Raw genomic sequence first — 121,896 nt, forward strand, 5'->3', positions numbered from 1 at the left:
ACAAAAGTTTCACCAATTACTCTATATGTTAACTCTTATTAATCTAGGTCTGGTTCATAATTTAAAAGACATCATATTCGAAACATATACACTAAATTTCTAAACTCAGCAATGAAAATTCTTTTAAAATCTGTGGGGGATTGTTGTAAAATTAGTTTAGATTTCAAAAGATTTTATGGTTATTAAAAATTTTATGGTCGTTGAAAATTTTATAATCATTGAAAATTTTATGGTCATTAAATATTTTATTTATGAGATTTAAATATAATATTAAATATGACTATTATGATTTTATTATATTATATCAAGATTTTTATAACTATAGATAATAGTCGATTTTTTCATTATAAATACCCTTCATCTTTACAAAAATAGTGACTCTCAATTTTTTTACTTTATTCTTTCTTTCATTTATGTTTTCTGCTGAGTTATAATTTAGAAATAAATTCTTATTGTCATGATCCTGAAAATTAACTCCCAAAATAATATATTTAATTCTGAAAATTACAAAATAAATCTTTAAGTACAGTGTTCAATACAATTAAGATTTCATTATTTTATCATATTTTTTAACATAAATTAATATGCTACACTATATAATTATTTTTATATTATAAACGAATTAATATTTGATATAAATAAAAATAAATTTAACTTTAACTTTTAACTTTTAATTTTTCATGTTATTTTTATGTGATATTTACTATGCATATTTAAAATTGTCACCCTAATTTCCATGATGATAGAAAGATGGTTTGGGCTGCATGGGTTTGTTTAGAATTTTTCGAAAAGAATTTAATGAAAATAATAAATAACTTTAATATTAAGCATAATAATAATGAAATATTATATTTTGTTGCTACAGGACTGGTTTGAGTTCATGTGAAAAATTTTGGGGGTTAATTTGATAACAAGTGAAATTGAGTTTATTGATTTTGTAGCAGCATGATAAATGAACTATAATCAACATAATTAAGAAGAATGTGAAAAGATTAACATTAAATCAATTTAAAGTTATATAATAAATTAAGTTTACGCAAATATTTATCTTATTTTAATACCATAAAATATTTTTTTTTTATTATAAATATTCCCAAAATTAAATTTTATTTTCATTAAATTAATTTATAAAATAATTTAAGAGAATATTTTATCCATCATCTTCTTAGATGAAGATTGTAGACATTATTTAAATCTTTACTTCGAAAAACCACTTTAAAACCTGAGAGAAGTCGGCTCTGCGACGCGGTGTACGGCCACGTATTAGTAGGGGACAACAGACGTGCCAGATAGTCTCATAGTACGACAGCGTTTCACACCTAAAATGTCACCCACGTGCCCGTCAGCGCTCAGCTCTTCTCATGACTCATCAGTTAGAAAAACACGACAATTTGTGGATCCCACTAGCAAGATAATTTATCCGTAAGCTCCAAAATTTCCTGTCGGCAACTCGATTGCTTGCCACGTGTACACTTTCGAAAAGAAAAGTTTGTCGTTTGGCTTTGCGTGTATTTATTCATCAACAACGCAGATACACTCGCTTTCGCATTGGAGGCGATGATTGCTCACTGGATCACAGGTTTTGAGTAACACGGTGCCGTTTATGTTGTTTTTTAATGTTTTTTAAAACGTAAAGTTGACTAGAGGGTTCGTTTTGGGTGGACAGGTAGATTGCATGATTAAATGGGGCCCAGGCCCAAGGATTAGGATGGAAGCAAAGGTGGCGATTTCACAGCCACGTACTCTTTATGCGGATTATGGTTAGGGATGTCAGTCGGGCGGGTTTTCGCGGGTATCCGATCCGCCCAAACCCTAATAGGACGGATTTGGGTTTTCACAAAACGGATTTGGGCGGGTTCGGATTTGAAAAATGCTACCCGTCTCGGATTCGGGTAGGGTTCGGGAATAGGTGCTCGGATACCCGTTACCCGAACCCGATTAGCTATATTAACAAAACTAAGTGAAGTAACCCTAATCCCTAATTCCTTTTTTCATTTTACTCTGCTTTCCTCTCTTCGTCGGCGCCTCTCTCCCTCGCTTCCCTTCCCATAGTTCTCCCTCTCCCCCACTTCACTGACGACTGCCGGCAGCCCAGTCGGCACCGGCGACGTCTCCTTTCTCTCCCCAGTCAGCGATCTCCCCAGTCCGCGATATCTCCTTCTCTCTCTCCAGCGGCGACATCTCCGACTTCCTAGTTGGAGACAACTCTTCCCTCTCCCCGGTCGTCATCGGCGATATCTCCTTCTCTCTCTCCAGTCGGTGACATCTACTCTTTTCAATTGACGCTTCTCTCCTCCACTTCACTGATGCTAGAGACAACCCTTCCCCTCCTCAATCGGCGTCGGCGACATCTCCTGGAACTCTCTTCAGGTTTACAATTAAATTTTTTGATAATCAAGATCTTTTGTGTGTATGTTCTTGAAAAATTTTTAGTTGCTATTAAAGATTTTTAGAATTTAGGAACTATTTATCTAATTATTTGGATACTGTTAAAAAATCTAATTATTTGCTATTTAATTAATGTAATACTGTTGATTTTTAGAATTTATGGAATTAATCTGATTATATGATTATAAATCATTATTTGCTGGGTTGCTGAGTTGCTGGTTCTTGTTATTGAACACACTGCTGGGTCTGCTGGGTTGTGCAACTGTTAGGTGTAGTTTATTTGGCAGTTTTTCTCATCGAATTGAATTAAAAAAATCGGATTCGGGTATTGTGCGGGTATTGTTAAACGGGTTTGGGACGGATTCGGATAGTAAAAATAAAATATTAAACGGATTTGGAACGGGTTCGGATTTTGTAAATATAATCGGGTTCGGATTTGGATACCCTGAATTTCGCGGGTACCCTACCCGTTGCCATCCCTAATTATGGTTCCTCTGTCCATCTCCGATTAAACGACAAAAATATCTCATCCCAATTTATTTTGCAGAAGGATAAAACATAAGCTGTTTTTTGTTTTTTTTTTGAAATAGAGGTTGGGGAGTCGGAACCTTAGATCTCGCAGGTCTATCAGGATGCATTTTTCACCAGACTAAATCTCGGAATGTAAAACATAAGCTGTTTTAAAATATGTATTTTTTTTAATTTTTAATTTCTAATTTTTAATTTTTAATTTTTATTTAAAATTACATACCGCTCTTACACAAATGAAGGGTATCAATTATGTTTTTCTAATTTTATCATTATTTTTATTAAATATAATAATTCTATAATACATTTTATTATTTCTATTTTTTAAAAGTATATATCTTATATTCTATTTGAATATTTTCTTGCACACATTTAATTTGTATACAGTTAATTAATAAAAAAATAATATATTAATTTTTTTAGAATAATATATTAATGAAAATTATAATAAAACTTATATTAATGATAAAATAATGATATTAATAGAATTATTATATTTAATAAAAATAATGATAAAATTAGAAAAACATAATTGATACCCTTAGATCTCCTTAGATATTTTTCATTCACGTCTTCTTTATCTTTCTTTCTTTTTTTTTTTTTTTTGCTCTTTCCACGTTACAACTACCACCAACCATCAATGCTTCCTCATTAATATCGATCTTTAAACCCCCTTCATTTCCCTTCTCTTAACGGCTACTTCTTTCTCCTGTAACTACACCTACCCTTTTCTCATTTCAGTCCGCCAATCTCATACAAGGAGAAAGCTAGTTCCTTTACTGAGTGTTCTGTTGTAAGAGATGGATTTTTCTTCCTTCTTGACGTCCTTGGGAACTTCCTTTGTGATCTTTGTGATTTTGATGCTGCTTTTTACATGGCTTTCCAGGAAACCTGGGAACACAGTCGTGTATTACCCCAACAGGATCTTGAAAGGCTTGGATCCTTGGGAGGGAGGGTCTAGGACCCGCAACCCCTTCGCTTGGGTACGGGAAGCTGTGTCTTCCAGTGAAGAGGATGTCATAAACATGTCTGGAGTAGACACTGCTGTCTATTTTGTGTTCTTGAGTACAGGTTTGTCTTTTCTGTTTCTCTGTCAGGATTTCAACACATTGTTTCTGTCTATTAATGTTTGTTTTATTTGTAGATCAATATGCAAATTGCTTGTTTTGGTTTTCTGTAGAGTGGGTTTGAGCTTTACTTTTTCAGATTTATGTTGTTTTCTTTCTTCGTTTTGCTTTTGATGATTGACTTGCTGGCTGTGAAGTGTGGAGCTAACCTTTTTCTCTTTTCTTCTTTTATCCTTTTGGAATAATTATTGATAAATTGACTAATTAATAATCATAATAATTATTTTGCTTGTCTCCATAATCCAAAATTTCTACTTGCTTGCAGTGGGGTTAGACAATCTGCAGTATTTTTTTCCCCCTTGAATTTAACTTTGATATATCATTTCTTCTAATTCTTAAGGGGGTTGGGTGATTTGATAATTGATTTCTGAATTTTTCAATTTCATTTTGAAGACAAATTGAAAACAAAGAGAAGTGCCTAAATTTGTGTTTATGCTTTTCATTTCCTCTGTACCTCCTCCTTTCTATAATACTTGGTTTCTTTCTTCCCCATTTTCTAGTTTTAATGATTAATTAAAGATGATAGGCTACAGTTACCTCATTGTCGCATGTATTGGAAGATTCATTTAAGAGGTAGCTTGTATTACCTTTCTTCATTAAGAAACCGATTCTGAAAGGTAGTTCTGGTTTTTGATGTTCCAAAGCTCTTTCCTTTAGAATCTCTTTAGCATTCAAGTTGCAAGAACTGAGAAGAATGAAGACATTCTTTTTTGTAAAATACAACCTTCCAATGTGGAACTGTAGGGTTAATTTAACATCAATACCTCAATGGGTAATCTCTAATAAGTTGATTCTATGGTTCCTAATTTTGATATAGAAGCTTACTTTTTGGTCTTGTCACATAAGTGATTCGACTTTCGGTGTTTTTCAGTCAATTCTGCTCAATTGATGATTCTTTTCAGAAGATAGTGATAGTTTCCTACTTCATTGTTCTTTGGTGACATCTCTCATTATATACTTTGGTAATTATTTCTAGGGGCATTCCAATAAAACTGGGTTCGAATTCAGAAACTTCCCCTTTTCGGGACTTGAGATGATGGAGAAAAAAAAATTGTTTGGAAGTTGCCTGATGTCCAAGCATCATTAACTTGTCAAGTTCATTGAAAATACTAGAAAGAAAAAGAAAATGATAATGATGCTTGTTCGTTACTCTCATCTTGTGGTTATTATACAGCATGAGACCTTAGCTGTCCCTAAATGACTGATCAGATCTCTGGTTCTTGGAATGAAGCAAATGCAGCTTTAGCTATCAAAACTTTAAGTTGGGTTGTGCATGGGTTGTCTGTTTACTTAATCTTGGGCCACTTACATTATCATTTCTCAATCTATTATTTTGTCATGGATAGGACTTTTTATAATATAGTTTATTTCATGATTTCCTTGCTTGTTATATACATATGAACTTTCTGACAAGGAGTAAAATTTAATGATCATTCCTTTTATTAATGTGACAGTTTTATCAATACTGGTTCTATATGGCATCATTCTTCTACCAGTTCTTCTCCCTCTTGCTGCAACCGAAAAAAGAGTGTACGTCACAAATTCTACAAGTGAGGGGACTTTCAATGAACTTGACAAGCTATCTATGGGACATGTTAAGGTAAGCTGTTCAACCCTTGCATGATCTGAAATGATTTGCCCACTTTCATTTCGCTCCATGGAAATAATTTATCATATGATTGAGAGGGTTCTGATTGTTTTCTTAATAAATTTTCCATAGTGCATTCATCATTAATGAAATCCTCTATGAGCAATTTTACATGTGGAAGTCATCTTCTTACCTGCAGGAGAAGAGTCCAAGGTTGTGGGCATTCCTGATTGCTACCTACTGGGTTTCTTTTGTCACCTATTTCCTCTTATGGAAGGCATACAAGCATGTTTCTGGGCTGAGAGCTAAGGCTTTAATGTCTCCAGAAGCAAAAGCAGAGCAATTCGCTGTTCTTGTTAGGGATATACCTCCTCCACCTGAAGGCCAAACTATAAAGGAACAGGTGGATTCATATTTTAAATCAATCTACCCTGAGACATTTTACAGATCAATGGTGGTTACAAACAATAAGGAGGTATAAGTATTACATTAATTTCTTTCTTTATTTTCATACTCTTCCACCTTGCCTGCAACGGTTTGAATTGGATTTCTTATGTTGTTCTCTTCCATTTAAGTCCTATATTCTTGTTTTTGATTCTTGAGCGTGTTAATTTATGTGTTTTGCTTATGTGGGTATATGCTAATACCATTGTACTGATTATAATCTTATAAAATAACTGAACTAGGTTAACAAAATTTATGAAGAATTAGAAGGGTACAAGAAAAAGCTTGCACGTGCAGAAGCCATATATACCAAGTCCAAAGAACTGGGCAAACCGGAAGGCTCAAGACCTAGTATGAGAACTGGCTTCCTTGGTCTCATTGGTAAGGAAGTAGATAGTATAGAATACTTCAATGAGAAGATTAAGGAACTAGTCCCAAAATTGGAAGCTGCACAAAAAGTTACACTGCGTGAGAAGCAGCTGCGTTCTGCTTTGATCTTTTTCAACAGCAGAGTGGCAGCAGCTTCTGCATCTCAGAGTCTACATGCTCAAATGGTTGACAAGTGGACTGTCACGGAAGCTCCTGAACCTCGTCAACTTTTATGGTCTAATCTTAAAGTTAAGTTTTTTGAGAGGGTAATACGACAGTATGTGATATATATTATTGTGGCTCTGACCATATTGTTTTACATGATACCAATTGGGTTGATTTCTGCATTAACAACTTTGGACAATCTGAAGAAATTTCTCCCATTTTTAAAGCCAATTATAAACATTGATGCAATCAAGATAGTGTTGGAAGCCTACCTCCCTCAGATTGCACTCATTGTCTTTTTGGCATTGTTGCCTAAGTTGCTTTTGTTTCTATCCAAGGCAGAGGGAATTCCTTCTGTGAGCCATGCAGTAAGGGCTACATCTGGGAAGTACTTTTATTTCACTGTGTTGAATGTTTTTCTCGGAGTTACAATCGGTGGAACCTTGTTCCGTACATTCAAGAAAATTCAGAAGGATCCAAATTCTCTAGTTGACTTGCTCGGAAATGGCCTCCCTGGCAATGCAACTTTCTTTCTGACCTTCGTGGCCCTGAAGTAAGTGTGTATGTGTACTTCCACGTGTTCTAGCATTTGTTAAACCAAATGTCTAACTTCTCCATGTTTCATTGATCTCAGGTTCTTTGTTGGATATGGACTTGAGCTTTCCCGTTTGGTTCCTCTGATCATATATCATCTGAAAAGGAAGTATCTTTGCAAGACTGAAGCTGAGTTGAAAGAGGCTTGGGCTCCTGGAGATTTTGGATATGCAACCAGAGTTCCTGGTGATATGCTTATCATCACAATCGTCCTCTGCTACTCTGTCATAGCTCCTCTAATTATCCCATTTGGAGTTGTGTACTTTGGCCTGGGATGGCTTGTTTTACGAAATCAGGTAATTTCCTTCAGATTGTGTGTTTTAAATATGCACTCCATGCAGAGAACTGCAAATTTTGATGGCCTGCATGCAGTCACCTATGATAATTGTTGATTCTTTTTTTTTCTTAACAGGCACTTAAAGTCTTTGTTCCATCTTTTGAGAGCTATGGAAAGATGTGGCCCCATATGCATACCCGAATTCTTGCTTCTCTATTATTGTTCCAAATCACCATGTTAGGTTTCTTTGGGCTCAAGAAATTCTACTATACTCCATTCCTGATTCCACTTCCCATAATTTCCTTGATTTTCGTTTATGTTTGTTGGAAGAAATTCTACCGTTCTTTTCATAACACGCCTCTTGAAGTTGCTTGCCATGAACTGAAAGAAGTTCCTAACATGGAACAAATCTTCAGATCCTTCATCCCACCAAGCTTGAACTCTGAGAAGGCCGACGATGAACAGTTTGAAGATGCATTATCACAAGTTTCAAGAATGGGATCATTTGCTTGAATATATATTGTTATTCCACTTCGTATTTTAGTCTTGCATCAGAAACTTGTAATGTTAAGAAAAAAAAAAATTTCCACTTGCCATACTTCAAGTTAGAACATTCGTTGGAGAAGGATTTTTTTTTTTTTTGTGGGTGGTTCTTGTGCAGTGGTGTGGATATTATGTAAATTATTCTTGGTTTAATGTTAGCTTAGTTGATTGAGTTCATCAAGTGCCCAATCTTTGTCAGAAACATCATGAAGCCAACTATCAGGTAAATTAACCTGATCCCATTTGATAGGTTTCCCTTAAATTAGGGACTACCGTAAGCGCAAAAAGCAAAAAGCGTACAAATGGCATTCTTAAATTGCAAAACTTCGTTTCTATTAGTTAAATCTAAAAAGAGTAAATGTTCTATAGCTTTTGCAATATGATAAGGCATAAATTACTTACTTGATTAATTTCTGAGAATTCAACTCCCCAACCTGTTGGTTTGATGGATGAGAAAGGGGTGTCGGCTGACTCTGGTTTAGTATACCAGACCAAGTAATTGAATTTGCCGGTAGGTTCTCCGAGCGTGTCTTGTACTCCGATTAGATTGTTAACCGGGAGGTTTCTTTTTCGATAGATCTTTGCAGTTTCGGACTTTAAGGATAACTGAGACAATTTCTTTCCAAGAGAACGAGATTCAAATTGAGGAAAAGTATTTTTCATTCAAAACTAGTGTTACAGTGTTACAAAGAAAGCAAGGAGTTCAGAGAGAATTTTTCGATTATTCTCCTTTGCCATCTTACCTCTATTTATATCAACTTGTTGAGCAAGTTGAAAGATTCTTCCTTATCACGAAATCCAAACTAGCCAGCGTTAGTAAGACGCGTGGCGCACTAACTAAAAGCATAAAGTAAAAGATTCCTTTTGGCTAAGATGTAGTGCGGGTGCGCTGTGGGCCCCATCGTCCACTACATTCTTATCCGTTACAGCTGGAATCATGAACAGATAAGGACAAAACTCACTTATTACATATGGACAAAAAATCAAAAGTACACACATAATTATACATAATTATTTATGGAAGTGTTTATGGCCAGGTGGCCTCATCTGGGTCTTCTGGATTCTGGCTGTCTTGGAACAGAGAGTCTGACAACATGTCTTCATCAGATGAATCGCTGCTTTTAGAGCGTTTGAACTTTGATCTGGAACACTCTCCTTTGTCTTTAGGCCTTCCACTAGAGGCTTCATGGTCACTTAATTCCTCTAGTGCAGATGACAGTCGTTTTCTCAATTCTTCTTTTGGCAGGGAGTGAAAGAACTCCTTCAGTAATTTCGACAGTTTCGACTTGTCAGATGATTTTGATTTTTCTGGTTGTTTAACCAGTTGAATGAGTCCTCTGCAGTAATATACAGATGATGGTCCAAAGAACTCAAATTTATCCCACCATTTAACCATGACTCTTCGAGTTAACCACTTCACATTGGCAATAGTAAATTCGTCAAATTTTAGAGCGTTTAGTGGTCAGGATATAATCCCATTTGGCTATCCATGGAACTTTGTATTGAATTGTAAAATCCAATCTAGGATTTTCAAGAGATTCATTAACCTCAGCAAACTGCTTATAAGCAGATCGTACCTTATCAGGTAACATAATTGGAAAAATTCCCCAGTTAAAAAACCAATCATGAAACCAGGGAGGAAATTCTTTAATTTCCTTTTCAAGCTGAAATTGGATGAACCAGCTGAATTTCTTCTGTCGATTCTCGTATAATAATCAGCTATTTCCCAAGGATTAAGGTTCTCATACCTTTTTTCAATAGGATTCATAGTATAAAAGCTGATAGGAATATATGGGTAATTTACCTCTTTCTCGTTTACTGGTTTGATGCTTATTTTATAAGCATCTTCTCTAACCCGATCCGATTCTTTAACCGGTGTGGGTGTCATGTCATCAAACGGTCTTTTCACCGGAGTATTTGAACTCATTCCCTGTAAGAAATTCTCTTGTTAGAAAATCAGGTAATGAATTAAATTCTCCTTTTATAAATTCAATATCAAAATCAAAAACAGATAGAATTGCTTGCCATCTAGCAAATATCTGTTTAGATGCAATGTTTTTAACATCTTTAAGGAGTATTTCCTTAGCACTTTTGCAATCAATCCTTATTAGGAATTTCTGATTTAATAAATCAGATTCAAATTTTTGTACACATAAAACGATTGATAAAATTTCTTTCTTAACCGTCGAGTAATTTACTCTCGGTCCGACCCAGATTCCACTTGTAAATCTGACTAAGGTCTCTTTATCATTAATCCTTTGTTTAAGGATTCCTCCATAGCCTTTATCAGAAGCATCAGTTTCAACAATCTTAAAAGATTCTGGGTGTGGAATGGCTAAACAAGGTAGGGTTTTTACCCTATCCTTAATCTTTTTTACAGCTAGAGTGCATTCATCCGTCCATTCCGGAGGATTCTTTCTAAGTCTTTGAAATAATGGTTTAGCATCCTGGGCTAAATTTTTATAAAAATCAGAGACATAGTTCAGGCTTCCTAAGAATCTCTGAAGTTGGGTTTTTTCTCTTATTTCATCTGGAAATTTACTGGCGAACTCTATTGCTCTGTTTATTGGGATGATGGTTCCCTGAGAGATATTATGACCTAAAAATCTTACTTCTGTTTGGAAGATTTTTATCTTCTTTGCAGAGACAACTAAACCGTTTATTTTAACGATTTTCTCAAACATTTTTAAATGCTTGAAATGTTGATCTATTGTCCTGGAAAAAATTAGGACGTCATCAATATAAACAATTGAAAACGCTGAATAAACGTTAAAAATTTCATTCATAATTTTCTGAAATTCAGAAGGGGCGTTTTTCAGTCCAAAGGGCATGACATTCCATTCATAATGCCCAAAAGGCACAGTGAATGCTGTTTTATACTTATCCTCTTCTGCAATCTGGATTTGCCAGTATCCAGACTTCATATCAAATTTAGAGAAAACTGTGGCTTCATAAAGCCTATTTAGCAAGTCTCTTTTATTAGGTAGAGGATATCTAACCCATCTAAGCGCCTTATTTAAGGGCTTATAGTTTATGACTAATCTGGGTACTCCTCTTTCCAGCTCGGCTGCATTTTCTACATAAAAGGCCGGACAACTCCATGGGCTACTACTTTTTCTTATTAGCCCTTTAGCCTCTAACTCAGCAATCTCCTTTTTACAGAGTTCTAGATGCCTTGGTCCCATAGCTATGGGCCTAGCCTTTGTTGGAATGGCCTTTTCAGAGAACTCAGGATCATATGGCAAAGTTACCACATGTCTTTTCCTGGTCCAGAAGGCATCTGGGCTTTCAGCACAAATGCTGCTTACTAATTCTTCCTGGATTTCTTTAATCCTTTGTTGAAGTTTAGGTTCTTTTAACCTATCATCTATACTTTTATAGATCACTTCTTGTTTCAAAGAATTTATGAATTTAGTTTTATTTTCTACTGTGTTTTTTAACACATCTATTTCTCTTAGTCTAGGCTGAGAGCTAAAGTAAAAGGTAATAACCTTTCCGTTTATTTCAGTACTAATGCCTTCTTTGTTGATTTGAATAGGGTATAGCATATGTAAGAAAGGATTTCCTAGGATAACAGGATGAGATAATCCTTTTACCATAAGAAAAGGGATTTCGAAACAGGTACCTTGATTGCAGATAACAGTATTGTTTAGTTTGTATTTTACCGACATTTTGCTCCCATCTGCTGTATGCAATTCTTCAAGTGTCTTTGAGAAATATTTTGAAGGTACCAATCCTTCATTGATACAATTAAGATCAGCTCCCGAGTCTATCAGCGCATTTGTCTCGAACACATAATGCTTATGCACTACTATGATAACCCTTGTATGCCATTTATGGGTGATTACCCTATCAGACATGTTGATGTAATGGAGGTTGTTAAGGTCTTTACCTTCTTGTTCTTCTTCTAGTTCTTCTATAGCTAATTTCTGCTGCTGTTCATTTAACAGCTCTAGGATATTTATCCTTTCTTTCATTTCTTTAATCTCAGTTTTTACTGAGTTAAGTTCTGAGCGTAACTCTGCTACTGTTGGTTCCTTTTGCTTCTTTGAATTTTTTACTCTTTCCAATATATCTTTCAGGTCATAGGAAGGCTTTCTACTTTCTATCTTTTGGTCTGAGAGGTCTTGTGCTGTATTGTTGGTTTCTTTGTAGAGGCTAATATAAGTCTCTAACCTTTCTCTTTTCTTTTCTGGATCCTCAATATTATCTATCAGGTCAAGGATGAAATTATCCTCTTTTGTCAGTACTAACAGACCATTCATGGCACACAGCGATTTATAATAATCGCAATTCCCTTCACAATCTTCTTTTTGACTTTCTTCTTCTTCTGTGCTACTTTCTTCTTCTTCGGTAGTATAGTCCACTGCATTGATCTCCATTGTTTCTTGCTCTGAGTCTGTTTCATTTAACAAGAGTTTTGCCAAAGCTTCTTTCAAATCTTCTTCTATAGTTAAGGCTTGGATCTGTTGTTTGACTCGACACTTATTAGCGTAATGTCCCACTTTTCCACATTTATAGCAGACTATAGTTTTCTCTGCTTTGCCTAGATTAGGCTTCTTTCTTTCTTTTGACTTCCGACTGCTTTCAGGTTTTGAATACCTTTTATGCTTGTCCTTGTATGGGCGTTTATTTGCGAAGAAACGCTTGCGGCGATGTTGCCGAATGTCATCTTCTCCTCTCCTACCCCCCTTAAATTTCGTGGACGGAAATTTAATAGGTGGTAAGCCATACTGTTCACAGAAGTTACCAAGGATTTGTTTACCATAGAACCGTTCCTTCTGCATTTGCTTATGAATTTTTAATTCATTGCAAAGATGGATGCCTGTAGTAACTACTTCAGAGGCGAGTTCTCCATACGTGTAGTCATGATATGGTATATTACCATTATGCTTACTGCGTATTTGCTCTCGTACTCGTTCAGCAAAGAGTGCGGGAAGTCCTGCCAAGAATTTCTCTTTCCAGACATGATTTTGACTGTCTTCTCTGGTAAACACCAGAGAGAAGAAGGTATATCTCTATACCATTTGAAATGAGAAAGGTCTGGGCAGCGCAGATTAATTAACTGCTCTTGTGCTCTGTCAGTAAACATACTGACTGATCCGATGAAGTGCAACCCTATAGTATATAATAGGGTGTTAACCACATCTGGGATTTGATGAGCTCCTTCTTGTTTCACCATGTTGAATATTTGAGTTTTGCCTTCAGTTGAGACTGAAAAGTCCCACCAACCTTTTAGTTGGCCACTGAACCCTGCTATTAAGGCTCTTGCAGTGTGAGGGTCATCATTACCCTTTGCTCTACTCGCTGTGGCATACATAGTCATATACTGGAGGACATTCTTGATTTGATAATCAGATAGTCCGTCAATGTTCCATTCTACTATAGAGGAGCCGTCATATTGCATATAGTTGTACCTGGCATCTTCAAATTGTAAATTAATTGGCGACGGTCTTGGATAATACGGTTTTGCTTCTGTAGTTGCCCGTGTCTTAGGATACTTTATCCTATTGATTTCTGCTGGTTTGGATTCGTTCACCATTGTTTCGAGTTGAATTAACTCTTGATCAGTAGTCAATGCTTCTTCTTCTGACTCCATTGTTAATGGAGCAATTGCCTTCTTTTTAGGATCATCTTTTATTCCAAGCTTGGCTAGCCTCTTTGTTAGTTCTTCTAACATTTCTTCATTTTTGTTCAATTTGAGGCCAAGGTTCTTGCTATCCATAGGCTTGAATAGCACCTTTTCTTCTATTTTAGAGCTCATGGAAGATTCTGCTCTGTCCCTTTGTGGAAGAATATCTATTGTTCTTGGCTGAGCTGCTATTTTTGATACTTGATTTTCAACTCGATTCAGCTGCTGTCCAATGGTGTGAAGGCTGAGATTGGTGTAGTTTTGTTGTTTAGCTGCTGGGTTTTCTGAAGGATCATGGGAAAAAGGAATGCATTCTACTCTGGTATTTTCTGTGGGTTGATATACTATGTCGATCAACGGTGGATGCATTTCTTTGAGGATTTTTTGTTGAGAGGTCAGGAAGGTTTTATAATGAGATTCAAGGGTGGTTAAAAAGGAAGGATCGTCTAGGTTTGGGTAAGGCTTTTTTAGTATGGAAAAACAGTGCTTGAGGAACCCAGGAAAGTCTTTACTTCCCTGTTTCTGGGTTTTGTATTGTTCATATTTCCTATTCCACATTTTCTGTTCTTTGAGAGGAAGTTCCATTTGAAACCATTTATTAAATGGTTCTTCTTCTGTTTCTAGCAGCATGATTTTGAAAGATTTTGAAATCAAGCTTTCTGCATCATAGCCCATATCTGAAGGGGTTGGGCTTTGAGGCCTTGTTGGGCTTTGTGGCCTTGTATACACAGGATTGGCCACTTGTTCTTCGGATCTTTGGAGCCCAATTACCGAATTACTTCTCAGGGCTGGTATTGAGACCGATGTCCTGGGAGGTAATGGCTCTGACAAGAAAGACTCTGTCATTGATCTTCGGTCAGAAACGCTTCTACTTCTGCTGAAGGTGATAGCAACTGCTCCTTCATTTGACTGCATAATAGATTGAACAGTGGTTGATTCCTCCTTTTTTGGAGGTACTGCCTCTTCTAGAAGCCAACTATCAGGTAAATTAACCTGATCCCATTTGATAGGTTTTGAAACTATTAAATTCCCTTTTGACATATTAGTCAAAAACAAAGTAGTTGTTCCTTTTGGAGAGACTAACTTTGTGGCACTGTCCCTTAAATTAGGGACTACCGTATTCATTGCCTTATAATGAATCCTATAAATCAGGATTAAATTTTCAGATCCTGGTACCATATCATACCCCATTGTCTTTATATCCAGAATAAGGGTTTTCATTATATGTGGATCAGATAATGACAAAGTAAGATTTGGGTAACATTGGAAAAAGATTGGTCCATCACAAAGAGAGGATTCTACTACTCCTAATAAGGAGTCACTGAACTTATTGTGTCTTTTATCTCTGACACAGAGCATGGCGGCTGTATTAAGCCCCAATCTGGTTGCGGGTTTTACCGCGACTTGTATCATTCCTACATGAAGGAATAGGTATTTCTCTTGATACTTTTGAATGAGTTCTTCTGACAATAAACTCATTGATTGTAAATCTCCATGAACTGGAGTGGCTTGTTCTACAGTTTTAACTATATAATCAGATCTAAGTTTAAAAGGAGTTCTGTAAATCAGATCTGAGGAGACAGGAGGTAACTTCCAATTCTGTAAGCTAGTATCTATGTCGGCTGCTAATAATATTTCTTTATTTTTATTTTTATTTTTTGAGATTATAGACCTAGATGAGCTAGATGAGCTAGATCTCCTAGAAGAACCAGAGATTGAGTTAAATATCCGTTCCATTGTCTTAGATCACTGTCAACGACTTACTCCACAACGCCTAACACTTTTGGTTTTCTGGCAACAGGACACGCGACTTGGGTTTCACTAAGACTTACGGATTGGGTTCAACCTAGGCTCTGATACCAATAGGGGAAGCAAGCGCAAAAAGCAAAAAGCGTACAAATGGCATTCTTAAATTGCAAAACTTCGTTTCTATTAGTTAAATCTAAAAAGAGTAAATGTTCTATAGCTTTTGCAATATGATAAGGCAATACGTGTAGTCATGATATGGTATATTACCATTATGCTTACTGCGTATTTGCTCTCGTACTCGTTCAGCAAAGAGTGCGGGAAGTCCTGCCAAGAATTTCTCTTTCCAGACATGATTTTGACTGTCTTCTCTGGTAAACAAATCCTTGGTAACTTCTGTGAACAGTATGGCTTACCACCTATTAAATTTCCGTCCACGAAATTTAAGGGGGGTAGGAGAGGAGAAGATGACATTCGGCAACATCGCCGCAAGCGTTTCTTCGCAAATAAACGCCCATACAAGGACAAGCATAAAAGGTATTCAAAACCTGAAAGCAGTCGGAAGTCAAAAGAAAGAAAGAAGCCTAATCTAGGCAAAGCAGAGAAAACTATAGTCTGCTATAAATGTGGAAAAGTGGGACATTACGCTAATAAGTGTCGAGTCAAACAACAGATCCAAGCCTTAACTATAGAAGAAGATTTGAAAGAAGCTTTGGCAAAACTCTTGTTAAATGAAACAGACTCAGAGCAAGAAACAATGGAGATCAATGCAGTGGACTATACTACCGAAGAAGAAGAAAGTAGCACAGAAGAAGAAGAAAGTCAAAAAGAAGATTGTGAAGGGAATTGCGATTATTATAAATCGCTGTGTGCCATGAATGGTCTGTTAGTACTGACAAAAGAGGATAATTTCATCCTTGACCTGATAGATAATATTGAGGATCCAGAAAAGAAAAGAGAAAGGTTAGAGACTTATATTAGCCTCTACAAAGAAACCAACAATACAGCACAAGACCTCTCAGACCAAAAGATAGAAAGTAGAAAGCCTTCCTATGACCTGAAAGATATATTGGAAAGAGTAAAAAATTCAAAGAAGCAAAAGGAACCAACAGTAGCAGAGTTACGCTCAGAACTTAACTCAGTAAAAACTGAGATTAAAGAAATGAAAGAAAGGATAAATATCCTAGAGCTGTTAAATGAACAGCAGCAGAAATTAGCTATAGAAGAACTAGAAGAAGAACAAGAAGGTAAAGACCTTAACAACCTCCATTACATCAACATGTCTGATAGGGTAATCACCCATAAATGGCATACAAGGGTTATCATAGTAGTGCATAAGCATTATGTGTTCGAGACAAATGCGCTGATAGACTCGGGAGCTGATCTTAATTGTATCAATGAAGGATTGGTACCTTCAAAATATTTCTCAAAGACACTTGAAGAATTGCATACAGCAGATGGGAGCAAAATGTCGGTAAAATACAAACTAAACAATACTGTTATCTGCAATCAAGGTACCTGTTTCGAAATCCCTTTTCTTATGGTAAAAGGATTATCTCATCCTGTTATCCTAGGAAATCCTTTCTTACATATGCTATACCCTATTCAAATCAACAAAGAAGGCATTAGTACTGAAATAAACGGAAAGGTTATTACCTTTTACTTTAGCTCTCAGCCTAGACTAAGAGAAATAGATGTGTTAAAAAACACAGTAGAAAATAAAACTAAATTCATAAATTCTTTGAAACAAGAAGTGATCTATAAAAGTATAGATGATAGGTTAAAAGAACCTAAACTTCAACAAAGGATTAAAGAAATCCAGGAAGAATTAGTAAGCAGCATTTGTGCTGAAAGCCCAGATGCCTTCTGGACCAGGAAAAGACATGTGGTAACTTTGCCATATGATCCTGAGTTCTCTGAAAAGGCCATTCCAACAAAGGCTAGGCCCATAGCTATGGGACCAAGGCATCTAGAACTCTGTAAAAAGGAGATTGCTGAGTTAGAGGCTAAAGGGCTAATAAGAAAAAGTAGTAGCCCATGGAGTTGTCCGGCCTTTTATGTAGAAAATGCAGCCGAGCTGGAAAGAGGAGTACCCAGATTAGTCATAAACTATAAGCCCTTAAATAAGGCGCTTAGATGGGTTAGATATCCTCTACCTAATAAAAGAGACTTGCTAAATAGGCTTTATGAAGCCACAGTTTTCTCTAAATTTGATATGAAGTCTGGATACTGGCAAATCCAGATTGCAGAAGAGGATAAGTATAAAACAGCATTCACTGTGCCTTTTGGGCATTATGAATGGAATGTCATGCCCTTTGGACTGAAAAACGCCCCTTCTGAATTTCAGAAAATTATGAATGAAATTTTTAACGTTTATTCAGCGTTTTCAATTGTTTATATTGATGACGTCCTAATTTTTTCCAGGACAATAGATCAACATTTCAAGCATTTAAAAATGTTTGAGAAAATCGTTAAAATAAACGGTTTAGTTGTCTCTGCAAAGAAGATAAAAATCTTCCAAACAGAAGTAAGATTTTTAGGTCATAATATCTCTCAGGGAACCATCATCCCAATAAACAGAGCAATAGAGTTCGCTAGTAAATTTCCAGAATCTTTTAAGATTGTTGAAACTGATGCTTCTGATAAAGGCTATGGAGGAATCCTTAAACAAAGGATTAATGATAAAGAGACCTTAGTCAGATTTACAAGTGGAATCTGGGTTGGACCGAGAGTAAATTACTCGACGGTTAAGAAAGAAATTTTATCAATCGTTTTATGTGTACAAAAATTTGAATCTGATTTATTAAATCAGAAATTCCTAATAAGGATTGATTGCAAAAGTGCTAAGGAAATACTCCTTAAAGATGTTAAAAACATTGCATCTAAACAGATATTTGCTAGATGGCAAGCAATTCTATCTGTTTTTGATTTTGATATTGAATTTATAAAAGGAGAATTTAATTCATTACCTGATTTTCTAACAAGAGAATTTCTTACAGGGAATGAGTTCAAATACTCCGGTGAAAAGACCATTTGATGACATGACACCCACACCGGTTAAAGAATCGGATCGGGTTAGAGAAGATGCTTATAAAATAAGCATCAAACCAGTAAACGAGAAAGAGGTAAATTACCCATATATTCCTATCAGCTTTTATACTATGAATCCTATTGAAAAAAGGTATGAGAACCTTAATCCTTGGGAAATAGCTGATTATTATACAGAACATCATTCGGGAGCACCATTCCTCCCAAAAACTTTTGAGTATTATCAAGCTATACTCTCTGAAACTAGGTCAGTAGAGATCATCCCTACAGAAAGAACAGGTCATCAGTGGGCATACAGTAAATTCCTAATAAAAAATGTTATTACCAGCGAACAATGGGGTGATTCGCTGTTGAGACAGAAGGAATTACAATATGGTAGGCCAAAATGGTATAGTTATTTTGACTACATCCAAGCCTGGACAGGAGCTCTCTTATACGAGAATCGACAGAAGAAATTCAGCTGGTTCATCCAATTTCAGCTTGAAAAGGAAATTAAAGAATTTCCTCCCTGGTTTCATGATTGGTTTTTTAACTGGGGAATTTTTCCAATTATGTTACCTGATAAGGTACGATCTGCTTATAAGCAGTTTGCTGAGGTTAATGAATCTCTTGAAAATCCTAGATTGGATTTTACAATTCAATACAAAGTTCCATGGATAGCCAAATGGGATTATATCCTGACCACTAAACGCTCTAAAAAATTTGACGAATTTACTATTGCCAATGTGAAGTGGTTAACTCGAAGAGTCATGGTTAAATGGTGGGATAAATTTGAGTTCTTTGGACCATCATCTGTATATTACTGCAGAGGACTCATTCAACTGGTTAAACAACCAGAAAAATCAAAATCATCTGACAAGTCGAAACTGTCGAAATTACTGAAGGAGTTCTTTCACTCCCTGCCAAAAGAAGAATTGAGAAAACGACTGTCATCTGCACTAGAGGAATTAAGTGACCATGAAGCCTCTAGTGGAAGGCCTAAAGACAAAGGAGAGTGTTCCAGATCAAAGTTCAAACGCTCTAAAAGCAGCGATTCATCTGATGAAGACATGTTGTCAGACTCTCTGTTCCAAGACAGCCAGAATCCAGAAGACCCAGATGAGGCCACCTGGCCATAAACACTTCCATAAATAATTATGTATAATTATGTGTGTACTTTTGATTTTTTGTCCATATGTAATAAGTGAGTTTTGTCCTTATCTGTTCATGATTCCAGCTGTAACGGATAAGAATGTAGTGGACGATGGGGCCCACAGCGCACCCGCACTACATCTTAGCCAAAAGGAATCTTTTACTTTATGCTTTTAGTTAGTGCGCCACGCGTCTTACTAACGCTGGCTAGTTTGGATTTCGTGATAAGGAAGAATCTTTCAACTTGCTCAACAAGTTGATATAAATAGAGGTAAGATGGCAAAGGAGAATCATCGAAAAATTCTCTCTGAACTCCTTGCTTTCTTTGTAACACTGTAACACTAGTTTTGAATGAAAAATACTTTTCCTCAATTTGAATCTCGTTCTCTTGGAAAGAAATTGTCTCAGTTATCCTTAAAGTCCGAAACTGCAAAGATCTATCGAAAAAGAAACCTCCCGGTTAACAATCTAATCGGAGTACAAGACACGCTCGGAGAACCTACCGGCAAATTCAACTACTTGGTCTGGTATACTAAACCAGAGTCAGCCGACACCCCTTTCTCATCCATCAAACCAACAGGTTGGGGAGTTGAATTCTCAGAAATTAATCAAGTAAGTAATTTATGCCTTATCATATTGCAAAAGCTATAGAACATTTACTCTTTTTAGATTTAACTAATAGAAACGAAGTTTTGCAATTTAAGAATGCCATTATAGCTGAAGGCCGTGAATTGTTCACCTATCATTCTGTTAATCATAATGAATACTGTGACTGTCGAGAATATCAACGAACTTTGGCTTTGTTTAATGTTTTGGTAAATTATTTAAATCAACTATTAAGCAATAATAATTTTTAAGGTAATACTACCTGTCGAACACCTCTTGCTTGTGGTCTGCTTTTGTACGCTTTTGCTTGCTTTTGTACGCTTTTTGCTTTTTGCGCTTGCTTCCCCTATTGGGTACAAAATAAATTTTGGATTTGCAAAAGATATTCTCAGATCAAATTGATCAAATGTAAACAATAAATCAAATTTGTGGCAAATTTTCTTGGAAAAAAACAAATCACCATCAAAATAAATAAGAGAGAAAAAGAACGTCTTGATCCTACAGGAAACATAAATCTAAAATGTAGGATCATGCTTTGATATTTCACCACTAAATGGAGAAGGAATATCTTCAGGTTCTCTACTCGGCTTAACCCATCTGCCATGTTTGTTCAATACGAGTCCCTTGTGAGGCAACTGGAACCAGAACTCGGGAATCTTCAATTCTTCTATTAACATATCACTAGACTTGTTCACCAATGCCAAATCCCTCCTAGCATTCCATCGATACTTCAATTTCTTGCCCAAGAATCCATCCAAGAGATGGAGATAAACCTCCAAATTATGACATCCTGACCAGTCAGATTCGTGCTTCAAGTATGGCGACATGAACACATCAAGCTTCAACTGGGTTCCCACATGCCTATAAACCCAGTTCAATCTTTGAGTGAGTGAGTTGATTTTGTTGATAATTTTGTTGACGATGATCCCTGGAACTTTTGGGACTATATCTTGCTTGACAACGATCCGAAGTGTTTTAACTCCTAGTTCATTGAGCTTCTCCTTGAAGGCCAAGTTCCCAACTCTCGGTGCACCAAAAGAAATGACACTGATGAAAAGATTGGGAATGGAGATTGCAGCCTCGTAAGCGTTGAGAAGGGCTAATGCACCTCCTAAACTATGTCCTGTGAGTGTCAAGCTGACTTCTTCGCCATTTTCTCTGTAAAAATTTACGAGCTTTTTCAGTTCTTCCATAACTTGCTCAGAAGCACTAGACTTGTTGTATCTTGTCAACTCATCTTTAGATTTGTATATGCTGAGGAATCCACATTGAACCTTAATATTATCCTTTTCATCATCAAATTCCTCCAGCTTTGCCTTGAGGTCAGTAAACCACTCTGTGGGAGCCACCGTGCCCCGCCATGCCACGACTATGTCTCGCCGGCCAATTCTTCTCGATTCCTCTTCGTTGCTCACAGCAACGTATCCCATCCAGTTGGAATCTTTACTCCATACACTATTCGACCCTGCGAACCATTCAGGCACGTCTACGTGGGACATAGCGTAAAGGTACTTAGTCACCTCGTAACCATGCTTGATAAGGCCCAGTTCTTGGAAAAACTTGTGCCGGTTGTATCTGCAACTCCCACAATACTCAGAGAGAGGATCGAAGTCGAAGGCATCGTAAGTTGCTTCAACGAGTTCTCCATACTTGACAATTTCTCGACGAAGCCATGGGTGGAGAGGATCAAGAAGGTTTCCCCAGTTGTTAGAACCATGGATTTCACGCCACCTTGTGGATAGATTCTCCTTGGGAGACAACGTTGGAGTCATGCAATCTCCTCGGTCGATGAAATCCAATGCTGTGTAAGGCACATTGAGGAGGTGCTCTAGTGTTCTACGGGGACGGCAGCCATTTTTCTTCGTTTTGGTTTCTTGATGTATTTTGGCTGTGGGAAGTGGTTTCATGCTCCGTACACAGCTTAACCGGAGCCGGAACTTGCTTGTAAATGCCCTCTTGATAGCTTTCCAGGTGACACTGAGCTTCAACCTCCATACCCTTGTGGCTTTTCTTGACATAGTTTTCTTCGTTGCGACATGTCGTCTTAGTGATGACACCTCCATGACGGGCCTCAGAATTAATGGAAGACCAACGAAACCGATATTTTTCTTTGCTTAGGATGTGCAAATGATGATGAACAAAGGGTTTATATAATGATTATTGATAGATGGAGGACTAATTGGTCCCGAGACCAGACAGTTTGAAATTTCAAGCACGATGGCTCCTGAAGGAAAATAAACCATGAATTCTTACTACTGATGGCTAAGTAATTAAGGCAGCCATTATTAACCATTGCACTTTACCTTTCATATTATCAGAATCTCCTCACCATCCACAATTTAAAGATATTCAATCACTAGGGAGATAAAATTTACTGGGTAATTAAAATTCTAATTATTATAATATTGATAGCATATATGCTTTATATTTCACTTTTTTCTATTTTTATAAACCAAAAAGAGATTAGAAGATGAAAAACGTTGGCTTCGGAAAGTTGATGGAAGGTTAGGAAGCTGGGCATGACCATTGACCGGGTCAAATCAATCGAGGAAGCTACTACGGGTTTTCTCTATTCATATTAGGTTAAAAGTCTGGTAATATTAGGTATATGGACTTATAAAAATATTTTATATTTTATTTACTTTGTATATTTTATTCTTTTATTTTTATTAATTTATTTTACAAATTATGTTCTTTAACATACTCAATTATTAATTGTAGAACTGTTATTTTTATGTAAATAAATTAATTATAATTATAAGAATAATAATAATATATAAAAAAAAGTACATGTAATTATACGAAATAATTATATTTATATATTTAGGAGATAAATTGATTTTTCTCTCTACTCCTCCCCTCTGTTCCTCCTGATTACGGGACACAATAAGGGTATATTTTTATGATAGCATTCAATCGGTTTGGTTTAAAATTAAATTAAATCGAATAAATCAAAAATTAAAATTTTAATATTTATAAAAATTGAACTGAATTAATTTTGATAAAAAATCGAATTAAATTGAATTGATCTCTTGATTACGGGGCACAATGATGGCATATTTGTATGATAGCATTCCATCGGTTCGGTTTAAAATTGAATTGAATCGAATAAATCAAAAATCAAAATTTTGATATTTATAAAAATTGAATTGAATCAATTTTGATAAAAAAATTGAATCAAATTGAATTGATCTGATTCGATTCAATTTAATTAAATTTAAATTTTTAATAAATTTTTTATTTTTTACACTTTATTTTTAATATATTAAAATTTAATTAAAATATTTTAACTTTAATATGATATAATCTCTCAATATTATTGAAAATAATATACCATTATTATTAATCGGTTCGGTTTGATTTTTTAATTTTTTTCTAATAAAAATCGAACTGAATCGAAATAATCGAAAATTTTAAAATTAAAAATCAAACCGAACTGAAATGAATAAAAAATTAAATCAAAATTTAAAATTAATTTAATTCAATCAATTTTTTAAATTTGAACTGAATACTGCTCACTCTTGCGTACTCCTCTTTTCTTTGATTTTTCTTTTTATTTACTGTTTTCTTTTCATATACTCGTCTCAATTTTCTGTTTTAAGTTCTATTGATTTTATTTTTTATGAATTAAATCAGAGTTAATAATTATAAAATTATAATATTATTTTAATTAAAAAATATTTTATTTAAAATATATCAAAAAATATTTTCACATTTCTTCATAAATGGTTAATATTAATTAACTTTTAATTCTATTTTTTATTTTATAGATTTATATTTATAAATCACATATTATAAAATTCATATGATAGAGGAAAAATTCCTTCGTGAATAGTCAATATCTGAATTTAAATTCAATTTTGATCTAAATCCATTTCATTTGACAAACATATTCTTGTCCAAACCTAGACCAAGTCCATGTCTAAATAGTAAATACACATATTCTTTGTCTACCATTTTTATCCTCATAAATTTTGTTGCACACTCACATAATCAATTCAATAGTATTCCAGATTTTCAATTTTTATTTTAAAGGTTTCCTTGTGTTTCATTCTGATTTTTTTTAGTTAAAATTTTCAAATTATAATATTATTGATGTTGTTTATTACACCTGAATGAAAAGGAAAATAATTTTTCAACATTAAATTTATAAATATCACAAATCAACTTTAACTAAATAATAATGAAAATTTAACTATTTTATATGGAATAGAAGTTGAAGGCTATGGTTGATGATAGGGGAGAGTATATTTCGGTTTAAATTGAAAAATCGAATTGAATCAGTTGATTTTGATTTTTTGATTCGGTTTTTTGGAATAATTGGTTTTGATTCGATTAATGTATTTAAAATTTTTCGGTTTTCGGTTCGATTCGGTTTAAACATGTTAAATAACCGATCAAACTGAAAAACCGATTTAGTGGCTAGGCCCGAGCCCATACTCTCCCACTGGCCTCTTGTACCTAACCCAGCACCCCAACCCCTCCATCCTTTTCGGCCCCAAGCCCAACCCAGCAGATTTCGATTTAAACCAAATCGAATCGAATCGAACCGATTTTTATCAGCTCGATTCGGTTTAATTAGAAACTGAACCGACTGATTGCACAGCCGTCGTTGATGATTTGTTCAAATCAACAGCTAAGGATTGCAATTAAACAAACTGATCAAGGTATTTATCTACTGTAGTGTATTTCACCTCAGGATAAAGCTGACAAGCCTCTACTCCTAAAGGAACCACAACATCAAAATTTCCCTTCACAAATGCATTGTGGTTGATAGCCAAAATGAAATTAAGTGGAGAAGGAGCTTCTGCAAAAAAAAACCACAAACAAAAATCAATATTTCCTAATAATTATTACACAATTAAACAACAATTTAATTTGTTTTTTTTATTGACCTTGGATGTTCTTAAGCAATTCTTCTTCTGTAATATAGATCTTATCAAGAGTCTTGCCAATCTTCTTCTCCCATAAAGCAACTATCTCATTGAATGTTAAAACATTGGCCGGAGGCCTCATATACAAAGTCTTGTTCATGGTTCTTGGATCATCCACTGTTTTTATTGTATAAGTTGCTATGTCTTCTTCTGCCAGGAGAATTACTGAAAGCCAAACAATGAATATGAATTTTCTCTGTGAAAAGATGGAGTAGCCCATGAATTCATCTACAGAAAATTCATTACCTCTGGTATTTCCATCTCCCAGAATGACCACTTTGTCTCTTGGAGGAACTTTGGCATTTAACTGTCCTAAGCCTGCCAAGAAATATTCAGCAAAGCCATTGGAGACGATGAAGGTATATGGAATCCCCTCCGCCTCCACTGCTCTTCGAATTTTGCGCTTGAGCTCCACATAGTCTTTAGCTGGTTCGACTACTTGGCTCAGATCAACGTCTCCTCCAAATTCCGATGGAAGGAATCTCTGCACACACCATTCATCGTTTCAAGAACTCAGGCTAGCTAGCTAGTAGTTAATTTGTTAAGTTAATTACCTTGACATTTCCAGCTTCTTTAATGGCAGAAATAATCTTGTGCTGTTCAGCCATTAGCTCCACTCCAACGGTAGAGATTACAACATCCACTTGCTTGATAGCCTTCACCAAATCTTCATGATTATGAACATCTCCCTGTGAATCATGAAAAAACAAGATAATTAAAAGAAAAATCATCAAAGCGATCATTAATAAGATAGTTTCAGGTACTTGCGTAGATCAAGTTTACTCCATAGCTCTTGAAACTGTGGATGATTTTGGACCTTTCAGGGTTTGATGAAACCGTGGTTTCTCTGACTAATGCAAAAGTGGGGTGACCCAGTTTGGCACTTGCTTCTACTATGAATTTTCCGATGTGTCCAGTCCCTCCGATGATTAACACCTTGCTTTTCTGATCACCCATGGTTTGATCGATTATGCTCTCAGAGATAATTAGGCTAATGATCAAGTGTTAAGTTTGGAGTCTCAACCAAATGAAGTTTGTTGATTAGATTATCAGATGAAAGGTTTGAGTTTTGTTGATTAGATTTAATTATATTAATTATATTATATTAGAAGGAAAGGAATATCAATTATAAAAAAAGATCAAAGATAATAATAATAATTCTTAATTTTGTATTTAAAGATTGGAAGTATACCTTGGATCATAAGTTCATGCATGTGATGTGAGTTGTCATCCTTATAAATTTTGAGTTTAATGATTAAGCTAAAATACCCAAAAGAAAAACAAATATCTTACTTAAATCCGAATTTATTTAATATATATAATATCGAATTCATGCTAAACTCAGTTAATTTTAAGCCATCAAACCTATTTAACTTTATATCTCTTAATTAATAATTTAAATAAAACATTTTTTAATGATAATTTACATTTGAAAGTTTTAATAAAATTTTATTTATTTAAAATAATTTATATATACAAATTATAAATATGCCGTTTGATTATTTCTTTCATTATTTTGCATGTTCAAATCAAAATTTGTAGCTATTATTATGTTTAGCTTTTTAGTTTTTATGTTTTATGACAGCCGGACTTTTTGCCACTAAATTTGGTGGCAGGATCAGACCTTGATTCAAAACCCATTAAGTCTCACTCAAAAGAATCGGTCTCATATTGCGGATCCCTATCCGATAATGTGAAGCGGACCGGACAAATCATGCGAATGGGCCCGTACAAGAAAAGTCTAACCGGATGGTGTGACAAGAGATACTAGAGCAGATCCAGTCATCTGACAGTCTTGTCTGTATGTGCACCGGGAGAAATTAAATGACCTAGTGTGAAGAGGGATCCTGACACACCCGTACGTAAGAATCTGAGAGATACAGACGCTACTAGCAGAACATCAATTTGAAGGGTAGAAGAAGGGAAAGAGTAGAAGAAGGAAGAACGGAGAGTTTCCTCTCAAGCTAAATTTGCCCAACCACTTTAAACACTTATTTTTTTGATATCAGAATATCAACGTTGAATTCTTATGAAGAAATTCAGTATTGTATTATTAAAAAAAATAGTATAGTAGGAAATTTATTAATTTTCACATTAAATAAATGATAAATTTATTAATAAATGTACACATTCGAATATATGCAAGAGAGTTCTCCACAACACAGACTGAAAATATGAAATCTTATGCTAACTTATCAAGGAACTGATCAACTGTAATATATTTAACCTCAGGATAAAGCTGTGAAGCCTCCACCCCAAAGGAGGCTTCTATCTCAAAGTTTGTAGCATCTCCCTTCACTAATGCAGAGTGGCAGACGGCCAAAATTAAATTCATGGGAGGAGAAGCATCTGCACAACCACAAAACAACAAGTATTCATTACATATTGATATCCTTAAGTTTAGTCTCATTAATGAGGTATTAAACTATAAACATATGATGATTTCTGAATAATCTGTTTTGAACCTTCAATGTTCTTGAGCAGTTGGGACTCTGGAACATAGATCTTTTCCAGGGTCTTCGCAATCTTCTTCTCCCACAGGGCAACGATCTCATTGAACGATAAAATATTAGCAGAAGGTCTCATATACAAGATCTTGTTCAAGGTTCTTGGGTCATCCACTGCCTTTATAGTATAAGTTGCTACATCTTCCTCTGCAACGATAATTGCTGAACCAGATAGAAAGAACTTTATTTGTAAGATTTTGAAGGTCAAATTTTTGTGTTGAAAATATTACCTTTAGTATTTCCATCTCCCAAGATGACAACCTTGTCTCTAGGAGGAACTTGAGCATTTGGCTGTCCTAAACTAGGCAAGAAGTATCCAGCGAAGCCATTGGAGACAACGTAAGTGTAAGGGATCTCCTCAGCCTCAATGGCTCTCCGGATCTTTGCCTTGAGCCCGAAATTGCTTGCAGCAGGTTCCACTGGATGGACCCTATCAACGTCTGTGCCAAATTCCGATGGGAGGAATCTCTATATCCACCCCAGCAGTTGTCAGAAATCCATGTGTATATATATAGAAAAAGTTTGGTCAAACTAAAATTTTCATGAAAATGGGTTTGAGAAAATTCAAAGAAAGGAAAGCCTTCACATTTCCAGCTTCTTTAATTGCAGCAATAATCTTGACTTGATCAGGCAACTGCAGTCCTGCAACTGTAGAGATCACAACATCCACTTGCTTGATCGCCTTCACCAGGCTCTCGTGATCATGGATATCTCCCTACCAAAGCTCACAAATTAATGATGTTAATTAAAAAAACAATTAAAAGAGTTATAGTTAGATATTAAGTTAATTAGTTTCAGGTACATACATAGATCAATGTTACTCCAGAGCTCTTGAAACTCTGGATGAGTTTGGACTTTTCAGGATTTGATGAAGCCGTGCTTTCTCTTACAAATGCAAAAGTGGGGTGACCCAGTTTGGCACTTGCATCTACTATGAATTTTCCTATATAACCAGTTGCTCCAATCACCAAAATCTTGCTTTTTTCAGCCATGGAAATTTTCTCAGTTGGAAGATGACATATGATCTTTGTTTGCAGTTAGATTAAATAGAGAAACAGAGCGAAGAAAGTCTACGTTTTGAGATAATAAACAAATTATAATTTGATACAAGCAAACGTCACCTATCCAAGGAATAAATGATTAACACTATATTTTGAAAAAAGAAAATGCAACTATAGCCCTAGTGATCTCACCAAGAACTTCTAACAAGAATGTGACAGTGATGCGTGCAGATTGCATAATTAATAAGTCACCATCTGAGAATTCAAAATCATTGAAGGAACAGCTTGCCTTTGTGTTAATTCATCTCTATTTTACTTGTTATTATCCTTTATACTTGCTTTGATCTGTCCATCTTCAAAAGCCTGGCCGAGATGACACCATCCATGATCACTAAAGAGCTTCTTTATGTTTCTGAAAGGTGCCTTCAGGTTTCAGAGTTGACTGATTAAACAAGAATTGCTTTTGATTTCACAGTGGCTAAGCTCATATTCTATTGAATAATAGAGGAACTTCGAGGTTTCATGACAGCTGCCCGCTAACTGCTCTGACAAAATCCCAAGAAATATTAAAAAAGGACTTCTTTTAACTATTAAGGAAAAATAATAAAACCCAAAAAAACTATCTGAGTCAATGGTTTTGCTCAAGCAAGTTAGAACCTTGACCAGCTGCAGTTGAACTCACTACGAATAAACTAATTCACTAATTCAGCCGAAGTGACAAGTGAAGACAAATACAACTATGAGTTATCAGATTTTCTCATGTTGACATTATAAGAAGGTCACTTCCATTTTCAATATATTGTGTCGTCTCATCTAAGTGATAAACGAAAAAATGGTAGAGCCATTCAGTCGGACAAGAGTAGTTTTCACAAAATAGACACAAAAATTAAGCATCTCAACATTGAAATCATATGCAAGAAAAGCAACTCCCATGGTTAAACTAATCCGAAAGATGTAACAGAACTAAAAAAATTTATTCAAAGAAAATCCATTCCAGAACCATAAAAGAGATATTTATCTCATATGGCTCCTCTCTTATGTGCACAATGAAAATGGGAGCGAAGATTACTTATAATTTGAGAAGAAAAAATGAGTAATGATAATCATACTCATGGTTCCACAAACTGGCACATCTTTAAGACTGTAATTACACTGGGTATTATTGGGGAGAGTACTGCACATCATGATAATGAAAAGAATGGCTCCATAATTGTATGTGTTTCTTGATGGAAAATAATGCTTTTGCAAACTTAGTACAGTGGCAGTTGGAGTGCTTCTCTTAGAAAATTGGAAACAGGAACATAAAATGACATGATTCTCAAACAGAGACACAGTCTAAGTGCTTATGAATATACAAGAGAGCTTTTAACATGCAAGTAAATTAATTTACAGAGAGTTGAAAGAGAGGGTGGTAAAACAGCAATTGCCAGGTATTGTCATCCACTACCACATATGAATAATGAAATACAAAGGATCAAGAAATAAAGGTCAATATAGACCATGCAAAGAGAAAGCAAGTGATTTGGACAAAAAAGGGTACATAGTCAATGTAAACCATGCAACGCTCAGTGCAATATGGAAGGGAATTTCATGCGAAAACTTTGTCAGGCTGTTTCTTCAAGCTCTCAATACCAGGTTCTGTTCCACTTCCTTTTCATCCTCTTTATTACTTCCATCTATCTCCTGGTCTTTGAGCTTTTGTGATTCATTTCCTTATCTTTTGTAGACTTGCTTCTAGACTTCATTACTGCAGTAGGGACCCCTCTATCTGCCTGTCAAGACGACCAAAGGAACAAGCAGAAGAGCCTGATTTCAAGAATGAAAATGCTTTCACAATAACCTCCCAATCACAATTACAAATCGAAACTAAACACAGCATGGTATTCACCACACTGATTTAAGCCCAAAAAAAAAAGAGCAAAACTTAACCACTAAGGATTAACATTGCATATGCTGCATGTGTGAAATAAATTACCATTGTGGCTTCAGCACACACTAGTTGTTCCAGCAGTCATGCTTAAAATGAAACTACATACAAGTTCTGAATTTTAATAGAAGTAAACAGAAACCTATTAATAGTTCAATCCCCCACCACTGCCTTCCTTCTCAGGCCAAATTCAAATATGGAAAGAAATATATACACACTAAGGCAAACTTTCATCCCAAAACTTTAGTTCTAGAGATAAGCAAAACATTGCCTATAAAATCTTAAAATTTGTAATGATATCCCACTCTAAATTCTAATTCTATTTAAAAAAATAAAAAAAAAGAATGCAGAAGAAAAGCCTTCATTTCATGTAAATCAACTACCAATATAAGTTACAATATGTACTTAACATATCTCAAGACTAAAATTAAGTAATGACGATAGAAAAGGGGGCCACAAGAACACCTTGATATCTCAAAGAGGGCAATCAAGCTAGTGATGGTTTTTCATCATCAGGCAAGCAATATAATGGAAGTACTTGTTATCGTAGAAGAAACAATTGGAAAGGAATTGGTAACATGAGAAATCCCTCTTTTACTGTCACACAAGCAAGAAGCAACGCAGTTGAAGGTTGATTGCTACCACAGAATCTGATGACGCAGAAGGGTTATTATCTACGGGAGAATGAAAAAGATAGTGTCTTCGAGTTAATTTGACTCAGTTTACAAAGACATGGCGATATCAATAACAGTTTATTTATTATGTGAAAGATACATGCCTTTAAAACTTGAAAGCATATTGTTTCAAAGAAGTGCCTTTCAAAACTTATCCACAAACAAATATCAAATATTGCTACAATGATTAGTGATTAAAAATATAAACATATCTATAGAAAATTTCTTGTAGAAGGCAGGAAACAGGAGTCTCCCATATGAAGGTTTTCCTGAGTACACCTATATCAGGACAATGTATGAAGCATATATTTCTCTCCAATAGGATGTTATGAATGAATTGATTCAATTCCATCCCTTCTCCGTTCCTGATTTGTGTGTCATCCACCACATTCTAGAGATAGTGAGTCTCACATGTTAACAAAGGTAACAGCCTCCTGCAGAATAATTCATGCTGAGGCCAAAGGTACCGATTAATGAGATCAACTGCACCACCAAAAACCCTACCCTGATTATTCCAGAGAGCTTGTAAAAAAATGAACAGCAAACCTTTTTTTTTTTTTCTTTTAAAAAATGGAAAGATAATGATTTTAAAAGGAAAAAAAGGCAAATAGTAAGGGCCATGTCAAATTAGCAGGTCAAAATGAGCGGCTAAATGTCAAGTAAAAGTAGGCTTCTTTGATTTAAATGTTCGAGTTATTGCCTTTACAAGGCTCTCCCAAGTGTCATCTCAAGATCAGAAGGCTCAATGAAGCTCTAATTGCTCTATCACTGTGTTTAAACCTCACGAAACACTTGCCAACGTGAGGCTCCAATAGGCAGTGAATCAGAAAAACGAGATGAAAACTAAAGAAGCCTTGCAGTATCACAGATAAGAGATCAGGTTCTTAAACCCTCAGCAAACACAAAACATACAGAATATAATAGTGAACTGAAAACATCAAGTAATATAGAAAAGAAAATGTCAAATTGTATAACCTTGAATACAGCCAGGTAAAGCAAGGAGGAAGAACAGCAGCTTTCCCTAACAATCGGTTAGATGGAGCGGCGAGAGAGAGAGACGGCTGTTACCTTGAAAAAGCAGAGGGAAGGTGGGAAAATTCTATCCGGCGGCATTCTAACAAGCAGAATCAAACCGCCCCAACAATCGAGCTGTTAACAGATGACCTTAGGGCCTAAAAAAATGTATAGTCGATCCAAACAAGGACCGAAGCCCGCCCAAGAAACTTTAAAAAAAAAAATTCTCTCATTTAAATAAATCATTATTTATAAAAAGCTCGATTGTTTATTATAAATATTAAGAATTTAAGTAAATTATATTAATTTATAAATTTATTTTAAACGCGTAAAGTGATTACAAAATGAGATAAAATAAACTCTTATAATACTAAACACTGTTTAGTAAACAGAATGTACAGTGAGGCATTCATGAGAGAAATGGGCCCAAAACATTCAAAACGATATGTGGGTCTAGGCCATGTGGTTAGGTTCTGTGATTTGACTTTGGAGACAAGGCCTGCCTCATTATAGGTGCTGGAGCCTAGAGTCTGCTGTATGGCGTGTCACTTACTGCCGATGTGGCGTCCAGCCATGCAGAAATTATATTCCCACGTGGATCCATTGGCCAAAAGGCGTGTTGCTCTCGCCCAGAAAACGACGATTCAGTGTCGCCTATTATTGATAACTCGCGGGTGGCCGTATCATGATTGAGTGATTCTTTGAAAATCACAATCACCACGTGGCAATCATAGAACGCGGGGGTCCATGGTTAACTCTACGACTATAAAGCATTAAATTGAAATATTTTTTTATCGAAAGGAAAATATAATTATTTTAACAAATGAATAATTTTATTTTTTTCATAAGAGAGTCTTGTTTTTACCTTTTAAAAATATTATTTAAGACTATTATGTATAAATTTATTAGTATCTTTTATTTTTAAATTATAATTATAAAATTAAAAAAAATAATTTTATTGTAAAATATTTTTATAAAAATAATTTACATATTAAATATTTTTTCTTAAAAAAATATTTATAAATAAAAGTTATTTTTTTATGAATAAACGGAGATAAATAATAATAATAATAAATAATATATTAATATTATTTATAACTGAATATAAAATTATTTTATATGCAAACATCACATATATATATATATTAACAAATGTGTAAACATACTCTCCCATTTAAAGACATTAATTTCTCTAAAGAGAGTTTTTTCTTTGCCGGGAGGACAGAAATTTCCTTTTCACTGTCCGAAGAAGGGGCTCCCATCCTACCTTTATGTGGTTTTTAGGTTATTTATTTATTTATTTATTTTTTAGGTTGCCTAAATTATGAGAGGATTTTTTGTCTTTTATGTTCTTGTTTTTTTTTTTATTTATGATTATTTTTGTTTGTTTGCATGTATATTTTTTCTTATTAGATTGATGGTATTTTATTAGCTAAAATAGACGAAAGACTTGTTAATAGTGGCTCATAGAGCATAATCTTAAAAAATATAATTTGGATACAGAAGAGCATGCTCCCTTCTCTTTCGTCGTCGATGACTCTTCGATCCATAGTGCCTTTGTATGCATATTTGAAGACTCATAAATTTATTTTTTATACATGTTATTTTTTTTAATGAAAAAAGTTATGACAGTAACTTGCAGAACAATGCTTTCGAAAGATGCAATTAGATCATAAAAAATCATAAAATAAAACATTTCCATCACCTTCACTAACGCTGCTTAATTTATAAAGCCGTTATTAACTGGAATAGTAAAATTTTGTATGGTTACATTATTTTGGTGGCCAAATTAATTGGTTGTATTGCGTTAAATTTGACTTTTTTCTTTTCTCAAGTGATCTCTAATATTTAGATTTTAGACGTTCTCTTTAGTCTTCGATTTATTTATTTAAAGATTTTACGGTCACAATAACAGAGATCTCTCAATCCCACAGTATTTCATTACTTATGTTAATTGGTACTATCATAATAAATAACTGCAACACAATTTTATTCCTTTGGATTATGATTTAGATTAACTAATGCGGGGTCTCTAGAAATTTTTTTGGCTTTTTTCAATCTTCTTTTTATGATTGTATTTTTTTTTTTTTTTTTGGGTTTGAGACTTATAATCCTACTCTAATCAATGAGTGCAAATTCTTATCTTTATGACTCAAAAAAAAGAAATTCAAGAGAGACAAATTTTAAAATGTAATCTTGGGTGAGCCGATCTGAAGATCCAAAAAGCAATTAACTTTGCATGTAAACTTCATCGGGTAAATACTTTGTATTATTTTCTAATGTTTTGGGCTAAACTGTTATTGTTTGTACTAAAAAAATTCATGGTTGGAGGAGTGGCAAAAATGACCTCTTAGTCCCTATTATTCTAAATGCGCACATATTTAGACTCAAGGTTTAGTTTAATTATGTTAACTTATAATTTTTATTTATTTTATAATCTTCGAGCTAAAGTAATTACCATGATTAAGAGCATTTTAACTATAATTGATGATCTGAGATCCAATAGAATAGGGTTTTACAAGGGTTTTTGTATTGAAGAATAAAGCTTGGTCTATCTCTCTAGAGGGGTATCCCTTTTATCCTTTCTGTCTGCTTGCTGGTGACGTACGACGGCTCTCCTATGATTGGGCCACGCGTCTCTGCCATACAGATATGGGCGTACGAGGATATCAGGCGCCTGCTTCATGCGTAACGGCCTCTGATTCTCCCCCGTGCGTACGCTTGAGCGGATCTGCCAGGCTGTATGACGAGTCTCGTTCTGGATTCTGGGCTGGGCCAAGAGCTGGGCTGGACGCTGAACCCAGGAGGAGAAGGAATCCGTGGGGAGGTTATACGGGCTGGGCCGATCTCGATGAGGAAGAATCTGGTGGAGTCCGGCCTCAGGGGTCTGATGATCTGGGCTTGTTTTGAGAGGGCGTGCGGGCCTTCCTTTCATGGGCCATGGCCGTAATCTGGGCCCAGGATTGGGGGTAGGGAAATCCAGCGGTCATTAATTGCCCCTTCACCTTCTTGGCAGTTATTGCTCCGACTGCCGAGGGGGTGAATTTTTATGACCGCGCCTGTTCGCGTGTAGATGCCTTCATAACTCCCTTTCATCTTTTTGTCATTTCTCATTTCTTGAATCCTATCTGCCTCTTTCCCTTTCTGGCCTTTCCTTATCCCTCAGATACTCTGCTCTTCTTTACTTTCCTGTCATTATCGCCTGGACATGCCTCTTTTTTCCTTTTCCATGAATATCTTTTAAAGATCCTGACATCGTGGGCTTAGAGTCTAGAGTTACTTTGCGCTAAGACTTCAGACTTTGAGTATATATCAGTGTTAACTCCTCTTCACTTCTAGGCCCTTTGTCGGAGAAAGGGAGTCTTTCCTTCCAACCCTCTGTCTGCTTCCTTCTTCCAGCGAGATTCTCCTGTTTTTTCTGCAAAGGATCTATTTGACGCCTTCTTCAAACGGATTGAGGTGAGCTTGGGGCTTCATTGCTTTGTTGCCCCAGGGGTTTGCTTTAATCTTGCTTTCATTATCTTGACAAAAGATTATCCTGACTTGTCTCTGTTTGGAACTTTTTGCAGTACCTGAGATAAAGATGGGTCAATCCAAACCTCTTGAAAATCTGATATTACCTCGAGGGAGTCTGAAGGTTGCTTCTGAGGTCCTCCTAGTAGGGCGGTTGATGGGTGGAGTCGTTTGGCAGGTCGTTGAAACTGTTTTACCCAGATCATCTGGCTGGCCTCCTCCTCTGGTTGTTGTTCGAGCTCCAAAGAGGCTATGGGCTGTTGGGGGGTCTGTTTTGACTTTACCTTCCTTCGAGAAGGAAATTTCCCCGATGTCCATGTTGTCTGCTTTTGATATAAATGGAGGTGGCAAAAATGATCAATTTATTGTCCCCTTTGGTGTGGAGTACCTGTATTATGAGAGGCTGAGATCTGCTGCACTCAGTCAAGCTTCCGTCGATGCCTTCGAATATATGCTCTGTGATCTTCTTGAAGCCGTAACTCGAAGACTTATGTTTTTCATGCGTGACATACGAACAACATATAATATCTGAGCTTGTTCGGATGTACCGTGAATCACACTTGGGCAACCGAATATTTGCCTATAGGGGAACAGTGAGAAATGCTTATGGGAATCAACTTATTCAGTTCCCCTATAATAACGAAGCAGGGCTCGGCCGGCCTACAGGGCTCATTTTCCGTATCCGAGAGTTCCTCTGTATCGAAAACTAGGATAGTGTGATAGGTGATAGTGATGTAAACGTAGACGATGTATCTGGTCATGTAAATCCTCTAAGGATAGCTTTTTATTCTGTAATGTGGGTATTCGTAACGTGCTGTAATGAAACTTTCGTTTTTTCGTTCATATCCGAACTGTTCCTTCTTTATTATGAATGAGATGTTGAGACTGTTTTCTTCGTGGTTTTCTCTGAGAAGTCTACGATATTGTTTTTTCCTTCTTGTCTTTTAATTAACCCGACCCAGAATCCATTTAGCCAGTCTGAGTTTTTAGTTTACTCTTTCCGAGCTGTACCGACCGACCTGCGAGCTCGCTTTCGGTTTACTTTATCCAAGCGAGACCTACCGACCTGCGAGCTCGCTTTCGGTTTACTTTATCCAAGCGAGACTAACCGATCTGCGAGCTCTGCTTTTAATCAAGGGGTTGAGCTTCTGACCCATAACTTTCAATTTACTTTTTTCCGAGCTGGACTAACCGACCTGTGAGCTCTGTCTGCGTTCAATGAGCCGAGCTCTAAGTTCCCTTAGCTTTCAATTTACTTTTTCCGAGCTGGACTAACCGACCTGTGAGCTCTGTCTTTAATCAATGGGTTGAGCTTCTGACCCATAACTTTGTAAGATTCTGAGGCGTCTTCATCGCTTCGTTATGGGCTCCTGGCCTTTGCTTAATGATGATCCTTCTTAGGTGATAGGCTGGTCTGACCTTTATCATGCTTCCCCCTGTTTGTCTCCTTGGGTCTTTCTACGACTTACTCTTCTTCCTTAGTTTTTACTGCCTGAGAGGTGATGATGTGCATTTTGCGTGTCAGGTCGTCCTGAGTGAGAGATTCAATTGGAGCTCGGTCTCAGGGTTTTCACAATTTGGGTTTATCTTACGTAGATAGCGTGTGGGCCTTCGGCTGATGGGCTATTATCGTGGGCCTGGCCCTTTGTAGGGGTGGAGAAGCCCAGCGGTCATCTCCTTGCCCCTTTACCTTCTCGCCGGTTATTATCTAACCGTTGAGAGGGTAAACTTCGAGAGCAATTAATGATCGCGCCGCTTCAAGACAAAACTGCTCAGAACAACGTTTCATCTCATTATTGCCTTTCACTTCGAATTCTCCCTGTCTTCTGAAGAAACTCGCTCTCTTCTGTTCTCTATTTTCCTGCAACTTCTTTTGTTTTTTCCACCCTATTGCGTTTTCAGGTACGCTTCTTTGCTCTTCCATGGAGGGTCCAAAGCTCCCGGATGTCGTTAATCTTAGGTCGCATATCACTTCTTCTACCATAAATAAACATATTTCTCGGAGGTATCTAGATACTCCGCTTTATCTTATTCGAGCTCCTTTCCAAAATGAAAGGATAGTTCTTCCAAACCCTCCCCCCCTGGTTTGATGGATCCCCAGAGGGGGCGTTGTATAGTCTTTTTTCTCAAACAGAGGGATTTCGGTCTACCTTTCCCTTTTACTCCTTTTTTTACCGAGGTTTTCCGATACTTCGGAGTAACCCCCCGGATGTTATCCCCAAATTCTATTCTGTTCATGAGTTGTTTCGAATCCATCTGCCGAAGCTGGGGTTTCACACCCACGGCCTGTCTATTCGTCACTTTCTTCCATCTCGTTAGGGTGATTCAGAATTTCTATTATTTTTCCCCCTGTAGTGGGTTGTCTCTTTTCACGGGCTACAAGGATTCCATAAAGGGATGGGTTGAGAATTTCCTTATGGCGGAGCTGAAATTAGAATTCGCCTTATCATGGGAAGTGGATCTAAGTTGGGAGGATGTTCCTCCGGGCTGCAATGACCTGCCCCGGTTGAGCCTTATTGAGCAGGTGGGGTTGCTTCGACTGACTTCTGTTGAAAGGAAGTATGATGTCGAGGAGTGTATGTTCGTGTCTAATCTTAGGGATATCCGGGACACGGGTACAGTGCCTCGTCCAGTGACTCCGTTTCTTCTTTGTAAATGATATTATAAAATGCGCTAATCCTTTATAGTTTCGTGTTTTTGTAGCTTTTGTCGTTGAAATGGAAGAGATCAGACATCCGAAGAACTTAGTCCTGTCTCGGGATAATATGCATGCAATTTTCGATGCCCTTCGGGCTGGGCGTTCTATGCCTGAGGTCGCTGCAGAGGTGGCTCAAGTTGCTTCTTCCAAGAAAGTTAGTCGACCTCCTACCAAGGCTTCCTCTCGAGATCCTAAGCTGAGCTCTCGAGGCTCTAAGTCATCTCGGCCATCTAGTCGTGGCAAGTCGGCCTTGACTATTAAGCCTACTGAAGAACCTAAGTCTGCTCAAGCTTCTTCAGAGGGTGTGAGGGGAGTTTCTCTAGCCATTGTGGAGCAGACCGAGGTCGTTGAACAGGCACAGTTGGGTCTTGCTCATTCTTCTGAAGAGGTGTCAGGGGGAAAACTTAAGTCCCCCATTACCGAGGATGAGGAGGCCCTTGGGAAGGGAAAAGAGATCGTCCTTGTGGAGGATGACGTCTTAGAGGCGCCTGCCAAGGATTCCCCTGCCCCTGTGGGGGTCAGGTCTGAGTCTGGAGACTCCGTAGGGAAAACCGGGGACAAGCGTCCAGTGCCTCATGGAACATCTGCCCTTCCTCCTGCCCAGAAGAAGCCCAGGGTTTCCAAAGGATCTTCTCCTGCCCTTCCTCCTATTGGGAAGGGAAAAAATGTTCCTGTTGTACCTCTATTGTCTTCTACTGACAACGACACTCCGAATGTAGCGGACATCACTTCTCAATCTCCAGCCAATGCCGTCGCCGAACTTCTTAGAGAACGAATGTTTGGCGGAGCTACAGAGGCCTCGGATCCACGCCTGCTTGCCCTTACTGGTTTTTTAGCCAGTTCTAACAAGGAGCAAGCGTCCTTCCGATCCCGATCTCGTGAAGAGCTCGGGAATACAATCAGGGAGATGCTTTTGATGGTAAATTATTTTTCTCTCTCTTTTGGTCTTCTTTATTTCTTTCTTTTGACGGTTGTCCCCCCCTACTAGGTGACGGGTCTTTTTATGGAGGTGGACGCTCGCGACCACTCCCTCCGGGAATCCGTGGATCGCCGGATTGAAGAGGTGCGCCTGGAGGAGAATATATCTGCCACCAATGATGCCAGAGGCAATCTTCTAGCTGCCCGGGAACATTCCCAGTCCCTCCAGGTGGAGTTGCACTCTGCGTTGGAGGCCCTTAAAAGAGCTGAAGGCAGAGCGGCTGAGGCAGCAGAGCACACCAAATCCCTGGAAGCAGAGTTGTCTCGTACTCGCAGGGTTCTCTAGGAGTCTGATGAGAGGACAGCTGAGGTGGAAGTTCGTTGTGTAGAAGTTTTAAAGCAGTTGTCCTCTATGACAGTGGCTCTTCAGGAAAGAGATGAGGCTGTAAGTCAAAGGGATAAAGTCCAGTGCCAATATGAAGCCTTAAAGGCTGATTCTGAAGGACTTCAAGTTCGCCTGAATGAGGTGAATGCTCAGAAGGAGAGGGCCTTAGCTCGGGTGGAAGTCCTTGAGCAGGAGCTGAGCACGAGCTCTGAACGTATCAGAGTCCTGGCTTCATCGGCGGAGGAGTCCCAACTTCGCCATCAACAGCTTAACCATGAAGTCAGGACTTTGGAACGTAAATGTTCAGCCCTGCTCGAGGTGGTGAAACATGCTGAAGGCAAGGTCCTACTAGAATGCGAGAGGTGTCTAGCAGAATATCAGGAGTCGGAGGAGCTGAAAAGAAAGATTGAGCAGGCCTGTGAAGCTCACCTTCAGGACTACAAGGATTCTCCTGAGTTGAAGGCATTTATAGCTGAGGCCTGTGAAACACATCTTGACGAATATAAAGCCTCTGCAGACATGAAAGCTGCTGTTCTTCAGAAAGCCTTCCGCATGTATGTAACTGGTTACAATCGCGGTATAAGAGAGGCTAGACATGCTCCTGATACTCCTCTGGCAAAGCTTCGTATGGCCGAAGTGGACTCTGATGGTGAGTCGGTGTTGTATGGAGAAGATGATTTCCCTATGCCTAGAGGGGACTGTCGCGTTGGAGGTCCGTCGACTGTATCTTCTGAAGAAGAATCCGAGTCGGATGGGGAGTGTAATACTCGGCTAGACTCCGGTATCGGAATTCCTACCGTCCGGTGGAATCTCGGATGTCGGAGACCTCTAGATGGGTAAAACCATGTTTTCATGAAATGTTTTAATGTTTTTGATGATTTTAAGTAAAAAGAAAATGAGTTTTTGAATAAAAACAACCTTGGAGGAAAGCTCAGGTTCGACCGCCGAAACTCAAAGTTCGGCCGCCGAACATGCATGCGTTTCGGGTGAGCCTTAGGCCCCCGAAGGCATAAGTGAGGGAAGTCCAGGTTCGGCCGCCGAACCTCAAGTTTGGCCGCCGAACATGGCATGCATGCGGAGGCACATTCGGCCCCCGAACGTGGCCTGGGCAGCCACTATAAAAGGGTCCCTTAGCCGAAAACGGGCGAGCTTTTCCCCATTTTCGGCCAAGGTGAGCTCTCCGCCGTCCCTCACCGATCTTTGATGTTTTTCCTCTAGATCTTTCAAGTTTTTCATTTGTTTTAACTTTGTTTTGAAGATTTGAGCTTTTAAGCAAAGTTTTGGAGCTTTGAGGTTCAAGAACTCAAATCTCTCCCAACTCCAAGTTTGGTCGCCTCTACTCTCGATCTTCAAGAGGTAAGAGTCGATCTCTAGCTTATATTATATTTTAAGTAAGTTTTATGAAGTTCATGGGGGTAGAATGCATGTTTAGGTTATAGTTATGTTTATGGGTATAAATGTATGTTCATGAACAATGTGGCTTGTAATGTGTGTTTGATGTGTTGTAGTTGGGGTTTAAGGTAGTTTGAGACCCCTAGGAACTTGTATGCATGTTTTGCTTGAGCTAAATGCTTGATGGTTTGAGTTTGGAGGCATTTGTGCATGTTTGAACCAAGTTTCTGCCCTTTGGGAGAAACCAGGTTCGGCAGCCGAAGGGACTTTCGGCCGCCGAACCCTCTTATGGAGGCAGCCTTCGGCTGCCGAAACTTGCCCCCGAAAGGAGACTTTCATCTCTGTTTGGGAGTTTCGGCCGCCGAAAATGCCGCCGAACATGCATGAGTTTCGCCTCTGTCTGGGAGTTTCGGCCGCCGAATGTGCCGCCGAACCTGCCTGACTTTCAGCTCTTGAGGGACTTTCGGCCGCCGAACCTGCCGCCGAAAGTGCCCTGTCCAGCCTTCCTTTGCATGTTTTGCATGAATGTTTTGAGGAGTTTTAGAGGGTTTTTGGGGGATGTTTTTAGAGTTATGTTATAGTATGTTGGTCTTTCATTTGAGTCCACCTGTGTAGGTTCAGACCCGAGGAACCAAGGACCCCAGCAGTGAGTCAACTGCTTCAGTCAGTGTCAGAGCTAGCCTGAGGTGAGTGGAATAACTCTTATGCTTTTAAATAAATAAATCAGTTTTGAGCATGTTCATGCATCACGGATGCCATGTGATATTTTAGGTTGCTTGCATTAGAAATCACGAATATGTTGCATTGCATAAAATGTTGTTGATGTGGATGAATGTTGAATGATCCATTGGCCCTCATATGTTATGGCATGAGGATATGATATGGAAGTCCATATGTGGCCTGCACTACGCCCCTGGCACTATGTAAGAGAAAGACCGGACGTGGCCTGCACTACGCCCCCGGCACCACGGAATATGTATGTTATGTTATGTTATGTATAAGAGAAAGACCAGGTGTGGCCTGCACTACGCCCCTGGCATGATTGAATTATGTAGAGGGCTAAATGGTGACAAGTTCATCCTTGATATGACTAGTTGTGATGTGATGCATTTCATGTTATCATATGTTTTAAATGCTTTACTATTCTGCTCACTGGGCTCTAGTAGCTCACCACTCTCCCAAATTCCCCAGGTTTGCAGGTACGGGTTAGACAGAGAAGTCAAGAGGAGTAAGGAAGTCTTATGTATGTAATAGTTAGAATGTGGACATGACAGATTGTATAATGATGCATAGATATGTAATGTAACGATATTGAGGTTAGAAGTGTGCTTGACCATAGTGTAATGTAATCCCTTTTTGAATCATGATCTTAATGTTATTGATGTCCATGTTTAGCCAACTCAACACTTGTTATGCCACCCATTGGGGGCATTGATGAGATCCCACAGAAGGGTCAAGTTTATGATTATATATATGTTCAGTGCATGCACAGGTTGAGTTTGGTGTATGATAGAATGTATGAAAGAAAAGTTTTAAATTTTTATGTATGATTGTTGATCATGTATGGGATTAAACAGGTTTACAGGTTACATGTCAGGCTTGCTACGGGTCCCGGCGGCCTTAAGCCGATCTGGATCCTAGCGCCGGTAGCGGTCCGATTTCCGGGTCGTTACAGAATGGTATCAGAGCCCTAGGTTCATTGTAACACCCCTTACCCGTCTATAAAATAATTTAGTAAAGGATGCCACATACTATACTATATGCAATTACATATGTGGACTTAAGATAGCTTTGACCTTATAAATTGTTCTTTAGTTTGTTTAAATGCATGTTGATTCACAAAATACTTTTAAATGGAAAAACCGCAAAAGTCTCCCCTGTTTATTAGCAATTATCCCTGTGAAAACTAGTCATAAAATTTCAATATTTACTCATTTCACACTATTAAAACCACAAATAGAACATAATAACTTAAAATAGTAAACACATTTGTTTATATTCATACTATTTACAATACTCATTTACAAACTCTTGGTAGACTATTAATGTACATGCCAAACATAAACAACCTCTGAACAAATCTTGTAAACAACTGGTTATGATGATATCTCTGTGCTGATGCAGAACCAGACCTCCTAACTGTTGCTTCCTCTATTTATTACCTGCGCATGGAAAAGTCCAATGCGCTGAGCTTATGCCCAGTGGGTGAATAACAACATATATACTCATTCACATATAATAGGAATACTCATGACAGATATAATGAAATCATTTTATAAGGCAAATGAAATTTTTATGTGTCAGTGGGTGATAAGTGCCAAATCAAGTCATGCAGTTGTATAAATGTAAGGTCATTCATATTTTTGTAACCATCTTATGTGCATGCTAGCAAAGCATTAACAAGTCATATAATTAAATCTTAGCCCCTATAAACTCTTCACAGGATCATTTAGCTAGATAAGGGAAACTGTATCTGTATAGCACAAAGTGCCAAACTGTATGGCCCGGGGGCCGAATGTTGTGCCTGTATGGCTACAAAGCCGGGAAACTGTATGACACATAATGTGTCGATAAGATCATATCATGTAGCCCATTAGGGCGCAGTACTGCTAAACTGTATATGGCATGCCATACCCTTATGCTATCTATGACTCCCACTAAGGTTTACTAGGGCCAAGAATACGTATTTACATGTTAAAGATTTATTGGTATCAAACTTATTCATTTAGATGCATAACCTGTTGAAACAAGCAAATATGTCAATAAAAAGGAGTCCTTAGGAGCATCCATATGTGTGTAATAGACCATCTTCATTCATGAACACAATATTCAGTTCATACAATCACCAAATCTTTTGCACAATCTTTTCAAAAGCTTTAGGTACACCTTAGTTACTCTTTTTCCTTGCCTTTCCCCTTTGATGTACCTTCCTCCTTTTGAGTTTGTTCTTTACAAAGAATAAGAAAAACAGGAGCTTTAATTCATTTGACAACATATAATTAATTAAAAACATGAAAGAACATGTTTACCTAGCCTAGTTTTCAATTCCTACCTCTTACCACTTAAGTACCTTAACTTATCTTCTTCTTTCCTTTCTTTCCTTTCTTTCTATGGTTCCTTTGCTGGTTATAACACCTAAGAACAGATTTTGCATGAGTGAAGACTTTGTCTTTTTGGAGAAATATGGTGGAGATGAAAGATAAGAAAGCAAAAGCCTTTTTCTCTTTCCTTTTGGTGTAGCCACGGCAAGGATGGACCAAATGAATGACAACTCTTTTCTTTCATGCTTAGTCATGCATGGCTAGGTGTCATATGGTGGGTTAGGTGTAAATATAGAAAAAGGTGGAGGGCAAACTTGGAATTTTACTTTTAAACTTTCCATAATCATACTTTCACCTACTAAACTTTTCCACATGTTTCAATTTAGTTTTTAAACTTTCAATATTCATAGATTGACCTACTAAACTTATATTTTTAACATTTAGAAGTTCATTTCATTTAAGCAAGCACGTCGGTTTTAGTAAGCACCTCAAGCTAGCACGTCGGAAAACCCTTAAGCACCTCCCGATAGCAACTTGATTCCGACCTGCTTATCGCATTAGATGCTTTATTTTAAGATATGTCTGTTTTCTTATTTGGGTTTTCTATGATTCAGTTATTACAGTTTGAAGATGTTAAAATACTATTACTGGTCGTTCTTATTTTAACTCTACCTTTGGACGAATAACTCTATATGAAATGCAAGTTGGACCTCTAAACACAACTTTTAGTGCTCTATCTATAAACCAATTGTGTGTCAAATGGCTATGGATAAGCTAACACCTCCCCTATTTAGCTCGAGGTCAAGCTAGCACCTCCCCTGAAACTAATTACTCTAACTTGGAATGATACAATTTAAAGCTAGTGGTTGCTCTATTTCTATCTGTAGGTTTTGGAATGTGACAATTCTCCCCTCCTTTTAAAAAGAATTTCGTCCTCGAAATTGACCTATCATGAATAGCTGGGGGTGTTGTTGTCTCATTAATTCCTCACTTTCCCATGTAGCTTCCTCTGTTTTGTGGTTTCTCCAAAGAACCTTCACTAATGGAATCTGCTTATTCCTCAACTCCTTTATTTCTCGTGCTATACTCTTCACTGGTTCCTCCTCATAAGTCAAATCAGGTTGAATATTAATTGTCTCAGAAGAAATGATATGAGAAGGATCAGATCTGTATCTTCTCAGCATGGATACATGGAAGACATTATGTATCTTATCTAATCCAGGGGGTAATGCTAACCTGTAGGCTACCGGACCCACACGTTCAATTATCTCATATGGACCGATAAACCTAGGACTTAACTTTCCCTTTTTGCCAAATCTGAGCACCCTTTTCCATGGAGAGACTTTAAGAAACATTTTATCTCCAACTTCATATGCTATATCTTTTCTCTTCAAATCTGCATAAGACTTCTGTCTATCTGAAGCTGCTTTTAACCTTTCCTTGATAGTTCTCACTTTCTCTTCTGTTTCCCTCACCAAGTCTGGACCTATCACTTTAGCTTCACTGAGTTCTGTCCAGCACAATGGAGTTCTACATTTCCTTCCATATAATGCTTCATAAGGTGCCATTTTGATACTTGCTTGATAACTGTTGTTGTATGCAAATTCAACCAATGGAAGGTATCTCTCCCAGCTCCCTTCGAATTCAATAACACAACTTCTAAGCATATCTTCCAGTGTTTGAATTATCCTTTCAGATTGCCCATCTGTTTGAGGATGAAAAGCTGTACTAAAGTTCAACTTAGTACCCAATGCTTCATGCAATTTCTCCCAAAATCTGGATGTAAACCTCGGGTCCCTATCTGAAATAATAGAAAGAGGTACTCCATGTAACCGAACTATTTCATTGATGTATAGTTCTGCATATTTTTCCAATGAGTAATCAGTTCTCACTGGTAAGAAATGAGCTGACTTAGTCAATCTATCTACAATCACCCATATGGCATCTTTTTTCCTTGGTGTCAGTGGCAATCCCACAACAAAATCCATAGTGATCCTATCCCATTTCCATTCTGGTATGGAAATAGGGTGTAAAAGACCAGATGGAACTTGATGCTCAGCTTTCACCTGCTGACAAGTTAGACATGTAGCCACAAATTCAACTATATCTTTCTTCATACCTGGCCACCAATAATACAGTTTCAAATCTTGATACATTTTAGTGCTACCAGGATGCATAGCATATGAACTACTGTGTGCTTCCTCCAGAATGTTCTTCCTCAGGTCATCAACATTAGGTACACATATTCTGCCTTCATAATACAAATAGCCATCATCCTGAACCACATGTTTCTGCTTTTTCCCCTCTTGGACTTGCTTTATCCACAAAGCTGTTTCAGTATCCCCTTTCTGTGCTTCCTGGACTTGTTGAAGTAGATTGGGTCTAAGCTTTAGTTCTGCTATGATAGCCCCATCATTGGCTAAAGATAGACGAGCATTCAAAGCTCTTAGAGCAGCAAAGGATTTCCTGCTAAGTGCATCTGCTACCAGATTGGCTTTACCTGGATGATAGTCAATAATGCAGTCATAATCCTTAAGCAACTCTAACCATCTTCTCTGTCTCAGGTTAAGCTCCTTTTGTGTGGGCAAATACTTTAAACTTTTATGATCTGTATAGATATAACATTTTTCTCCATACAAGTAATGCCTCCATATCTTTAATGCAAAGACTATGGCTGCTAACTCTAAATCATGGGTAGGGTAGTTCTTCTCATGTGGCTTTAATTGTCTTGAAGCATAAGCAACTACCTTTCCCTCCTGCATGAGTACACAACCCAGCCCATTATGTGAGGCATCACTGTAGATCACAAAATCTTTACCCGATTCTGGCTGTGTAAGGACAGGTGCCTCTGTAAGCATCTTTTTAAGCTTTTCAAAACTCTTCTGGCATTTGTCATCCCAATCATACTTAACATTCTTGTGCAGCAATTTAGTCAACGGGGCAGCAATGATTGAAAATCCCTTTACAAACCGCCTATAGTATCCAGCCAAACCCAGAAAACTCCTAATCTCTGCTATGTTCTTAGGTGGTTTCCACTCAAGGATAGCTTCTATCTTTTTAGGGTCTACTCTAATTCCTTCAGCTGACACAACATGTCCAAGAAAGGATATATCATTTAGCCAAAACTCACATTTACTAAGCTTGGCATAAAGTTGTTTCTCTCTCAGAGTTTGTAATACTATCCTCAAATGTTGATCATGATCTTCCTTAGTCTTTGAATATATTAAGATATCATCTATGAACACTACTACAAACTGATCCAGGTAGGGATGGAAGATGCGATTCATCAGGTCCATGAAAGCTGCAGGAGCATTAGTTAACCCAAAAGGCATAACAAGAAATTCATAGTGTCCATATCGGGTCCTAAAAGCAGTTTTAGAGACATCTGTTTCTTTTATCTTCAACTGATGATAACCCGATCTCAAATCGATTTTAGAAAAGATACTGGCTCCTTTTAGCTGATCAAACAAGTCATCTATTCGGGGCAAAGGGTATTTATTTTTAATTGTCACCTTATTTAGTTGCCTATAATCTATACACAACCTTAGTGTCCCATCCTTCTTTTTTACAAACAATACAGGTGCGCCCCAAGGTGAAATACTAGGTCGTATGAAACCCTTGTCAAGCAATTCTTGTAATTGTATTTTTAACTCTTTCAATTCTGTAGGTGCCATCCTATAAGGAGCAATAGAGATAGGTGCGGTGCCTGGTATAACATCTATGGCAAATTCCACCTCTCTCTCTGGTGGCAAACCAGGAAGATCATCAGGAAAAACATCAGAGAAATCACACACTGTGGATATGTCATGCACACCTGGATTCTCCTTTTTGGTTTCAAGTGCACAAACAAGGTAGGCTTCACAACCCTTACTGATTAATCTCCTAGCTGTAGCGGCCGATATAATATTAGACAAGTAATCTGATCTCTCCCCTACAACTACCACATCATGATCTGCAAGTGTTTTTAATGTAATTCTTTTTGATCTGCAATCTACTATTACCCGATGCTTAGATAACCAGTCCATGCCAAGGATTACATCAAATTCTCTAAAGGGTAACTCTATCAAATCACCATGGAAAGTCTGACCATGGATGGATATAGGACAATCCCTATATACTTTACTCACTATCGCACTATGACCAAGGGGGTTAGTTACTATTATATCTTGGTTTAGAGAATCTGCCTGTAATTTCCCCTCATTGACAATGGGTAAACATATGTATGAATGTGTAGATCCTGGGTCTATCAATGCATGCACAGGTTTATCAAAGATTGAGAATGTACCAACAATCACGTCTGGGGAGTCTCTGTCCTCTTTAGCCCTGATGGCATATGCTCTAGCAGGTATTCTGAAGTCTGGTCTATCTACTGTTTCAGACACCCTCTGACTGGCTGAAGTTGCCCCTTGATTACCTCTACCCCTTCCTCTTCCTCTAGATCCAGCAGGAATAGGCCTCTCTATAGGTGGTGCTGATGATACCTGTCCCCTAGGACAGTCTCTCATAAGATGCTCAGTGGATCCACACCTGAAGCATGCCCCTGTTAGTTTTCTGCAGGGTCCCAAATGCCTTCTACCACAGTGCTCACATATAGGGTATTGTCCCCTGCCTGCACTTCCTGAACTGGCTACAGAAGTACTAGTTTGCTGCCCAAACCTCCCTGCAAAACTCTGCGCTAGTGGCTGCCTTTGTCTTTGTACCTGACTCTGCCCTAATGATTGAGCACCTCTTTGTCTCTTCATAGGTGCTTGAGAGGCTAAGGATTGCCCCTGCATCTGGGTTTGCCCTCTCTTCTGTTGCCCTTTCTGTCTCCAGCTCTGTTCTTCTTCTTTTATCTTCTCTATATTCAACGCTGCATTTACTAGAGTAGAGAACTCTTTGATGGAATGGGCTGCCAAAAGCACCCTAATGTCATTATGCAAACCCTGCTCAAATTTCTTACATTTAGCTTCCTCTGTAGGCACCATTTCCCGGGCATACTTACTCAATCTGATGAAATCTTTTTCATACTCGCTAACAGTCATCCTGCCTTGTCTCAAATATAAGAACTCTTTTCTCTTCTCATCCATATACAAATCTCCTATATACTTCTTTCGAAACTCAGCCAGAAAGAATTCCCAAGTCCGCTGCTCAGATTGAACTATCTGTGATGTGGTGTCCCACCACTGATAGGCCTCTTCTTGTAACAAAGCAACTGCACAAGCCACACTGTCTGGTGGTGTGCACTGAAGCTGCTGCAACACTCTCTCTGTACTTTGCAGCCAGTACTCTGCTACTGGAGCATCATCTTCTCTTCTGCCTTTGAATTCCATAGCTCCATATTTTCTAAGCTTGTCTATTGGTGGTCTAGCAGGAGCCTGCATAGGTACTGCAACTGGTGGTGGCACCTGAGGTGCTGCCCCTGAAACTCGTCTAAACATATCTGCCAACTGTTGTAAAAATGCATCCTGTCCTGGCCTATCTTCACCATGAGGGGCTGGTGCAACTGCTGGCTCAATGGGTTCTGAGGGGGCATGACTTCCCACCTCCTCATCTATAGCACGTTGTGATTCCTCAGACATCCTCTGTAAACAATTAAAAACACAAAATAGGCCTGCATCAATTTTACAGAGATACATCATAACCTTGACACACTTGGCATGTACATTAAATTATGCTATATCCTAGAACCGCCTAAACCTATGCTCTGATACCAAAAAATGTAACACCCCTTACCCGTCTATAAAATAACTTAGTAAAGGATGCCACATACTATACTATATGCAATTACATATGTGGACTTAAGATAGCTTTGACCTTATAAATTGTTCTTTAGTTTGTTTAAATGCATGTTGATTCACAAAATACTTTTAAATGGAAAAACCGCAAAAGTCTCCCCTGTTTATTAGCAATTATCCCTGTGAAAACTAGTCATAAAATTTCAATATTTACTCATTTCACACTATTAAAACCACAAATAGAACATAATAACTTAAAATAGTAAACACATTTGTTTATATTCATACTATTTACAATACTCATTTACAAACTCTTGGTAGACTATTAATGTACATGCCAAACATAAACAACCTCTGAACAAATCTTGTAAACAACTGGTTATGATGATATCTCTGTGCTGATGCAGAACCAGACCTCCTAACTGTTGCTTCCTCTATTTATTACCTGCGCATGGAAAAGTCCAATGCGCTGAGCTTATGCCCAGTGGGTGAATAACAACATATATACTCATTCACATATAATAGGAATACTCATGACAGATATAATGAAATCATTTTATAAGGCAAATGAAATTTTTATGTGTCAGTGGGTGATAAGTGCCAAATCAAGTCATGCAGTTGTATAAATGTAAGGTCATTCATATTTTTGTAACCATCTTATGTGCATGCTAGCAAAGCATTAACAAGTCATATAATTAAATCTTAGCCCCTATAAACTCTTCACAGGATCATTTAGCTAGATAAGGGAAACTGTATCTGTATAGCACAAAGTGCCAAACTGTATGGCCCGGGGGCCGAATGTTGTGCCTGTATGGCTACAAAGCCGGGAAACTGTATGACACATAATGTGTCGATAAGATCATATCATGTAGCCCATTAGGGCGCAGTACTGCTAAACTGTATATGGCATGCCATACCCTTATGCTATCTATGACTCCCACTAAGGTTTACTAGGGCCAAGAATACGTATTTACATGTTAAAGATTTATTGGTATCAAACTTATTCATTTAGATGCATAACCTGTTGAAACAAGCAAATATGTCAATAAAAAGGAGTCCTTAGGAGCATCCATATGTGTGTAATAGACCATCTTCATTCATGAACACAATATTCAGTCATGAACATATTACTATTTCATCAAGAACATGTATGCAAATTTTTAGTCTATTAAGCTAGCACGTGCATAAAGCAGGCATGTCAAGCTAGCATGTGCATAATTTTGCCACAAAGCTAGCATGTCAATCTCTTTTAGGTCAATATTTACAATTAGGTTTGTTTCTGCCTGAGATTGTATCACATTTTTAAGTATCTTGTGGACATAATTAGACTTACCTTTCTTCATGAACTTTGTGTATTTATGTCTTAGCTTTCTAACAAGATATATTACATCTAATTCTGACCTTTCTAACTTAAGTTATGAATTTTTCTTTGCAACCTGCTCAATCAGGTCCTAACCAGTACAGTTTTGGTATCTGTTTTTAATCTAACAAAACCTATCATATGCATACATTTTCATACAGATTCAAGCTTAACTTTCTTGTAAAAAGTTTTAGGTATACTTGTCAGGGTTCATTTGGACCTGGTATTAATTCATTTCATTGAGTAAATCATTAGTTATGGTCTAGGAGATACATACTGCTCCGGATGCACAATTCCCTGTGACCAGCTTAGGTTCACTAGCAATTTTCACATACTTAGCTACAGATTCAGAATTTGGTCACTTCATGAAAGTTTGAGATTTGTGTCTTAGCTTTCATTTGGTATATGTTAGGCTTAATGTCAATGATCACACAATAAGTTATGAGGCTTCTAACACAGACTGTCCTGTTGGAACCTATTCTGCCAGTTTTATGTTTTTGGCTTCCATGTTGTATCTATGTACTTTAAGCCTTCCAATCATCATTTCAACATTCATATTACATATCCATACAATCAAAAGAGCATTTCCAGCAAACAAAACCAATATGAGAAAATCAAAGGAAAAACAGAAGTTCATACAATCACCAAATCTTTTGCACAATCTTTTCAAAAGCTTTAGGTACACCTTAGTTACTCTTTTTCCTTGCCTTTCCCCTTTGATGTACCTTCCTCCTTTTGAGTTTGTTCTTTACAAAGAATAAGAAAAACAGGAGCTTTAATTCATTTGACAACATATAATTAATTAAAAACATGAAAGAACATGTTTACCTAGCCTAGTTTTCAATTCCTACCACTTACCACTTAAGTACCTTAACTTATCTTCTTCTTTCCTTTCTTTCCTTTCTTTCTATGGTTCCTTTGCTGGTTATAACACCTAAGAACAGATTTTGCATGAGTGAAGACTTTGTCTTTTTGGAGAAATATGGTGGAGATGAAAGATAAGAAAGCAAAAGCCTTTTTCTCTTTCCTTTTGGTGTAGCCACGGCAAGGATGGACCAAATGAATGACAACTCTTTTCTTTCATGCTTAGTCATGCATGGCTAGGTGTCATATGGTGGGTTAGGTGTAAATATAGAAAAAGGTGGAGGGCAAACTTGGAATTTTACTTTTAAACTTTCCATAATCATACTTTCACCTACTAAACTTTTCCACATGTTTCAATTTAGTTTTTAAACTTTCAATATTCATAGATTGACCTACTAAACTTACATTTTTAACATTTAGAAGTTCATTTCATTTAAGCAAGCACGTCGGTTTTAGTAAGCACCTCAAGCTAGCACGTCGGAAAACCCTTAAGCACCTCCCGATAGCAACTTGATTCCGACCTGCTTATCGCATTAGATGCTTTATTTTAAGATATGTCTGTTTTCTTATTTGGGTTTTCTATGATTCAGTTATTACAGTTTGAAGATGTTAAAATACTATTACTGGTCGTTCTTATTTTAACTCTACCTTTGGACGAATAACTCTATATGAAATGCAAGTTGGACCTCTAAACACAACTTTTAGTGCTCTATCTATAAACCAATTGTGTGTCAAATGGCTATGGATAAGCTAACACCTCCCCTATTTAGCTCGAGGTCAAGCTAGCACCTCCCCTGAAACTAATTACTCTAACTTGGAATGATATAATTTAAAGCTAGTGGTTGCTCTATTTCTATCTGTAGGTTTTGGAATGTGACATTCATATGGTCGGACCTAGAGTGTCGGGCTCATAGATGTTATAGAAGGTGAAGCATAGTAGGAAAGATCATGTCCACTAGGATAGGATGTGGAGTCCTGTCTTACATGATGATGTGAAATGTTATGTTATGAATGATATGCTATGATGTGTGATGCGGGTTCATGTGTGCCCACATGAACCATATGATGCTAATGTTTATGTGATGTGTACTGTTTTTCAGAAAACAGGATGAGACGAACTCGTCGATCAGCAAGATTGACTGGAGTACCACCTGAGGATGAGGGCACGAACGCCCGTCCTCCAGCATTGCCTAGGGCAATGTCTAGTAGGTCTAGCAGAGAAAGAGCAGTAAGAGACCCTAGAAGGTCTTTGGATCTGGGTAGAAGCAGATCAGTCAGAGGAACAGTTCAGGGAGGAGCGTCAGAGGATATGGGGGATGATATGGATATAGAGCAGAGGAGGGATGGCAGTTTGGGAGTTAGTATGTCAGAAGAGGGAATGGGAGAATCCCAAGGAGGCACTCAGGCCTCGGGATTTGTTCAGCCACCTTACTACCCACCCTTCTCACAAAACCCTGGGTATTTGATGGGAGGCACATCGGACTACCACAACTTTAGCCCTTATCCCACACAGATGCCATACCCACCTTATTATCCACCATATTCACAATACCCAACGTATCCACCTCCACCTTACTATCCAAATCCAGCAAACCCTACCCCAGGGGATGCTGCACCTCCTCCTCCTCCAGCAGAACCAGCAGCCCCAGTTACCCAACCTCCTAGACCTAGCTCAGCCAGTGGGAGCAAGGCCAAGATGACTGACTACATGAAGTTGGGTGCTCCCCAGTATGAAAAAGGGGATGACCCGTTTGTGTATCTGGAGAGGGTCAAGGTGATCACAGATGAGATTGGGGCTGATGATAGTAGAGCCATTCAGATGGCTGGGTTCACACTTAAGTGCAAAAAGGCACGAGAGTGGTTCAAGAATTATGTGAACCCGAAAGTGGATAGCATGTCTTGGGAGGAGTTTGCAAATGAGTTTGCAGGATGGGCTTTCCCTGATAGTTCAAGGGAGCTGAAGATGTTAGAGTTTGAGCAATTGACGCAGACTGATGAGATGGGTGTAGAGGAGTTCACAGATAGATTTTTGGAGTTGTTGCCATTTGCAGGGCAAAACCTTGATTCAGACCAGAAAAGGTCAAGGAGGTATATCATGAAACTCCACTCCAGATATTCCTCCTTGATCCAGTCAGCAGATAGGGAGAGCTTCCATGCCATAGTGGATATGGCCCGGAAAATGGAGGCCAGTGCCATCGTTCAGGGGACAGTTAAACAGTCAGTGGCACAGCCTTCTGGTTCTAAGACCCCAGGCTCTTCTTCAATGAGTGCAGCAACTTCAGGTAGCAAGAAGTGGGACAGAGGTCCCAGGAAGTCTAAGAAGAATAAGTTCTGGAACAAGTTTAAGTCCAGTCTGGGACTAGGGAGTGGCTCAAGCTCTGGTGCGGATAATGCAGTTTGTGCAAGATGTGGTAAGCCACACAGAGGAGTATGTCGGTTTGGGACGACAGCCTGTTACAGATGTGGTCAGGAGGGGCATATGTCTCGAGAATGTCCAAGAGCAGCCCCGATGGCACAGTCCCAGCAGACAGCTTCAGGTAGTGTAGCGCAGCCAGCAGCTCCAGCCATGACGCAGGCCAGTGGCAGAGGCAGAGGGAGAGGGGCAGCCTCTTCTTCAGCGGGTTTCAGAGGTGAAGGTCCATCAGCTCCAGCACAGATCTTCACGATGACACAGCAAGAGGCAGATGCATCTAACACCGTGGTGGTAGGTAACTTAGTCATTGGTTGTTCAGATGTGTATGCCTTGATGGACCCTGGTGCATCTCATTCTTTTGTTACACCGAGAGCCGTCCAGAGGTTAGGGTTGATGATCTCTGAGTTAGAGTGTCCTCTCTGGGTCAGTGGACCCAAGTGTGATCCATCAGTGGCAGAGTCAGTCTGCCAGTGTAGTCCTGTGTTTGTTGAGGGAAGATGCTTGTCCGCCGACCTTGTGGTTCTAGAATTGACAGATTTTGACGTCATTCTAGGGATGGACTGGTTATCTACCCATGGTGCTACCTTGGACTGCAGGGACAAGGTAGTCAGGTTCAGAGGTCAGGATGGGTCAGAGGTTGTCTTCAGAGGAGACAGGAGGGGTACACCTAGAGGTCTGATATCAGCTCTTCAGGCTCGTAGGTTGCTTAGGAGGGGATGTCAGGGGTATTTGGCTCATGTGAGAGAGCTTAGCAGTCAGGTTAGAGAGCCCGTCTCGGTGCCAGTGGTTAGAGAGTTTCTAGACGTCTTCCCAGACGAGCTGCCAGGTTTACCACCTGCTAGGGAGATAGAGTTCGAGATAGAATTGATGCCTGGAACCCGACCGATCTCTATCCCTCCCTACAGGATGGCTCCAGCCGAGTTGAAGGAATTGAAAGAACAGTTGCAAGAGCTGGTAGACAAGGGCTTCATCCGACCGAGTACCTCACCCTGGGGTGCTCCAGTCTTGTTTGTCAGAAAGAAGGATGGATCCCTTAGACTTTGTATCGACTACAGGCAGTTGAACAAAGTCACTACCAAGAACAAGTACCCTTTGCCAAGGATCGATGATCTATTCGACCAGCTAGCAGGAGCGGGTTGTTTCTCCAAAATAGATCTGAGATCTGGGTACCATCAGCTGAGGATCAGAGATGAGGATGTGCCAAAGACAGCTTTCAGGACCAGATATGGGCATTTTGAGTTCCTTGTAATGCCGTTCGGGTTAACCAACGCCCCTGCAGCATTCATGGACCTCATGAACAGAGTGTTTAGTCAGTACCTGGATCACTTTGTTATTGTCTTCATAGATGATATCTTGGTGTATTCCAGGAATGCAGAGGAGCATGCCTGTAACGACCCGAAAATCGGACCGCTACCGACGCTAGGATCCAGATCGGCTTAAGGCCGCCGGGACCCGTAGCAAGCCTGACATCTAACCTGTAAACCTGTATAATCCCATACATGATCAACCACATACATAAAAATTAAAACTTTTCTTTCCATATACATCAACCATACTCAACCTGTGCATGCACTGTATATAACATAACTCATAAACATTGATCCCTCTGTGGGATCTCATCAGTGCCCCCAAAATGGGTGACATAACATATGTTGAGTTGGTTTGCATAAATGACATCAAATAACCAAGATCATGTATTAAAAGGGATAACAACATTCTATGGTCAAGCACACCTCTAACAATCCATAAACATCATTACATAACTATACTGTACTATTACATTACATCATACTACGATTTGTCATGTCCACATTCTAACTATTACACAAACAAGCTTTACTCTAACCGACCTCCTCTTCTATCCTGTACCTGCAAGCCTGGGGGTAAAAGGGAGAGGGGTGAGCTAAAAGCCCAGTGAGTTGAACTATAAAACATAATAACACTATGCTCCAATGAAATGCATCATAACACAGACAATTCACATAAGGGTTGGGTGAACTTGTCACCAATTAGTCCAAGCTAACTCTGTGCCAGGCCGTAGCATGGGGTCCTGGTCTTCCTGTCATACATACATTACTTACCATTATCCCAGGGCCTCCTCTGGGCTCCTGGTCTTCGAGTCCCATTACCGTGCCAGGCCGTAGAATGGGGTCATGGTCTTTCCTTACTCTGTGCCAGGTCGTAGAATGGGGTCCTGGTCTTCCTGTCATGGACTAATTGGGTCATCCAACATTCACCCACATCAACAACAATCGATCAAATGCGACATATTCGTGAAACTAATGCAATCATCCTATTGCATAATCATGATGCATGAAACATGATAAAACATTTAATTTAAAAGATTAAGTTTAGTTCCACTCACCTCTGGCTGACTCTGACAACACCGAAGCAGCTGAACTCACTGCTGGGGTCCTCGGTTCCTCGGGTCCGAACCTACACAGGTGCACTCAAATGAGGGACCAAACACACCTGAACATAACTATAAACTACTCCCCAAAAACCCCCTAAAACATCATGAAACAACCATACAAAATCATGCAAAGGAGGCCTGGACAGGGCACTTTCGGCGGCAGGTTCAGCGGCCGAAAGTCCTTCCAGAGCCCAAAGTCAGGCAGGTTCGGCGGCACCTTCGGCGGCCGAAACTCCCAGACAGAGACGAAACTCATGCATGTTCGACGGCACTTTCGGCGGCCGAAACTGCCAGACAGAGACGAAAGTCTCCCTTTCGGGGGCAAGCTTCGGCAGCCGAAAGGCTGCCTCCCCAGCCATGTTCGGCGGCCGAAAATCCTTCGGCTGCCGAACCTGGTTTCTGCCAAAGGGTAGAAACTTGGCTCCCTTTGCACATTTCGCCTCCAAACTTATCAAACATGCATCAAACCTATTCTACAACACACAAACACAAGCATACATGTTCCTAGGGGCCTCAAACCAACATAAACCCCATCTACAACACATCAAACACCCACATTGTTCAAGAACACACATTTATACCCATAAACATAACCATAACCTAAACATGCATTCTAACCCATATATCTACTTAAAACTTACTTAAAATATGCAATGAGCTTAAGATCGGCTCTTACCTCTTGAAGATCGAGAGGGAGACGACCTAAACTCGAAGTTGGGGGAGATTTGGGTTCTTGAACTTCCAAGCTCCAAAACTTTGCTCAAAAGCTTTAATCTTCAAAACAAAGTTAAAACAAATGAAAATCTTGAAAGATTTAGAGGAAAAACATCAAAGATGGGTGAGGGATGGCGAAGAGCTCACCTTGGCCGAAAATGGGGAAAAGCTCGCCCGTTTTCGGCTAAGGGACCCTTTTATAGTGGCTGGACAGACCACGTTCGGGGGCCGAATGTGCCTCCGCATGCATGCCATGTTCGGCGGCCGAAATTGGGGTTCGGCAGCCGAACCTGGACTTCCCTCACTTATGCTTTCGGGGGCCTAAAGCACACCCGCAACGCATGCATGTTCGGCGGCCGAACTCAGGTTCGGCCGGCCGAACCTGAGTTTTCCTCCAATGCTATTTTCATGCAAAAACTCATTTTCTTTCATGCTTAAAACATAAAACACATTAAAATATTTCATAAAAACATGGTTTTACCCTACTAGAGGCTTCCGACATCCGAGATTCCACCGGACGGTAGGAATTCTGATACCGGAGTCTAGCCGGGTATTACAATGCCATCATCTGCGGTTGGTTTTGCAGACTTTGAGGGAACATGGCTTGTATGCCAAGTTCTCTAAGTGTGAGTTCTGGCTGAGGAGCATTTCGTTCTTGGGGCATGTAGTGACAGAAAATGGGATAGAGGTGGACCCCAAGAAGACAGAAACCGTGGCTAACTGGCCTAGACCCACTTCAGTGACGGAGATCAGGAGTTTCTTGGGTTTGGCAGGTTACTACAGGAGGTTCGTTCAGGACTTCTCGAAAATAGCAGCTCCTCTGACCAGACTAACCAGGAAGAATCAGAAGTTTCTGTGGACCGACCAGTGCGAAGAGAGTTTCGAAGAGCTTAAGAAGAGGTTGACTTCAGCACCAGTTTTAGCTCTGCCATCTAGTGATGAGGACTTTACAGTCTTTTGTGATGCGTCCCATGTGCGACTGGGTTGTGTACTAATGCAGAATGAGAGGGTGATTGCTTATGCTTCTAGGCAGCTGAAGAAGCATGAGTTGAATTACCCCACACATGACCTTGAGATGGCAGCAGTAATCTTTGCACTCAAGATGTGGAGGCACTACCTCTATGGGGTAAAATGTGAGATCTTCACGGATCATAAAAGCCTGCAATACATCCTGAGTCAAAGAGACCTGAACTTGAGACAGAGGAGATGGGTGGAGCTGTTGAGTGACTATGATTGCAAGATTCAGTATCATCCGGGTAAGGCGAATGTCGTGGCAGACGCCCTAAGCCGGAAGTCACTAGGCAGTCTATCCCACATCACGGCAGAGAGGAGACCAGTGGTGAAGGAGTTTTACAAGCTCATGGATGAAGGTCTACAGTTGGAGTTGTCTGGTACCGGTGCTTTAGTGGCCCAAATGAGAGTGACACCTGTGTTTTTGGAGCAAGTGGCTCAGAAATAGCATGAGGACCTAGAGTTAGTGAAGATTGCCAGGACTATTCAGTCAGGCAAGGACAGTGAGTTCAGATTTGACAATAAGGGGATCCTCCGCTATGGGAGTCGATTGTGTGTACCAGATGACATAGGGCTAAAAGGAGACATTATGAGGGAGGCTCATAATGCAAGATACAGCGTTCACCCCGGAGCCACCAAGATGTATCAAGATTTGAAGAAGGTTTATTGGTGGCCAGCGATGAAGAAAGAAGTGGCACAGTTTGTGTCAGCCTGCGAAGTATGTTAGAGGGTGAAGCTGGAACATCAGAAGCCGGCTGGAATGCTTAACCCGCTACCTATTCTAGAGTGGAAATGGGAGAATATAGCTATGGACTTCGTAGTGGGGTTACCGGCGGCGTCCAACAGATTGGACTCCATATGGGTGATTGTGGACAGACTCACCAAATCTGCTCACTTCATCCCTGTCAGGAGTGGCTACTTTGTGGACAAGTTGGCGCAGGTATATGTGGATGAGATCGTCAGGCTGCATGGGGTTCCGGTTTCGATAGTGTCGGATAGAGGGCCCCAGTTCACCTCCAGGTTTTAGCGGAGTCTGCAGAATGCCATGGGTACTAGATTGGATTTCAGTACTGTCTTCCACCCCCAGACGGACGGACAGTCCGAAAGGACCATCCAGACTATCGAGGATATGCTTAGAATGTGTGTGCTGGACTTTGGCGGTTCTTGGAGGCAGCACCTACCTTTGGTGGAGTTTGTCTACAATAACAGCCATCATGCTAGCATCGAGATGGCTCCATATGAAGCTTTATATGGGAGGAAGTGCAGGTCACCTGTTTGCTGGGAGGACGTTGGAGAAAAGGCCTTGGCAGGGCCTGAACTAATAGAGATCACCAGCAGGGCGGTACCCATAATCAGAGAGAGAATCAAGACTGCTGCAAGCAGACAGAAGAGTTATGCAGACATCCGCAGAAGACAGGTAGAGTTTCAGGAGGGGGATCTGGTATTGCTCAAGGTGTCTCCAATGAAAGGAGTGGTTCGTTTTGGGAAGAAAGGTAAACTAGCTCCACGATACATCGGACCCTTTGAAATCTTGCAGAAGATTGGGAATGTGTCGTACAAGCTAGATTTGCCTGCTTCAATGGCAAGAATCCATCCGGTTTTCCATGTTTCAATGTTGAGGAAATTCGTGTCAGATCCGGGCAAGGTTCTTAGTGAGCCTGATGTGGAGATCCAAGAGGATCTCACCTATGTTGAGCAGCCAGTACGAATCATAGACACCCAGATCAGAAAGCTGAGAAACAAGGAAATCCCGATGGTGAAAGTCCTATGGAACCACCACAATATGGAAGAGTGCACCTGGGAGACACGGGAGTCCATGCTCCAGCAATACCCTTATCTTTTCTAAGGTTAGTTTCTTATATGTTTCATGTGTTTTATGTGTATGATATGTGTATGCCATGCTATGTGTTAGTTGAGGAACATTCGAGGATGAATGTTCTTAAGGGGGAGAGAATGTAATACCCGGCTAGACTCCGGTATCGGAATTCCTACTGTCCGGTGGAATCTCGGATGTCGGAGACCTCTAGATGGGTAAAACCATGTTTTCATGAAATGTTTTAATGTTTTTGATGATTTTAAGTAAAAAGGAAATGAGTTTTTGAATAAAAACAACCTTGGAGGAAAGCTCAGGTTCGGCCGCCGAAACTCAAAGTTCGGCCGCCGAACATGCATGCGTTTCGGGTGAGCCTTAGGCCCCGAAGGCATAAGTGAGGGAAGTCCAGGTTCGGCCGCCGAACATGGCATGCATGCGGAGCCACATTCGGGCCCCGAACGTGGCCTGGGCAGCCACTATAAAAGGGTCCCTTAGCCGAAAACGGGCGAGCTTTTCCCCATTTTCGGCCAAGGTGAGCTCTCCGCCGTCCCTCACCAATCTTTGATGTTTTTCCTCTAGATCTTTTAAGTTTTTCATTTGTTTTAACTTTGTTTTGAAGATTTGAGCTTTTGAGCAAAGTTTTGGAGCTTTGAGGTTCAAGAACTCAAATCTCTCCCAACTCCAAGTTTGGTCGCCTCTACTCTCGATCTTCAAGAGGTAAGAGTCGATCTCTAGCTTATATTATGTTTTAAGTAAGTTTTATGAAGTTCATGGGGGTAGAATGCATGTTTAGATTATAGTTATGTTTATGGGTATAAATGTATGTTCATGAACAATGTGGCTTGTAATGTGTGTTTGATGTGTTGTAGTTGGGGTTTAAGGTAGTTTGAGACCCCTAGGAACTTGTATGCATGTTTTGCTTGAGCTAAATGCTTGATGGTTTGAGTTTGGAGGCATTTGTGCATGTTTGAACCAAGTTTCTGCCCTTTGGGAGAAACAGGTTCAGCAGCCGAAGGGACTTTTGGCCTCCGAACCCTCTTGTGGAGGCAGCCTTCGGCTGCCGAAGCTTGCCCCCGAAAGGAGACTTTCGTCTCTGTCTGGGAGTTTCGACCGCCGAAAATGCCGCCGAACATGCATGAGTTTCGCCTCTGTCTGGGAGTTTCGGCCGCCGAAGGTGCCGCCGAACCTGCCTGACTTTCGGCTCTGGAGGGACTTTCGGCCGCCGAACCTGCCGCCGAAAGTGCCCTGTCCAGCCTTCCTTTGCATGTTTTGCATGAATGTTTTGAGGAGTTTTAGAGGGTTTTGGGGGGATGTTTTTAGAGTTATGTTATAGTATGTTGGTCCCTCATTTGAGTCCACCTGTGTAGGTTCGGACCCGAGGAACCAAGGACCCCAGCAATGAGTCAATTGCTTCAGTCAGTGTCAGAGCTAGCCTGAGGTGAGTGGAATAACTCTTATGCTTTTAAATAAATAAATCAGTTTTGAGCATGTTCATGCATCACGGATGCCATGTGATATTTTAGGTTGCTTGCATTAGAAATCAGGAATATATTGCATTGCATAAAATGTTGTTGATGTGGATGAATGTTGAATGATCCATTGGCCCTCATATGTTATGGCATGAGGATATGATATGGAAGTCCAGATGTGGCCTGCACTACGCCCCTGGCACTATGTAAGAGAAAGACCGGACGTGGCCTGCACTACGCCCCCGGCACCACGGAATATGTATGTTATGTTATGTTATGTATAAGAGAAAGACCAGGTGTGGCCTGCACTACGCCCCTGGCATGATTGGATTATGTAGAGGGCTAAATGGTGACAAGTTCATCCTTGATATGACTAGTTGTGATGTGATGCATTTCATGTTATCATATGTTTGAAATGCTTTACTATTCTGCTCACTGGGCTCTAGTAGCTCACCCCTCTCCCAAATTCCCCAGGTTTGCAGGTACGGGTTAGACAGAGAAGTCAAGAGGAGTAAGGAAGTCTTATGTATGTAATAGTTAGAATGTGGACATGACAGATTGTATAATGATGCATAGATATGTAATGTAACGACATTGAGGTTAGAAGTGTGCTTGACCATAGTGTAATGTAATCCCTTTTTGAATCATGATCTTAATGTTATTGATGTCCATGTTTAGCCAACTCAACACTTGTTATGCCACCCATTGGGGGCATTGATGAGATCCCACAGAAGGGTCAAGTTTATGATTATGTATATGTTCAGTGCATGCACAGGTTGAGTTTGGTGTATGATAGAATGTATGAAAGAAAAGTTTTAAATTTTTATGTATGATTGTTGATCATGTATGGGATTAAACAGGTTTACAGGTTACATGTCAGGCTTGCTACGGGTCCCCGCAGCCTTAAGCCGATCTGGATCCTAGCGCCGGTAGCAGTCCGATTTCCGGGTCGTTACAGGGAGGACCTGGGAGCCCTTGAGTCTGAAGGAGGTGACCCCGAATCTGAAGGGGAGGACCTCAATCCAGGGTTGGAGATTGCCCCTGTTGTTGATACTAAGACATCTGACCCAAAGGATGCCGGGCTTCCTCCAGATATAGTTGTAAATAAACATAATGTAGGCGAGGATGTTCTTACAAATGTAAGTCCTTTAAGGACTATCTTTCCTTCAACCTCGTCCGATAAGTAGATTGTAACAACCCTGTATTCTTAATGAAATTTTAATTTCTTTTTACTTGAATTATTTTTCGCTTTATAATTTATCTCTCCTTCTCGTAACTGTAATACTTACATTGTATATTTTTATTCATAAGCTTTTTCTGAACTAGATTAGCCTTTAGTCATGAGCTCGATTCTTAGCTAACTGACTGAACTTATAAGTCAGATCACATACCTTCGAATGGTGATTAGCAGGGCTGCCTTTTTGCTTTTAGTTCTGTCTTGTCAGGAAATGAAGCTGATGTCCTTTCTTCCCAAATTGCCCCCTTGACCTCCTCAACCTTTCATTATATGAGTGTTGAGGGGGTAAATAATTTTTTCCTGCTTCCTTGGTTATGAGCTCGGATGTCTATTTGACGGACTCGAGTTATGATCGCGGTCCTTCAGCTTCATATGGAATTTTTTTTATTTTTTTTTATTTTTTTTATTTTTTATTTTTTTATTTTTATCCGAGCTAAGAGCTCGGCTCTTTACTCTTCACTTAGGCTTTTACGCCTATGGCTTGTGATGCTTCATATATCCCTGGGTATCTTCCAGGCTATTTGCTGTCTAGACCTCTTTGTAAGCTGAGCTTAGCGTCAGCGATCACTTTTTAAGTTCAGTACCTTTTGGCCATAGTGCTCCGAGCTCCTTCGGGAGATCGGAGTTTGGCCTTTCTTTGATGCCTTTGGATGCATCTTTTTGTGAGGTCGGAACTGTATTTTTATGCATTGTCCCTGCATATGATATGGGGAATTTTTGCTTAAAGATAGTCTTAAGGCCTTCTCCAGCTGTTTTTTACTTTGTTTTCTCGAGAGTTCTTAGGGGATCCCGGTCTTCTTTGTATTTCCGGAACGACCTTGGGGCCTCGCCGGCTGTTTTTGCTTCAGGAGATCTTACGGGATCCTGGTCATTTTTATATTTTCGGGATGACCTCGGGGCCTCGCCGGCTGTTTCTGCTCCAGGAGATCTTACGGGATCCTGGTCATTTTTGTATTTTCGGGATGACCTCGGGGCCTCGCCGGTTGTTTTTGCTCCAGGAGATCTTACGGGATCCTGGTCATTTTTGCTCCGGGGTGACCTCGGGGCCCCGCCGGCTGTTTTTGCTCTAGGAGATCTTACGAGATCCTGGTCATTTTTGTTCCGGGGTGACCTCGGGGCCCCGCCGGCTATTTTTGCTCCAGGAGATCTTACGGGATCCTGGTCATTTTTGTATTTCCGGGACAACCTCGAGGCCTCGCCGGTTGTTTTTGCCCCAGGAGATCTTACGGGATCCTGGCTGTTTTTGTTTCGGGGTGACCTCGGGGCCCCGCCGGCTGTTTTTTGTTTTGGGAGATCTTTTGAGATCCGCCAGCCTTGTACCTCTGAGGTCTCTATGTCTCAGGGTCTTCTGAGAGATTCAGGATTTTTCTGCAAAATAAGAACTTACACAGAGCACATATAACGAGGATGCTCGTTGTTAATTCAATGATATTCATCAATCAATAATATGTCGCACATGTCACTTAGTTTCATTTTTCAGATACATGCAAGTATTAACTCATGCAATTTTAGAGATGCAATGAACAATATTTTTGCATGTGTAAATTTCTCCAGGATTTTTCAATATATATGAAATATAAGCAATTATCAGGATATCTAAACTCATAGAGGTATATTTTGATTAAATTTAGTCTTACTATTTGCATGTGAAGCATGCCTTCGAATAATCTATGAGATCATTTGTATTTAAGATAAGTAATTAAGGGCTTGTAAATTTCTCCGACAGCAATTATGCTAATGACACATGGCAAGTTATATGTACCTTATTTCAATCATCAACCAATTCTGCATAGGAAAAATCACTATTTGACAGCATGGAGAAGTTTCATAGCATGGAGAAGTTTCGTAGCTTGGACCCAACGGTAGAGCACTATGGATGCATGGTTGATTTACTCGGTCGAGCAGGTTGGCTGAAGAGAGCAACAGATTTGATTGAGCGAATGCCAGTAAAACCAAATGCTGTCATATAGGGGGCACTACTGAATGCCTGTCAGATTCATGGAAATACAGAATTAGATAAGCAGATAGGGAAATTCCTAATTGAATTGGACCCCGATCATGGTGGCCGGCACATCCACTTAGCAAACGTTCATGTTGCTGTTGGGGAATGGAATGAAGCAGCTGAAGCAAGAAGGCATATGAATGAATATGGAGTGTCCAAACTTCCAGGGGGCCATTCATGGATTTTTGGCAGGGGATGGGTCCCATCCTCAAATGAAAGATATTTATTGCATGCGGTACAGCATTGCTGTGCAATTTGGCATTTTCAACACAAACAAAATTTGTAACGTGCCTCCATCTGTGCGTGTGGGTTCCACAGCACCTTGCCAATTTCTTTTCTTGATGGTTATTACATCACTCAAGCCATTGTCGAGTTGCCGCTTGTCAGGGCATCAAAGTAAATGCAGTCTGAGAGTTTTCAACTCGTGTTGCTTCCTCCTTATTTCAATCATCAATCGGCATGCTTATTGCAGGTTCATTTTCTCATTAATTCTGCTCCACCTCCTCTTCCGGCTTACTGAGCCTCCACCCGATCCTCTCTGCGAACTCCATCATTTTATCCTTCTGCTCTCGGATTTCTTCGCGAACTCGGACCAAATTGAGTCTCCCCATCCACCTCGTTCCGGCGAAAGTTACGGTGGCAGTCAGGAGCCGCATCTTTTAAAGCTTCGATTGTGCCTTCTTCTCCCCCAAGGCATTAACTCACCACAGCCGTCAAAAGCATTGCCGCCGATGCTGGCCACGGGGTTCCTTAGACATTCTCAATACCTGACATTGGATGTCTTGGAGCCGGATCCTTTTGAAATGGTTGAAAGTTGATATGGGTTGGGAGATCTTGCTTGGGAAAGTGATGATTGTCTGTTTTGATCTAGGGCTTGATTGTAAGCAAGAGATGAATTGCCATTGTGACTCCCATCTTGGGAGTGGCCGGATAACAATTCAGCCGGAGGTTTAGTCTGTGCCGGCGGCGGCAGCGGGGGAAGAGGAGAAGAGAGAGCTTGATGCCTTGATCAAGCGTTCTGGTACTGAATCAGATCTGTTTAATCAGAGGTAGAAGGATTGCCGACCTCTTAACCCTACCGACCTCGTCTTCACGTTAGACGACACACCGAGTTCCGACCTCGATCACAAATCTAATCTCGAGCACGGGTCCGAAGCCTGGCTCCGACCTCGAACACAAATCTAATTTCGAGCACGGGTCCGAAGCCTGGCTCCGACCTCAACGTATTTGTCGAGCTCCTTTCAGTCCTGCTACTCCAACCGACCGACCAATCTATTTCTCTAAATTCACTCAATTCGGCTTTGTTAATTTGAATCTTCAGGACAGTCCAGCCATCCGACCTGGAATGTGAGCTCGATTTCAAACACGGCTCCGACCTCCTTTTTTCTTACGGGCTCCTCTTCTCTTTCTCTCGCCTTCTTCTTTTCTTTTTCCTTTTTTTTTTATATATATATATACACGGCCGACCTCAGAATTTCAACAAATACATATATATACTTCTCATCCTTTTTTCCTTTTACAGAAAAGATTAAAATCTACATTCAGAGACAAGCATTTCGATCTGAAGTTTCACCTCATCAGATCTCAAAGAAAAAGTTATTAGTAATAAAATTCAATAAATATTAAAATAAACAACGAGGGTAGGAAAATGAAGATTAAGAGACTGTCAAGATATTCTTAAACCAGCTGGGTCTTTCTTTTCAGCTGGGTTACTGTAAATCTCCAGCTTTCTTTTTCGTATAAACTTTCATACCTCCATGTGGATCTCAATGGGTGGATTTAGGAACTCCGGTGACGAAAAGGTCCCCTTCGTCCCCACAGACGGCGCCAATTGATGATCTGAGATCCAATAGAATAGGGTTTTACAAGGGTTTTTGTATTGAAGAATAAAGCTTGGTCTATCTCTCTAGAGGGGTATCCCTTTTATCCTTTCTGTCTGCTTGCTGGTGACGTACGACGGCTCTCCTATGATTGGGCCACGCGTATCTGCCATACAGATATGGGCGTACGAGGATATCAGGCGTCTACTCCATGCGTAACGGCCTCTGATTCTCCCCCGTGCGTACGCTCGAGCGGATCTGCCAGGCTGTATGACGAGTCTCGTTCTGGATTCTGGGCTGGGCCGAGAGCTGGGCTGGACGCTGAACCCAGGAGGAGAAAGAATCCGTGGGGAGGTTATACGGGCTGGGCCGATCTCGATGAGGAAGAATCTGGTGGAGTCCGGTCTCAGGGGTCTGATGATCTGGGCTTGTTTTGAGAGGGCGTGCGGGCCTTCCTTTCATGGGCCATGGCCGTAATCTGGGCCCAGGATTGGGGGTAGGGAAATCCAGCGGTCATCAATAATTAATATTTTTTCAATTATTATATATCACGTGGGTCTCATATATAATGTTCTTAAATTTCAGATAGAATATCAAGTTAATTCTTACACATTCTTCATATTCAACTCATCTATCGATTTATAAAAATTAGTTATTGTATCAAAATTTAAAAAATTAAATTAACATACAGCTTCGCAAAAAATAAAGTATTTTGAGTTAAAGGGGTAAATTTTGTATTTGCTCCGAGTTTGACATATCTGTTGAGAGTTCTAACAATAACTTTATTTTTAATAATAGAAAATTATTATTTAATAACTATTATTAAATGAATTCATAAAATTTGATATGGTGATTAAAAAAAAAACCTATATAATATTAGTGAATTATTTATTTTTTTGGCAATGCAAAGAATTGATTGAGCAGACTAAATTATTTATAAAAATCGATAAAATAAGAGATAAACTCAAAGAAATACTTAAACCTAATTATAAATGTAAATCTATATCAAATCCAGTCCATCTAAATGGAAGTATAAAAAAAAAAAGACTGAATTTTATTAAACTATCGACTTAATTGCAGCTCCAAACAGCAGGTAAACGCCAGGTTACTTGAATAACCGTCATAGATTCTTCAGAATTCCAAATGCAAATAGTCAATCAAGGATGACCATTAAAGCGTATAACAAATGGAAATAGAAAGACAATGAATAATTAGAAATCACGATAAATTTTTTTAATTAAAATTAAATTAAATTAAAATAATTAAAAATTTTAAAATTAAAAATTAAATTAAATTAAAATAAATAAAAAATTAAATTAAAATTTTAAATTAATTGAATTCAAATCAATTTTTTTTTTTAATTTGAACATAATGCTGCAGGGCTCAAATTAGCCCCACCCAAAAATTTGGGTCAAAAGCCTTAATCAGTAATAACTACTGATTTTTCCACAATATCAGCTTAGTTGGCAAACGCTCTATTTCAAGCAAGTCGTTAGTACTTAATTATCCTTTTTAAAACACTGTGGTTAACACTTAACAAACTTAAGCAACATACCTCACGTAATTAATCTTTAATTCTCACCACAATAATTAAGTTTAATTAATTTTTAATATTTGATTAATCACCAAACTGAAGGAAATAATCCAACGACCAATGATAATCTTCCTTTTTTCACATTGCTTTCTGGGTCCCATCTACCTTCTTTTTTCCTTTGGTATACAACTTCACTTCCCCATCTACGAAAACGACGAGTAGTGTATCCCTTAACTAATTAGCCATTTTAGCCTTAGACCAAACGATCAAACCAACCACATAAAACGACGTTAGTGAAAATGATAAAGGTACAGCCTACAGCAGAAATCGTAGTTTCAGAACCAGTAGAAAAACTCCACGTTTCCCGTTGTAACGCTACATGAAAAAGGCATGCCCCTGATTTTTTATGCTTCTCTTGGATTGGATGCGTGCTTGCTTAAAACTGTCGGCAACTCTCTGCTTAGCTGTCACTGAAAACTAGCTGCTAGCCACTCAAAACATGGCACGCTCTCATTCGTCCAATTACCTTGCGCTCGTATTTCTAATGTGCATTAAGCAAAACCCAAATAAATAGAAAATTAATTTAAAAAAAAGTATTATAAAACCCACCTCACTGCCACCCCAGCATGACACCCTGTATCTCTGTTAATGTCGGCAAGTAAGAACCGAGAGCACACTACACACGCATTTCGTCCTCTGAAGATATTTTCTCTCATTTCCGGGAAAAGCTTTAGGCTTTACTCGGGAAATTATGAAGAAAGGGTCGAATGTTTATGGTAGAATGAGCAATAGCTCGTCGTCGTCTTCTTCTACGTTGAGAGATGAAGACGTAGAGTGGGAGATGAGACCAGGAGGAATGCTGGTCCAAAAAAGAAACGAAACGATCGAAGTTCCACCTACTATTTTACGCCTCCGAGTAGCGTACGGTGCTCTCCGGTACGAGATCTCGGTGAATTCTCAAGCAACTTTTGGTAAGATATACGTTGCTCGATCTAAGTTTTCGGATGCATGCTTCTCTCTCTCTCTCTCTCTGGCCTTTTGCGGTGGCGCTGGTGGTTGTGGAAAATGAGTGTGATGGCCACAATGTAGAAGCAAGTTTTACTTTCGACAAAAAAAAAAGAACAAAATTAATTATAATAAAATACAAAATTTAGTATTATTAATTTATTGATGCTAATGTGGGTTTAAGTTAACTAACAGGGGAGTTGAAGAAGCTACTAATGGCGGAGACAGGGTTACAGCCGGGTGATCAGAAAATAATGTTCAGAGGAAAAGAGCGCGAAAATGGACAATACCTAGAGTTGTGCGGAGTCAAAGATAAATCAAAGGTCCTACTAATAGAGGACCCAGCAAGCATAGAGAGGAGATACATTCAGATGCGTAAAAACTCCAGGATCCAGAGCGCTCATCGTGCCATCTCTAGCGTATCCATGGAGGTTGACAAGCTTGCAGAGCAGGTAATCATCACCCTTTTTAATTTTCTTCAACTTTTTTTATTGAAAATTATTACGGGTCAGAACTCGGAGTGGGTGACTGTCATGATCAAAACAGCCTGGTTAATGTCGTTTTCCAAGTGCATAATCTTGACAATTTAGTTTAATTTGAAAAAATTGAAAACCACGTAAATTTATACATCCAATTAATTAAAATATTTAAAATATATTAAAATTATATTAGACTTCACTTATAAAATTATATAAAATTATATAATTAAAATATTTTTAAGTAAAAATATTAATTTGCACTAATAATATTAGTCGGGTGGATCACTTCAATGTAATAAAATGACGTACTCAGTGCATCTAATAATTTAATTTGGGGTTTATCAGCCATAAAATGGTCTAGCAGCTGTAGGATACTGTCCTTGTCAGGGATCCAAATTCTTGTCCCGCACCGTATACGGCAAACATTAGCCTACTAGTCCTTGTCGAACTATGATTCGTTCCCAGGCAATACTTGGCCCCTGTTCCAAGTTTTAGCTTCTTCCATCAATGTCAGTTACATTGAAGAACCATTTTCTTCTTGCGTTGCAGGTTTCTGCAATTGAAAAGTCCATCTCTGGTGGAATTAAGGTACCAGAAGTTCAAATCACAACATTAATTGAGATGCTCATGAGACAAGCAATTAAACTCGATAGCATTTCTGCGGAGGGTGATGCTTCTTCTCTCAAAACTTTGCAGGTATTTTATCCTTCCTCTTCATTGTTTGTTTACATTTAGGGACTTGTAGGACTGTAGGATAAAAGTAATTTATAAACAATTTGGCATGATTTGTGCAGGGTAAGAGAGTGCAGAAATGTGTGGAAACTCTTGATGCGCTGAAGATATCCAATGCCAAAGTAAAGCCTGTTATTGTCACTACCAAATGGGAGACATTTGATCCTCCTCCCGTGGCCTTGTCTCAGTGGGAACTTTTTGATTGATTTTTCCTCGCTTTTTGATTCGTCTGTCTCCACATAAACACAATCAATCTACTCCACTTGTACTTACCGTTCTTCAGTTCCTCAAGAGCCTTTGCAATAAGTGTTGGTGATTATAATTTTATATGATGGGAGTTTTGTCAAACACTATATCGTCATTATTTGTTAAGTAGACATTTATGAATGATTAATTTCATGCATAGACCAAACTGGAAACTTTTACTCTTTCTGTAATATGACTATAATCTGATTAGCTATTTATTTAGAAGGGGAAAAACATAACGAGAGTTGTTTGATTTGGTTGTGGAGAATAAAAAAAGTAGAATAATGTTAAGCTATATATTGGTTATGTTTATCTGATTTAAATCAATAGTTTTATTTTTATTTTTTAAAATATTAAAATGAACATAAAATAAAATAAAAAAAAGCAAAATATGGTGACATAATATGCTCAACTTTTAGTTAAAACAAGTACATGCTGCAACAATGATTAGTTCTCTTTCTCTCGTTCACTCATTAGGCCTCGCTACTTGCGCTACGTTGGCCTTCCCGATCTGCTGGCCGGTTTTTCTCCTTACCATTTGGTGAAGGAGTAGATGCCTTTTACACTTTGATTGGATAATTTTTTAGAAGGGAAGAAAAATAAAAGAGAGAAAATACATTTTTCTTTTATTATTTTCCTTTTATTACTTAGTGAGAAATAAAATAAGAATATCGAAAAATATATTTATTTTTCTTTCTATGGGTGAAGATAAAAAGAAAAGAAAAAAATATTTATAAATTTACTCTTACAACTTACTTTTTTATCCTCTTATTGTTTGTATAAGGATAAAAATACACATTTTCTTCATTTTCTCACTAAATTGGAAAGAAAATAATTAAAGGAAAATAAATCTTTCCTCCATTTATTTTCTCCTCTCTTTCTGAATAAAGAAAATAGAAAATATTTGTTATTTTCCATATTTCTTTTCCATTCTCTTTTATTTTCACGTATTTAACGTGGTTTATCGAGTAATTTTTACTTAAAGTAATTTAAATTTTAATTAATTTTTTTAATTTAATCATTCAACTTTAAATTTTTTAAAAAAACTCTTTTAACTTCAATTTTACTTTTATTAAACTTTTTTTAATTTGTAGGTTGATATAAATAAAAAAGATATATATATATTTTTTTCTCTTTCTTATTATTTATTTTTCAATTTTATTCTCTCTTTTCTGTCTTTTATTTACTAATGCAACTTATTGATAGGCTATTATTTTATTTTAATAATTTAATAACTTATCTTTAAATTCACACTAAAAATATTATTAATAACAAAGTATTAATTAGTCACAATTTTGTTTCAAATATTACTGAATAATTTTTAGGTTTTAATTTATATAAGTTTATGCTTTAAAATGAATTTTAGATATTATCATATTTGTAAAAGATAAAATTTTAGTATTTAAAATTTAAAAATATGTTTGAATGTAAAATTACAAATAAAAAAGAGAAGTTGTGTTGCCCACCCATCATGTTAATCATTTCTTAATTTATTTTAAATATATTTTTATACTTTTATATTTAAAATAACAATATAAAATTTTATTAGTAATAAAAATATCTATTAATTATCATTTTATTTTAAAACTTAATGAATAAGTTTTAAATAGAGGGCTGTTGTATTGGTTGGTTGAATCTTAGTAATAGTTTTCCCTTTTTACCCTTTGCTGTAAAATTGATAAGCCCGCCAGACCGAAGCAAGGGCGCGTGAAAATGAAAAGATTTTGGCGGGTGGAAAGGAATTCAAAAGGCGACTCAGATTTCAATTTCAAAACTCTCTATTCTTTCCCTGTCTTCTCTGCTACTCTTCTTCCTCTTCTTCCCCCATTTATCTCAGAAAAGGGCAAAACAACTTCTAAATTTCCGCTGAAATGGGAGATCCAAGTCACCTTGAGAAAATGGGCAGAGAACTCAAGTGCCCCATCTGGTAATTTAACTCCATATATGTGTTTTTGTATTCAGATTTTTCCTTTTCAATTAAAATTTTGTGGGATTTTAACTTATCCCCAGTTTGATTAATTTTTAATTTTTGAAATCTGCATATGGCTCGTTTTATTTGGGTTAATGGGTTTTGTTCTCGCATTTTTTTTAACATTTTCCATTTTAATTTTGCAGCTTGAGTCTGCTAAATTCCGCTGTTTCGCTTACATGCAATCATGTATTCTGCAAGTAAGCTCACTTTTACTGGCGCTATTTCTATTTTTCATTTCATAAAACTTCAGATTAAAAAGAAGAATGAGCTATTGTATTTTGTTTACGTTCAGTTCGTGTATTGTGAAGTCGATGAAATCGGGTTCCAATTGCCCAGTTTGTAAGGTGCCGTATCGGCGTAGAGGTATGTATTTAAAATTTGCTCACGGGAATTGATTTAATTTGATTGCTTTCAGAAAATGGGTTTCGATAAATGAGGGGGTTATCAAAGTTTTGAAAAGAATATTTAAACTTGCAATTAGAGATGGGAAATTAATCTGAAAAGCCGCGTCTATATATTGTAGTTTCTTTGGGTGATGTTGGGTAATGGAATTTGATAATTAAAAACCTAAATAAAGAGCCATAATCTTTGCCACTTCCCACTCAACCACCCTCTTGAATCTCAACTTTGTAATTGGTCTTGAGGCAATGCTAGTTTTTGGTGTTGTTGGTTGTGCTTACATCAGAATTTATCTTAAAGAATAAGGGATTTTTGTGTTTGTTATAATTACATAGTCAGATGCTTGAATGCGTTAAGAAATGCAAATAATATATTTGAGACACAATTGGATGCATGTTTTGATATCAAAATGAATGAAAATAAGCAATTGCTTTAAATTCTGTAGCCTTGTCCACATGCACGGCAAGACCATGTTTATTCTCTATTCCTTCTAAGTGCATGGTTTTGTTGCAGAGGTTCGAGCTGCACCTCATATGGATAACCTGGTGAGCATTTACAAAAGTATGGAAGCTGCTTCTGGATTCCAAATATTTGTCAGTCAGAATCCACCGTCAACTAAATCATCTGGTAATATGCAATGGATATGCAATAATGCAAAAGTGAAATTATGCATTGTCATGTTGGAAAAATGAATAAAAATTTAACATTTGTATTAATATTGTTTGTTTAGTTATATACATGTCACGCTTTATTCTCATGCTTATTGTTTGCTACTTTAGCTGAAGTTTCTTAAAGTATTACTTTGGACTAGGCTTTTTTTTTTTGGATGATTGCATTTAAGTGCATTACCGTTTGTTTATTTTCCCATTTTCTTTTCTCACATGTCGGACAAAAAAAGGACAATTAGATGATGCAAACTGTGGAAGAGAAGATATCCATACGAATTCTGATGACAGAGTGCAAAAGGAAAGATCTTCCATAAGAAAATTTTCGAGGAAAACTATTAAATCCAACTTGGAAGTTTCTGATTCTATTTCTGCAAAGCCTTCCTTCCCTGCTAAGAAAAGAGTTCAAGTGCCACAATGTCTTCCATCAGAAACCCCAACACGAACTGAGAAGTTAGAAATCAGATCAGATGAAAACACTAAGGAAGGATTTAAGAACATTTCATCAGTTCCAAGGGAAAATTCTGCCCCCAATGAAAGGGGTGAACCTGTGCTTTCCCCTTTCTTCTGGTTGAGAGATGATGAAGGCTTAGAGAAGTTAAGTCAGCATACTATTGGTAGTCAACATTTGGATATAACACCTCCAGACATTCCTACTTTTAGTGATATCAAGGATTCAGATGATGACTGCCCCTCTAAATTATCCACAGAAGTAAGTGATTAGCCATCAGTCTAATGTTATCTTCAAATTTATCCTAAAATCTCATTTAGATGTTGATTTGACTTGTTAAGTGCTTACAGACCTCTTTTACTTGTGAAAGTCCTCTTTGAGTACCTTGACTAATTTAATTGTTAGGCCAGTTCAAATGTCTTCATATTATTAAGCTGCCAAGTTAATTCTTTATATAGTGATATGCTATTTATGGAACTCACCTTCTGATACATGCTCAAGTTTGTTTAAGCCTTTAACTTCGAAATTTGGCATATAAATTTTTTTCTTTAAGATTAGGTGGATTATGCTTGCTCTTATCCAAATTTGAAATGAGCAAGATATGTCATAGAACTTCTGAAAATTACCTTAGCATTAATGTTCAACTTCAATACCTTGAAGTTACTTAGCTGTGTTTTTGCAACATGATATAGGAGGAAGCATGTGGAAAATCAAATTATGGAGATCTTCTTGACAGTGAAATGTTTGAGTGGACGCAGAAAGCTTGCTCCCCTGAACTTTTGTCAAGTCCTGCTGTGAAGGTATTGATTAACAAATAACAATGTATGCATTGTTCATTTTTGTTCAAATCATTTGGAATTTTTACCAAAATTCAAGCATTATGCAGGATGAAAATGCTGGTGAAATTGATGGAAACCAAGAAAGCAAACAAGATCTATTCATACCAAGTTCAAATACAAATGAAAATGATGTTGCAAGTGAAACATATTTGAATGAAGAACATGTAATGGACATTGCAGACGAGGAATCTCCTACTTTGTCCCCTCTGAGAACCAGAAGTACTAATTGTCAAAGTGCCTCTAACAAATCCAAGAGGAGAGTTAAGACTGTTAGCGAAAAGGCAACACTAAAAAAATGTGCTAAGAGAGATACAGAAATAAATTCTGAGGTTCCATCTAATTCAGAGACAAAGTGTAGAAAAATTATGCAGAAGGAAGAATGCAATGAGAAGGAAAACTCTATAAAATGCAAGAAAAGTAGGAGAAAAAAGGTTGTTTTTTGTTCCACTTTAACTGAATCAAAACCTGAAAATGTTCTCCCTGTTTCTTTTAGAGAAGAAACACCAAATCAAGGTGACAAGAAGATAACATCAGAGTTATCTGCTTCATTGTGTCAGAGACAATGTCATAATGAAGACCAAAAAAAAAGAAATATGAGGAAAATGTGTGGGAATGTCAGCACCCGTCAGGCTGGTTCTTTGAGGTTGAAGAAACAAAAATTGGATTGCATTGATATGAACATGATTGAAGAAACTTGTAAAGTCCAAAACCCAGTAGAAAATGATGAAAGCTCTTCTAAAGTTGATGGTAAGTACATCTCATATATCAAGCAGAAACAGCAGAAACATGGAACTGAAGTTAACTCTGTATTGGGCTCAGAAAGCAATAAAGAGTTAAGAAGTATGAAGAAGATGAAAGTTTCCTTTTATGGGATCTCAGAGGATGGGTTAATGAATGACCAACAGGAGGGTCATAGTAATATCTCTCCGAAGGAAACTCAATTCACTGAAAAGGCAACTTATGTCTCTGCAAAGGAAACTAAGTCCAACAAAAAGGTACGAGGTAGTCTTGGTTCAAGGATTCCTGATAATTTGGAAACGTTGGGGATACCTGTTCAAGCTAATGGAGCTGCTTTGCATACTTGCCAAACCCTTGCTCGTAAAGTTCAATGTGCTTTCTGTCTTTCTTCAGAAGACTCAGAGGTATCTGTTACTCGTTTTCAAGTCACAGTTTCCATTTTCTCCTACCCGTATTTCCCATTTCTCGGTCTCACTCCACTTCTAAATATGCAAACCAAATGACAGGCCTCAGGAGAGATGGTTTGCTATTCCAATGGCAGACCTGTAGCTGCAAATTATAATGGTGGATCCAAAGTCATACACTCTCATAAAAATTGTGCCGAGTGGTAAGATCATTTTTCAATGAGCTGCCAAAACCTGTGGAAATTTCTTTGCTTTTCTTTACTAAACCCAAGGACATATAGTTGTTTGCTTCCTTTTACCAAATAAAGTAATAATAGATATAATTAATTTGTGTTGAAATAGCTGGGAGACTTTTATCTTTTTGCAATTATAATGCTGAAGATTTTTGTAAAACAATTCAGACAAGCAAGATCTGCATAATGTTTTAATGGGTTTATTGGTCAGTCGGAAATCTATATACTCTATCAATTCGTCTGGTAGTTATCATTGTTATGATGTCAATTTTATCGCGAAAAGATTATGAGATTTTATAAATTTAGCAAATTTCTGTTATCTGCACTGATGACAGAGGAGTTCAATCTTTGGAATCTTTAGTGGTCTGTCCCCAGTGCTTATAATGTTGATATCATAGACATGTTATTAATACTTCAAGTTCATCCATACAGGGCACCTAACGTTTATTTTGAGGATGATACTGCAATTAATCTTGAAGCTGAATTAACTAGAAGTAAGAAGATAACATGCTGCTGCTGTGGGCTGAAAGGTGCTGCTCTTGGTTGTTATGAAAAGAGTTGCCGCAAAAGTTTCCATGTCACATGTGCAAAGATGATCCCTCAATGTCGATGGGATACTGTAAAGTTCATTATTTTGAATTCTTTCACTCCTGATTCAACTTTTGCATAGCATAGTTATCTCATTTGATTCTGTTGAAATCTTTTGCAACAGAACAACTTTGTCATGCTATGCCCTCTTCATACTTCTTCGAAGTTGCCTATTGAAGACTCAGGATTTGAAGAGAAAACAAGAAAGACAAGCGTTCCAAGAAGGTATGGTGAATCTTCAGTTCAATTTCTTTCAGTACATATGATGCTTTGATTTCACAGCATGTTTGTAACTTGCAAATCTCTATTTCCTATTCCTCTTCTAGGAAAAGGTCCAACCAGTGCAGTCGCGTTGTCTTGAAACATGATGTCAGTTCATGTCCAAATTGGATTTCAGGTGTAACACCAGTAAAGTTGGTTCTTAGTTGTTCTGCTCTCACAGTTGAGGAGAAGGTATCAGTCTGGATGCAGACTTTGGCTTGGTTTATTTCATTCCCTGCCCTCATAAAAAAGAAAGGGAACACCCTAATACTTTATTGGTTGCTGCAGGAAATTGTTTCTGAATTTGGGAGGTTATCTGGAGCTACAGTGTTGAAAAATTGGGATTTGAGTGTCACCCATGTCATTGCATCTACAGATGAAAATGGAGCATGCAGAAGAACCCTCAAGATCTTGATGGGCATCTTGGAAGGGAAATGGATTCTGAATATTGAGTGTTAGTACCAGTTTCTCCGGAATGACTTTGTATGCTCAATTTTTGGAATTTACAAGCACCTGTACAGGTGCATTGATGACGCACACATGGACACGTATGCAGTATGTATTGAACTGTAAACTGTTACTTTTGTTTCTGTAGGGGTTAAAGATTGCATGAAGGCAATGAAACTAGTTCAAGAGGAGCAATATGAAATTGTAGTGGATATTCATGGAATCAGGGATGGCCCTCGACTTGGAAGACTGAGAATCCTGAACAAGGTTTGCTTGCATGTCTCATTTGACCCTCGTGCTTGTGCATGTCTAATCTTTATGCGGACATTATCTGTAGTGTTCTCCTTTATTTATTCAATCATATTATCTGTGAAAAATGTTATGTGGTTTTGAAATTTGCTTTTGTTGGATTTGTAACATAGCACCAACTTTCCTCAGAACTTGAAGATTGTTCTGCCTCTTAGACATCATATTTCCACCACTAAGAGGCTTTTCAACGTACCAATCTTATCATAGTTCTTGTTTATGGTGATAAATATCTGTTACATGTTCTTGACATGTTCTTCTTATCTCACATTAAGCATAGTCCTAACTTGATTGCGCATGCACTCAGACATGCTCATATGTGTACTCAGTTTTATTTATATGTTTTATTTGCAGCAACCAAAAATCTTTGAAAGGTTTAGATTCTATTTGATGGGAGATTTTGTAGCTTCTTACAAGGGATATATTCAGGATCTTCTAATTGCTGGTGGAGGAATAGTTCTGCATAGAAAACCCATATCTGGAAACCAAGGGGCCATATCATTGGATTCCTCTACAATTACAACATTTGTGGTTTACAGCATCGAGCTTCCTGATAAGTGTGATCTCAGCAAGAAGGATATTATTTTAAATCAAAGAAGGTTTGATGCTGAAACACTGGCGAGTGCAACTGGAGCTAGGGCAGTAAGCAATTCTTGGGTTTTGAACTCCATTGCAGCTTGCAAACTGCAAAATTTTGTTGAACAAAGGTGATATATGGTTCCATTGGAGGGCCTTTGTACTAATACAGGGTGATTGCTCATTTGTTTTTATTGTTAGAAACATGTATAAACATATTTGCAATGTATATATTAATTATTATGTGACTATGAAGGGAGTCACATCTCCAATTGAATGATAAAGAACCATCACCAACCTGAGATTGGTCAGTAGCTTGAGAAGTTACATCAAGGGAAATGAGTAAACACCATGTTATCAAGAAAGAAAAGAAGCAAAATAATATGTAAAACTAGTCAATTGAACAGAAATTCAATGTGTGATTGATGAATTCTACAAAAATATAAAAACAAAATTCAAGAACAAGAGAATCTTTCCTTGTCATGCAAGAACAGAAGGCTTGTTGCTACTAATCTTTGCTTTTGGTTTATCACATTCACCTTTCATCATTTGAATTAAATCATTTTACAAGAAAAGAATTCAAATGAATTCTACAAAATTATATATGATTTCAATTCCTTTTAAAATTGAATTTTTGAAAGTTTAAAAAAAATTAAAACTTCTTTCATTATAAATAAAATAATTAGTAAAAAAAGAAATCAACCGAATTGAATTCTTGCAAAACTCTCTATTTCAAATATGGAGTCGGTGTTCTTCTCCTCGTGCTTGGAAATTTTCATGTTAAATTCTTTGAACATATGCTCCAATGCTGAAATATCGTCATCTATATCTGCTGGTTTCTTTTTGCTTGAGGCCACTTTTTGCCTGAAAATACGGATCTGTTCAAGACCAGCACTTACCTCCCACCCAATTTCTTCCATTGTCCTCAAAATTTCTGAATTTTCCTCTTTTACATCTCTGTATTTCCTCTTTAAAGATCGATAACTATCAAGGGATCTGAGGAGTTGCTCTGAAAGTTCCTTGTTTCGATCCTGAAGCTCTGCGTTTCCTTCATTATCCCCTGCACTAGTTTCCTTCTCCGCAGCCTGAGATTGCAGCTTCGTTAACAATGTCCCATTTTGTGCCTTGAGATCATTAACAAGCTCCTCCATTTCATTCAATTCACTAACTTTTTTGGCAAGTTCACCTGCCATAATTTCCTTCTCCTTTCCCAAGCTTGAACACATAATTTCTAGGCTTTTTCTTGCATTATAGCTTGAACTAAGTTGTCTTCTCAACCTGTCATTATTATTATCCTCGCTGCTCGTCATGCCATCCTGAGGCTTCCTTTCTCTAACTCTCGGAGAATGCATAGGCATAGGCCTTAGTTCTGTGTTGCACCTCCTGAGCTCAGCCAATCTTTTCTTGGAAGATTGAGACTTTTCAATTCTCGATTTACAATCATCTAAGATTGTAATCATTCCGGCAATCCTTTGCATTTTCCGGTTATCACTAGTACTTGCTCCATTATGCTCTTGAATTATTTTTAGCAGCAGCTTCACGTTTGTGGCAATACCTACATAAGCCAAGAAAAGAATTGCATGAAACCAAGAAGAAGAAGAAAAAGGAAGATGATGATGATGAAGAAGAAGAAAGAATTACCTTCTAAACTATATTCTTCTGGCTTTAGAATTTTTGTAGGAGAAGGTGGTGCGAGATCAGGAGACGAGAATACTCGAGACCGAGACATGCTTTCCATGATGGAAAATCTTAAAGAAATGATCTTGATCTAAGATATATAGCTATGTATCAACCTAGAAATTTAAATATTGAGATGTAATAAAAAGGAAGATGATGGATTTGTTAACTCTATGATATATCATTAGGAAGAAAATTAAAGATTGAATATAGAGAGGTGGGAAAAATTTCCTGAGAGATGAGAAAAAAGAGAGACTGCTTACGCACTCTCCCTCCTTATATCTCTCTTGTTGAATTAACTATGAAATTAGATTGATTTTGGTTGTTTTTGTAGTAGTTTATACTTAAATGGTATTAAAGTAATTTTGAAAAAAATGATTGGTCGTTAGTTTCTCGCTTCCGAATCATGCGTAATTAATATACATTGCTTTTGACCTTTTCCTTGACAGTTTATTTTTTGACTTTCTAACACTAAAATAAGAATACTTCTATCGGTATATTACCTATTTATTTTAAACTGTAATAATTTTATATATCTGTCTTAAAAATTTCTATTCACTTCTTATCATCTCCTAACCATTTTGAGTTTAGTTAAAGTAACGTATGTGTATCAAAATCGGTGCATTTATAATTGACTACAAATTTTTTTACATTAATCTTGATAAATATTTATTTAATAGTTATTAATTTTATCTTTATACGAGACTGAGTTTATTTCAGAAAAACCATAATGATTTCAAAAGTATTCTAAGTTAGTTATAACTTAATTCACATAATCTCGAGGAAGCAAATTGATACACATTCATTCCCAAGGCAGGGAGAGACCAAGCGACGGCCATTCGCCTGAGACATTTGAAGTATATTAAAATCGCTGCACCCCCATAAATCGAACCCGTGACTTGACTCTGATACCATTGAGCCATAAGACTTAAGGCACTTACCACCATATCAAAATCTTAAACTGTCAGTATCAGAGCCATAAGCACTCCTCTTCCTTGAGCTAGCTTTTGGGGTGAATTAGGTCTGGCCCAAATTTAACATGGTATCAGAGTCTCCCCATCCGATGTTGGGCGCTCCATAAATGTGCCACGCACCAGTAAAAATTCTGGGCGTGAGGGGTATGTTGAATCCCACATCGGCTGTGGAAAGGGATAATGTGCCCCTTATCATAGGCACTCCTCTCCTTGAGCTAGTTTTTGAGGTGAGGTAGGCCTGAACCAAATTTAACAATAACAAAATAATGAAATTGCTTATTGAATTTGAGGAATGTGTACTAGTTATTTAATTTATAATTGCTTTGGTGTTTTTTTCCTTTTAATAAATTAGAAAAGCTCCTTATTTATATTCCTTTGTATGCTTGCATCCGAAGAGATTGCTTTTTTTTTTTTGAAATATAAAAAAAATATTATGTAATTTTATAGATTTTTTACTTTAAAATTTATTGTTTAATTTATGTTAAAATATTATTTATAGTATTACGTCTTAAGAAGCAATTTTTAAATGCCGTTATATATATTGATGTGAAAATTATATTATAAAATATGAATTTAGATGTCGAAACAATATTAATGAGGTGAGATTTTGGAGCATAGCAGTCGAGTAAAAAGAAAATAAAAAATAGCAGTAGAAAACAAAGTTTCTTGTTTTTTAATTTTGTCTAATATTTTTTATAGAGATTTTGATATATTTTTAGATCAATTTATTTGTTAATTTAAATAATTTTATGTATTATTAGGGATGATGAGGAAGATATTCGGTGGAATGCTGCAGAAACCCTTAGAGCCCAGGTTAATGTTGAGGAGCAGAATGACCAGAGCTCTCTAATTCTAGCAGCAACAGTGGTAGTGGGAGGCAGCGAGCGAGCCTGTTTCCCTCAGATTTGATCATGGGCTAGTGAAAGTTCATTATTTTGTTTTAAGGGCAAGATAGTCTTTTCAAAAATACATTTCTGTGAATAGAATATTATTTCAATATTTATTGATATTTTTTTCAATGCTGAGACATTCCAGGTCTATAAACCCGGCTAAAAATAATATAGAAACATGAGGCGACTTTAGTTTATGAATTTTATTTTTATTTTTATTTTTTTGGGAGTTACTAAAAATTTTTGCTTTATGGAAACCTTTCAAAAGTATAATAAATTTATTTTTTTATTTATAAAAATTAAAAATATGATAACTAAACTTAAATTTTAATGTAAATAATGATAACTTTTTACACTAACAAGATTCAATAGACAACATTACAATATAAGAAAATAAGTATTGAAATATCAGATGTATTTTTATAGTTCGAGATTTTACCTTTTTATTAGAGAGTTTTATCGAATATGTTATTAAGAGTAGATAGTTTAACTTTAGTCGCTACAAAGACCTTTTATTCTCATAATATTTATATTTTAAAATTATATTATTATATTCAAAAAATTACACTTTTTGATTTTATTTTAAATTGCTTCAAATCTGTATTTTTCTGTGAGATTTTAATTTGAACATGCATAATAATGTTATGAAATTTTAATACCCTTCGTTGTTTTTGTTGATTTTAATGCTTTTTATGTTTTTTTTTTGGGTTTAGTTGGTGGGGTTGTTACCAATGGATTCTCTTACCACTTAAAAAAAATAAATATATTTATAACATTTAAAAAAAATTGAAATTTAGATAAGTCATAACTTCAACATGTACTTAGGCACAGTACAACTATATGAATATTAACAAACTAGATTAAGTGTGGAAGTTGTATCTACCTTAGAAATTGGAAACAATTAGACAAAAATCCCTTGAATTTTGTCCAAACCCACCCACCACAGCCACCATTTCCTATACTCCATTTGGCATATTTCCATGCCATCCCATCATTACACTTCACCTGCTAATCCTTAATAAATTTAAATTTTATTTAATTTAAATTAATTATGTTCGACAAAGTAAATTTATTTTTTTTAATTTAAATTGATTTTAATTAATAATTAACTAACAATAAATTTAATAAAAAATATTTTATTAATAAAATAACAACTAAAAAAATAAATTTTTTAGCCATAAAAACAGAGGTTAAATTATAAATTTTAATAAATTTTGTGAACTATATTATACATTACCCATTTAAAATATTCTGGCAAAATGTGATGAATCTTCCAATTACAGCCAAGTAGCTCTCATGAAAATTTAACATATAAATATTTCCCCATCAAGAAATAGCCTATAACTGTATCTATTAAATTGGCAATGTCATGGTCAATTTCTCATTTCCTTATCTATAATAAAAGATATGTGTAAATATATATTTAAAAAAAAATTATTGATTTAACTATATTAACTAATTTTTTTGTAACTTATATAAATATATTTATAAGTATACACGTGAAAATGATTGTCTGTTTGTGGTGAGGAAATGAGGAAAATGATTTTTTGAAGTATATTTATTTATTTATTTATTGTGTTTATTGTCTTAAAAAAAGGAATTATAAGATAAATAAAAAATGAATTTAAAAACCTTAGCACAATAAATTGGAAATTTGGAACAGACAAAATCCAAAACACTTCCAGAAGCTCACCAGCACAAGGAAGGATCAGTCGGTCAATTAATAGCAACCACGGTGAAATGGAAACGGAATTATCATATTCCCAATTTCGTTAGTAGCGCGTGTCTTTACCTTCATAATCCAATGGACAAAATTTACTTCTTCTGGCGAGTGAATCTACCCCGTCTATGAGTAAAAGTGGACATCTTTGATTCGATGATGTGCTTGATCACACGTAAAGTTTCTCCTTTAAGAAATTTTCCATTCTATTTTAGTTTCAAATGACAAATTTCCATTCTTCTTCATCTACCTACAGAAAGAGCAATATTTTAACCTGAAAACCCTAATCCTAGTCTGGCAAATTTGAAGCTTCTGCAGAGAGAAGTGGCAAAAAAATTAGTGTTTGGATACATATTATCGGCGATAGACGAAGTGAGAGAGACAAGAGTAAAATTAGTGTTAAAAGAGTAAAAAGCAAATTTGATAGTTTCTGATCCAGTTTTCTGCTGTTCTACTGTTCTTTCTCTTCAACATTTAGGAGTTACCACCAATTCTAAGTTAGCTAACCCTAAGCTCTACTACAGGCCTCTCAAAACTCCAGATCCCAGCATACCCTTTTCTTTATTCCTTATATTTAATACGGAAACCTTTATTTGATAGAATCCCATTTCTTCGTTTTACCTCAAAATCTGAAATTTATCCTAAAACGTAGCTTCAGTTTTGATGATTCATTTCTTTGCCATTTCTCATCGGAATCCAAAGGTATGCTTAAGTCTTCATTACCCATATCCTGACTTCTTCTCTAAACCTCGAATTCAGCTGAAAAATTCTGATTTTGATTATATGCCCCATTATTAAATTGTTTGCCAATAACGGGAAGAAGAACGACGGGCCGATTCGACGTTAGTGTTGTTATGGGAGCAGAGAAAAGATGGTTTTTCACACTCTTCTCTGCTGCATTCATCTCTCTGCTGTTTGTCTTATTATACTCAATCTCTGCTTTCAGCTCCTCAAAACCCTTCCCTTCTGTAGTCCACTATGGCACCCACCACCCGCCCGCTTTTGCATACTACATCTCCGGCGGTCGAGGTGATGGTAATCGGATCTTCCGTCTATTGCTGGCAGTCTATCACCCAAGGAACTATTATTTATTGCATTTGAGTGCTGATGCGTCTGATGAGGAGAGAGTGAGACTTGTTGGGGCGATAAATGCAGTGCCTGCAATCAGCTCTTTTGCAAATGTCGACGTTGTAGGGAAGCCTAATCGGCTTTCGTATATGGGTTCCTCTAGTATCGCGGCCACGTTGCGTGCTGCTGCCATTTTGTTGAGGCTGCACTCTGGGTGGAGCTGGTTTGTTGTATTGAGTGCATCGGATTATCCCTTGTTGACCCAGGATGGTATGTTGTTTTGTTGACCTCTGATTTCGGTTGGTTTGTCTTGGATTTTTTCCCCCTAGTTTCTATATCGTCTTCAGATAGCCTTTTATTTTAGTAGTAGTTGATAGCTTTTATATTGTAGTCTGTTTATTCATTTGGAGAAAATTGCATCGGTTAAGGACTCGATTGTCGCCTGATACTAAAATGGTATTATCTTTTTCTTTCTTGACCATTTTTTTGTCAATATGCTGGAAAAGAAACATGAAAGTGGCCACTTTTCTATTCTCGATTTCAATTTAATAGCCAATTATATTGGTCTAGATCTTTAATGGATCCTCTCAGTTTTGCTCTGTTTGTTGTGTTACTCTTGATGCTGATATTCCGTCTCAATCTTATTTTTAAGTTCTATGGAAATGATGTATAATGGTTTCTGCTTATCTAACCGCCCCAAAATTTCTTTTCACATATTGCTTCTTGATAATAATTTTAGGTTTGTTGATTTCTGAAATTTGTGATGGATAGGCATTGAAAGTTAGGAGTTAGGACACTAACGATACGAGTCATTGAGCCTGTATCTAGATATATCTTAGTTGACTTTTCTATTTCCATAATAGGGTCAACAAAACTTTATAAAGTTGAGCAGGCTACTTTGCTGTATTGGACCACATTTTCTATTTGAATAAACTAGTTTCAAATTCGACAAATTACTCCCAAGTCCCAACCTTAGAGAAGACACTTATAGTCCACACTGTTATTCAGAACTAGAGTGAGCCATGCCATCTAAGCTGCATTGTTGACATGCAGTATTAGGTGGAGATTCTAGAAGTAAATCATGTTGGTTGTGGAAAAATTTGTAAATCGGTGAACTGAGGTTAAAGCTAGCACTGTACACGCATTCCAAATAAATTAGGCTGGACAATTCTGTGGATAAGCCACACAAACTCAATTTCTTATTGAACCTTATAATTTGTACGTGATATCGGAAATTATTGAATTCTTCTGTAGGTAGCATATAACAAAGGATGATTATGGTATTTGCCCAAAATTTTACTTTGTGTTACATAATCCTGGGAATCAAATGTTGTATCATCTTTCCCACTGTTGTGGTTCACAATAGTCATGTCTCTATTGCAAATTTGAACCATAAAAGGGGTACATGGATATCTTCTCTAGATGCTACCGTGGCTTGCAACATTTGTTTTATGATAGTGGAAACATGCTTACTTGTACCTGAGTTAGATAGGTTGATGAAGGACTGGGTTTTGAACACAGACTGCTCCTCTCACAATTATTGATGGTGGGTTGTATGTTACAAAATATGTCTTCTTTTCTTCTTTTAGTTAGAAGCACATACCAACTTTGCTGATTTAAGCTACAGAATTTCTAGTTCGTCTGTTCTCTTTAAAATTTAGAGACTGCTTAGTGATCTTATTAGAATTGGTGCAAGTATTGTCCAATAAGTGTGTGAAGCACAAAGTTGCAAGTGTATTTAGGTTGAGTGCCTTTATGCATTCCCATTGAGGCTTTATAAAAATTGTTTTATAACCTCATGTTTGGTGGCCCTTGGACAAATTATAAATTTTCTTTGATTTGAACTGGGATTTCATAATAGGATGTGGACTCTTTCATATATGTTCCACCATCATAAGAAATATCAAGGTTGTTGCCAATATTGTTAAAGGCACTAAGCGAAGTGCCACTATCATGCCTCGCCTGGCTGGGCTGAGGCAATTCAAAGAGGTGAGCATCTTTGACCTCTGAGGCACCAGGAAAGAAGTCCCAGAGGCGTCGCCACACTGATATAATGGTAATTTGAAAAAAAAAAGCTTTTAAACAGCAAAACTGAAGCCCTAGCTTCTTGCAATCTTCAAACAGCAGCAGCAGCCCCAAAGAATATTTTCTTGCTCTCCCAATAGCAGCCAGCAGGTGAGTCTCTTTTTTCTCCATCGTTCTCTCCTCTTCTTCTGCTTCCTTTCTCTTTTCTCTTCCTCTCTGTCCCTACTGGAGCTGGTACAGGCATACAGCAGCAAATTACTCTCTCTCTCTCTCTCTCTTTTTTCTTTCAAATTCTCTTCTTCTATTCTCTCCCCTCATTTTCTTCTTCCATTCTCTTGTTCCCTTCCCAAAATGGCAGAACATTTTTATTGTAATTGCTATGTATTAATGTGTGTGTATATATAAACGGAGGCTATGGCGCCTCACTTCAAAAAGGTCCTCACCTTGCCTCTTGTCTCTCGCTTCTCACTTCTCACTTAAAGCCATAGGATAGCCTGTGTTTGTATATATATACACACACACACACATATATAAACGGAGGCTATGGCGCCTCACTTCAAAAATGTCCTCCCTCGCCTCTTGTCTCTCGCTTCTCACTTCTCACTTTTCACTTAAAGCCATAGGATAGCCCATCGCCTTGGTGTAGTGTCTAATGTCTTGCCTTGTAACGCTAGTTGTTGCAGTGATTTGTGCAAGGTTGAAGATTTTGCTCTTTTCATCAGGGATGGTTATATGCTTTTTGTTGGGGACATAATTTAAAATAAAACAAATTAACAAAGTAATTAAATGGCGTGAAATGAATGTAATATTTTATGAAATTTAGCTGTCTGTAAGTGGCTTACGATACCTGGGCCATATTTTTTTTGTTAGCTAAATAGCTTGGACATTGTAGAGATAAAACAATGGAACTATGGGATTATAGAGCTAGCCATATTTATCATAGTTTCTGCAGTTTTAGGCACTGTGGAGTGTAGAAGGAGCATGAAGTCCAGGTATATGAAACAAATGAGTTAAATACAGCTTGGATGCATATATGATTAGGCTACTGTGCTCTGTAGAAAGAGCATGATGTCCAGGTGCATGAAGCAAATGAGTGAATTACAGCTTGGGAATATATATGCTAGAAAGGCATGGTTTTTTGAGAACTTCTTTTAAACAAAGTTAGAATCTACAAGAATATAAATGTGATTTAGAATGTTCTGAAAAATTTGGTTATTGTGGTGTGTTTAAGAGAGAGAGAGAGCTCTTTGATAATGATGTGGTTGTGTGTAAATGAGCCCAGTCTCTTGCTTGCTGCTCGAGGCTTGGTTTAGTTATACTTGTTTGCTTAATGAGTAGAGCATGAGCTTGATCTTTAGCGTCATTTAGTAAATGAGCAAGCTTGAGCTTTCTAATTAAGTTATAAATAATATAATTATATAACCTAAAGTATAATTAAATCATATAAGATATAATTAATGGCTTTTATGATATAATTATTGATGTCACTATATATATATATATATATATATATATATATATATATATTTGCTAAATGCAAGTTGAGCTTGAGCCAAGTTTGGGCCTACTATAATGTAAACAACTGAACTTGAGTTTTAAATCTGAGTTCAAAGTTGGCGGCAATTGAACGATAGAGCTTCTGCTCTCAGCTTATTTACATCCTTGTGGCTGTACTTATCACACCCACTTTGTAATTTGTAGTCTCTTCTTTTATAGATTATAGATGGTATGTGTATTGCAGATGCTGTAGTTGTCAACCTAATTGCTTTGATGTGCTTGGAACTCATATCACGAATCTTTCTCCATTAGTGATAATACTTGTCATTGCTGAGATCAGCCATAGTGCCACATAATTCTCCACTCATCAAACATGTATTCATTCGAAGCAATCCCAATGATACTTGTCTTGTTTTCACCCTTCTGCTATTTTCATCTGTGATAGGCGAGATCACCATTAAGGGAATGACTTTCATGGTTCAAATAAATATGTAAATTCTGTCTTGTGCATGAATCTATTATGCTCTATGAAAGATGTTTTAGCACCTTTATTTATCACGTAGAGAGAGAAAGAGAGAGGAATAATGCACCAAAAAAGGTGGTAATGAGTTTTATATCAATGGACAGTGAAGGTTGGTCTCCTTGCCAAGGCTTACAAAGTGGCAAAGTGAGAGATGTTCACCACTCTCATCGAGGATACATAATAATGCCTGAAGTTTTTATCCTCCAGGGTTCATTTGAAGATGACAGCCTAATTTATGTGTCTGTTACTTAAAATTTGTATTAATGTAAATTGCACCCAGGATCTCGTTTTATTTTACAATAGTTTGAATCTTTTTTCCATTGACTCCTTATTTTGCCAACAAGCTTTTAGCACCATTGTAAACCCTTTGGGCTGTAAAGTTTCTTGTTTTCATAGCTTTATACCATGCACCTTCATATGTGATTTTGTTTTGCTGTGTAAACTTTATGAGACTGTTCTAACTTCTCAATATCTGCTCCTGTTATGGATTCCAGACTTGTCCCACGTATTCTCTTCCGTTAGCAGGGACCTGAATTTCATAGATCACACCAGTGATCTTGGGTGGAAAGAGTAGGCAACTCCTCCTTGGTAAATTTTGGCTTGCACTTATGCGGTGCAGAATCAGAAGTAAATCTGAACCTTATTGGCCTGACTTTTGATGCAGATCTCAAAGGATCCAGCCTATTGTTGTTGACCCTGGAATCTATCTAGCGAGGAGGACCCAAATTTTTCAGGCTACACAGAAGCGGCCAACTCCTGATGCTTTCAAAGTATTCACAGGCAAAGTCCATTTTCAATAATATGCTATCATCCATCGTGAAGACTGAAAAAACTGTGGGTATTCATTGCTTTTTGTGGAATACCATCTGTGATAACAGTTATTTCTCTTATTGCAGGCTCCGCATGGGTCATTTTGAGCAGATCATTTCTTGAATTTTGCATTCTTGGTTGGAATAACCTTCCGCGAACCCTGCTCATGTACTTCAACAATGTGATTTTACCTGAAGAAGGCTATTTCCACTCTGTTGTTTGCAATGCACCGGAGTTTAAGAACACTACTGTAAACACTGATCTAAGATATATGATCTGGGACAATCCTCCAAAGATGGAACCTCATTTTCTGAACATTTCTGATTATGACGGAATGGTCCAAAGTGGGGCTGCTTTTGCCAGACAGTTCAAAAGGAATGATCCTGTGCTGGAGATGATTGACGAGAAGATCCTAAAGCGGGGACATAACCGAGCTGCTCCAGGTGCATGGTGCACTGGCCGGAGGCGCTGGTGGATTGATCCTTGTTCCCAGTGGGGTGATGTCAATGTTGTTAAGCCTGGGCCTCAGGCAAAAAAATTTGAAAAGACCATCAAAAACCTTCTCGACCAGTCGAATTTGCAGAGGAATGAGTGCCAATGAAAAGTGTATATTAGAGGCTCATTGTCTGAGGCAAGATGCAAAACTTTTTGCCCCTGAATTATGTTGACAAATTCAGAACGATGACCATAGTCTAGACTTCGATTCTTTGATGTTTCCATTTTTTGGGGCGCTTCACCAATATAGGCTATGGACGTTCATGGGGGTGGCAGGCAGAGGCAGAGGCAGCGTTAAGAGTTGGAAGGGGAAACTAGTGAAGCCAACTGGGAATTTTCGATTGTATCCTGTGATGGGGGACTGGTATTTATTCTAGAGCCATCAATAGTTGCAACCAATAAGAGGATGTTCCTCTTCGACACTGCCTTCTAATGCTCTTGTACGTTGTTGTTCTGTTGTTGTTTATCGCTGGTCCAACGTTGTAACTCGATCATTCATTTAATATTTAATTTTGCGCTCAAGCGGATGAAATTAAGAGCAGCCATATATAGACAACTACGTACGGCTCGTAGCTAGACTGTAGATGTTGAATCTGTCCAATTCAACCTTCCTCCATACAATAATGCCTGCCTAATCCTTATCTTTTGTACTTTGATTAATTACGTGCTATCCAACGACGACTCGACCTAAATTGAATCACAAAATCTCGAGTGTTAATTATTTCTCCAGTAGAGGTCACAACAATAATCAAGTCGAGTACAACTTCAATTTCTTCTTTTCTTCAACAGTAAAATCTACAGTTTCAGGGCATCAAGAGTGACGAGATAACAGAAAAAGTTGTGAGAAACAATGATCCTCAAATAAGCAGGTGCCTCATAAACGAAAGATATCATTGGTCCTTTATACCAGTATTACCCTACTAAAATCCTAATATCAAAACTACTATAACACTCTATTTTAGAATAAAGGACAAAAAAAAAAAACCATGCATCTCTAAATGTTCTGGTAAAAGATGCAGAGGAACAGAAGAGATAATGATGTCCACAACATAAAATCAGCTGCTATATTCTCACGGTTTCTTCTGCCCCCGGATGAAGATCTTGGAGCTTGATGAGAGTTCTCTTGCCCCACGAAACTCCCACGAAGAAGGCCATGAACAGCAAGCCAACTATTGTTATACAAATCAGGAGCTACGACCTGAACTCCACTGAGCAGCACAGTATCACCAGACCTTGTGACATTTATCAAGAATTCATCCAAATAAGTGGGCAACAACACACCATTTTCAAGATTAGCCAGATCATTACTTGCAATCTTGCAAGGCACAAAATGCCTGAGAAAGATCGACCGGTACTCTGTGAAATTGCCGATTAAGCTCTTTACTATCTCATCCTCCGGAGCAAAGATCGTTATAAAAGTCTGGTTCTTGAACTCCGTCAATTGCAAATCAAGAAATGAGGCCATAATAGAGTACCCTCTTGATCTCAAAGCTCCACTTGCCTTCTCAAACATGTGGAAATCGTCACCGTTACCAGAACATCTAAAACCCTGAGCAGGCCTCCCACTGATGGAACCAGAAACCTCAAAATCGGGATCAAGAAACTTCTCGATTCCAAAGACTACCAAAGACCCATCATTATATATCGCTGAACCATTAATCTTGACACCATTCAGTGAAACATCGACATCAGACGGTGAGGAAGTGATGATGAGTGAATGATTGGCATTCAAAGTGGGGATCTTGGTTCCAGGAGGTAAGATTTTGAGTGATTGGGGAGAGAAAAACAGTGGAGAGAAATGGAATTGCAGGAGGGAGAGAGAGGGTTGGCCTACCTTAGAGAACTCAATGTCAGGGGGAGAGAAGATGGTGAGAGAGGAAGATGGCGGGATTATGGATTGAGAGCCGAATTCGAGAGTGAGAGCCATCGAAGTGTAGCCGGAAATGGAGAGGTTGCTGGCGGCATCATGAATGTTATCGGCGGGAAGAGGAGAGGAAACGGAGAGGAAAGAGAGAAGGGTGAGGAAGATGAGAAGTTGAGTGGCCATTTATGGAGATTCTTGGATGCAGGTTTGCCAGTGCTCAGGTTCTGGACTCAGCTGAAGCGAGAGATAAATTGCGCGTATATAACTGTGAGCATGGCGGTTATTTGAGAACTATGTTTTGGCGGGAAAGAATTAGACACGTGGGTCTGTGTGATTTGCTAATAACGGATGCAATGAAAAGTTAGTTATGTTGGCTTAGTTGACGGTTATCATGGTTTTTTTTATGTAAAATGAATTTAGTCCATGTTGCTTTAATAACTAATTATAAAGAAAATCTAAAAATTTTTCTATCAAAAAATATTATCTTATTTTTTTTATGGAGGAATTTATTTATTTGTATATCAATTTTAATTACAGTGGAAGGAATTCAAAAGTACCCATTGGCTTTTTTTTTAAATAACAAGAAAACTTAATTAATTTATAGAAAACAAAGAAATAATGTGAGAATGAGGGATATCAATCCAAATTCTTTAACCTGACTCATAATGAGCTGATGTTGCTAGAACATGAGCGATATCATTCGCAGATCTATAAACAAAAACACACTTTGCTTCCTCATAATTAGATAGAAACAGTTTACAATCTTGAACCAAAAGGCTAAAATACGATCAATCATCCAACAAAACACAATTAACTGAAAGCACAATTAACTGATATCACAAGTACCTGAGCATCCAATTCGAAAAAAACTCAATCCCATCCACACTTTTTAAGTCTTCATTCTTTATTTTCTATTAAAAAACTAATAATAATAATAATAATAATAATAATAATAATAATAATAATAATAATAATAATAATAATAAACTTTTTATAAAACATTTATTCCATATATATACATTTCATTTTCGCTAATCGCAGTTAACGATTTTATATTTATTTTATAAAAATTTATTTTTTAAAACCAAATAGGTAAGGAAGGTTTAGAGTGACTCTTCATCATCATAAATCAGTGATTATGTTTATTTTTTTCCCAATACTCATAGCTCATCCATTCAATTGATTTGTGGTAGAATTCTATCTGACCCAATTTGTCTCGGATATCGAATTCCATATCTTGATTATATAGGTGATAGTTAATTGAGTCTTCTTGCTTAATCAGCTGAGAGGGACCTGGCATCGATACTTGTTCATTATTTTCTTGAACATCAACTACTTCGCTCTCTTTTTTGTTTTGCTGATCGACAGGAACTGATTTGCTGTTGTTAGCTCCGATAGAACTCTCATCAACTGCTTTGCCCTCTTTTTTGTTTTGCTGATCGATAGGAACTGATCTGCCGTTGTTAGCTCCAATAGAACTCTCATCAGAAACCTTATCATCGTGAGCAGTGGGTGTTGTTTCTTGAATTGAAGTTTCAATGACAGGCGTCTTTTCAGTACTTGGAGTTGGAATTTTAACGACAGGTATTGTTTCAGTACTTAGAGTTGGAATTTTAACGACAGATGTCATTTCAACATTTGGAGGTGAAGTTTCGATAACGGGTGTAGTTTCAGCACTTGGAGTTGGAGTTTTTGAGTCCTTGGACTGCTTCTTCTTCCCTGGCAAAAGTCACATTTTTATAATACAAGATTTAAAAAAAAAAAAATAATGGAAACAAATACAGAAATTGAAACAAATACAAATGTTATACGTACTAGAGAATTTGGAAAACAAGCTTTTCATCTTACTTGCACACTTGACAACAATTAATTTGCAAATTAAATCCCTATTTTGTACCGTAATAATCTAAATATATATAGGAATTGTTTTATTAATATCATGAGATAATTATAATAATATTAATATTAAATATTTTACGCATGCTTTTGCATGAAATTAATTTGTCCTCATATTTAATTCATTCATTTAAGAAAATTGAATTACTCAGGACAGCATGCTTGACAGGAAATTTATAATAATAATAACAATAGAAATTGAATCAAAACCTAATTCATGGTCTTAAAAAAAGCTATATGATTGAAAATTATAATAACAATTATTAAAAAAATCTTAAAAAAAGCATGCAATTAATCATGGAATTAATTAGAGAAAATAATGCGAGATTCGATGTGATGCATGCTTAATTAATTTAGAAATTTTAATCAAGCCAATTTACTTTCTTCTTTGGTAAAGAAAAAATACATTTTCTTCCTTTTTAAAATAATTTTTTTTTTTATAAAAAAGAAATGCAGAGTAGGGATGGCAACGGATCCGCAACGGATCAGGTATTTTCGGATATCCGATCCGACCGAATCCTAATAGAACGGATTTGGGTAGTTATAATTGGATTTGGGTAGTTATAATTGGATTTGGGACGGGTTCGGATTTTAAAAATAATACCCGTTGCGGGTTTGAATTGGATTCGGATTTTATGTATAGGTACCACCACCCGAACCCGTTTATATAAATAATTAATTTAATATAAAAATTATATTTTACAATAATATTTATAAATTTTTTTATATATTTTTATTTAAAAATTTAAATTTAAATATTCGTTAGAAATATTGGATTTTTTTAAATGAAAATTATTAATGAGAAATATTTTTTATATAAATTATTAATTAAAATATATAAGATTAAACGGGTTCGAATTTTATTCGGGTAATAATAATCGAGTTTGGTACGGATTCGGATAGTTTAAATTAATTTTTAATCGAATTCAGAACGGATTCGGATATTATTGATATAAATCAGGTTAAGATTCGGATAGTTTAATCCTACCGTTTAGATCAATGCAGGAGACAAAAAAAAAAAAAAACAAAAGGAGGATTGAGGCTAAGAGGCAAGTCCTTTTCACTGGAAAACTCTAGACCAGCCCAATAATGCATCTAACAAAGATTCTGTACGGGCTACTTCAACTTTCTTTTTAGGGTTTATTTCTTTTTTAAAATATTTTTTTTGGTGATTAGAGCTAGAGCTGAAGCTGAGCAACCAAAAATGGCAGAAATGGAAAAAATTATGACCATCAATGAATAATAAAGGCTTTAGTGGCAGCATTTGCAAGCCACATTAATTTCTTTGTCAAGTTGGCCTCTTTGTATATATAGACGATCGGACGAGTTTTTCCCAGTTGCTATCTTAATAGCTACCTTCAACGATAATCTTTAATAATCGACCCCATTTCATTAAACTTATTCTCATTCATCCACATCATAATTAATTAATTAATAAAAATCTTTTAATTTCTTTATCAATACAGCAAATTAAAAGAAAGAGACTATTTCATCCAAGGAACTTCACCCAAAAAATTAATGTAAAATATTAAGTGAACAATTTTTTTTAAAAAAGAAAAATTGCATTATGCATATATATAACCTTCATGAGGCTCAATTCAAAGAGTTGCAATTATTGTAAGTTTCTTTCATCCAGTAGTTTTGCTTTGCATGCAAGGGAACATCAAACATGTTATATAACCCATTCAATTTAATGATGGCTACTACTCAATATCAATTCCCCCACAATAGTCTTACCAGAAAATATAAAATTTATATTTAATATAAAAAAAATATTTATAAAATTTACGTGTAAATATTCAGAGACTCAATCTAATAGCAAGTGTATCGGAATAAATCTAATATATGATCTAGATAAAAAATATTTTTAACATGGACTAGCTCGGTTCCTCTTCAAATCAATTTTAACTTTGCTATAAATATGCACCACTTATACAACATTTATTTCCATCCTTCCCTCTTGTACTTCTCTCCTTACAAGTACTTCTCTATCTCTCTCACTTTCTCTCTGAAACCCTCTGGTTTAGCTTTGGAAATTAAGCAAATGGGTGCTCTTGACTCTTTCTCAGATTACCTTTCCGACTTATTTACGCTTGCCAAAAAGAAGAGGAAGCGCAAGCCAATGCAGGTATATATATGCCTAGATATATTTCTCTCTGAAATTGGATTTCAGATCTTTAATATAGGTTTTGTTTCAGACAGTTGATATCAAAGTGAAAATGGACTGTGATGGCTGTGAAAGGAGAGTTAAGAATTCTGTTTCCGACATGAAAGGTTTAACTATTTCTTTCTTTCTCTTTTTCTCGTCTTCTTCACTAAGATCTTTCCAATGTTTTATGAGCACATATTATGATTTCCAAAAGGAAGTAAGAGTTATTAATCTATATGAAGCACGTAAGCTTCAACTAAGTGTATGCCTGGTTTAATAAAGCCTGAAGAGCAAATTCCTGCCAATTTATAGGCTACGCATGGAGGCCCCAACGGAAAAAAATCATAAAAATGAGTCAAAGATGAGCTTCCTCGTATTGGGAACTAGAAGAAGATCTCGTTGAACTCCACCATAAAAAAGAAAATCTGCAGACATCATAAATTTTCTGCAGAGAGAGTTTGCTACTTCTAGTCTTTTTGATACTCTTGTTGAGTTAAGTGATTGTCTTATGCAAGTGAGGCAAAATCCAACAATTTAGGCCAGACGCTTCTCTTTAGAAATAAGCAAAAAGTACCTTTGAAATAGCTAGATTTGCTTTAGAAGTAGCAAAAAGGCATCATTTTCCATAATAAATATAGCAAACCAAACTCCAACTCTAGGTTAAGGTGGTGAATGAAACAAACCAACCAGCTAAATTCATTTCAAATATTAATTTAATTATGAGTTTTGATCATTAGTAGAATAATTAGGTATTGCAAATAATTAATGGATTCCTCCCCAAGTTTATTTATTAGCTAACTATTTTTATTTCTTGAATATACAGGAGTGAAGTCAGTGGAGGTGAATAGAAAGCAAAGCCGGGTAACAGTAAGTGGGTATGTTGACCCAAACAAGGTCTTAAAGAAAGTGAGAAGCACAGGGAAGAGAGCTGAGTTTTGGCCTTATGTGCCATACAACTTGGTGACCTACCCTTACGTTGCTCAGGCCTACGACAAGAAGGCACCCTCTGGGTTTGTTAGGGACGTGTTTCAAGCACTTCCTAGCCCTAATGCAGCTGATGAGAAATTCACAACCTTGTTTAGCGATGAAAACCCACATGCATGCTCCATTATGTGAAATCACATGTTTAAAAATTAGACCTAGCTAGCTGATCGTTGTATAATTTTTGTTTCTGCTTTGGATGTAGGTTTTGTATGCTTAATTACCTTTTGTTATATATGGTTTTTTTTTTATATATTTAACTTAACATAAATTTAAACTCAGAAACTTTAATAACTATTTATATAAAGGTTGAACTTATTAATTATAAAAAATCAAGATGTTAGTTTATATTTTCTAAACGAAATAGCAAGATATAAATAAAAATTTTCGATAAAACGAATTCAATATCCTTCCATCTTCTTTTTTTCACTCTACTAATAAAAAAAATAAGACATTTAAGATTATATTCAACTACTTAATTGGTAAGAATGAAATAATTTAAATCTATTTCTTCCTCCATAGGTGATGAAATAATTGTTTATAGTAGAAGTGAGCATTAGGTGGATTCAGTTCAAAATTGAATCGAATCGAATAAATTGAAATTTTAGTATTTATAAAAATTAAACTGAATTGATTTTAAACAAAATTAAATTGAATCGAACTGATCTAATTCGATTTGATTCGATTCGATTTAATTTATTTATCTTTTTAATAATTTTTTTAAAAAATTTTTATACCTTATTTTTAATATTTTAAAATTTAATTAAAATATTTCAATTTCAATTATAGTCTAATCTCTTTATATTATTAAAAATAATATATTATTATTATTAATTAGTTTGATTTAATTTTTTTAATTAAAATTAAATCGAATTAAAATAATTAAAATTTTTAAAATTAAAAATTAAATTAAAATAAATAAAAAATTAAATTAAAATTTTAAATTAATTTAATTCTATCAATTTTTTTAATTTAAATACTGAAATAGAGCATCAGTCGGTACAAAAGAAGCTTCTCCAAAAGCACAAACATTCTTTATAGTGATTTCTTTGCATACTAATTATATTGTACCCCGCAGCCATCATATCCATTTTTTTTATTAATTATAAAATATCCTGTTATCATTTTAATAAACAAATGCATGTTTATCTCTAAATACGTTTTAATTATTTATATTTTTTAGATCCATCCGATATATATATATCTAATTATTAAATATATAATATATTAACTAAATTATTATTAATCTTATAATTAAATTTAAAATAATAAAATTTTATTAAATGCGTGTACATACACCTTATATAGAAAAAAAATTCTGAGTAATAAAATTTATGAGAAAATGACTCTTTAATTTCAATATTTTGGCTTGTGATGGTATAGCCTCATATGTTAAATTTTTCTCTGATATATTAATAAAATAATTATTTTAAAAAAATCAATATTATTCATTAAGTTTATTGTTTATGATAAAATATATACTAAAACACACTAATTAATTAAAATTAGTTTTACTAAAATTTTATTACTGAAAAGTTTAGGAGGCTAAACCTAAGCGAATCCATTGCACATTTGAATTATTTAGTATGAAAATTTTTTTTTAAATAAAAATTAAAAATTAAAATTCAAAATTTTTTAAATTTATTGAGATACATTTATCACTAAATTGATTTAATATAAAAATTTTATTCTATTGATATGTGTGTATAATAATTTTACTTAGTATTAATGACTAACTCAAATTATTGCATAAGGAAATATATGATTGAGCTGATTTCGCATTAAGAAGAGAATTGTTGGCATCTGGGTTATCGCCACGTGGTTGGGACCAAAACCAACCAAAATGAATTGAAACAGGGCCCACCTTCTCATGCAACAATCCGAGCAAAACAACTGGAGAACTGGTTATTTGGACAAGGCAACTAAAAGGACAAGTCTACTGAAAATTTTCCATCCCCAAATCATTTCTCTGGTCGAAGCCAGAAATGGCATGGCATTTGGATTTTGAAGATAGGCTATAAGACGCAAATCATGCAATTCTGCTGATCCTTTTTCATTCCAGAATTGCCAAGTTGCTGAAAATTGGCCACGAAAATGGTGTCGTTCCTTGATACTGTCGTGGCTTTGACACAAACCACAAGGGCGTAATCATTACAAGTTGACCAAAATCTCAATGGCTTCAAGTTCATTTTGGGAAGGACACACAAAAACTTGTATGATCCATTGATGGATGTTAAGTTTTGGAAGCTAAGGGAGTAAGCATGTGATGTTTGAGCCTATCTGGTTAGGTATCCTTGTATTTTATAAGATTTTTTTTTAAAATAAAAATTATAGTAATTTCTCTCAGTAACAATTGTTTAATAATTACATAACTTGGCTTGTATGTAGTGTTTTAGTTAACATCTTTTGCATTATATTGTCAAAGTCAAACATTATTAGAATAGATCAAAAAATTAAATTTACTCTTAAATAATATTGTTGAAAATAAAAATATGAAATTTCAACTTTTAATTTAAATTTATTTCTGAATTTTCATTGAAATGCTAAATAAATAAATTATTTATTAATATTTTAAGTATGAATGAGACTCTACTTAATTTATTTAATTTTATTTAAAATTATTTAATGTTTTTAATGATAATTTAAAAATAAATTTAAACTGAAAATGAAATTTAATATTTTAAATCTTTATTATATAATTGAGGGACGATAATATAATATTTAAAGAAGGTAAGATTTTGACTTAAAAAAAAAAGGAGGTAAGATTTTGGCACGTGTGAGTAAGTTTAACTTGAATGGTTCACACTTTTCTCTTTTATTGATTTTTCTCTTATTTTCTAGTGACATATAACCGTTATCATTCTACAGTGTCACATGTCGCTATCATGCAGAACCGCACGTATATGTGTATTTGTCTGCCCATTCTCGTCAGGTGGCCATTTAATTCATTTCTAGCGCCCACGTGCTCATAGAATTGTAGTATATATGGGTTTGCTCTCCTACTCCCTATCACGTCAAATGAGCTGGGTCTATCTCTGGTTAGGCCCCTTTTTTGGCGAGTCCAGTCCTCGATCAGTCTGGCCTGCCTTAATCGCATATTGGATGGTGTATTGATGAGTTAACTTACGTAGTGGGTTTTAATGGGTTTTAAGCGTGTTTCTTCTTTCAGGATTCGACTTCAGCCTGAATGCTAGAAGCCTGTCACGTTAAATGAGCTGGGTCCCTCTCTGGCTAGTCCCATTTCTGGCGAGTCCAGTCCTCGATCAGTCCGACCTGCCTTAATCGCAAATTGAATGGTGTGTTAATGAATTAACTTACGTAGTGTGTTCTAATAGATTTTGTGCATGTTTCTTTTTTCAGGATTCGACTTCAGCTTAAAGGATTCGATCTCAGCTTAAATGCTAGAAGTCGAACTGTTGGTATTAGGGTTGATAATAATTATGTGAAATCAACTGTACAAAAGTAAAACCATTTTTCTTAATAAATCAATTTTAATTTTCTGAACCACTTAAATCCATGCAAATTCAATATCTTAATCACTTTTAAGGGACCATTAGCCTTTGTAATGATTTTTTGATAATCTATACGGCTATTTGAAAAGTAATTTTCTTTTAAAAAAATAATTTATAACGAGACTTCATACTTAAAAACTCATTAAATTGTCGATAATTAAAGCATTTTTAAAAAAATAACATTTAACATTTTATTCTTGATCATGCCTTTGTACAAAATAGCATTTAATTTATAAAGCGAAGTTAAGATTTTTCATTTTTAAAAGCAAATCTATTTTATTACAAGGGCCTAAATTCAAAACACATACCAAATCCCTTAGCATAACCAAGTCCAAGCCCATAATTAGATCCAAAATTTATAGAGCCTTGCTCGGATTAAGTTCAGTAGGTTGAGGGTTTATCGATTAAATTCAAATACTTTCCTTCTTTTAATAAAATCGAGAGTTAAATTCTTATGAATGAAGTAAGTATTTACCGGATTAATTTATTTATTAGTGAACTAATCCCATACAAATAGAATTTAATTTTAATTTAGTAAATTGAGGATACTTATAATTAAAACAAAAAGAAATTTGATATTCAGAAAAATAACTTTTAAATTAATCCCTAATCCCTAATTCCTAAATCATCTGCGGTATCTTTTAATTTAAAAAAATAAATGGATCAATCTAATCTAGAAATCTTAATTTTAAGTTAAATTAAGCTTAGAAACTTAAAGAGCTAATTTAGTAAAAAAATTAAAAAAAGACTAAATAGAATATTCCTAAAAAAGTATAGGAGTGAAGTTGAATATTTAACCCAAGAAAAGAAAAGGCTATCAAAAGTCTCCACCGTAATGTCAAGATATATTTCCATCCCACCATAAACTCAAAGCCAATATCAACAAATTATCCATCTTAAATGCATCTTTCTTGATAACCCATCTCTTTTTCTTTAGTTCTGAAAGCATTGCAGCTTCAATTTCAGGCCCATAGCTAATGAACAAGTTCAGAAGTGTTGCAATTTGCAAAGCTCAATTGAAGAGTAGGCTAAAATGCAGAAGCCTACATTACATAACAACTCCATATTATAAGTCTGTTGGCAATAAATTTTGAAGAAATTCTAGCATCAGAAATTGGGATCTGGGATGTAAATTGATGTTTCTTCAGCTTGGAAATTCAGACACCTTTCTGGGCAAAGGAGAAAGAATCTTGTGAAGTTGTCCATTTATGAGTTGGGGCCCAACTGCACCCTGTTTTTAGCTTCATTACAACCATGCACTGGAACTGCATACAGAAAATGTATAGGCTCATATCTTCTCAATTACTGAAATAAAAACAACCAAGCCATTCCCTAATTTCCAATCAATTGAAGCCTTAGCCTGTAGGGTGGACCAACAACCAAAATCACCAAAACTTCATGTCCTGCATTCCTATGCATGAAAGGTAGGTTAACAAGAGAATTGCATATTAGTGTTTGTTTTGAAGGAAAATGAAAAAGAAAGGAATAAAAAAAAAAGGAAAGGTTTTTTAGCTGTTAGGTTGTCAGATTGGATAGGTACAAAATGGGTTTCAGGTCCTTGATAATTTATTGTGCTTGCTTCCACGGGAATGAAGATCAAATGGGTAGCTATTGAACAGCACATTTTGATAAAAAAATTTCCATGTACTCTAATTGTAGTAAAAGAACTGTGGCTCTTGCTGGTGAGTGTTCCAGCATTTCTCCTTAAAATAAGTAAAGAAGGACAAAGAACATGTGCAAGAGCCTCTTCTATTATTGGAGTTGTATTTGATACTAGAGTGGAAGGTATGTGAAACTGCCAGAATTTGTTTAATTTAGACTATTTTTTGCCAATTAAGGCTAATTTAGTCGATTTTTTAGAATTTTAAAAATAAAAAATGAATTAAATCTTGAATTTGAATACAGTGCTGTGTGTAAACAAATGGGAGGCATGGCAATTTCAGTGGGCAGATTACAATTGTAGCCTGGAGCCCAAGAAGGCCTATCTCCTACAGGCCACAGAGCATCACAAGGACAGATGTCATCATAAATAGGAGATCAAAAGTGGGTCCCAATGAAAGATTAGAGTTGATGATGATCATGACTCTGGGCATGGGATCCCAAGGCTGTGGACCCCCTAACCATAACACCATATCCTAGACCTTCATCCACATTGTACCCCACGCCTCTTTGATTTTCCTCAGAATGCTGAGCTCAGAGAATTTTTACCTCTTTCTGGGAACTGGGTGTTTTAGATACACAAAACCAATAAGTCATCAGTGGCAGTTAAAAGTAATTTATGATGTAAAACTTCAAAAAAATATATACAAATAAAATAAAATCAGAGACTTAATACAGAAGCAAAGGCAATAAAGTGAAAAAAGGAGAAAAAAAAAGGTTGGAAGTTGGGTTTTGGCTAGGGACAGCATGCAGGTGCTGAGAACTGAGAAGCAAGTAATGATGAACCTAACACTCTCACCTCTGCCTAGTTGGAGCCTATAAAAATGTTACCAATTTTTCTTATGGATTTAAGCTTTGTGTGATTGCGTGCTGCCTTCTGGTCACAGGCAGGCTATCTGATAATAAATTAACAAAAACAGAAGAGAGAGAAAAAAAAAAAGGTAAAAAGGCATTGGGTTTGGGATAATCAGGACCCAAATGTCACAAACAGGGCACAACCACCCAAGTTTTTTTTTTATTTTTTGGTTATGGTAAATACAAATTCTTAATTTTGGGTAGAAAAAGGGTTAAGAAAAAAAAGGAAGGATGTTTGGGAATTGTACCAAAAAGGGTTAAAAGGTGGACCTCTTCATCTTTGCTTTTGGTGTTTCCCAGTTACTGTTGGCTCAACTCTGGTCAAGTCCAAAAAGCTCATATTCTTTCTTTCTTTCTTTCTTTCTCCTCTGCAGCATTACCCATTTTTCAAACCTGCTTTAATTTTTATTATGTGATCATATTTGCTACATTTTACTGTTCATGCATGCTTTGTTGGGATTCAAATCATTTAGAATAGAGAATGAGTGTTGAGCCCACCTGACCTTTTTTCTTTTCTTTAATTTGATTTTAACAGAAATTTAAATTAATTTTTATATTATATATATATGTATATATAAAAGTAAACTTTCATTTATTAATTCTCTAATTATTTTTAAAATTAAAATATATCAATTTTAAAATCAAATCGAATCCGATTCAACTAACAATTCAAGCTTTAAATGACTATGCCCACACCTTTTATTTAAGATGGAATGGAAGGTGGAAGCCTTGGAGCGTGCGCTTTCGTGGCTCACAATATCACATTCACAAAATAAAGAATTTATTGAATTTGCTTATTTTTCTTTTATCTTTTATTTTTATATTTTAAGACTAAAAAATATCTACATGGGATAACAGTGTGTATATATATAACTATGAATTATTAAGACTATGGTTGAAAAAAACTGAAACTGAATCAGCATCTAATTGAAATTGAAATAGAAAATAATACTAATATTCATACAATAATAACATTAATATTATAATATATTATATTATTTATATGCAATTATTAATTATATAATTTTTAATTAATAATATATAATAATTGATATATACAATATGTTATATAACTAATATGTGATTCATTTATATAATTAATTATTATAAAATAATTTAATATATTTATTACTGAAATTATTTTAAAAAGTACAAAAATAAAAGATAATATTAAATCACTTACGTTCATACTTAAAGATAATTTACGTTATGTATATACGATGTAATTTTAAATACATATACATATAATTTTAATTAATTATATAAATTTATTAAAATTATAAATACGTCTAATAAATATATATATAAAAGTAATTTTTTTAATTTAATACGATTTTATAATCGTTTCGTTAGATTTTTAATAAAAAATTAAAATCAAATCAAATTAATAAAATAATTACATTTTTATATAATTTAATAATTTTTATATACATATTTTCAAAATTATTCTATAAATCATTTTAATAATGAAATAATTATTGCATATATTTTTTAAATGAAATAACATATAATTAAAAAAATTAATATTTAATATTTATTTTTTATTTTATTTTAAAATAATAATAATAAAAAATTTAAAGTCTCTTAAATTTATTCATGAATTTATCATGAGATTAAATTTATTTACCTTATTTGATATTTATTTTTAGAGACGCATAATATAACAAGCGTAGTTTTATCACAATATTAAATTATTTTTAATGATAAGGTTGAAAACTTAAAAAAGCTTTACATTGTTTAGGAGATAATTTGTTAGTAGTGGTTAAAATTGAAAAAAATGTTCAATTAAATTAATATATAATAAATTATGTTTCTTTTTATATTAAATATTTTTAAAAAAATGCCACATCACAAACTTTTTGAGTTCATTTATTAAGTTATATTAAATATTAAATTATTGTAAAAAAAATTTAAATATCTATCATTTTTTAAAATTTTTTTATATTTATATTCTAATTTTAAAAAATAAAGCCATTTTTTATATTTACTTTAATTTTAATTATTTATTTTAATTAATTTTGATAAAAAAAATTTATAGTTCATGTGGTTAAAAATTTAAATATTTTAATTTATATTTATATTTAAAACTTTAAATTTTGAATAATAAAATTAATTTTTTTTCAATTTATTATAATTATAATCAAGAATATTAAATTAAATATGAAAATATTAATGGCAAATTATAATATAGTAAATATTAATAGTAAATTATAATATAGTTTTTAAAGTTTTATATTAATAATTATATAATTCTTTAATTTAAATTTTATATTAAAAATACATTTATTTTATATTTATTATAATGATATTAAATAAATATTTATTATAAATAAATTTTTTACTATATAAAATATTTCATATTTACCATTATTATACAATTTATGAAAAATTAAAGTTTATATTAATAATATTAAATAAAATAAAATATTATAAATTTAATATGTAAATCCATTCTCTTTATTATTTTTATAAAAAGTTAAATATATTAATCACATTTTTTGAGAATTAATTTTATAATGGTAAATTATAAATTTTTTAGTTAAAATTAATTAAAATAAATGATTAAAATTGAGGTAAATATGAAAAAATTAATTTTATTATAAAAAATTCTAAAATTAAAATATAAATATGAATAATAGTAAATGTTTAGATTTTTTTTATTTAACATATTTTAAATATTTTTAAAAACTGCTTATTTAAATAGTGAATAAAGATATTTTAAATATTTAAAAATATATATATTTATTTTTTTATACATATTAAAAAATATAATATTATATTTAAAATAATAATTTATTCTATCGTTTCCTGATAAATCATTTAGTTATCTAATAGATATTTCATATAAAATGTACTAAATTTTAGAAGTAATTTGATAATATAAATTATTATAAATACAAATATTTTATCATGGAGGCAACAGCAGAAGGATAATAGGAAGCATAAAGCTGTCATTCAAATTTCAATCAAAAAATGGAAGCAGAAGGAAGGGAAGGGAAGGGAAGGGAACGGCGTTTGAGGCCGTGAACCAAGGAACTGCTTACATCTTCCTTCTCTGAAACCCCAAAGCCAAATCAATAACACAAATAATTAATAAAAAAAAAAAAAAAAGGAGAAGATGACAGAGATAGAAGTAGGGGGAGGTGTCAAGTCGCTGTTCTTCGTTTATTGTTTCTTAGTGCTCAGTATTTAACGTTAAATCACATCATTTCTGATTTCTGAAACAACCCCCATCCTCCCTTATTGCTATCTCCCTCTTTCTGACACTTTTTTTTTTTTTACTCTCTCTTTCTTTCGCTTCCCTGGTTTTCTTTTTCAATTTTTTTCCCAAACTAAAAACACCCATGTGCTTTTGTTTTGGTTGCTTTTGAGAACTGAACGAAGAGAAAACCCCCCCTTTTTTTTTTATTAAAAAAAAGAGAGAAGAATCTTATATTCTCTAATACATGCTCTGTTTATCAACAGGGGAGAAAGAGAAAGAAACTCTCATTTCCCAACTATAACTAGCTTATTATTATCCACTCTTCTTAACTTTTATGCTTCTTTTCCTCTTTTCTAGCTGAGTGAACTCTTTCTTCCCGAATTCTACTCAAGAAATGACTAAAGAAGAAGACTTTAAGCTCCTCAAGATCCAGGTCTCTCTCTCTCCCTCTCGCTTTCTTCAACCACATTCTTTCTGTCTTTTCTTTATCCCCATTCTTCTATTTGTTTTATGGTTCCCCCCCCCCCTTGTAACTAAAGCGAAGTTATAATCTTTCTTCTTGTTTTTGCTTCCTTGCTTTCTTTATTTCGTTAATTTTTTTTTTCAAATTTTATGCAACAGACTTGTGTTCTCAAAGTGAACATACACTGTGATGGCTGTAAGCAGAAAGTGAAGAAACTCCTTCAGAGGATTGAAGGTGATTCCTTTCTTTTTTCATCTCTTTCTATTTTATCCCCTATTTATATTCTTTGATTGTTGTCTTCCACTCTTCAAACGAGATATGTGGCTAAAAAGAGAAATGTTTGGTGTTCTGTAATATTCTCATTCTCTCTTAAAAACCAGACCACTCAATGAGGGTCTAAAGGGCTTCAATTTGTTGTAGTTAAAGCATTATTGCCTTTTTGAAAATAAATAAATTTGTTGTCCTTGTGATCTTTTCAAATATCTGTTGTTTAGTTGAAAGAAGCAAAATCAGTCAATGTGATTACTCCCTAAGAATAGAAAAGTAATGATAGTTCTCTGGAATTGTTGTGTAAGATGAGAAGTTATCTGTCTTTTTGTCATTAGATATTGAGAATTAAATTTTGGGAGAATTTTTTGAGTCCATTACTTGATATCTAATAAAATCTTGTTCATAATTTGTGAAAACTTTTGTTACAGGTGTTTACCAAGTACACATAGATGCAGAGCAACAGAAGGTTACAGTATCAGGAAGTGTAGATTCTGCAACTTTGATTAAGAAATTAGTCCGAGCTGGTAAACATGCCGAGGTTTGGTCTCAAAAATCCAACCAAAACCAAAACCAAAAGCAAAAGAACAACTGCAACAAAGAAGACAAGAACAAAGGCCAAAAGCAAGGCATCCTCAAAAACCTAGAAGCCTTGAAGAACCAGCATAAGTTCCCCATTGCATTAAGCTCTGAAGATGATTATTTTGATGATGATGAAGAAGAAGAGGAGGATGAACTCAATTTTCTCGGGCCAAGTCATCTGGGTCTTATCAGGCAGCAAATTGAGGCAAGCAATGCAAAGAAAAACATTGGAGCCATGGCAGTAGCACCAAATTGTGGTAATAAGATGAACAATAACGTGGGCAATGGGAATGCTCAAAAGAAAGGAAACCCGAACCCAAATCAGAACATGGGAATGAAGATTAATCCAGGTGGGGTTGATCAAAAAGGCATGGCAGCTTTAAAAATGAACGGTGCCCAATTAGGTGGAAACATCAATTCTGGGGAAGGAAAAAGGGCAAATGAAATTGCAACCATGATGAACCTTGCTGGTTTTCATGGAAATGTTGGTAATCTTCCTAATTCAGCTGCTGCTTTAGGAGGTTTTCAACAAGTTCAATCCAATATGGGATATCAAGGATCATCTGGAGGAGGAGGATTCCCTAGTGGTGGATATGCTACAGGGCAACATCCATCATCTATGATGATGAACATGAATGGATATAACCATCCAGCATCTGCGGCATCCATGATGATGAACATGCAAAACAGGCATATGATGCAGCAGCAGCAGCAGCAGCAGCAACCTCAACCTCAAATGATGTATCACAGGTCTCCTTTTATTCCACCTAACACTGGCTATTACTATAACTATAGCCCTGCTCCTTACCCTGAACAGCAACCCAATTACAATGGTGATAACTCTGCAACAGCAACCCACATGTTCAATGATGAAAACACCAGCAGCTGTTCAATAATGTAATTAAAGAGAGAATGTAGAAATTCTCTTCAGACCTCCCTCTCGTTTCCAAAAAAGAAAAAGTGTGGGGGTTTGACTTGAAAATTTAATGGAGTTAGTGGTCTTTTGACAGTATTCTCTGGTGGATGTCCTGTAATGGGACGTCTCAGTGAATCTTATCAGTGTATTGTGTAGTTGTTAAGATGATGTTTGTCTTTTTTTATTAGTTCAATTCTGTCTCAATGTTTTTTCTTTGTTTCATGACAGGTTTTGATTTGTGGTTTGCAAACCACTCACCCACTAGTAAATTATAAAAAATATGATAAATCTTAGTATAATCTATGATGTGAGAAACACTACAAACACTTGGTGTGCAAGAGGTGGATGGTCAATTTGGTATTTGGATTTGGAGCTTGTTTAATTTAATTGCACAACAGACAAGGTGACATTGGGCACTGTTATTGTACAGAGACATGATGACCCTGTGGTTGTGCACAGATTCATGGAGATCAAGGAACAGCTTAGTTGAAAATCAAAAGTCTGTTTGCCATTCTTGGAGTTGGTATCTGCTCTTTGTATTTTGAAGAATTGAGTTGGTGTCTCCTTCAACATTTGAAAATTCTTTTTTAAATGATATTTAAAGAATATTTTTAAAAATATTCCACCTTAACATAGATAAATATCTATAGATAGCTGGTCCTTGCTAGGAAGGCTGTTGGGAGAGTGTAGATTTGAAAGGTGGTTGTCTTATCTGCAAACCACCCCCAAGATATTTAACTTGCCCCAAAATTTTATATTCAACGGCCAGTCCGCTGCGATGTGGACCAGTTAGCTTACCTGAGAATTACATTGATTTAAGGTATGTTTGCACGTCCCAAACATATTGATTAATATATGGGTGCATGAGTAAATTAGGTTAGTAACTTCAGAAATGGCTTTTAACTTCTTACAAGTAAAAGAAATTGAAAAAATGCCAATCAAAGGGATATAATTTTGAAGTTTATTGTTTGAGTTACCCTGATCAAATAAAGGACTAGTAATTGTTCATTGCATGTGCCTGACTTGTGTTTCAAAAATTGAGAATGCGTTAGAAAAAATGGAAATACTTTCCGGGAAAATATTTTCCCTAAAAGCAAACAGAGCAGCATTGGATTCATAAAGGGTATCAAAAAGGGCTGTATCCATGTGACTTGACTTGTACAATTGACTTTGTTTATTTTGTATGCAATTCGTACACACAAAAGCAATGACTGAAAATATGAAACTTTGTCACTTTGTAAAGAAGTGGAAAGGAAAAGCATCTGTGGGAAGGGAATCAATGATATTGTCAAGTGAAAACACACGAGAAGCAATACAGAAAAGATGGGGCTTATGTGAATGGCTTTAAAGCTCTTCCACGAAGAATGCAGATGCTGTGCTCGATGAAATGCCGGTATGGCAAAGTACAGGCAGAGGTGACTAAAGGAAAAACCAGATGTACTGCCAATACACCTTTAAAGGTAAAAGGCATTTGTGTTCATGATTGCTTATGCACCATGTTCAATGAATTGATACAACGGAAGGTAGAGAATTTTAATGGTGGGTGAACCAAGGAGCCTATATATCAGAAACTCAAATTTATATAACAGTGCGTTACAGGAAGGGAAGGCGAAAAAGAAACCCAAGATTATCCGAGAATAAAGAAACAGTACAAACTATTATCGTATGCAAAAAGTTCCATGGTGCTGTAAATTTTTCTTGTTCATATATCTCTTCATTTCAGAATTGAGAATATAATAGAAATATTGCTGTTATGAAATGATGATGTACAAGGAAAAAAGGGCAAATGCTCAAGGGGATCATTATTCTCATTCATATACAATAGATGTATGCCATCATAAATAAAACAGCATCACTAGCCAAATCACTGTTGCATCCAACCTTTGCTGATTAACTATTTTGATTACCTGCGTTCTGAGCTTTTAATTTTTTTTTCCCCTTTGGGATTATTTCTCGGTTATAGTCCTTTAAATAAGGAATAGACATCTCAAAATGGTCTCATAGCAGCTAGGGTATATCAAACTTGACAAATGAATTTTGAACTACTAGATTTCATGGCAGGTAAAGGTAGTGATGTGGATTGGGTGTATCCTTTGACTCTTTGACTACTTGAGTATCAATCCAAAAAAAATAAGATGAGGTGGTCGATATCTTGTTGGCATTCTCTCTGTTTTTTAAGTTAATAAACTGTATAATGTGGGCGAATAATCAATGTAAGTAATGCTGAGTATTTAGAAATGCGTATCTTATACTATTTTTTTTTGTTGCTTTTATATTGTTAAAAAAATAATGTTAATTATCAGTTTTTTATAAATATAGAGTCACATACTAATAGAAAGAAATCCGCATTTATAGAAATTTGTTTCAATAGTATGTCAATAATTGCTTATAGTTAAATGATAGTGACTAGATCCAACTACAATGAGTGGGTTTTAATTAAGGCGAATGATAAATGCCGATGGTCATGGTTTAGTATTATTGTCTATTATCTTTTGATCCAAATCAAAGGGGCACCCCCGACATAACTAGGAGCCAATGAGACTTGGTCAATGAGTCTCTACTAAACGGACGGATATCAAATTATGTAAGTTATGATTTGGGGTGATGGTTGAGTCATGCTCCTCAATTCATCACTAGGAGCCAATGAGACTTGGTTAATAAATCTCTACTAGACGGGTGAATATCAAATCATATAAGTTATGATTTAGAGTGATGGTTGAGTCATATCCACGTCATCACTAGAAGCCAATGATGGTTGGTCAATAAGTCTCTACTAGACCCGCGAATATCAAATCATCTAAGTTAGATAATTGGATATATTTAATATTAAAGTCGATGAAAATTTGTATAACTCTCTAATTCACAAAGAAAGGCATCGTCCCCAGCTGACCAAAGTGCATTCATCAGTGAATTCCAAGCCATAAACTCCACCTAAGTTGGCTCCTTTTATGGTTATACGGCTTGAAGCAGGGTTTCCCACTTCAATATATGATGATACAGGTATCTAATCTCTGTTCATCAAATGGAATAAAAAGATGGACCAAATTCATTGCCTCGAATTTTGGCTCAGAATTTTTACCTCCTGTGGCAGTATGCATGCTTACTTTAAAGACAGTGTGATAAGCAACTGCACACACACAACTCAGTTCTTCATTCCTGGGAGAATTTTTATATTTTTGTGTGTTAAAATTCCTATGAAAGTGAAGATCTATTCCCGAAATCAGGCTGACTACTTGGAGGCACGATCCAAAACAACTTCACGATTTGGATCAGCTGAAGTAAACATGGTCACATCTGGCGAACATTGTATTGCACTAATTGCTCCTCTATGCTTCTCAAGGACTGCTGCTTCAGTAAGATTATCACCAGACAACGAATATTTGTGTAACTTACCATCTTGGCCACCCACAATTGCTTCACGTCCATCAGGTGCAATTATAATGCTACCACAGTAAATCCAAGGTTGATGTTTGACACTACTTTCAGAAGACTGCATAATTTCAAGGGATGTCACAATAGAACACATTGATCAGAAAGAAAAATTTTCAACAAAGTTAGATAGAATGAGCATTCGAAAAGGAAAATTATTGCATATCGTTTCATTGTCACGTAATAAAAGAAATCTACTATCAAATCCAGATGTAATAACCTCTTGAGAACTATCTAAGCTTTTGATCACTCTGGACCGTGTTAATGCACTAACATTTTTCATGCGTCCAGAGACTTTACCAAGATCAGGAGATTAAGTGAATTGTACCACCAAGAGAAACAACAAGAAGATGATAGTTTTGCCAAAGACATCCACTCCACCCGAAGCAGGACATGCATGCCAATGTTTTGCTCACATTAACATTACCATTCCTCTGAAATTTCCCATATCTTTGCAGACTTGCGAGCAGATACAGTAAGTAGATGAGCTTTATGAAACATGGAAGACATTTGGGAATAAGCAAAAACCTGCAACATATGTTTTATAATACAAGCATTAAGTCAAAGAATAGTAAATGTAGTTTAATTAGCTAGAACAGTTATATAAACGCAGTATCAAAAGTAATGATTGAATTTATTGTTTAGCAATGCCTTGACATTGTATATTTTTTTAAAAAATATTTTCTTAAATAGCTTTATGATAAAAAAAATTATGTTAGATATGATGTAATACAATGCAGTGTAATTCGGAGGGAGCATTCCGATTGTTGTAATTCTGAACTGAACAAAAATCGAAAAACTAAAAAATCAATTTCATGGAAACTACCAATCAAAATCAAACCAATTTGATTGGGAAGATCAATTTGAACAGAAGGTCAGCTGCACACAACGATGTAGTTTTGTATATTCATCACACAACAAAAAGCTTTCAATCCAAAAATGTAAATGCGTATAAAAAGTATAAAACAACAATAAAAAAAAAATAATAATGCCAATAACAGGGTACAATTTTCAAATTAAACAAAACCGAGCTGGGTGGAGCAAATAATTTTAAATTTTATGAAAATTTTAAGTAATAAGAAAAAAGTTTAATTTCTATTTATAATATTTATTGAAGGCTCATTCGAGCTTTTCCAAAAAAAAATTTTAAGATAAACGATTTTTAAAAATACAATAAAATTTATAAATTTATCAAAATATTTGAAATACAAATTTTATTATTTAGAAAGTAAATTTTACATTTTAGTTATTTTTAAATTTTTTTATATTTTTCTACATTAAAATTTTACTATTATAAATAGTAATTTTATTAATCATTTATAATATTTTTTACTTTTAAAAATTTAATAAAAAAATTTTATTTTAAATAAACGATATTAATTAATACTCTTCGTTAAAATAATGCTCTTCCACCAATAAACAAAAATCATAAAACAAGAAAGGCCTGTGCAAATAGTAAACTCCATGAGGTTGTGGGGGTGAGACGTAGGCAGCGTGCAATGTATTGCATGAAGCCGAGGATGCGAGGCTGGTTCAAATGAAATGGGAAGGGCCGAAGATGGATCCATGCGTCATACTCAGGACTTGAGAGCACCATGGCTAGGAGGAGGTTTATAAATCTTTCGACCATCGTTGGGAGGATGCCGCCTTCTAGTCTTCATCGCTAGGCGACGATCTGTCCAAAAGGAAGTCGGCGAGCTAGATCTGGCCTTCGTTACCTTCCACTAAATAATAATAATAATAATAATAATAATAATAATAATAATAATAATAATAATAATAATAATAATAATAATAATAATAATAATAATATCTATTGGATAAAGTAATCTAAATGTTAAAAAAAATTTACCTTTATATCATAAATTTTATTTTTTAAATAATAAAATTAAAATTTTAAAATTAGTCATAAATTTAGCCAATAAATTAAATTAAATTTAAAAAATTAATAATAAATTTTTTTGAAATTTTATTCAATAAATAAAATGGTATTTGAAATAAATAATTTTATTTTAATTATGTCAATTAAATTAAACAACGTTTGCTTTTTTTTTTTTAATTATATTATTTTTCCTTCTTAATAATTAAAGAGTTGTGGAAATTAAATTGAAAATAAATTTAAAATATACTCCTTTTATTTCATAATTTTTATCCATTTTATTTTTTTATACATTTTAAAAAATATATTTTTTATTAACTTTTTAACTATATTAATTTTAAAAGTATTAAATTTTATTAAAAATTAAAAATATTTTAAATACTTATTTAGAAAAATAACAGAGATTTATTAGAAATAAATAAAATAAAATATAATTATAATAATAAATTTATATATTCTTATAATATAAAAGAAAAATGAATAATAATATTAAAATAATAAAAAAAAATTGACAAAAATTAGAGAATAGTATAATCTAAAAAATACCAATAATAACGATAGTGTTGGCGTAGTAGTTGTAATTGCGGTAATAATAGCGATAGTGATAGTAATTACAGATAGCAACAAAAGTAGTTGCAGCTAATAATAAATTAAAACAAGTAATCGTAATTATATCAATATTTATATATAATAATTCATTACCGTTGGGTTTTTTCGCCCCGGTCTAAGTTCATACCCGTTAGAACAGCTCATAACTTGAAGGCTTTTAAACCTCCTCCAAAAATTAGGTCCAGCCTACTCAGCTCAAAGATCGGGTTCCAGTCTGTTTCTTCAATCAGGCCGGCCCAGCTCTTCCGGTCCAATGAACAGATTCTCTCTGGACCTAATCTTAACCTTATCTTCCGGCCCATTTCGGAATCAGAAAGAAATTCAGCCCATTTGCTTTGTGGGACCATCCGCATACATGTCCGGTGAGAATCAGGAGCCGTTACGCATGGGACAGCAATCTGATTCCTTCGTACGTCCATATCAACATCAACGTAACAGAAAACATATAAAAGGAGAAATACTCTCATTTAAATCTAAACCTTTTCCAGTTTTACAGAACCCTTGTAAAATTTTATTTTCTATATCTCAGATGATCAATAATTATTGCATTTTTTAAAATATAATTAACCACATTATATAATCATTAATATATTATATAATTTTTTATATTACCGATCAAAGTAATTAAATTTATAATTACTATTATGTGAATTTTTTATTTTTAAATCTGTAATTACTTGGAAAATAGGAAGCAGTTCCAACAGCAAGTCACAAAATGGTTGCATGAACTCAGATCAAACATCACCAATCAATTCACTACAGGGAAGACTAAGAGGAGAGTGTAGCAAGTGAAGGACTGTTTGTTAAAAAATTGGGAAGCACCACTCAGCTGTGTAGTTATCTTCCATCCAAAACTATCAGTCAACCCACCAAAACCCATAAGCCTCACTCGCTGTTCGTTTTCATAGAGTAATAGATTTCAAATGTATTGTCTTGAAGAAGACCATTCGGATAAAGCTTTTGCTACTATCCGAAAAACACTTAATTTTGCTAATTAAGAAAATTATGATAACGGACAAGGACTAATACTTAACGGCAACTAACGCAGAAGGTTGTCTCCTTGTATCTCCGAACACTTGCAATTCACAAACACTCGCACCCTCTCACGCATGGCCAAACCACCGGTCCAAGTCAACTCTATCTTTCTTCTATCAAATTCCAAATATATACCTCTGCTCAGTCTTCTCTACCCCATCTTCTTCCTTCTTCATCTCTCTGTCTCTATATATCTTACCTTTTTAGCTTGTATCTCAATCTGGAATCTAATGAGAAAGCCTTGCTGTGATAAGCAAGACACCAACAAAGGAGCTTGGTCTAAGCAAGAAGATCAGAAGCTCATTGATTACATTCGTAAACATGGAGAAGGTAGCTGGCGAACCCTCCCTCAATCTGCAGGTTCGTATCCACCCACCTTTTTTTTTTTTATTTGGCATGGCCACATCTGTATTGGAAAAAAGGGTTTTGATTTTTGTTGTCGAAATTGTCAGGGCTGCTTCGCTGCGGCAAAAGTTGTAGGCTGAGATGGATAAACTACCTTCGGCCTGACCTTAAAAGAGGAAACTTTGCTGAAGATGAAGAAGACCTTATCATCAAGCTTCATGCACTTCTTGGAAACAGGTGCATATCTAGTCTTTCAATTTTAATTCTCTCTTTTCTTGCAGATTTTATGCATGGACTAAGTTACATTTTGTTGTTTATATTTACATGTATGCTAATGTTTATCAGGTGGTCTCTAATAGCTGGAAGATTACCTGGACGAACCGACAATGAAGTAAAGAACTACTGGAATTCTCATTTAAGAAGAAAGCTTGTGAACATGGGAATTGATCCAAATAACCATCGTTTGAACCGTAATTTTCCTCGTCTTCAAAACCCACAAGGCTCTTTTAGTGCAACATCTTCTGAGTTGAAAAGTGATACCACCAAAACCCGACATGATAATAATAATAATAATAATGAACAAGCATCTGATGCAGCCAGTTGTTTGGAGGATAGCCCAATTGCTTTGCCTGACCTAAACCTTGACCTCACAATGAGCATTCCTTCTTCTAGATCTTTCAATATCAGTCCTGAAGCGAAGCAGAAGATTACTGAATCTAATTTATCAAAGGAACCAGAATTTGCTGCTAGTTCTCCTACGCTTCTCCTCTTTCAGTAATTACATGCTGTTCTTGTAAGGAACATCCTAGTGAAATTAAGCTTGTAGGGGAGGAACATATATATATATATATATAGATAGATAGATATAAAGTTGGGATCTGTCGTCTAACTGTAGATCTTTGATTGTTTGGAAAAATATGGCAATGCAATAAACAAGGACAAGAAGCCAAAATGCAACTCAATTGAGTAATGATGATAATTGACAGTTCTGTTCCATAAAAATTCTCTGCTGCTCTGACCTAGTGGTGGGATCAGGATACTTTGCCTTCAAATTAAAGGTTAACAAAAGCTCTCAAGGCACATTGATCTTGCACAATATACAGGCATGATTCAAGAAGGTGAACCTTTTCAATTTTAACTTTCTTGTGTATCATCATTTGCCATTGTAGAATAAGTGTTAAATGAACATTCTAGCAGATATGACGTATTAATAAGAGATATAGCATAATTCTTGAATTATGTGAAACTTCTATTATTTATCATTCTTCCACCTTCTCCATCTTTAATATGTTTTTTCAATTGCATATTCTTAATATATAAATCTTGAAGATCAAACTGCAGCTAGTGCTAGCCCAAGTTTATGTTGCGTATATTTCCAGAGATTGACTAGTATCATCAACTACCAAACTTTCAAAGAAAAACGACGTTAAGAGATTGTGATATGATATAGTTTCTGCTTTTTAACCTTGATTTATTTTCACTGGTAGCAATGCCATGTGCGTCAAACTATCAACCCTAAATTAACAGACACACACAATTCTCAGACTCAGATTCGACTAATAAAGTACGAAGAAGCATGCTAATCCATATCTACCATTCAACGGTTACAGTTGATAATATATAAGTAAATGGCAGCTTCAGTTGCATATATTAGTTTTGAATTATGCACGAATGAAAGCTTTCTTCGTTACAGTCATATCTATTGCTTCTTAAGAAGAGGATATGGGAAGAGAAAGAACATTCAAATACAAAGAAAGGAATTATTTTTCAATACTTCCTAGGGATGTCAGTCGGGCGGGTTTTTGCGGGTATCCGATCCGCCCAAACCCTATTAGGACGGATTTGGGTTTTTTTAAAACGGATTTGGGCGGGTTCGGGTTTGAAAAATGCTACCCGTCTCGGATTCGGGTAGGGTTCGGGAATAGGTGCTCGGATACCCATTACCCGAACCCGATTAGCTATATTAACAAAACTAAGTGAAGTAACCCTAATCCCTAATTCTTTTTTTCATTTTACTCTGCTTTCCTCTCTTAGTCGGCGCCTCTCTCCCTCGCTTCCCTTCCCATAGTTCTCAGTCACGCCTGTCCCCCACTTCACTGACGACTGCCGGCAGCCCAGTCGGCACTGGCGACGTCTCCTTTCTCTCCCCAGTCAGCGATCTCCCCAATCAGCGATATCTCCTTCTCTCTCTCCAGCGGCGACATCTCCGACTTCCCAGTTGGAGACAACTCTTCCCTCTCCCCGGTCGGCATCGGCGATATCTCCTTCTCTCTCTCCAGTCGGTGACATCTACTCTTTTCAATTGACGCTTCTCTCCTCCACTTCACTGATGCTAGAGACAACCCTTCCCCTCCTCAATCGGCGTCGGCGACATCTCCTGGAACTCTCTTCAGGTTTACAATCAAATTTTTTGATAATCAAGATCTTTTGTGTGTATGTTCTTGAAAAATTTTTAGTTGCTATTAAAGATTTTTAGAATTTAGGAACTATTTATCTAATTATTTGGATACTGTTAAAAAATCTAATTATTTACTATTTGATTAATGTAATACTGTTAATTTTTAGAATTTATGGAATTAATCTGATTATATGATTATAAATCATTATTTGCTGGGTTGCTGAGTTGTTGGTTCTTGTTATTGAACACACTGCTGGGTTTGCTGGGTTGTGCAACTGTTAGGTGTAGTTTATTTGGCAGTTTTTCTCATCGAATTGAATTAAAAAAATCGGGGTCGGGTATTGTGCGGGTATTGCTAAACGGGTTCGGGACGGGTTCGGATAGTAAAAATAAAATATTAAACGGATTTAGGATGGGTTCGGATTTTGTAAATATAATCGGGTTCGGATTTGGATACCCTAAATTTCGCGGGTACTCTACCCGTTGCCATCCCTAATACTTCCTCACTTTTTTTAAATAAAAAATAGAGTGAGAATTTCACTATAGAAATTATTTGTAGAAAGGAACTAAAATTACTCAAAAAATTAAAATTAATAAGAAGACAAATGCACTTCACGTGGCTGTCTTGTCCTCTTTCTTCATACGTGTTAAACGTGAGTTTCCAAAGCTAATACACGTGGTTTTTCTTTTCTTTTTATTTTTTCTTCACTAATACACGACTACTATTTATTCCCTTACAATTTTAGATATTTAATTTTATTAAAAAAATAAAAAAGAAAATAGAGGATAAAATTAAAAATATCTTTTTTCTTTCAAATAAAAAATTTTTTGCCGACTCTATTTGTTTTTTCTAAAACTATTTAACATTTAAAATCTCAATAATGAAAAATATTTTTTATTTAAAAAACAAAGGTGAAAATGACCCATCTCTTTGATGAGCCCATTTCCCATATAACACACTTTGATTAGAATGGGCCCTCATACACGGTAGATCTAATGTCAATTCTTCAATTTTAGCTCATTTTTAAAATTTTTTTTAGCTCTAAGCCCAAGAAGTCCATGGATGAATCTCAAGCTGGGAATTTGATGTTCTATCACAAACTTTTTTATTTTGTAAAATATATTTTCTTTTAGCAGGAGACAGACGAGTAAAACTCAAATTTAAATTTAAATTAAATCAAATTAAACCTTATAAAATATATTTTATTTTATTAATAACTGTTTTGAATAATTAGTAAAAATAATTGAAGTTAAAAAGTGAAAACAAAAAAATAATGTTAAATTACCCTAGTTTAATTAAAATCCTCATTCAATAATTACTAAGAACATAAATAATATTTTATGTAATATAACAATGGAATGCTTTTGTTTTCGATTAACCCACAAATATGATTTAATAAAAACTTTGGAGACATAAGCTTAAGTTAAGTATATCCGATTAAGGACTGCAATTTGCATTGCCTACTTCGATAAGCTCCACCACGAAGACTCTCTAGACATTTGACGGATGAACCAAACTCTTAAATTTCTTTAAATTATTTATTTCTAGTTTTTAAAAATTATAAATTTGATATTTGAAATATTAATAAAGCCATACATGTTTCTAGACATTTCAAAATTGTCCAACTTGAGTGTATCACATGCAATACTTGACCACCACATATTTTGGTGGAGAATTTAATTCAAAAATTGATTTTTTTTTTGTTTTTATATATATTTTACAAAATGGGATGTGACCAATGGCCGTCCAGCGTACCAAACGATTGGAAGCAGACAATCAGAAACGGGACCATGTAAGGTTTGTTGGATGAAGTTTAGATGCAAAAAAGAAAGCTCCAACTCCAACAGCATTATCCCAAAAGGATAAAATTAGCTGTAACGGCAACATGATATTGCAGTGAGCTGAGAGTCTACATCAACTTTTCATCTTCTCTTTGGTTGGGGTGGATCCCATTCTTTATACCAAACAAAACCCCATTTCCCATTTCCCAATTCCCAATTAAATTATTTATTATTTACAACATAAAACCTAAGTTATGAATAGACTGAGTAAAGCCATAGAAAAATTGAGAAATAAAGAAATAGACAATCTTCTCTTCCTAACAACATACAGGTGCAAATTCAACAGATGATGAAAAGAAAAAGAAAGGAGACATCTTATTACATTATTGGATGCTAGCTCATCAACCAAGAAACATCACCTCTTTGGCCTTCCAGACCAAAATTTAATCATTTCCTCTGTTGAAAAGAGGATTCCTTCTCCTTTTCTATTTTTTTCTGTCAATACCACCGAATCACCCTAAAAATCAAAATCAATTGCTGGGATTAATTTTTCCACCCTATTCTCTCATGCAAAACAACACATACTATTGACATTTCTGCATTTTCTCGTAATTTTCTTTTCTGTCTCCAAAGTCTTGGGTCTGAGGGTGCTTATGACTTCAAAGAAGATAGATTACGGGTAAAAATTGGGGAAAAAAAATTAATATTTTTTTAATTTTCTAAAATATCACGCAACGTAAAGACGCGTCCTTTATTTCCTGTTTGAAATAAATCATTTGAGAGATTTAAAATTTTTAAGTTGAAAAATAAAATGCCATTTTTTAAAATATAAAAAGTAAAAAAAAAATTGAATTAAATTTTATAAATTTATTGATTGTAAACAAGGTGTTACAAATTATATAAAATTATTTAAAAAAAAAAGTAATGAATAATGATATGGAATCTTATTTGTAAGAGGTAAATTATTAAATTATTTATTTTTGGATAATATAAAATAATAAAAAGGCCTTCCTGCTCGTTAATTCCAGCTAGCAACCACCTACTCTATGTTGTAACTGAAATAGAAATCCCAAGTATCAGCCACAATCACTAACTAAAATCTCCCTATATATATATATTATTATTTAGTTGAAATTTATTAATTTTAGTTGATATTTTAATTTCAAAAAACATAGTAAAATTAATTAATAAATTTTTGTAATATCAAAAATATTTTAATATATTTTTTAAAATAAATAAACTAAATTTTGTTATAAAATAAATACTCAATAATACATTTTTCATATTTATTTATTTGAATACTGTTCTTGATTTGATAGTGAATTAGTTCTATCAATATATACGAATTAAAATAATGCATGCAGTTCAGATAAAAAAATATTATAACCATTTATTTACCTTTCAATATTTTAATTAAAAAATTACTGTTTACTTTCTATTTTTATTATTAATAACAATTTAATCTTTATGTTTTAAAAAATAAACAATTTAATATT

The 121,896-nt window shown here is 36.1% G+C and overlaps 12 protein-coding genes across 19 annotated transcripts; 7 read left to right on the forward strand and 5 right to left on the reverse strand.

Moving 5' to 3' along the window:
- The first annotated feature begins 3,491 nt into the window (after positions 1-3,491).
- LOC110605164 (CSC1-like protein ERD4) lies at positions 3,492-8,200 on the forward strand. 2 transcript variants are annotated; one of them, XM_043952633.1, is made up of 7 exons: positions 3,493-3,709; positions 3,803-3,987; positions 5,498-5,643; positions 5,831-6,106; positions 6,318-7,162; positions 7,244-7,499; positions 7,616-8,200. In XM_043952633.1, the coding sequence occupies exons 2-7, from the start codon at positions 3,942-3,944 to the stop codon at positions 7,991-7,993; spliced, it is 1,947 nt and encodes a 648-aa protein (XP_043808568.1). In that variant the 5' UTR covers positions 3,493-3,709; positions 3,803-3,941; the 3' UTR covers positions 7,994-8,200. The 2 variants fall into 2 exon arrangements, with proteins under 2 accessions (XP_021599212.1, XP_043808568.1); XM_021743520.2 differs by having other exon boundaries at positions 3,492-3,987.
- A 12,340-nt stretch (positions 8,201-20,540) lies between these two features.
- On the reverse strand, positions 20,541-22,419 carry LOC110605599 (phospholipase A1-Igamma2, chloroplastic). Its single transcript, XM_021744229.2, has one exon. The coding sequence runs from the start codon at positions 22,247-22,249 to the stop codon at positions 20,702-20,704; it is 1,548 nt and encodes a 515-aa protein (XP_021599921.1). The 5' UTR covers positions 22,250-22,419; the 3' UTR covers positions 20,541-20,701.
- A 1,605-nt stretch (positions 22,420-24,024) lies between these two features.
- On the reverse strand, positions 24,025-26,172 carry LOC110605571 (isoflavone reductase homolog A622). The gene is made up of 5 exons (XM_021744190.2): positions 25,889-26,172; positions 25,675-25,809; positions 25,367-25,604; positions 25,082-25,285; positions 24,025-24,993 (listed from the first exon to the last, which is right to left on the reverse strand). Exons 1-5 carry the CDS (start codon positions 26,075-26,077, stop codon positions 24,836-24,838), a joined length of 924 nt encoding a protein of 307 aa, XP_021599882.1. The 5' UTR covers positions 26,078-26,172; the 3' UTR covers positions 24,025-24,835.
- A 1,017-nt stretch (positions 26,173-27,189) lies between these two features.
- On the reverse strand, positions 27,190-32,441 carry LOC110605628 (phenylcoumaran benzylic ether reductase Betv6). Of its 7 annotated transcripts, none has more exons than XM_043952835.1 (6): positions 32,298-32,441; positions 28,434-30,400; positions 28,208-28,342; positions 27,858-28,095; positions 27,586-27,789; positions 27,190-27,469 (listed from the first exon to the last, which is right to left on the reverse strand). In XM_043952835.1, exons 2-6 carry the CDS (start codon positions 28,617-28,619, stop codon positions 27,303-27,305), a joined length of 930 nt encoding a protein of 309 aa, XP_043808770.1. In that variant the 5' UTR covers positions 28,620-30,400; positions 32,298-32,441; the 3' UTR covers positions 27,190-27,302. The 7 variants fall into 7 exon arrangements, with proteins under 7 accessions (XP_043808770.1, XP_043808769.1, XP_043808767.1 ...); XM_043952834.1 differs by having other exon boundaries at positions 28,434-30,434; XM_043952832.1 differs by having other exon boundaries at positions 28,434-31,712.
- Positions 32,442-69,173: 36,732 nt separating this feature from the next.
- On the forward strand, positions 69,174-71,176 carry LOC110605634 (BAG family molecular chaperone regulator 3). The gene is made up of 4 exons (XM_021744269.2): positions 69,174-69,528; positions 69,758-70,014; positions 70,591-70,737; positions 70,836-71,176. Exons 1-4 carry the CDS (start codon positions 69,309-69,311, stop codon positions 70,977-70,979), a joined length of 768 nt encoding a protein of 255 aa, XP_021599961.1. The 5' UTR covers positions 69,174-69,308; the 3' UTR covers positions 70,980-71,176.
- Positions 71,177-72,717: 1,541 nt separating this feature from the next.
- Positions 72,718-79,147, forward strand: LOC110604583 (protein BREAST CANCER SUSCEPTIBILITY 1 homolog). Its single transcript, XM_021742810.2, has 14 exons — positions 72,718-72,946; positions 73,135-73,188; positions 73,284-73,354; positions 73,904-74,017; positions 74,289-74,767; positions 75,199-75,306; positions 75,393-76,487; positions 76,590-76,690; positions 77,153-77,339; positions 77,433-77,533; positions 77,635-77,761; positions 77,858-78,023; positions 78,165-78,283; positions 78,677-79,147. Exons 1-14 carry the CDS (start codon positions 72,891-72,893, stop codon positions 79,031-79,033), a joined length of 3,135 nt encoding a protein of 1,044 aa, XP_021598502.1. The 5' UTR covers positions 72,718-72,890; the 3' UTR covers positions 79,034-79,147.
- A 449-nt stretch (positions 79,148-79,596) lies between these two features.
- LOC110604913 (sporulation-specific protein 15) lies at positions 79,597-80,636 on the reverse strand. The gene is made up of 2 exons (XM_021743200.1): positions 80,540-80,636; positions 79,597-80,453 (listed from the first exon to the last, which is right to left on the reverse strand). Exons 1-2 carry the CDS (start codon positions 80,634-80,636, stop codon positions 79,597-79,599), a joined length of 954 nt encoding a protein of 317 aa, XP_021598892.1.
- A 3,511-nt stretch (positions 80,637-84,147) lies between these two features.
- LOC110605225 (beta-glucuronosyltransferase GlcAT14A) lies at positions 84,148-91,109 on the forward strand. The gene is made up of 4 exons (XM_021743640.2): positions 84,148-85,497; positions 89,767-89,842; positions 89,937-90,052; positions 90,169-91,109. The coding sequence occupies exons 1-4, from the start codon at positions 85,014-85,016 to the stop codon at positions 90,681-90,683; spliced, it is 1,191 nt and encodes a 396-aa protein (XP_021599332.1). The 5' UTR covers positions 84,148-85,013; the 3' UTR covers positions 90,684-91,109.
- Positions 91,110-91,571: 462 nt separating this feature from the next.
- LOC110605226 (putative fasciclin-like arabinogalactan protein 20) lies at positions 91,572-92,846 on the reverse strand. Its single transcript, XM_021743641.2, has one exon. The coding sequence runs from the start codon at positions 92,622-92,624 to the stop codon at positions 91,572-91,574; it is 1,053 nt and encodes a 350-aa protein (XP_021599333.1). The 5' UTR covers positions 92,625-92,846.
- Positions 92,847-96,242: 3,396 nt separating this feature from the next.
- On the forward strand, positions 96,243-97,700 carry LOC110604782 (heavy metal-associated isoprenylated plant protein 20). The gene is made up of 3 exons (XM_021743087.2): positions 96,243-96,465; positions 96,536-96,611; positions 97,310-97,700. The coding sequence occupies exons 1-3, from the start codon at positions 96,259-96,261 to the stop codon at positions 97,600-97,602; spliced, it is 576 nt and encodes a 191-aa protein (XP_021598779.1). The 5' UTR covers positions 96,243-96,258; the 3' UTR covers positions 97,603-97,700.
- An 8,905-nt stretch (positions 97,701-106,605) lies between these two features.
- On the forward strand, positions 106,606-109,145 carry LOC110604914 (heavy metal-associated isoprenylated plant protein 37). Its single transcript, XM_043952845.1, has 3 exons — positions 106,606-107,128; positions 107,317-107,392; positions 107,857-109,145. The coding sequence occupies exons 1-3, from the start codon at positions 107,090-107,092 to the stop codon at positions 108,906-108,908; spliced, it is 1,167 nt and encodes a 388-aa protein (XP_043808780.1). The 5' UTR covers positions 106,606-107,089; the 3' UTR covers positions 108,909-109,145.
- Positions 109,146-115,948: 6,803 nt separating this feature from the next.
- On the forward strand, positions 115,949-117,180 carry LOC110604764 (transcription factor MYB8). Its single transcript, XM_021743057.2, has 3 exons — positions 115,949-116,235; positions 116,328-116,457; positions 116,566-117,180. The coding sequence occupies exons 1-3, from the start codon at positions 115,950-115,952 to the stop codon at positions 116,996-116,998; spliced, it is 849 nt and encodes a 282-aa protein (XP_021598749.2). The 5' UTR covers position 115,949; the 3' UTR covers positions 116,999-117,180.
- Positions 117,181-121,896: the final 4,716 nt, after the last annotated feature.

The sequence above is a fragment of the Manihot esculenta genome, chromosome 17, assembly GCF_001659605.2.
Source record: "Manihot esculenta cultivar AM560-2 chromosome 17, M.esculenta_v8, whole genome shotgun sequence".
In the NCBI taxonomy this organism is placed as follows: Eukaryota; Viridiplantae; Streptophyta; class Magnoliopsida; order Malpighiales; family Euphorbiaceae; genus Manihot; species Manihot esculenta.

Bases quoted from the DNA above. Each gene is read 5' to 3' on its own strand.
- LOC110604782 (XM_021743087.2), top strand. From the start codon at position 96,259: ATGCACCACTTATACAACATTTATTTCCATCCTTCCCTCTTGTACTTC. The intron at 96,466-96,535 runs GTATATATATGC...GTTTTGTTTCAG, and splicing joins GGAAGCGCAAGCCAATGCAG to ACAGTTGATATCAAAGTGAA. The intron at 96,612-97,309 runs GTTTAACTATTT...TTGAATATACAG, and splicing joins TTCTGTTTCCGACATGAAAG to GAGTGAAGTCAGTGGAGGTG.
- LOC110605226 (XM_021743641.2), bottom strand. From the start codon at position 92,624: ATGGCCACTCAACTTCTCATCTTCCTCACCCTTCTCTCTTTCCTCTCC.
- LOC110604764 (XM_021743057.2), top strand. From the start codon at position 115,950: ATGGCCAAACCACCGGTCCAAGTCAACTCTATCTTTCTTCTATCAAAT. The intron at 116,236-116,327 runs GTTCGTATCCAC...CGAAATTGTCAG, and splicing joins AACCCTCCCTCAATCTGCAG to GGCTGCTTCGCTGCGGCAAA. The intron at 116,458-116,565 runs GTGCATATCTAG...AATGTTTATCAG, and splicing joins CATGCACTTCTTGGAAACAG to GTGGTCTCTAATAGCTGGAA.
- LOC110604913 (XM_021743200.1), bottom strand. From the start codon at position 80,636: ATGGAAAGCATGTCTCGGTCTCGAGTATTCTCGTCTCCTGATCTCGCA. The intron at 80,454-80,539 runs GTAATTCTTTCT...TGGCTTATGTAG, and splicing joins AGAAGAATATAGTTTAGAAG to GTATTGCCACAAACGTGAAG.
- LOC110604583 (XM_021742810.2), top strand. From the start codon at position 72,891: ATGGGAGATCCAAGTCACCTTGAGAAAATGGGCAGAGAACTCAAGTGC. The intron at 74,018-74,288 runs GTAATATGCAAT...GGACAAAAAAAG, and splicing joins ACCGTCAACTAAATCATCTG to GACAATTAGATGATGCAAAC. The intron at 78,024-78,164 runs GTTAGTACCAGT...TTGTTTCTGTAG, and splicing joins ATGGATTCTGAATATTGAGT to GGGTTAAAGATTGCATGAAG.
- LOC110605634 (XM_021744269.2), top strand. From the start codon at position 69,309: ATGAAGAAAGGGTCGAATGTTTATGGTAGAATGAGCAATAGCTCGTCG. The intron at 69,529-69,757 runs GTAAGATATACG...GTTAACTAACAG, and splicing joins GAATTCTCAAGCAACTTTTG to GGGAGTTGAAGAAGCTACTA. The intron at 70,738-70,835 runs GTATTTTATCCT...TGATTTGTGCAG, and splicing joins CTTCTCTCAAAACTTTGCAG to GGTAAGAGAGTGCAGAAATG.
- LOC110604914 (XM_043952845.1), top strand. From the start codon at position 107,090: ATGACTAAAGAAGAAGACTTTAAGCTCCTCAAGATCCAG. The intron at 107,129-107,316 runs GTCTCTCTCTCT...TTTATGCAACAG, and splicing joins TTAAGCTCCTCAAGATCCAG to ACTTGTGTTCTCAAAGTGAA. The intron at 107,393-107,856 runs GTGATTCCTTTC...CTTTTGTTACAG, and splicing joins ACTCCTTCAGAGGATTGAAG to GTGTTTACCAAGTACACATA.
- LOC110605571 (XM_021744190.2), bottom strand. From the start codon at position 26,077: ATGGGTGATCAGAAAAGCAAGGTGTTAATCATCGGAGGGACTGGACAC. The intron at 25,810-25,888 runs GCAAGTACCTGA...CATGATTCACAG, and splicing joins ATGGAGTAAACTTGATCTAC to GGAGATGTTCATAATCATGA. The intron at 25,286-25,366 runs GTAATGAATTTT...TTTGGCTTTCAG, and splicing joins GGGAGATGGAAATACCAGAG to TAATTCTCCTGGCAGAAGAA.
- LOC110605225 (XM_021743640.2), top strand. From the start codon at position 85,014: ATGGGAGCAGAGAAAAGATGGTTTTTCACACTCTTCTCTGCTGCATTC. The intron at 89,843-89,936 runs GTAGGCAACTCC...CTTTTGATGCAG, and splicing joins AGTGATCTTGGGTGGAAAGA to ATCTCAAAGGATCCAGCCTA. The intron at 90,053-90,168 runs GCAAAGTCCATT...CTCTTATTGCAG, and splicing joins TGCTTTCAAAGTATTCACAG to GCTCCGCATGGGTCATTTTG.
- LOC110605164 (XM_021743520.2), top strand. From the start codon at position 3,717: ATGGATTTTTCTTCCTTCTTGACGTCCTTGGGAACTTCCTTTGTGATC. The intron at 3,988-5,497 runs GTTTGTCTTTTC...TTAATGTGACAG, and splicing joins TTTTGTGTTCTTGAGTACAG to TTTTATCAATACTGGTTCTA. The intron at 7,500-7,615 runs GTAATTTCCTTC...TTTTCTTAACAG, and splicing joins GGCTTGTTTTACGAAATCAG to GCACTTAAAGTCTTTGTTCC.
- LOC110605628 (XM_043952835.1), bottom strand. From the start codon at position 28,619: ATGGCTGAAAAAAGCAAGATTTTGGTGATTGGAGCAACTGGTTATATA. The intron at 28,343-28,433 runs GTATGTACCTGA...GAGCTTTGGTAG, and splicing joins CTGGAGTAACATTGATCTAT to GGAGATATCCATGATCACGA. The intron at 27,470-27,585 runs GTTCAAAACAGA...GTGGTTGTGCAG, and splicing joins ACTGCTCAAGAACATTGAAG to ATGCTTCTCCTCCCATGAAT.
- LOC110605599 (XM_021744229.2), bottom strand. From the start codon at position 22,249: ATGGAGGTGTCATCACTAAGACGACATGTCGCAACGAAGAAAACTATG.